Source organism: Schistocerca americana, chromosome X, assembly GCF_021461395.2.
Source record: "Schistocerca americana isolate TAMUIC-IGC-003095 chromosome X, iqSchAmer2.1, whole genome shotgun sequence".
NCBI lineage: Eukaryota > Metazoa > Arthropoda > Insecta > Orthoptera > Acrididae > Schistocerca > Schistocerca americana.
This window is the reverse complement of record NC_060130.1, coordinates 198,397,835-198,542,013: the sequence shown is the minus strand read 5'-3', so window position 1 is coordinate 198,542,013 and position 144,179 is coordinate 198,397,835. Positions and strand designations below refer to the sequence as shown.

Here is a 144,179-nt window from a genome sequence, read left to right as displayed (position 1 = left end):
TTCCCCTGATCTGGACATACTTGCTTGGTCTGGTCAACTTTTTCTGTATTTTTCTTATTTAGTGGTCTTCCTTTGGTATTGAACGTTACCAACACAATTTCTTTCTTTCTCGTCCTTCCCTCCGCGTTTTATTCCTTCTTATGATTACTATTTCAACTTTAGTTATTTAATTTCCCTACCCACCAGTTACCCACTATGTACCCTAATCCTATACCACATTATTTACATTCATTCCGGAAACATGCATTCACCGTAGCCAAACTGCAATCCCACATACTTTTCCTCCGGTCCTGCTTAACCTTTGGAATTACCCCTAAAGGTCTTACCTTAAAAGTTCCCATCTCCGGGTGCAATTCCTCCTTCCACCAGTCTCTCCTGGACTTCCAGAACCTTCAATCCTTAGCCCTTACCCAACTTGTTCTGAATCTCTACACTACTTCATGTAACCACCACTCCCAACAGCTCCTATCTCTCTTCAAAGTCCTCCACATCTCAAACCCTTGCTTGGAGAACACACTCAGGAACATCATCCTAGAAGCCAGCTGCAAAATTGAGTTCCATGTCACACACCACCTGAAAAAACTATCCACAGTGCTAGTGCAACACCTAAGAAGTGGGGTCCCTCTCCCTATCCCTCACAAACACCAACCACAACAGAACCTTCAACTTAATCCACCTCATAGCCAACAAACCTAGCCTAGCCACCCTACTCAATCTCCCCATCCCTACACATACCCCACACAGACCAAATCTCAACTATAACCACAGTCAAATGACACATATCACCAGTCCCAGTTCAGTCCTAAACCTCTCATCCAGATCCCTCTCTCCTCCAGAGACATCTGTTCTATCAAAAGGCTTAACCTTCAGCCCCATGCCTAAATTCAACCACACTGCCCTGGTTAAAGATCTCCTCTCATTCACCCGGAACCTCAACTGGAAATATCACTTCACTACCCAAACACAGCCCCCAAATACTAGACCCAGTGTTGAACCCTGTCTAGAGCAGTTCTGACTGCCTTCTCAAAGGGATCCTCCTCCCCTCCCCCAAAACCATCCCTTGCAGACATTTCAGGAATTCCTCACATCCAGTGTTGCCTCCCAGTCCTTCTTGAAGAACATCCCGACAACCCCCAACATCACCCCAGCTGAATCCCGTGCCATTAAGGAGCTGAAAATAGACCACTCTATTCTCATCCTCCCGGCGGATAAAGGCTCCACAACTGTCGTACTTGACCGTGTGGAGTGTGTGGCAGAAGGACTGCGTCAACTCTCTGACACCTCAACCTACAAAGCTGTTACCCAGGATCCCATTCCCTCCATCCAGACTGAGCTGCAAAAAATCCTAAAAATCCAAGGTCCCTCACAAGGCCTCACAATGGCTTCCGTAGAATTACTCACTCCACCTGAGCCACGTACCCCTACCTTCTACCTATTACCCTAAATCCACAAAGAGAACCATCCTGGCCGTCCCATTGTAGCAGGCTTCAAAGCCCCAACCGAACGTATCTCAGCTGTGGTAGACCAGCACCTCCAACCTATCACCCGCAGACTCCCATGCTACATCAAAGACACAAACCACTTCCTAGAACGCCTCAAATCCATTCCCACTCCTCTCCCACCTGAAACCTTTCTTGTCACCATAGATGCTACATCCCTTTACACAAACATCCCACATACCCATGGTCTCTCTGCCCTTGAGCACTACCTCTCCCAATGCCCACCCGAAGATCTTCCAAAAACCTCGATCCTTATCACACCTACCAACTTCATCCTCACCCATAATTACTTCACTTTTGAAGGCCAGACCTACAAACAAATCAGGGGAACGGCCATGGGAACCAGGATGGCTCCGTCCTATGCCAACCTCTTCATGGGCCGCATGGAGGAGGCTTTCCTGAAGACCCAACAGCTGCTTCCCCTGGCCTGGTATAGGTTTATAGATGACATCTTTGTGGTCTGGACTCATGGTGAAGAAACACTCCTTAATTTCCTCCATAACCTCAACTCCTTTTCGAATCTGAATTTCACCTGGTCCTTCTCCAAAACCCAAGCCACCTTCCTGGATGTTGACCTTCATCTTGTTGAAGCTCACATCCACACCTCTGTCCATATCAAACCCACAAACAAACAACAGTACCTTCACTTTGATAGCTGCCATCCTTTCCACATCAAACGCTCCCTTCCCTACAGCCTAGGTATTCGTGGCAAACGTATCTGCTCCAGTGACAAATCCCTCAACAATTACACCAATAACCTGACCAATGCTTTCCTCTCCCGCAACTATCCTGCAGACCTTGTCCACAAACAGATTTCCCGAGCAATACATTCCTACCCGTCCAACAACAATGTTCCTACCCCCAGACCACACAGAAGCATCCCCCTTGTCACCCAATATTATCATGGCCTCGAAAACATCAACAAATTACTCCGCCAGGGATATGACTTTCTCAAGTCAACCCCTGAAATGAGATCATCCCTTGACAAAATTCTCCCCACACCACCCAGAGTTGCCTTTCGTCGCCCCCTAACGTCTGTAACATCCTTGTTAAACCCTACAATATTCCCAGACCACCTTCTCTACCCAGCGGTTCCTACCCCTGTAACGAACCCCGCTGCAAAACCTGCCCCATGCATCCCCCCACAACCACCTACTCCAGCCCCGCTACTGGTAAAACATACACAATTCAAGGCAGGGCCACGTGTGAAACTACACATGTCATTTATCAACTGACATGCCTGCACTGCACAGCCTTTTACATTGGCATGACAACAACTAAACTGGCTGAGCGCATGAACGGACACAGACGAACTGTCCGCCTAGGAGATGCCCAATACCCAGTAGCAGAGCATGCCCTCCAGCATAATTCTAGGGACCTAGGAACCTGCTACACCGTATGTGCCATTTGGCTTCTCCCACCCAACACCAGTCCCTCTGAAATGCGGAGATGGGAACTTGCACTCCAACACATCCTTTCATCCAGCCATCCCCCTGGACTGAACCTACGTTAAACAACCTCAATCCCATTTACTCTTCAGTCTTCTTCTCTTTCCCTTTCCTCTTTAGCCATTCACGCATCTTTTCATCCTACATAGTTGTGTTTATCTTTACACTATATACCTCTTTACTTCTGTATGCATCCTCTTTGGTTTGAAGCTGGCACAGTACTTACAGTAGAATATCTTTGGCTTCCCTCTGACAACCATGCCTCCATCCTTGCTACCCTCCTTATTTTCCTTTCCCTGTTGCTTTATAACCTGGGTTGTGAGTAACTGAATCTCCTTTCCCTTCTTCCCTTTCTTTCCCCTCTCTCCTCCCCGATGAAGGAACATTTGTTCCGAAAGCTAGAATCGTAAATTTTCGGTTCTGTTTTATGTGTATCTATCGGCTGTACTGAGCTGAGGTAAGTACTGGCCAGCCCCTCTATCTCTTTGTTAGTATTTATGTCATTAGGTTAGTTAGCTTTAAGTAGTTCTAAGTTCTAGGGGACTGATGACCTCAGATGTTAAGTCCCATAGTGCTCAGAGCCATTTGAACAATTTTTCTTAAACAAGTACTTCATTTCTGTTACTGACAGCTTGGGGTTTATCAGGTTCCATGAAAAATAACTTCAGTAAAATGGAAATGACACTCACGTCTCCCAAAGAAGTAGCGTACATCATAAAATCCTTTAAATCTAAGTATTCTAGTGGGTATGATAACATATCAATGAAGTTAATCAAAGAGTGCTCATGCGAGCTGAGTTCTGTCTTAAGTTATTTATGTAATCAATCTCTTACCAGCGGAACATTTCCAGACTGGTTAAAATGTGCTGAAGTTAAGCCTCTTTACAAGAAGGGGGATAAAGTGATACTATAAAACTATCAACCAATGTCGTTCAAGCATCTCCTTTAGCATCTGACTGCAAATAATATATTGTCCAAGTCACAGTTTGGATTTCTTAAGGGTTCGGATATAGAGAAAGCTATTTACACTTACAGTGAGAATGTACTTAATTCATTAGATAATCAATTAGAGACTACTGGCATTTTCTGTCACCTGTCAAAAGCCTTTAACTGTGTGAACCACAGCATTCTCTTAAGTAAATTAGAATATTATTGTGTCACCAGCAATGCTGCAAAATGGTTTGAAAGAGAGGGTGTTCTGAATAGACTGTAGGTTGTGGTTTCATTGGGGCGATTGCAGCAGAGAGGAAATGAGGGTAGATAATGAGGCTGTTCCATGGCAGTGTAGGTTATGTAGAAAGGACAGAAAAATTGCGGAACAGGAGGCAAATATTTGTGCCCTTAAGGCTGAATTAGAAATCGTGAATTTGGAATTATGTAAGCTAAGGGAGGAGAAGGACTCTGGGCAGTGGGAAAAGGTAGCAAGCAAAGGGCGAAAAAGGGAAACAATTGGTAAAACTTCTGAAATTCAGTTAGCAAATCAGTTTGGCTTGCTATCTGAAGTAGTGGAGGAAGGGCCTCATTCAGATGTAGTTGAATGTAGGTTGAAGCAGAATACTAGCTTAAAGAAAAAAGACAGGTCAGGATCAAACCAGAATAGGGAAAAAAAAAAATTCTGCTTATAGGTAGCAGTCACGGGAGGGTTGTGGGTCAACAACTTAAGGAGAATTTAGGTGCTGGGTACCAGGTCACAAGTTTTGTGAGACCAAGTGCTAGCCTTAGCTAGGTGACAGAAAACTTAGGTCAGCTATGCAGGGACTTTGAGAAGGAAGATCAGGTAATTATAGTTGGGGGAGCAGAAAACAGCCTGGCTATGAATCCAAGATATAGTATTAGGAGTGACCTGGATAAAATAGGAGCAGAAACTGGGCACACTATTGTGGGGTTTGTGGAGGTCTTTCAGCACCATGGTCAGCCCTGGGTAAACACTGCTGTAAGGCGTGTTAACACTGAGCTGAATGGGATGCTCCAGACACCAGCAAAGTCTCACATGAGTGTTGTTCCAGTTGATGCTATTGGTAGGTGGGGTTACACAACACATGGCCTGCACATTAATAGAAAGGGGAAAGATAAGTTAGCTTCTCTATTAGCAGATACTGTAAGGGGGGCCACAGTCACACAAGGGGTGATCCCTGTGGTTATTGGGACCAGGCAAACAGGTTTTTTAGGTTAAAGCCAAATTCCAGACAGACAACAACCAAGGAAAATAAAAGAAAAGAAACTTCATGCACAGCAAATAGGGATAAAGATAAGGGCGGTATCATCTTACTTCGCCAAAATATCAGGGTAATAAAAAATAAAGTAGATGGACTGATAATGTGTTTAGAGGATCTCAAAAATAAGAATAAGAATTAGATTGATATACTTTGTCTGTGTGAGCACCATTTAACTGTGGGGATGGAAAATGTCAGTATAAATGGGTATAATTTAGCATCTTACACTTGTAGATCTAGTATGGATAAAGGAGGAGTTGTCATTTTCATAAAACAAGGGTATAAATATAGAACTGTTGAAGTAAGCAAATTTTGTGTTGATCAGCACTTTGAGGTTTGTGCATGTGAACTTCAGATAGATAATGTTGTGTTGATATTAGCAACAGTGTACAGGTCTCCACTAGGAGATTGGGAGCTATTCATAAAAAGTTGACTCCCTATTATGCTGTCTGTCAGACAAAAAGAAGAAGTTATTAATCTGTGGTGATTTCAGTGTTAATTTTCTAAGCAATTCTGATAGGAAAAGTGAACTAGAAGTGTTGTTAACAACATATAACTTAGAATCAGTGATCAATTTTCCTACACGTATAGCTCAGGACAGTAGTACTCTAATAGATAATGTATTTGTACAGCAAGAGGATGTAGAACAAATACATGCTTTCCCTGTGGCAAATGGATTATGGTTGATGCACAACTGATTAACTTATAAAACCTAACAGGGCATACACTTCAGAAACCATTAAGTAAAAGGGCGAGGGTGCTCAACCCGGTATCTATAGATCACTTCAGAGAAAGTTTAGGAAATGTAAACTAGGTAGATGTGTATAATGAGCCAAATGCTAATGATAAATGCAGCATATTTCTTGATAAATTTATATCCCTTTTTGAACATTGTTTTCCAAAGAAAATTACTAAATGTAACACCACAAACTTTTCAAAGAAACCTTGGATTACTACAGGTATTAAAGTGTCTTGAGAAAGAAAAAGAAAACTGTATGAGACAGCAAGAACTAGTAAAGATCCAGAAGTAGTTTTACACTATAAAAATTATTGTAACATACTGAGAAAAGTTGTAAGGAAATCAAGAAATATGTATGTTACAGAAGAAATTAACAACTCCAGCAATAAAATCAAATCAATATGGAATGTAGTTAGAAAGGAGACAGGAAAAGTAACCACTGGGGTAGGTAGTATTACTGTTAAAGAGAATGAGACCATCTTAACTAACAGTACATAGGTAGCCAATGTATTTAACATTCACCTCTTAAGTGTAGGAGAAAAAATTGGTGAGAATAGTTCAAAAGAAAAAGCCAGGCAGTACATGGAAGAGTCAGTTTTGAAAAATTTTAGTCAGATTAAGTTTCATCTAACAACCTCTTGTGAAATAAGGAAAATTATTAAATCTTTGAAAAATAAATGTTCTGTTGGAGTAGATGACATCTCTAACAAGTTATTAAAACAATGTGGAGCCTTTACAGCTGATGTTTTGTGTCACATATGTAATGCATCACTGACTCAGTGTATTTTTCCAGACAGGTTAAAATATGCCATTGCCAGGCCTCTCTACAAAAAGGGGGAAACCACAGATGTCAATAATTACTTTCCAGTATCCTTGCTTACAGCATTTTCAAAAATCTTTTGAGAAAGTAATGTACTCAGCCATCTCAACAATAATGGGATACTTGGTAAATCACAGTTAGGATTTCAGAAATGCTGTTCCTCTAAGACAGCAATATGCAATTTCACTGTCCACATACTAGAGTCTTTAAATAGTAAAATGTCACCAGTAGGAATATTCTGTGACTTATCCAAAGCATTTGGTTGTGTGAACCGTGACATTATGTTAGAGAAATTACAACTCTATGGTATAAATGGAACAGAGTATGATTGGTTTATGTCATATATACAGAACAGAAAGCAAAAAGTCTCTTTATATGCTTCAAGTGATTCAAAGGAGTTTGCCACTTCATCTAACTGGGGTGAAATTACATTAGGTGTTGCACAAGGTTCGATCATGGGTACCCTCCTGTTCTTGATATATGTGAATGACCTCCCTTCTTATGTGAAACAAGATGCTGAACTGACATTGTTTGCTGATGATACAAGCATAATTATTCATCCAGTAAAAGAAAGTCCAATAGAAAATGATACAAATAAGGTCTTTGGAAAAGTTATTAATTGGTTTTCTGCGAATGGGCTTGCTCTGAACTTTGAAAAAACACAGTACATCCAATTTTCTGCTGTAAAAAGTATAATTCCTTCAATAAACATAACAAATCAAAAGAAGTCAGTGGTCAGGGTAGAGCATACTAAGTTTTTGGGTGTACATATAGATGAGAATCTAAATTGGAAAAGACATACTTTGGATCTCCTAAAGCGACTAGGTTCAGCAACTTTTGCAATCAGAATAATTGCCAATGTTGAGGATGTAGGAATTAGTAAGCTAACATACTTTGCATACTTCCACTCTCTGATGTCATATGGAATAATATTCTGGGGCAACTCAACACTTAGGCAAAAGGTATTCACTGCTCAAAAGAAAGTAGTTAAAATAATGTGTGGGGTTCATAGTCACACATCTTGTAAGCATCTGTTTAAAAGGTTAGGAATTATTACAACTGCTTCACAGTAAATTTACTCAGTAATGCATTTTTTCTGAACAAAATGGACAAGTTTAAAATCAACAGCAACATTCATGATTACAATACCAGAAAAAATAAAGACCTACACTATCCTTTACTTAACCTATCATTTGCACAGAAAAGGGTAAAATATGCTGCTAAAAAACTTTTTGATAAATTACCAGATGAAATAAAATGTCTGACAGACAGCAGTAATAGTTTGAAAAACAAATTGAAATCATACCTCCTTGACAACTCCTTCTATACCATAGATGAATTCTTGAATATGAGTAAATAAATATTGAAGTATAACTCTATAATGTGAAAAAAAACCAACCTTGTTTCCTGCGCACATTTCTTGTGCATTTGATCAATGGAACACGTAACTAACTAACTAACTAACTATCTAACTTATCTAGCTAACAGGAAACAAAGGGTTTCATTTGCAAATACCTGTGCAGCAAGCAGTCAGTTTGCATCTGATTGGGAATTAATTACATGTGGTGTTCCTCAAGGTTTCATCTTGGGTCAATTGTTTTTTCTTCTGTAGATTAATGACTTCTTGTCTGTTACATTGCAAGATGCTAAGTTTGTTTTGTTTACAGATGATACAAATATTGCAATAAGTAGCAAGTCAAGTACATTTTTAGAAATAGTTGGTAATCAAATCTTCACTGACATTAATAAACAGTTTAAAGCTAATTAGCTGTCATTAAACATTGAGAAAACCCACTATATGCAGTTCAGAACCTGTAAGAGATTTCCTTCCAGCAGGTGTACAACATACGAAGACATGCAGATCGAAGAGGTTGACAGTGTTAAATTTCTGGGATTACAAATTCAGTTTGGAAGGGCATACCACAGAATTGCTTAAGCGCCTAAACACGTCTGCATTTGTAGTGAGAATTACGTCATATGTAGATGCATACATTGCTTACTTTCATATTATTATGTTGTATGGAGTCATATTCTGGGGTAACTCATCAAATTGAGCAAACGTTTTTATGGTGCAAAAGCGTATGATAAGAATCATTTGTGGTGTAAATTCATGAACATCATGTACAAACCTGTTCAAGAAACTTTGTATTCTAACCACTGCTTCTCAGAGTACTGATTCCTTAATGAAATTTGTTGTAAGTAATACATCTCTATTTCCAACCAATAATGCAATACATAGTATCAATACTAGGGATAAGAACAATCTACATAAATATGTAAAATCACTTACCTTGGTCCAAAAAGGGGTCCGAAATTCAAGAATACACATTTTCAATAAACTGCCAGGATCCATTAAAAACTTGGTTTCAGAGAAAGCACTGTTTAGACAGAGGTTGAAAGACTTTTTGATAGGCAACTCCTTCTACTCTATAGAAGAATATCGTAACAGAGACTGTTAAGCCAGCTTAAGGACAAAAGTCTCTTATATTTCAGTTTTGACAGCGCTTGGTCACAACAGTCAAGATTAGGTATTTTTATGTATGATAAATTTATTAATAGTGCATAACAATGTTTCACTCTGACAGCATGTTAATTATGTAAATATTAGCTGTTCCAGTTTACCGCATTGTTATCTGCAGTAGTTTGGGACAGTAGATGGTGTTCTAGCTGGGTAGATGAGGACTTTCATGGAAACAGCTCATTTAGAACAAATAAATACTCCTGATCATTTCTGTTACTTCTCCATCGGGCTTAAAATATCATTAATGCACACATAAATGACAGTTACTGTTAACCTCTTATTTATGGATCCGTGTTGTTCATTACATAAGATTTTGTTTTTATTTACAAATTCCATATTTTGTCATACATAACTTTTTCTAATACTTTTGAAATGCATGAGAAAATTGTGATGGACCAGTAATTATTTATGTAATCTTTACCAACTTCTTTATTTATTGTAATTAATTTAGCTGTTTTCAACACATCAGGAGAAGTGCCTGCTTGAAGTAAACACACACATATATGCAAGTATTTCAACAAGGCTTGGAACACTCTTCATTAAGGTAGTAGTTGTAGGGTCATCATCAATGCCTTCAGTGCTGCAGTTTTTTAAACTTTTTTTTTTTTTTTTTTTTTGCTTGTGTTACTTCATCTTGTAGGACAGTGCTCACCTACATTGAGTTACGACATTTACTTATTTATGTTTATTGGATTAGGTATTTTTATCTATGGTTGAGTTCATCATCTTATATGTAACATTAGTGAAAAAATAGTTAAATGTGTTTGCTACTTTTAAGCAGTTCGTTACTTTTTATTTTCTTGTGACAGTATTATATTTTTATATTTTGGTAGAGCACTTGCCCACGAAAGGCAAAGGTCCCTAGTTCGAGTCTCGGGCCGACACACAGTTTAAATCTGCCAGGAAGTTTCATAACAGCGCACACTTCACTGCAGACTGAAAATCTCATTCTGGAAACATCCCCCAGGCTGTGGCTAAGCCATGTCTCCGCAATATCCTTTCTTTCAGGATTGCTAGTTCTGCAAGGTTCGCAGGAGAGCTTCTGTAAAGTTTGGAAGGTAGGAGACGAGGTACTGGCAGAAGTAAAGCTGTGAGGATGGGGCGTGAGTCATGCTTGGGTAGCTCAGTTGGTAGAGCACTTGCCTGCAAAAGACAAAGGTCCTGAGTTCGAGTCTCGGTCCAGCACACAGTTTTAATCTGCCAGGAAGTTTCATAACAGCGCACACTCCACTGTGGAGTTAAAATCTCATTCTGGAAACAGCCCACAGGCTGTGGCTAAGCCATGTCTCCACAATATCCTTTCTTTCAGAAGTGCTAGTTCTACAAGGTTCGCAGGAGAGCTTCTGTAAAGTTTGGAAGGTAGGAGACGAGGTACTGGCAGAAGCTCAGTTGGTAGAGCACTTGCCCACGAAAGGCAAAGTTCCCGAGTTCAAGTCTCGGTCCGGCACACAGTTTTAATCTGCCAGGAAGTTTCATAACAGCGCACACTCCACTGTGGAGTTAAAATCTCATTGTGGAAACAACCCCCAGGCTGTGGCTAAGCCAAGTCTATGCAATATCCTTTCTTTCAGGAGTGCTAGTTCTGCAAGGTTCGCAGGAGAGCTTCTGTAAAGTTCGGAAGGTAGGAGACAAGGTACTAGCAGAAGTAAAGCTGTGAGGATGGGCCGTGAGTCATGCGTGGGTAGCTCAGTTGGTAGAGCACTTGCCCGCGAAAGGCAAAGGTCCCAAGTTCGGTCTCGGTCTGGCACACAGTTTTAATCTGCCAGAAAGATTCATAACGGCGCACACTCTGTTGCAGAGTGAAAATCTCATTCTGGAAACATCCCCCAGGCTGTGGCTAAGCCATGTCTCCACAATATCCTTTCTTTCAGGAGTGCTAGTTCTGCAAGGTTCGCAGGAGAGCTTATGTAAAGTTTGGAAGGAAGGAGACGAGGTACTGGCAGAAGTAAAGCTATATATATATATATATATATATATATATATATATATATATATATATATATATATATATCACTAGAGCCCTAGCAGAAACTTGAAATTTTAGATTAGTTGAACCCAGGTTCTTTACAGAAAGCCGTTGCTACTCAGTACAATGTTGGACAAGCAACTATTAATGGCATAAAAAATATGTTCTTCTATAGTATGCAATCCAAATGGACAGCAAGTTGGGGAAATGGAAGGTTATGCAAAAGAGTGAAAATGAAGAACTGGATGTAGCTGTTTATAGATGGTCCATACGACAATGTAGTAAAGGAATTCCAACCATTTGCTCAATAATAAAGGAAAAAACAGTTGCATTTATTTGACAACTTGGCAGCCAAAATTTATTTACAGTAAGCATGAGCTGGCTATAAAACTGCAAAACATGACATGGTATGTGGTGGCTGACAGTCACCAGAGGAAGCTAATGATAAAGAGATCTTTTATAAAATGCTTGCCTCAAAAATACACTATTGGTCATTAAAATTGCTACACCAAGAAGAAATGCAGATGATAAACGGGTATTCATTGGACAAATATATTATACTAGAACTGACATGTGATTACATTTTCACACAATTTGGGTGCATAGATCTTGAGAAATCAGTACCCAGAACAACCACCTCTGGCCGTAATAATGGCCTTGATATGCCTGGGCATTGAGTCAAACAGAGCTTGGATGGCGTGTACAGGTCCAGCTGCCCATGCAGCGTCAACACAATACCACAGTTCATCAAGAGTAGTGACTGGCGTATTGTGACGAGCCAGTTGCTCGGCCACCATTGACCAGACGTTTTCAATTGGTGAGAGATCTGGAGAATGTGTTGGCCAGGGCAGCAGCCGAACATTTTCTGTATCCAGAAAGGCCCGTACAGGACCTGCAACATGCAGTCATGCATTATGCTGCTGAAATGTAGGGCAATGACGAATACACGCTTCCAATGTCTGTTCAACGTGATGTCGCCAAACATGGATGCGACCATCATGATGCTGTAAACAGAACCTGGATTCATAAAAAAAAAAATGACGTTTTGCCATTCGTGCACCCAGGTTTGTCGTTGAGTACGCCATCGCAGGCACCCCTGTCTATGATGCAGCGTCAAGGGTAACTGCAGCCATGGTCTCCGAGCTGATAGTCCATGCTGCTGCAAACATCATTGAAATGTTCATGCAGATCGTTGTTGTCTTGCAAACGTCCCCATCTGTTGACTCAGGGAACGAGACATGGCTACACAATCTGTTACAGCCATGCGGATAAGATGCCTGTCATCTTGACTGCTACTGATATGAGGCCGTTGGGATCCAGCACGGCGTTCTGTGAACCCACCAAGTCCATATTCTGTTAACAGTCATTGGATCTTGACCAACGTGAGGAACAATGTCGCAATACGATAAACCGCAATCACGATAGGCTACAATCTGACCTTTATCAAAGTTGGTACGCATTTCTCCTCCTTACACGAGGCATCACAACAACGTTTCACCAGGCAACACTGGTCAACTGCTGTTTGTGTATGAGAAATCAGTTGGAAATTTTCCTCATGTCAGCACATTGTAGGTGTCGCCACCGGCGCCAACCTTGTGTGAATGCTCTGAAAAGCTAATCATTTGCATATCACAGCATCTTCTTCTTGTCAGTTAAATTTCGCATCTGTAGCACGTCATCTTCGTGGTGTAGCAATTTTAATGGACAGTAGTGTATTAGTTGTGTCTCATGAGTACAAACAACAGAAAAGGCGCACATAGCATTAATTGTGTGCTGTGATGCAAATGGGGGTCATAAAATACCACTCATTGTGATTGGAAAATCACAATATCCATGTTTCAACATAATGACAGAAACACACTGTCAGTTCAATACTGTGATCAGAAGAAGGTATGGATGGACAGAAATATATGATTTCGGTGACTCTACAGTTTTGTAGTTTTTTTTACAAACTGTGTGAAATAGCCGAAGAAGAAGAAAAATCCGCTGAAAGCTATCCCTATAACTGATAATGCTCCCAGTCATCCTTCTGATGTCCCTCTAAAGTCTGAGGTATACAGGTGCTCTTTCTTACACCTAGTGTTACAGCCCTGATTTGGGCCATTGACCACAGAATTTTGGAATCAATTAACCTTATCAATTAACCTCTTTATTGACCAGCATTTCTTGTCATCTCGCTGAATAAATGTGAAAAAACTCTACCAAGTTTATGTTGAAGGTGTGGAAAGCAATAAACTTACATTATGTTGTTTTCCAAACAGCAGAAGTATGTTATATAGTTGAGGATGCTATTATAATGAAAAGCTGGAAAAAAGTTTGGCCTTCCATTGACATGGAGTTGGAACCAGTACTGAGTGACAGTTATGAGCCACTCAATTCAGAATCATCATTTACTAACATTGATGTAATCCACAGGCCTCCAGAAGAAGGAGACATTGATAAAGATGTTGTTAAGTGGATGAATGATGAAAACTGCAAGAGAGACCAAACTCCAGCAAACGGATAATCAAAGAATGCAGGAAAGTAATGATGGAAGTCAGGAAGAAGAGGACTTAGGAAGAGAGAGCATGAAGATTTCTCACACTGCTGGTGCTGAAGTTGCAGACATTTTTGTGGAGTACACTACACAACTGCCAGATATGTACAGCACTGATGTAATGCTTGTGAAACAGTTGTGTGATACAGCATGCCACCATCACATTTCATCATTGTGACAACTAAAAATCAGGATATGTTTCAGAGTGAGTGATACTACTCTACCTGTACCCACTCAAGGACTAAGTTTTCTATGGAAATGAATGTATCTTTGCATTTAATAAAGCACAGGCCCTATGTGTTTACATTAAATTTCAAAAACTCTCTATAATACAGCACTTCCACTAATCTGACACCCATATGTGCAATGAACCACTAGATTAGTGAGAGTCTAGTGTAATTGGTTAATATAATGATGACGGTGTTAATTTTTTTATTTACCTTGTTAAATTTTTAATACTATGAATATCTTCTTTGTTTCTTAAGCTGCTGAAGTAGTTTATTTTGTCTGACTATTGCATCTACATGTGATTATTAAAGACATGTTGTTCCCAATATTTCCTTATACTTTCAAGCTTAGTATTTGGGCTTGATGGGTATTAAAGCCTGTATTGAAAATTTTTAGTTAAGTCTATAACTTCTTCTTGACTGTAACCTGATCTAAAGATGTTTTGTAGGTGTCTGTTACTCAGGTAGCAGCATTTACATCAGACTTTAAATTGTAGGATGTAGCAAGGTTCAAAGGGTCTCCCTGTTTCTGTTATTTTTAAGAAGATCAATCAATGTAGAAGTCTCCACACATAATCAAATCACATTCCATTTTAATTACTTTGTTTCCAGTTCATTTAAGAAAAGTTCAAAATTTGTAGATGGTGATCAGTTAACTTCAGCAATAACCAGATTGAACTTAGTAATTTTTGTAGGTGCAGTGTGATTGTACTTTTTGTCATTTATTCAAGTTAAGTATGGTAGGCTAATAAAATCTATATTTTCCTTTATGTAAATCACTAAGATACCCTACAATAGTAGATAGACAAAATGAAGTTAGTTATTGTCATATTTCAAACTGATTCAGGGTTAAGCCAGTGCTCAGAAATGGCTATTACTGAGATATCATTTAGCTTATCTGTTAGAAGTAGACTAATTTCATCGATCTTATTATGCGTGGACTGTACACTATGGTGATAAATTTTTAGAACAGTTCCTTCTCAGCTTCGTGGTTGTGTGTCATACTTAACAGCACCACACACCTTTAATTTAAATTCAGGTGACCACTAGTGTTGCACTGTCTTCCTTTTTTCTTGTTCCTTTCATTTTCCTCACGGTAACCTGAAGGGTGTAAAGAAAACTGGTAATTAATTTTATTCCATTTCAGTTTTTTTAATTATTTCATTAATGTGATCAACAACAAAAAATTCCTCTTCATAGTTTAAGTGCATCCCATGTATGCTGTGTAGGTTACGATGCAGCTTACTTATAAGGCATCACTAGTGTATTCAGAACACAGTTTCTTTATTTTAATAATTGTTTTTCAAATTTATTTATTCGCACATTAACTACAAATTAGATCATGCCTATGAGTCACTGTAGCAGCTACTTTATCTCTCAATTAATCCCCTTCCACAAAATTCTGCAAAGCTTTTTTACAAACACCTGCTTCATTTTTTTACATCATGATCCGAGCCCATTACCCAGACAATAAAGACATTTTCTAGCATTATTTTAATTTGGATGTTAATGTCTATAATGTGTTTACTTCCTGTTCTAGGTTTTACCATGCTTGTATCTCTTGATTTATCTCTCATAAAATGCTAGACAGTTTTCTGCTGTGGCTGTCCATTAGGAAGAGCACACTGCTTCTTTTGCTTGATGATCCTTGTTTGTTATTATCATTTTTTTTCAAGATGACAACTAATTTTCACTTTATTGAGGCTGACATTGATAATGATAGGCTTATTTCTAGTCATGATGAGACACAGGCTAAGCACTGATAGCTATTTCTGCAGTTCCTCTCAGTGTGGTGATTTGTGGCCTCTTTTGGTGGACAACATCTTAGGTTTGTGGTCCACCTTCCTCATATGGCTGACACACTTGCTCCATGACTCAGCATTCCAGCAGTTCCACAGGGACCAGCACCTCCACAGTCCCCAGCACCTCCAGTAGCCCCAGCACTTTCACAGACTCCAGTGCCTCCACTCTACCTGGCACTTCCACTGGCTCCAGTGCCTCCACTCTACCTGGCACTTCCACTGGCCCCAGCTCCTCCATAGGCCCCAGCACCTCCACCAGCCCCTGCACCACCACCAGCCCCAGCTCCTCCTCAGGCTTCACAACTCTGTAAGCTTCAGTGACTCCTCCAGCTCTGGTGACTCCTCAGACTGCAGTGCTTCCTCAGCTTGTAGTGCCTGCTCATCAAGCTCCAGTGCCTCTGCATCAGGCTCCAGCACCTCCTCAGGAACCAACACCACCAGCGCCCTCATTGCCGGCACTCGTGCCCCCCAAACCTCTCCGAGTCCCCCACCATTGGACCCTATCTTGATATTCTTGTGGCCTTGCCTCCTGTCCCCTCTATGAACTCCCCATCTCTGTCTGATGGTGTCATCATTCCATCCTCTGTTGACTCTAGTGACCACACATTTCCCTTGCATTATTGTTTTCCTTGGTTCAGCCATCCTTTTTGCCTGTTGCTGATGGTCAGCCCACATACTTGGAGCCCTGCTTCCTCTCCTGGGCTTCTTCCTTCTGGAGTGAAGGTCATTTTTGCCTCATGCACATGGTTTCTGCTCCAACAGGCAATTTTGTGGTGTGTGACATGCCTTCTCCTGGGCTCTGCTCTGCACTGCACCACACTGGTTGCTGGTCCCAGATGTCTCCAGCCATAGCTGTCTCCTGTGACCTCCAGGGCCTTTTACTCTCCACAGAGTGCCTGCCTTTTCTCTTTGAAGTGCCATCACAGGACTTCAGTTGGGCTTGCTCACTGCTCCTGTTCTCTGGTTGCGGAAGTTTTGCCACGAGCTTAGCCTTTCCAGGTCATGCCATCTTCAGTGGTATAGTCCCTTTCCTCAACCACAGCCTTTCCATGTTCACTTCTTCCTAATGGTGCCACCATCTTCCCTTGGGGCAGTGGGGCTTCTGTATCCTCAGATGTCACTTACGTCACAGCCATTGACTACACAGTGAGGTAGCTCCACCATCTCCTCTATAGAGAAGAGGAATGTGATATCTGTGGCTGGCACATTTTGATCTAGTAATGCCACATCTGCCAGATACAGCACTCTTTATCACCAGCACTAGCTCACCTCAGTGAACCGTGCGACACTGACCCAATTTACAGGTATTCCTCCACTGGATGGATTCATAGGATTGCACCCTGCTGCTATCCAATCAGTTGACATTGGGAGTTCACAGGTACAGTTCTGTGGCCAAGAGCCAACTGTGCTAGTGGTCCCACAATCAGAGTTCCATTTGCCAGAGAGCAGCACACATCAATCAGATTCTACATCCTCACATATCATGTCCAACCCTCTAAGGTATCGCTAGAGCATCATCCCTGAATATATGGACTTTGGTCTGTGTTGGTGTTACTCTACTAGGACAGACTTTGTACTTAACTTCGTGGTGTAAAATATGTTATTACATTACTGTTAAACTTTTGTCCTCAGATTAGGTTGACGTTCAGTAATATTAATTCAGAAGCTGTATTCAGTTGTTTTTGCCAAAGGTATTGTGGAATAAAGTTATATTGTTCTTTGGCTACCTGGACACATCCTTTCATTGCAGTGTGCACCACCCACAATGCGGCTGAACAGTTAATATACCTGCTCATCATAAGCAGAGCACAGAGAAGAAGTTGTTCGGAATGTGTTGTAGAAGTATCAGGGAATAATAATATAGAACTCATGCATGAGATGCTAATGAAACAGAAGTGAGGCTGGCTAAAGTTGTGCCTCTTTATGTAAGTGGATTTGATGCTGAGTGGATCTGTCGAGCAGACACTCTTATTGTGTTTCCATAAGGATCATATAGTCCATCCAGCAATGACCCCAGTAACTTATGGATTGCTATAAACATCAGTGGTCACAGTATGGTAGACTGGACTAAAGAGAACATCAAGTATGTAAAAGAAGCACAGAGTACATGTTACTTTTTTTAGGCAAGATTGTCATAAAAATGCTGAGGCATCTGAACTTGAAGAAAGATGCTTCATGATTTACAAAAATCTCCTTTTGAAATGTCAATAAAACATGGTAGAATAAACAAATACACTTCAGTACTTTCATACACATCCTGTACAGACTACAAGGTGAACTTAGACCACAGGGGTATGTTCTTCCTACATTCCATGCATGAATAGAACAAGAAGAAATGATAATGTTAAAGAGAAAATACTCTCTGTCTTTCACTTTTCCACTATAGGTGCCAGTTTAAAATCAGCTAAACAACTTACTGTAATTACTTGTGAACATATCACTGTTCCTCTTTTTACAATGGGGAAAGGAGGCGATACTGTAGTGAGCCTTAACTATAGGAACATGTCACCACAACCTCCTACTGTTTCATGATAATGCAAAATAAGCTGCCATTCTTTGAACTTCCTCAATGTCCTTTGTAAGTCTTATCTATCAAGGATCTCATACCATGCAGCAAAATGCAAAAAAGACAATGTGTGATAAAATAAGCAGATTGACCGATCTTTCGAGCACTATGAGAAGGTGAAAGCTAATGTGGCTTGGCAACTGAGTATGTCAAAAGTATTATATATCTACTAAAATTGCCCAGACTGCCTACTGTTGAGGTACAGCAGATATAAGGACATTTCTGGAATTAATAGAAGCCCTCAACACAAATTATTAACACATTTATAAGTCTTCATGCTTAATGATCATTAAAGTTCAAATGTTTGTTTATTTATGATGCATAATAACTATTAGCAGACAACTTAACATGTACACTACAACACCAAATAGTTCATGATCTCAGTTACAGATGAACTAGCTTGCTGTGTGATATGCATGAAAACAAACTGTTAAATTATTAATAATTTTGATTAAATTGTGATAAAACAGAATTCGGCACACACACTTATTTAGCATCAGAGCATCAGCATATTGACATAGTAATAAAGAGTAAGATGTAATAATTTATGTAAATATTATTTGTTATGTTTGTAAAAACAGTAAGAAATGTGCTTTGAATCTTGTAGTGCCACAGCAACAAGTACTGTACAGACATGTATTTGACTAGCTTCAGAGATTTCCATTCAAAACAGAAGTAAAAATAATAAATTGAAAGGACAAAATAGAGACATTAGTTATGGAATAAGACATACACATAAGTAAATTTAAGAATATGTATATTAAAATTTTGTAATATATACAGAACAGTGTATTCCAATAAGGTTGGCCAAGGAAAGTAGTGAACTTAACTACAGTAGTTGGTCATGTGACTAAGCTCTGGAGGAGGCAAGCAGGAAAACTTCATGGTCTTTTGTTGCTGGTGCTGGAAGAGTGAAGATGGGCTTCTGATCTTTGGAGATGGAACAGCAGAGGTTCTTTAAATGACTTCCAGTGGAACTTAGAAAACCCTGCAATGTGTATTTGAAATTTTTACATGTGGTACAAACTCTGACCTATGTTAATGCTCAGAAATTTCTTTGATGCTCTGCTTGATTTGCTCTGCACTATACAGTGATTCATTTATCAATTTTACTTAGAAATATATGGCCACTTTTATGTACTTGTTTCCATTGATTCTTTACTTGCAAGTGAAGTTACAAGTTGAACTTAAACCGACACACTGTTACCTCATTATAGCCCGCCCGGTGGATTAGTGTCGAGGTCGGGTGTGCCGGCCAGCCTGTGGATGGTTTTGAAGGCGGTTTTCCATCTGCCTCAGTGAATGTGGGCTGGTTCCCCTTATTCCACCTCAGTTACACTATGTTGGCGATTTCTGTGCCAACACTGTCTCCAAGTATGAATACACCATAATTACTCTGCCATGCAAACATTGGGGTTACATTCGTTTGGTATGAGACATTCCCACATTCCCCGAGTGGGGAGGGGAGAATCCACTGGGGCCCGAACCGCACAATAACCCAGGGTTCAGTGTGGGGTGGTGGTGAAGTGAGTGGACTGCTGTAGCCTGTTGTGAGGTTGTGAACCACTGAGGGCTACTGCGGGGACAAAGCCTCCCCATTGTTTCTAGGTCCCCAGTTTGATACGTACATACATACATACATACATACCTCATTATCCTTTGGGATACACCTTGTTTAATCTGCGACAATTTGATTTAACATAATTGAAAACATTTGCATAATTATATAAAATTTCACTAATTAATATGTTCAGCTGCCTCAATGCCTAATTATTAGGGGCCAAAAGGCAGCAGCACATAACCAACTCTTAGATGAAATCAAGCCAAAATTATTATAGGTTGTGTGCGTGCCCAGTCACAGGTTGCTCCTCATAGGACCACAGTGAAGATGCACTTTGTTCACTTGTCAGAAAGTAGCCAGTGAGTTCGTAAATGGACAGAACACTTAAGCAATAGGTAGTTTATTTAGCATACCTGTAGCATCTTCTAAGTGTCCTGCCAATAAAATGCAATCTTTGGATCACTCCATGTGGTCGAGGTAGTTTTAGTTCCTAGGTATTTAGTTCAATCAACAACCTTTAAATTAATTTCTGTGATTTATCCTATAACCAAAATTTGAAATTTCTTTTTTAAGTTCTCTTGTGGGGGACCTCACTTTTTACTGTTTACAGTCAACTGTCACTTTACATGCCATACAGATATCTTGTCCAAATCAGTTTGCAATTTGTTTTGATCTCATAATGACTTTACAAGACACGAAACAACAGCATCACCTGCAAAAAATTTAAGAGGGCTGCTTAGATTATCTCCTGCATCATTTGTATAGATTAGTACCGGCAGAGAGCCTATAACATTTCTCTGAGGAACCACAGATACTACTTCTCATTCACTCAATGACTTCCTGACAGCTACTAAAATTATGATCTTTCTGACAGGAAAGCCCAAATTTAATGGCACAGCTGATACAATACTCAACTGACATGCAACTTTATTGGAAGCTCAAATCCAGCGGCACAACCGAGACAATACTGAATTGATAAGCCATTTGATTGGACGCTGATTGTGAGGAATGGTCTCAAAAGCCCCCTAAATATCTGGAATGAACTTGAGAGCTCATGTTAATACCATTCATTACTTAGTTTGAATAAAGAATCAGTTGTGTTCCACAAGAACAATATTTTCTGAATCTGTGCTGTTACATGTCAATAGAAAGTTGTTTTTTTTTCTTCTTCTTCTTCTTCTTCTTCAAAGCATTTCATAATTTTTGAACATGGTATACGTCCGAAAAGCCTACTCCAAATTGAAATCAGTATATAGGTCTATAATTCAGCTGGCTTATAAATACGGGGCTATTACAAATGATTGAAGCGATTTCATAAATTCACTGTAGCTCCATTCATTGACATATGGTCACGACACACTACAGATACGTAGAAAAACTCATAAAGTTTTGTTCGGCTGAAGCCGCACTTCAGGTTTCTGCCACCAGAGCGCTCGAGAGCGCTGTGAGACAAAATGGCGACAGGAGCCGAGAAAGCGTATGTCGTGCTTGAAATGCACTCACATCAGTCAATCATAACAGTGCAATGACACTTCAGGACGAAGGTCAACAATGATCCACCAACTGCTAACTCCATTCGGCGATGGTATGCGCAGTTTAAAGCTTCTCGAAGCCCCTGTAAGGGGAAATCAACGGGTCGGCCTGCAGTAAGCGAAGAAACAGTTGAACGCGTGCGGGCAAGTTTCATGCGTAGCCCGCGGAAGTCGACAAATAAAGCAAGCAGGGAGCTAAACGTACCACAGCCGATGGTTTGGAAAATCTTACGGAAAAGGCTAAAGCAGAAGCATTTCTTAAACAGGAGATTGGAAAACCGATGGATCGATCGCGGTGGAGATCATGATCAGCAATTCATGTCATGGGCTCCACGCTCTCCCGACTTAACCCCATGCAATTTCTTTCTGTGGGGTTATGTGAAAGATTCAGTGTTTAAACCTCCTCTACCAAGAAACGTGCCAGAACTGCGAGCCCGCATCAACGATGGTTTCGAACTCATTGATGGGGACATGCTGCGCCGAGTGTGGGAAGAACTTGATTATCGGCTTGATGTCTGCCGAATCACTAAAGGGGCACATATCGAACATATGTGAATGCCTAAAAAACTTGTTGAGTTTTTGTATGTGTGTGCAAAGCATTGTGAAAATATTTCAAATAATAAAGTTATTGTAGAGCTGTGAAATCGCTTCAATCATTTGTAATAACCCTGTATTTTATTTCGTGTATATTAGAGTGATTTGTGCAACTTTCCAGTCTTTAGAAGCTACAGATCTACTGTTGAGTAGTTGTTTGTATATGACTGCCAAGAACTGAGCTATTTCCTCAGATACTCTGAAGGGAACCTAATTCAGATACAATCTGGAATAAAAGATATGTTTTAGTTATGTGACTTGAAATTACTTTGCTATAATGAAGTTGGAAAAAAAAAAATGGAAATGAAGTCCCATGCTTCTTTACAGAGCGTAGGGGAACGATGCGGGAGACCCGCACCGCCTTACTAGGCAAGGTCCTAATGGAGGTGGTTTGCCGTTGCCTTCCTCCGACCGTAATGGGGATGAATGATGATGATGAAGACGACACAACAACACCCAGTCGTCTCGAGGCAGGAAAAATCCCTGACCCCGCCGGGAATCGAACCCGGGACCCCGTGCTCGGGAAGCGAGAACGCTACCGCGAGACCACGAAGGCGGACATAATGAAGTTATCTACTTTAAATTACTCATGTAGCAGCTGTTCTTGGTCCAAATTCTGGAATATTTACTGCATCTTCTTTGGTGAAGTAATTTTGGGAAACCATGTTTAGTAGCTCCACTTTGGGGGTGCTGTCATGGGTAACATAAACATTACTATCACACAGTGAAGATATTGTCTCTTGCCACTGATATTCTTAAAATATGACCAAAATCTCTTTCGATTTTCTGCCAGATTTTCAGACAGAGTTTTGTTGTGGAAACTTTTAAAAGCCTTTCACATTGAAGACTGCGCTATGTTTCATGCTTCTGTAAAACGATGCCAATTTTGGAGGATTGGTGTTCTTTTACATCTGGCATGCTTTTTTGTTGTTTCTGCAAAATAGTCCTCACCTGTTGAATGTACTTGTCTTCTGTCTCTTATTAATTTACTTCGTATGAAACTCTAAATTACCGTCAATACTGTCTCTGAATTTAAGCCACATCTGGTCAATGCTTATATAGTTACGGTAGTTTGAGAGGATGAGAGATAGCTGCTTAGAAAGCAATGAAGTGTATTTTCACCTGATTTTATAAATACACATACTTTCCATTTCTTTTTGGTCATTTTGGATGTTATGGTGTGCATCTCATTAAAACAACTTTGTGGTCAATAATTGCTGTTGACATCATGGTGCTCTCTATTTGCTCAGGTTTGTTTGTTGCTAAGAGATCTAGTATGCTATCATAGCCATTTACACTCCACGTGGACTCACGAGCTACTTGCTTAAAATAATTTTCAAAAAAAGCATTTAGTGGAATTTTGGATGATATTTTCTGCTTACCACCTATACAGTCCCCACTGCCTATGTAGCTGCCTCAAGTGTGCAATGGATCCTGGCTCTATAAACTGAATTATGACACCTCTCCACCATACAGCACAAGAAGCCTACATGGCCACAGAATTGTCTGAGACTCTTGGTCCTGTCAACAATGCTACAGACAGAGAGCTCTGCCTTTGTCTTGTAAGCAAGACTGGCTCTCCTTAGCATTTCAGATAGCTGCCAGGCACCAGAGAGAATCTTTTCCAATTCAAAAGCAACAGACATTGTCACACTGAAGTAGGTCTGCAGTAGGATTTATGACACATACTGTTTTTGAAAATAATTATGTACATCGAAGAAAATGATGTAGTGACACAAGTCAGCACAGATTGAGAAAGTATCATTCTTGTGAAACAACTGACTCTTTATTCACATGAGGTAATGAGTGCTATCAACAGGAGAGCTCAAACTGATTCCACATTTCCAGATATCTAAAAGGCTTTTGAGATTGCTCCTCACAAGTGACTTCTAATCAAACTGCATGCCCAAGGAGTACCAACTTGTCTATGCAACTGGATTCATGATTTGTTGTCAGAAAGATCACAGTTTGTAGTAACTTGTGGAAAGTCAAGTAAATCAGAAGTGATATCTGGCCTTCCCCTGGGAAGTGTTATTGGGCCTCTGCTGTTACTAATCTATGTAAACAACTTAGGAGACAATCTGAGCAGCCCTCTTAGATTATCTGCAGATGATGCTGTCATTTATCATCTAGTAAAGTCATCAGAAGATCAAAACCAATTGCAAACTGATAGAGACATGACATCTGTATGGAGCAAGAAGTGGAAAGTGACTCTAAATAAGAGAAAGTGTGAGGCGATCCACTTGTGTACTGAAAGGAATCTGTTAAATTTCAGTTACAAGATAAATCACTCAGATCTATAGGCTATCAATTCATGAGTTGCCGTGGCAATCATTAAAGGAAAAGCACTTTGCATTGTGGTGAGATATTTTCACAAAATTTGGAGCACCAACTTTCTCTATTTTTATTTTATTTTATTTATTTATTGTTCCGTGGGACAAAATTAAGGAGAAGTCTCCATGGTCATGGAACGAGTCAATACATGAAATTATAACACGATAGTAGAAACAGATGAAATGAAATATAAGAAACATATTCAGGCGACAATTCGTAAGTTTAAATAAAGAAAATCAACAATGTAACACTGGAATTTGCTTAATTTTTCAGCTCTTCCAGGAGCTCCTCGACAGAATAGGAGTAGTGAGCCATGACGAAACTTTTCAGTTTAGACTTAAAAGAGTTTGGGCTACTGCTAAGATTTTTGAGTTCTTGTGGTAGCTTATTGAAAACGGATGCAGCAGAATAGTGCACTCCCTTCTGCACAAGAGTCATGGAAGTGCACTCCACATGCAGATTTGATTTCTGCCTAGTATTAACCGAGTGAAAGCTGCTAACTCTTGGGAATAAGCTAATATTGCTAACAACAAACGACATTAAAGAAAGTATATACTGTGAGGGCAATGTCAGAGAATTCCAAGACTATTGAACAGTGGTCGACAAGAGGTTCTCGAACTTACACCACATATAGCTCGAACAGCCCGTTTTTGAGCCAAAAATACCCTTTTTGAATCAGAAGAATTACCCCAAAAAATAATACCATATGACATAAGCGTATGAAAATATGCGAAGTAGACTACCTTTCGTGTTGAACTGTCAATTATTTCAGATACTGTTCTCCTCTGAATGCAAAAATATTTTTTTGAAACCCACCTACACAGAGAGAAATGATCATCACAATGAAATAATAGACATCAGAGCTCTAATGAAACAATTTGAGTGTTTCTTTTTTCCGATGCACTGTTCGATTGTAGAAAAGTAGAGGAATGGTTTGAAGGTGGTTCAATGAACCCTCTGCCAGGCACTTAAGTGCAAATTACAGAGTAGTCACATAGATATAAGATGTATATGTAGTACCAACATGAGCTATCACCTGCAATTAGCTGCACCCTGTTCACTTTTACGGTATCGGGAAGCACCCGTTCCACATTTCGGATGATCCCCCACTGCCCTGCCCTCTCCAGTATGCCCACAGAGTGCACATTGGATTTCTGCTCCTTCTTGGCGGCCATATACTTAAGGGGCTCCATTACACATCTCATATTGGGCCTCCCAACTACCAATAATCCCTTCCTCTGTGAATGTCCAATCTTTCAGACTGAGACGCTTCCTCTGAAACAAGGTAAATGATGGTAAATGGCCCAGAATCTTTATCATCTGCAGTTAGCGCCTGAAACCCATGTCAGACAAAATGGGAAGGACAGGTGAAGGACCAACTTAAATGCTGTCAATAAATGGGCCAACCACAGCACTGGACTGATTGAGTTACATGTAGGACATGCTGGATGTCCCTTGGATCCCATTTCTATCCCCCCATAGTGATGCTAATTGGCAACAGCCTTAAGTTACATGACCAAAGACAGCATAATCTGAAGCTGTGAGCAAAGGAATTCCAATTCAGCTCCCATCCGAGCACAGTATTCACAGCCCTATCCATGCTGAAAGTGATGGAAATCTACACTGCATAAACCTGCAAGAAATTTAAGATTAAACTACAAAAGCACATGGAGAGAGCTAAATAAGTGACTCACTTCTAATTATAAGCTTGTACTACAATGCACAAATAAATGAACTATGCTCCTGGTACTTCTCGAATGGAGGCTGGTGCCAGACTGAGCTGTCTTCAGTGGCCATTGGCATGTTCAAGATAAATGACAGTGATGCTATGGATGGCACAAATCTACACTACTCTCTTACTATAGTACAAACTGCCATATTTACCCAAGTATAAGATGACGCTGAACATAAGACAACACTGTTTTTTAAATTTGTCCATGAGAAAAATTTATTTCTAACACCTTCTGACTAATCAAAATTAGAAACTGTTTTATTGACGTAAAGTATCTGCCTAAGAATTTAACATTACCTGTTCTAAACTTATTCCATTGAGTGTCTATATTTTGATAATACAAGCAGGAATAAAATAAATGAAAAGAAATGGTTTGCCACCACCTTTTTTTGCATACTAAGCCTGTAGTCTGTGTTGTCATTATTTTAAAACATCATCATCGTCATAACAGCAGCACACCTGTAAAATTTATATCTTTGTTGTCACAAATATTTGGCTGTTTCTTCCAAATATGTTGCGATTTCTGAGGTTGTACTTATAGTGAGACCTGAGAACACTGCTGTTTTTTTCTGTATACATAGCAGACTGCTTCTATACTGATGTGAGAATGTTGCAATGTCTCTTGCTTCCAAGCATATCACCTGCCCACTGTTTTCTCATTCGTTGCATGGAACCACCAGCTGACACACCCCTCTCATTCCTGTCATACCTCACTGGGGGCACTGACAACATTGCTGCACAAAACATGTAAGTACGTCACTGCCCCCTACACCATGTCCTGCAGAAATGTGTATTATTGTTGAGTATTTGTTCAGTTTTAAAGTCAATTCAATTCCAACTACAAAAGGACTGAGGCAAAATGCAGTTTGAAAGTGTCAGATGTTCATAAAAAGCCAAAGCATGCAGTATAGATTCCCATGGTTGCCAGAATGATGAAATTTAATGTTCACTCACCCTCTCACCTGCCTGCACTAATCCTAATTCTCCACCAGGATGGTGTCACCTCCCCACCCCTACCATTCTGTAGTGCTGTGTTTGAGCAACTGTGAAGAACAACCCGCAATATCCTCTGGGATGTAGGTTACATGTAACAACAGAAACTAATACATAATCGAAAGATTGCATGCATGATTTAGTTCAATTTTTGAACTTTCATTTGTCCCGTGATCTAGTGACGTCTGTTAGTACGATCTCCTGGATGAGTCTAGCCATTGTAATTTATTCTCACAATAACAATTACATCTACACCTATACTCCGCAAGCCACCCAATGGTGTGTGGCGGAGGGCACTTTACGTGCCACTGTCATTATCTTCCTTTCCTGTTCCAGTTGTGTACGGTTTGCGGGAAGAAAGACTGCCGCAAAGCCTCTGTGCGCGCTCGAATCTCTCTAATTTTACATTCGTAATCTCCTCGGGAGGTATAAGTAGGGGGAAGCAATATATATTCGATACCTCATCCGGAAACACACCCTCTCTAAACCTGGACAGCAAGCTACACCGCGATACAGAGTGCTTCTCTTGCAGAGTCTGCCACTTGAGTTTGCTAAACATCTCCGTAATGCTGTCACGCTTACCAAATAATCCTATGAAGAAACGCGCCACTCTTCTTTGGATCTCGTCTATTTCCTCAGTCACCCCGACCTGGTACGGATCCCACACTGATGAGCAATACTCAAGTATAGGTTGAATGAGTGTTTTGTAAGCCACCCCCTTTGTTGTGGGCTACATTTTCTAAGGACTCTCCCATGAATCTCAACCTGGCACCTGACTTACCAACAATTAATTTTATATGATTACAGTCAGTTTGATATGATTTATTTCATTTTTTGGGCATTTAACTCCGGTTTAATTTCCTTTCTCGTTTCATCTGAATGTTACCATTTTGTTCTAAAGCTGGAAATGTTTTTACTTCCTATTCTAATATATCAACACTGACCAAATGTATCATTTGCAACACACTTGGTAAATCATTAGTCTCTCATAACCAAATAAAATATTTTTTGGATTAAGAATCAAGTAATTTGGTTTGGAGGACAACCTTTTCACTGTTGATCGTCCTTACTTCAAAAGCAGCATAAATGTTTGTATATGATTTCCGTATATGTAGGAGATCATCCATCGCAAGAATGTTCGTAACGTGAGCAACAAGGGTCCCAAAATGCTTCCGTGAAACATCACTGAAGTTAATCCTACAACCTGTTGATGGTTCTCCACCCAAGATAATAAGCTGCATCACCCTACAAACAAACCTGCAATTCAGTCACAAATTTCATTTGATACCCTATATGAACATAAATATCCCGTATGATGATAAATAGTGGTGTTGTACTGAGTCAAATGCTTTTCTGAACTCAGGTAATACTGCAGCCACGAAATCGTCTTCATCTGTGGCCGTTAAGAGGTGAGAAAATCTGGGTAGCATGTGACCAATGTTTCCACAATCCATGCTGGTTGGTGTGTTTGAGGTCATTCTGTTTGAGATACTTCATTATGTTTGAGCTCAGAATACATTCTAATATTCTGCAACACATGGCTATGAATAAGCCTGGTCAGTAGTTTTGTGGATCACTTCTGCTACATTTCTTGCAGATGCGTGTGATGCGCTTTCTTACAACTACTGGGCACAGTAGTTCCTTTCTGAAGGAAGATTTGAAAATGTAGTCTGTGTTTGTTTTGTCATCCTCTATTCCAAGTCTTCTGTCATCTATGACTGACTATATCAACTTGTGTAAAGCCAGTAGTACACTAAACACTGTATTAACACATTTGCTTCCAAAATTCATATGAACAGAAAAGTCTGCACTAAAAAACTGTAGTATTATGCATCAACTTTGTCCAACTCGACAGTAGGAAATCACACATTCTGATAATTCAATTAGGAATATAATTGTGTATATTAGAAACTTTAAAAAGAAAAAAGGAGAAATAAGAAATTCATTTTTATCTTGAGTGTTTATATATTTGTTCCATTTTGAACACACACGCAGCATAATTAGTTTCTTTTCACACTTATAATGAAACTGCCATATCCAGAGAAAAATTACAATTATCAACGACTAGAATTTATTACAAAAATAATGATTCTTGTGCACACAAAATATTGACCTGAATTTGTAAATACTGTATACCGAACTCTCATTAGCGTTCAGTAGGAATGATGACACAGAGCATTAAAAGAATTACATATTATAAATTAAAGTCTCTTAATGCTGCCCATACATTAAGACATCAACATTTATAGTCTGCAAGCCACCTAACAGTGTGTGGCAGAGAGAGAATTTAAATATCTCTCAAACATACAAACTGAGAATCACAAAATACAAGGTACATAACAGATGACAAATATGAAGTCAACAGTTTAACTAGTTTGGTTGTGAATTTACTTCAAATCTCAGTACCTTCTCAGTACCTAAGACTCTCGAACATGATTGTATATAGTGAGATAAAAATAGCTTTTTTTCATTTGCTACAGTACTACAAAATTGAAAAAAACTACAAAGAAAAATCTGTTTCTCAAAATCATCTCAAATCTGAATCAAGTAACTAATTACTTAAAGACTGTTTATTAAAATGAAGGCTGACAGAAAACAGATTACAAAACCAAAAACAAAACAGTAGAACATGCAGGTGTTAAATTAAAGATCACATTCAACATTGACATGAATCACAATCAGGCTACAGAAACTGTCATCCATGTGTCTTTTCACAAAATGTGTTGTGCAGCAGTCAGACCAAACTTACGTTCTTTTTGAACATCATCATGTTTTCAAATGTATGCCACTGTTTTTCAAGACTAAAACATAAAATTCTCCTGTCAGCCCGATTATGATTTTTTTAACACTGAGGAGTAGGTATATCTAAATAACATTTCTTTGATACAACAATGTTAAGTGCTTTTCACAATCAACAGTGTAAATGCAACATTCACTACAGAACATGAAACTAGCTCTGTGTTCATACTGCAGGACAAAGAGGAGTTTAAAAATGACCAAAAACATCTTGCACATCTGATTATACTAAAATCCAAGTTACTGAAATTGCAGAGCCTGTGTGTCTGCAAGCCACTTAACTTCTTTTACATGTTCATTGTTTCCTTGACATAAGGTACAAAATATTTTCATTTTTAAACAAAATTATTTCCAACACACTTTTATCTTGCCAAATACTTATATCTACCAGTTAAATGGCAAAGTCAAAGAAATATTCACATTTTCTTTAAACTGAGCAGTACTATTCACCACCAACTAGCACAAAAAATTGTATAATTAATACTAATGTTGCATTAGGAAAGTAGAAAAAAGGAAGGACAATTAAGATTTAATGTCTCCTCAATAACAAAGTCATCTGATTATAAATCATTACACTCTCCACAGTTTGCACAGCATGACATTACAAACAATCAGTGGTTTAATTTGTGAACAATTACATGTTCAAAATTTCATGCCATATTGACTTGCGCCTATGTCAATGAAACACATCAGCACATAATATATTTGAGTGAGTGGTCTCCATTAGAAAATGGCTATGTAAGGCTTTTTAATGGAAACACATGTGGCAGTGAAAGGCAAAGGAATGTGCAACATACAATCAATCCAACACATGGAGATCACCTGAAATGAAATTTTGTGCTCCTCATATAGGAACAGAATATAATCATGTTAATAAAGTGTCATTCCAAATTAATGGCTGCATACTGTAATTGATCCTTGTTTAATGTTCAAACAAAGAAAAACTCCAAAATATAGCTTACACTACACAAAATGTTGTGCTAGTTCCACAAAATATTCTCACAATAAATATATTCAAAATAATGCTGCTGTGTATTCTATTTATAAACCCCAGTGATACTTTCTTTCTGTAGTAATGCTGATAATTCTAATCTTCCTACATTGGAGCTTTTTCTTCAAGTATTTAATTTCAGAGAAGGATATAATTACATTATTACTTTATTGTTTTAGGATAAGTTGGATGTAGTATCACCAGAAATTGACCAGTGATAGTGAACAATTTCTAACACATTAAAAGTTTCACACTGAATTGCAAGTTAAAATTTAGTCTTTTTTTCCACCAAACTTACAATTTCTCCCCTCTATCCCGCACAGACACACTCACGGCTTGTAGGAAAAGTATTCTTTTTAAATTACTTGATACTTTTTTAAAAATGCAAAATTTCAAATTTCTTGTAAAAATAAACAAAGGATCAGAAAGAAATCCATGCTTTCCAGCTAGAAATGTAGCATTACATCATAAGTAATACCTTCATCAAATTCACTTCCACACAGACATGGAGCAATATGATCATCATTGTCTAAAATTAGAGTAATTAAAACCTGAGAGTTCACAATAACACATAAATACTGTAATAATTTTCTAAAATTGTTATAAAAATAAATTTGAGACACAATAAATCAGATCACTCGATCTAAAGAGAGCAACCTATTAAGCAAATTATTTGTTTTTGGACTTTTGGTCATAAGCATCTTATTCCTTGAAACGACCAGCGTTGAGATGCAAAGATGCTGTTAAAATTCTGGAACAATTAAAATGTCCCAGTTTGTTCAGACTCTGGCAGCACTGATGTTTGTCATATTGAAAGCCTGGTGATCTGAGGGGAAAAAAAGAAAAGAAAATTATGAGAGTCTAATTTAACTGCAGTTTGTGCATCAATCTATTAGCTACACAGCCACAAGCAACATAGCATTTGAAACTATAGTAAGAAAGACCTAATTGTATTTTGACAAGCAGCTGTGAAGAAATTCTTGTTCATCTGGTTCATTTTCAAAATACTGTTTTTACTATGTCATTAGTTTGCTTATGTAATCATGTTCCATTTGCAAATTTGTGGTCACATCATCTTGCACAAGTGCAATGGATAGTTTAGGAAACACTCATGGAGGCCTTCCTATCAGGAGCAGGATACTACTATGTAACAATTGTGGGTAACTACTAGTATAAAGAAACAAAATCATAATGTAGAAGATTACCACATATTAAAAAAAATCATTCACAAATGTCATACTATATTAGTTAATTTCCAGAGCTGTGTCAGATTGAAGGTAACACTATTATCATTTGCCACTGACATATAAGAGCAAGGTGTGCATTTGCATGGGAAAAGGGACACGACTTCCTCCATATCACCTATTTGGTCATTCTACACAGCCTCATTAATGATTTGTTGAAGTGAAACTGTTTTCAAATGATAAGTACATATTAACATTACAGTACAAGGAGATCATCAACAATCATTAGCACCAGCAGCTATTTGTCATTGACAACTGAATTACAGCCTCCTCCAGAAATCTTCATGATCTTTAGTGACACACAACCCTTTTGTTGCTACATGTTTTCTAATATCAGCTACTTCCTTTCCATTATGTTGTCGTCTCCTGTTTTGTTATTCCTTTGAATCCACCAAAGAACTTCCTTAGTCTACCACTCATGCATCTGGCTACATGTTCTTCCCACCTCCATTTTATTTTCATTACTGTCAAAATCATAATGCAGCTTTACTGTATGATTAAATGATGATGGCGTCCTCTTGGGTAAAATATTCCGGAGGTAAAATAGTCCCCCATTCGGATCTCCGGGAGGGGACTACTCAAGAGGACGTCGTTATCAGGAGAAAGAAAACTGGCGTTCTACGGATCGGAGCGTGGAATGTCAGATCCCTTAATCGGGCAGGTAGGTTAGAAAATTTAAAAAGGGAAATGGATAGGTTAAAGTTAGATATAGTGGGAATTAGTGAAGTTCGGTGGCAGGAGGAACAAGACTTTTGGTCAGGTGAATACAGGGTTATAAATACAAAATCAAATAGGGGTAATGCAGGAGTAGGTTTAATAATAAATAAAAAAATAGGAGTGCGGGTAAGCTACTACAAACAGCATAGTGAACGCATTAATGTGGCCAAGATAGACATGAAGCCCACGCCAACTACAGTACTACAAGTTTATATGCCAACTAGCTATGCAGATGATGAAGAAATTGATGAAATGTATGACGAGATAAAAGAAATTATTCAGGTAGTGAAGGGAGATGAAAATTTAATAGTCATGGGTGACTGGAATTCGTCAGTAGGAAAAGGGAGAGAAGGAAACATAGTAGGTGAATATGGATTGGGGGGAAGAAATGAAAGAGGAAGCTGCCTTGTAGAATTTTGCACAGAGCATAACTTAATCATAGCTAACACTTGGTTCAAGAATCATAAAAGAAGGTTGTATACCTGGAAGAATCCTGGAGATACTAAAAGATATCAGATAGATTATATAATGGTAAGAGAGAGATTTAGGAACCAGGTTTTAAATTGTAAGACATTTCCAGGGGCAGATATGGATTCTGACCACAATCTCTTGGTTATGAACTGCAGATTGAAACTGAAGAAACTGCAAAAAAGTGGGAATTTATGGAGATGGGACCTGGATAAACTGAAAGAACGAGAGGTTGTAGAGAGTTTCAGGGAGAGCATAAGGGAACATTTGACAGGAATGGGGGAAAGAAATACAGTAGAAGAAGAATGGGTAGCTCTGAGGGATGAAGTAGTGAAAGCAGCAGATGATCAAGTAGGTAAAAAGACGAGGGCTAATAGAAATCCTTGGGTAACAGAAGAAATATTGAATTTAATTGATGAAAGGAAAAAATACAAAAATGCAGTAAATGAAGCAGGCAAAAAGGAATACAAACGTCTCAAAAATGAGATCGACAGGAAGTGCAAAATGGCTAAGCAGGGATGGCTAGAGGACAAATGTAAGGATGTAGAGGCTTGTCTCACTAGGGGTAAGATAGATACTGCCTACTGGAAAATTAAAGAGACCTTTGGAGAGAAGAGAACCACTTGTATGAATATCAAGAGCTCAGATGGCAACCCAGTTCTAAGAAAAGAAGGGAAGGCAGAAAGGTGGAAGGAGTATATAGAGGGTTTATACAAGGGCGATGTACTTGAGGACAATATTATGGAAATGGAAGAGGTTGTAGATGAAGATGAAATGGGAGATACGATACTGCGTGAAGAGTTTGACAGAGCACTGTAAGACCTGAGTTGAAACAAGGCCCCGGGAGTAGACAACATTCCATTAGAACTACTGACGGCCTTGGGAGAGCCAGTCCTGACAAAACTCTACCATCTGGTGAGCAAGATGTATGAGACAGGTGAAACACCCTCAGACTTCAAGAAGAATATAATAATTCCAATCCCAAAGAAAGCAGGTGTTGACAGATGTGAAAATTACCGAACTATCAGTTTAATAAGTCACAGCTGCAAAATACTAACGCGAATTCTTTACAGACGAATGGAAAAACTGGTAGAAGCGGACCTCGGGAAGATCAGTTTGGATTCCGTAGAAATGTTGGAACACGTGAGGCAATACTAACCTTACGACTTATCTTAGAAGAAAGATTAAGAAAAGGCAAACCTACGTTTCTAGCATTGGTAGACTTAGAGAAAGCTTTTGACAATGTTGACTGGAATACTCTCTTTCACATTCTGAAGGTGGCAGGGGTAAAATACAGGGAGCGAAAGGCTATTTACAATTTGTACAGAAACCAGATGGCAGTTATAAGAGTCGAGGGGCATGAAAGGGAAGCAGTGGTTGGGAAAGGAGTGAGACAGGGTTGTAGCCTCTCCCCGATGTTATTCAATCCCTATATTGAGCAAGCAGTAAAGGAAACAAAAGAAAAATTCGGAGTAGGAATTAAAATCCATGGAGAAGAAGTAAAAACTTTGAGGTTCGCCGATGACATTGTAATTCTAATTGTAATAGAGACAGCAAAGGACTTGGAAGAGCAGTTGAACGGAATGGACAGTGTCTTGAAAGGAGGATATAAGATGATCAACAACAAAAGCAAAACGAGGATAATGGAATGTAGTCGAATTAAGTCGGGTGATGCTGAGGGAATCAGATTAGGAAATGAGACACTTGAAGTAGTAAAGGAGTTTTGCTATTTAGGGAGTAAAATAACTGATGATGGTCGAAGTAGAGAGGATATAAAATGTAGACTGGCAATGGCAAGGAAATCGTTTCTGAAGAAGAGAAATTTGTTAACATCGAGTATAGATTTAAGTGTCAGGAAGTCGTTTCTGAAAGTTTTTGTATGGAGTGTAGCCATGTATGGAAGTGAAACATGGACGATAACTAGTATGGACAAGAAGAGAATAGAAGCTTTCGAAATGTGGTGCTACAGAAGAATGCTGAAGATAAGGTGGGTAGATCACTTAACTAATGAGGAGGTATTGAATAGGATTGGGGAGAAGAGATGTTTGTGGCACAACTTGACTAGAAGAAGAGATCGGTTGGTAGGACATGTTTTGAGGCATCAAGGGATCACAAATTTAGCATTGGAGGGCAGTGTGGAGGGTAAAAATCGTAGAGGGAGACGAAGAGATGAATACACTAAGCAGATTGAGAAGGATGTAGGTTGCAGTAGGTACTGGGAGATGAAGAAGCTTGCACACGATAGAGTAGCATGGAGAGCTGCATCAAACCAGTCTCAGGACTGAAGACCACAACAACAACAAGTGTCAAAATTACATCTTCCAACTCCAATTGTTTGTTTTGATAGCTCTTCTAGTGGTTCCCAACATGCATCTCTCCATCACCATTTGAACAACTCTCACATTATTGCTGCAGAAGTGTACCTTATTTGGTAGTAATATAAACTATCACAATCCAGATTTTCAATGGACTGATGGTAATGTTGAATACTTTGTCACCATGTGATCATTCCTGTGAAGCAATTCAGTTCCCTGAATTGAATAAATACTCTCTTTTCCGCTAACTAGGAGTCAAACAATCCTTAAATCTGTGCCCAAACAGGAGCAAGTAATTTATTGTTTTTGCTACTGTCAAGTGTTTACACACATTGTAGCAAGCACCACTAACAGCACATGGAACAAGACATTTATTATTATCATCATAGCAATATCTATCACCAAGCTAGGTGGCGCAGTCATTAGCACACTGGACTCGCATTTGGGAGGATGACGGTTCAATTGCGTGTCCGGCCATCCTGATTTGGGTTTTCTGTGATTTCCCTAAATCACTTGATGCAAATGCCGAGACGGTTCCTTTAGAAGGGCACGGCCGACTTCCATCCCTAATCCCAAGAGACCGATGACCTCGCAGTTTGGTCTCCTCCCCCAAATCATCCCAACCCAATATCTACAGAACAACAGCTGGTCCTTTCTGACTTTTGAGCATGATCTATTAAATATCTGTTCAAATAACTTCGAGACTGTGTTATTCTAAAGAAAATGTTTACATTCTGCAAAATGTAATGCCTCTTTGGTCTATATATTGCAGGTTCTGCAAAAGACCTGCTGAGGAGCCTGTTACACTTCTGCCACATGAGCAATTTCTACAGTGGGATTCAACGTGGAGAAAAATGTAGCAGGCAGCATCTAAGCAAGTGGTCACACAGCATTGGAATTTATCCTGCTGCTGCTGCTGCTGCACAAACAGAATGCATATTCAAGATCACACACAGCTGCATGCACCCCAACCCTTTTCTCAGCTGGAATTCTCCCTGTGTGGGCATACGAGCAATTTTTCACATGGAATTTAGTCTGCCACAAGTTACCAATCAGAATGTTTTGGTGATGACGTGTAACAATTATTATGTGGCCAGTAGCTATTAAAAGGTATTCCTGTGCCTGTGGTATCAAGTATCAGACTATAAAAACGGGTTCACGATGACGAGTTGTGACTAGTAATTACTATGGAACTTACTGTGTGAGAATGGGGGAAAACAGAACTGGAAGAGGAAAGTAAAGTTGCTAACAACAAAAATGATAAAAATGAATTCCTCTCCATATTCCAGTCAGGACAACAATTTAAAATTTATTCTGTACACTAGTTTTGTGAAGGTATTGATCTTTGACCAGAAGAGAAATACTCTGCAAAGTGATCTGAAAAATTTTAGGCTTGTGTTGCCTCTAGTTCCACAAGGAAATATACTTGTCGACAAAAATGTCTGAATGTCCTCAAAGTTGTAACCCCAAAATCCTCTCATAATTGTGAAGTACACAACATGTTTGAACTATAATGTAAAGAAATTCAACACACTCATCTATCATCCAGTGCAAAAATCTGGCATTTATTTGCTAAAATGCCAAATGTGCATTCAATAAAAGGGCGATTTTTCTTGCTCTGTGTGGGCTGACCACAAGCCGAAATTTCTGCCACACTTTTTCCATCTCAAATACTGTTGGAATAATCCTACCTGTGACTGTAGTCTTAGGATTGACAGTCCTAAAGTTATCATCCTTATGCATTGACGAAGAAAAAATCGCAACATCAAGGAGGACCTGTGTGACAAACAAAAGTTGGTAGGCACATTTCCACACCTGACAGATATGTCTATTCAAATTTCGCACTTGTCACATGACAGTGGTGCTAGTAGGGCCAATATGAGGATGCAAATCAGTTTGCTTTAAATACTCACTGTAACAGTCGTGAGCGTTAGTTACCTTTGAGACTGGATGTGGTGAGTTGACATTAGTCAACAATTCCTGTAAGGCGACAAAGGCGCCATATCAACACCTCACTGAGTTTGAACGAGGTCGTGAAGCATGGCTATGAGAAGCTGGATGTTCCTTCTGTGATACTGGAGAAAAACTTGGCAGAAATGTAACCACTGTACATGGTTACTGGTAGCAGTGGTCATGAGAATGTACAATCACAAGAAGACTGAGCCCTGTACGGCCACATGGCACTACCAAGGGAGAAGACAATGGGGTTTGACATATGGCATTGGCACATATTACTGCATTTGCAGCAGCAATGTGAGCAGCAGCTGGCACTACAGTGACACAACGAACTGTTACAAATCGGTTACTTCAAGGACAGCTCCAAGCCAGATGTCCGATAGCATGCATTCCACTGACCGCAAACCACCGCCATATGAGACTTCAGTGGCAGATGGAAGTTTGTAGCGTTTTCTAATGAAAGTTCGTTCCACTTCAGTGCCAGTAATGGCCGTGTGTTTGTTAGGACACGGCCATTTGAGGGCCTGCGAACTACCTGTCTGTGTACTAGACACTCTAAACTACACCTTGAGTTATGGTCTAGGATGTGGTTTCGTATAACAGCACGAGCACTCTCATGGTTATGTCACACACTCAGACTGCAAATTTGTATGTCAATCTGGTGATTCAACTTCTTGGGCTGCCATACATGATCAGCATTTCAGGGCGTGTTTTCCAACAGGATAACACTCACCCCCATACCACTGTTGTGGCACAGTGTGCTTTACAGAGTGTCAACCTGTACCCTTGGACTGCTCGGACACCAGATCTGTCTCCAATCGAGTGCGTATGGGACATTATTGGATGACAACTCCAGCCTCATCCACAAACAGCATTAATCATCTCTGTTTCGACCAATCAAGTGCAACAGGTACTGAACTCCATCCCACACACCGATATTCGGCACCTGTACAACACAATACATGCTCATTTGCATGCTCAAATTCAACATTCTAACAGTTACACTGGTTATTAATGTACCAGCATTTCACATTTGCAATAGGATGTCTTGAACTTATATCAACTTGTGATCTTGTAAAATTAATCACTTAAGTATGTTACCTAGGCAAATGTATTCCTGAAATTTCACTACTCTACATTAATTATTTTTTGTTTTGCACTTTTTACCATCAGTGTACTACTAAGATGCTAACAACTAGTGGAATGGTTATAAAACAGATGCCAAACAGATTAAATGGAAGAGTCCTACTAAGGAAATATGAATAAAATTACTCATGAACAAGGTAGCTTACAAAACTGTTATTCATTCATTCTTGAACACTGCTCATTAGTCTGGGGCAATAATTAACTCATGAGATAGGGAAAAAAAACCATGTTTCTTTATAAGTCCATTTAGTAATTGTAAAGTATCATGGGAATGCTCATGATTGATTCCAGTGGCCGATGCTAGAAGAATTCTATCCACATACATCTTGTGAAATGACCACAAGTGTAAAGTAAGAGAGTTCCAAGCTTGCACAGAGCCTTCCTCACAGCTGTTCCACTTGCATATCACATGCAAATGGGACAGGAAAAGTGGAGAAATGATTGTGATACTCAAAATACTCTCTGCCAAACACTGTTATAGATGTTGTTACCAGAACATAAAATCCTTAATTAAAATTAAGTACAAAATTATTTATTATTACCTTATGAGTTGTGTAGAGGAAGACCAATACTGATCCAAACATCTATCATGTCTGCCACAAGACGATTCATCATTTCAGGAGTATGATGGGGTGTTGGCGCAAGTCGTAATTTCTCTTGCCCTTTGGGGACAGTAGGGTAATTGATACTCTGCACATAGTGGCCAAACCTTTGTATCAGCTCATCAGATAGTTGACTGCAGCTAATTGGATCTCCAACCTGAAATTCAACATTTCAGAAATTTCTTTTACTGGCAGGAAGCACGAGTGGGATGCACAGAATATTTTCCATTAGCATTCTTCGTATCCTTCAAAATACAAAATAATGTTTTCCAATGATAAGTAAAGTCATTCATAACCTGAAGTTTGGCTTGGACACCACAGTCCTTTACAAGACACAGCCTCCCTACAGATGGTATGCCCCACCCTTGTCTTCCTCAGGCCTTTGAACATACTGACAGCCAAAAGTAGAGGGATTGCAGTTACACAAGGTGAAACAATGAATTACAGAACAAATCCTTGGACCAAAAGTGACTGAACCCAAGATCTTCCGAAATGTAGTTTACCAATTACCATCTGAGTCACCCACCCCAATACTCAGTAACATGAAATTATTAATGTTAACATTATTTATCAGAGTTACACACAAATCTATACACCAACATTACACTGGTCAATTCGTTACACCATTTTTCAGGAAAAGCAGTAACAAAAAATGTACCTACCTTTATGGGGATAATATGAGACGGTGTGGGTTCTACTGGAAAACCAGCAGCTATCAACTTCTCACGCAAATACTGAACATTCTGTTGGTGCTTAGCACGCAATGCTCGACCTTCAGGTGAACGAAGAATCTGCACTGCAGCATAACTTCCAGATAACACAGTAGGTGGCAAAGATGTTGTGAAGATGAAACCCGCTGCATAGCTCCTTATCATATCCACAAGATTTGCTGAACCAGCAATGTAGCCTCCAACATTTCCAAATGCTTTCCCTAAGAACAGAAATTGAAGACTAAAGTATAGTTTCTTAGATCCTAAAACACATCACAGTTATGAACATATCATATCTCTCAATTTTCTCTTGCAGACACCATACAATCAACTTAAGCAAAACTTTGAAGTCAGTCACAATATAATAACCATTTATTTAATAATTTTCAAGAGCTGTGGAGGAAAATACACACACACACACACACACACACACACACACACACACACACACACTCCCTGCAGTTTGAAAGGGGTGAGGGGTTGTGTCTGGTGGAGTGGGTGAAGGGAGAAAGGAGGTGGGTAGAGAAGAGGCAGGGAGTGGGAGGGAGGGTTGGGGAATGATGGCTGATGGCTAGGAGGAAGAGCCAGCAAGTGCATGGGATAGGAATGCAACACATGCACCAGCTCCAGTGAGGTTGAGCAGTGCAAAATGAGAATAATGTGCAGGAGTTGTAACGTCTCAAGGAGTCATCGCAAGTACTGCAACAGCAGCAGGCAACATTCAGTTGTAGGTGACAAGTGGTAACAGGTGGGTTAATGACAGGACATGCACTCTCAGGATATCTTGCATCCACACAATATGACTACGCTTTTGTTTAGCACTAGCCACGAAGTAACACCACAAGAAATAGAACCCTTCTCAAAGATATGCAAATAGTATTTCCCGTAATTTTTTAAAATGTGTTTTATGATGCCATACGTTAAATACATTTGAAGAAGTATGGTTAACTGTCTGAGTATGTGCATTAACAACTGTAATAAGAGATAGAGATAGATAGATAGATAGATAGATAGATAGAGAGAGAGAGAGAGAGAGAGAGAGAGAGAGAGAGAGATATTTTAAATGTGAAAATAATCACATAAACATGTTAATGGTTTGTTTGTGTAAGGTTGGCAGGGCGAGTTAATTGTTTGCATCAGGTTGGCAGGACTGCTGAGAACAGTTGATGAAAACCATTTCTTTGAAGTTGGTTTTGGCATGATAAACTCTCAGTCTGTAACTTACAAGACATGATCTAAGATGTAGTTCTAGAACTGGAGAGAGTATGGTGTGTTCATACTTACGTGGTTATGCAAGAATAGTGTAGTACAACATATAACAGTGTTGACCATTGTGTTAATATTGTGAAGTTTAGATGTTGCTGGAAGACAATGTTATAAATATGACAACATACAGAAGCTGTGTAGCATATGTTCTGTTCACGACTTCAACGAGATGGTATTAAGAGAGAGGTGTCACTTTGTGTGGCTTGGCCAATGTTGCTGTTAGTTAAAAAACAACTGATGGTCATGAAGAATTGGGAAAACCACACCTCAAGAAAATAGTCACACAACTAAAGAGAGAGAATTATGTTACACAGCCTGGCCAACATAAGCACACTATTTTTCGGTTCTACCTCAGATGGACTTTCTAAAAGGTTGATAAAACAGGTTTGTAATAATATAGATAATTGAGTCTTCTCTCTTGAAATAGTAGTGAAGAAAAGTGCACGGTAGTCACCGTGATAACATTGCACTAATACAGACTTATTTCAGTATTTCATGAGTATTTGATGGAGCAAATATTATACTGTGTTAAGCAAGCATTACTAAAGAAAGCTCCAAGAATTCTATCAAAACAGTTGAATCATTCTCAGTCTGGAAAATAGCCAGAGGCGCAAGTTGCTTTGATTTGATGGGGACTGGATACTAAAGAGAATTAATTGGAGACAATTGTTGATTTTATGAAGACATGAACTACACTCACTTTCCAAATATGTAAAAATCATGTTGTTACTAATGCAATTTTCAAGAGTAATTTATGCTGATGCAAGTAACACAGTTGACACTCACTTTACCAAATGTTAGACTTGCTGCTGAATGTAGATCCATTGTTTTAAGTCCACAGACCATTAACTGTTCATATGATCTGGATAATGATATTGTCTAGTGTTGATTGTTAAAAGTACCTGTGTTATGGTCAGGCCTGTTACAAAATTTGGGGTAAACATCCTTTGGAAGTAAAAGTGCTATTGGCTTTCCAAGTATGGTTATATGCATTTGGATGGTGTTCATGGAATTAATGGAGAGATTTAGTAATTTAGGGTAGGTACTAGTACATAATTCATGATTATCTTGATTGTTGTTTAAGATCAATGAAAGCTGTACACTGCTGGTGACTCATTTTCTCATTAGTAACAGTAATCATTCCGTGTACTATAATTACAGTGTGTGGCATTTGTAGTGACTTACTTCCCCCCTTATTTATCTACAGTCTTAAGGTATATACGGTTAACTTTCCAAAGTCATATAAAGTCACACATAATAAAGTAGCTTTCACATTTACATATTTCTAAATGCAATTCTAAATTAAAGCTTAATATAAGTTTGAATAAGGCCCACAGTGGATTGGGGAGTGGATACAGATCAGAAGAAGGGGAGACTGTAATGAAGAGGGTGTTTGGGCAGGATGAATAAAGTTAGGGTCCTGGAGCAGTGTCGAAGTGGATGTGGTACAGGTGGCTAGTGCAGATTGAGGCCATGTGGATTACGAGAACAAAGGAGTCTTGCAAGGGTAACTCCCATCTATATAGTTCAGAGAGGCTGATGTTGGAGGAAAGATCCAGATGACATGGACTGTGCAGTAGCCATTGAAATTAAGCATGTTGTGATCAGCAGCATTTCCTGTCACTGGTCAATTATCTCCCACCTTCGCTACAGCTTTGTGGTGGTCATTCACTCAGGTGGACAGCTGACTGACAGCCATGACCACATATAATGTTATGCAAAAATTGTAGCAGAGATGGTATACAACATGGCTGCTTTCATAGGTGGCCCTGCCTCTGACAGGATAGGATAAGCCTGCGACTGGAGTAGGATGTGATGGTTTGGTGTGTAGGTCAGGTACTCCTTACGGGTCTTTCACAGGGCTATATCCCTTGGTGCAATGGGTTGGGAGTGGACATGCTGGATGTGACATACGGATGAACCAGGATACTGCACAGTTTGAGTTGGTAGTGGAGTGAGGGATGGGAAAGATGAAAGGATGTTCCCCATTTCTGGGTCCAACGATAAATTGTTGAAGCCCTGGTGAAGTATACAGGATGAGTCACTAACAATTGCCACCAAGAGTAACTCCAGAAGTATGATAGGAGCTGAAAAGTGTGTGGGACAAAAGTTGCATGGGACAACGGGGGCCATAATATGACATTGGTTTTTTGTTGCTTGGTCGGGTAGCTTCAGAGATATGAAGGTCAACTTTGTTTTTTTAAATGGGATGCTATAGTTTGGTAATTATTTTCTGATAGCGGCTATTGAGACAAATCCAGTGATGTGTAACAGTAAGGTCTTTGAAGGTCAATGAAGATAAAGGTGGCATGAACATCCATTTACAGAAGGTGTTCGAAGTGATGACCATCGGTATCAATGCAGTGCTGCAATCTTCTATCATGGATTGAATGGTATTCCTTATCACTCTAGCACTTATTGAAGCACATACTCTGACAATTATTTCCCGCATATCTTCAGGTGCAGTTGAAACGTCTTTATAAACAATGTCTTTTACGAATCCCCACAAAAAAAAATCCAGAGGCGTCAAGTCCGGCGAACGAGCTGGCCACGATACATCTCCTCCGCATCCAGTCCAATGATTTGGGAATTGTTTCTGCAACTCATTTCTAGCCATCAGCAAAAATTGTGTCAGACACCCATTGTGCTGATACCACATTCTGTTCGTTGTTCCTCAAGGTATTTCTTCCAATAACAGACCTAATGTTTCTTGCAGGAATGTGGTGTACTTCCTACCATTAAGATTTGCTTCAATGAAATAGGGGCCTATAATTCTGTTCTCCAGAATCCCACACCATACATTCACCGACATCGTTTTTGGTGTGCAGCTTGCCCAATAATGCATGTAATGCAAATTAACGTTTCCATGGTTCATGAATGTAGCCTCGACAGTAAATAAAATCAAATTAATAAATGTGTCATCACTCCATCGGCAGAATTAAACATGACACATACAATCCGTACCAGTTAATTCTGATATGGTAAGGATGATATTTATGGCAATACAGAACATGAACAGCACTACTCTGGCTCATGCCAGATTCCCTTGTGATTTGACGTGAACTAACACAAGGATCTCGAACCACAGTGGTAAGAGTACCAACTTCTGTTTCCTTATTAGCAACTTTCCTTTGCTGGATATGTTTCCGATGCGTTAAAGATCCAGTAGTTCTCAATTTATCATACACACATTAAAATGTATGACATGTAGGGTGAGTACATTGAGGATATCTTTCAGCGTACAAGTCTCTAGCTCTCACTGAATTTAATTGGTATTCTCCGTAAATGAGAAGCATATAAACTTGTTCCTCGAAAGAATACATCATTCACATTTGCTTGATCGACAATACTAGTCTTACTGTTCCTATTAGTGTTGTATTGCAGAACCGTTGAATGGTGTTTACATGTCAATGGCACGTTAGATGGATATGTCGTATTCAGCGAATATTTACTATTTGCACGATATACGAGGGAGCATTGTCAGAGCATGTGTTTCAATAAGTGTCCGAAGTGATAAGGAATACCACTCAATCCATGATGACAAGATTGCAGCACTGCATTGATACCAATGGTCATCACTTCAAACACCTTCTGTAAATGAATGTTCATGCCACCTTTTTGACCTTCAAAGGCCTAACTGTTACATATCATTGGATTCGTCTCGACAGCCGTTATCAGAAAATAAATACCAAACTATAGCATCCCACTTAAAAAAAAAAAAAAAAAAGTGACCTCCATATCTCTGATGCAACCCCACCTGGCAACAAAAAGGCAACGTGTTATTACAGCCCCCCTTGTCCAATGCAGCTTCTGTCCCACAAACTTTTCAGCTACTATCATACATTCAGAGTTATTCTAGGTGGCAATTGTTAGTGACTCACCCTGTGTAGTTCAGTTTTTCCAGTCTGGGATGATACTGGGTGATGAGGAGGGTGCTCCTTTGCAGCTGATTATTGAGGACGTGGTTGGAGGATAAGGGTGAGAGAGAGTATGAAACGGACAAAGTTCTGGGGATAGTGCCTGTCTCTAAAGGCCTTAAGTAAGGCAGCATACTGGGCGAAGGAATTCCCATCACTTCAGATGCGCCATCCTTGGGTGGTCATACTACATCGGAGTAATTTTTGGGCATGGAACGGAAGACGACTATCAAACTGTAGGTACTGTTGATGGTTAGTGGCTTTACATAGGCAACAAGTATGGATGGGGTCATTAGAGGCAAGGAAGCCAATGTCCAGGAAGATTGGATGATGACCTGAGAAAGAATAGGTGAAGCAAACGAGAGGTGGTGTTGAGGCTGTAGCAGAATGAGGATGAGGTATCTCAGCCCTGGGTCCAATTCGTGATGATATCATCAATGAATCTGAACCAAGCACGTGTATTAAGGTATTTAGTAGTTACGAATGTTTCTCTTGATGGGTCATAAAAAATGGCATAGGAGGGTGCCACACAGGTCCTACTGGTGTGGACATGTTTGTACCTCTTCCCCAAGAAGTAGTTATGTACATAGATGATGTTTTTTAGGTGTTTAGGGATTGAGGAGGTGGGTTTGGAGTTGGAAGGACATTGGAAGAGGTAGGGTTTGATAGTGGCAAGGCAATTGACATAGAGCACGCTGACGTATTGGGTGGTGGCATCAATTGTTACGAGTAGGGATTGAAGTTGTAATGGGATGGAGATAGTCGAGAATTGGTGAAGAAAGCTATCTGCATCTTTAATAAGGGAGGCTAGAGTGTGGACAATTGGTTGCAGGTTTGGATCAACAAGAGTGAAAATTCTTTCTGTTGGAGCACAGTAACCAGCTACAATGAGGCATCCAGGATAGAGGGTTTATGAATTTTGGGAAGCACATAGAAGGTGGGTGGGTGACATAGTTGGGGCAAGGAGGGAGCTGGATTCTGGGGAGATATTTGGGGAGAAGTCTCAGGATTTGAGTAGGGACTGGAGGTTATGCTGGACTTCTGGGATGGGATCACTATGATGTATGACAGGGCTTGTGGGTACAGGAGATAGTTGGGAAATGCCTTCTGTCACACATGTCATCACTGTGGTTCTTCACAACAGTGATGGAGCCTTTGTCTGCAGGGAAAATGATCAAGTTAGCATCTGTCTTTAGGTTGGGGATGGTTGGTCTTTCCTCTGCTCAAAAGTTTTTGCCCCTGGACAGGGACATAGGAAGAAGGGTAAGGCCACGTTGGTGGTACAGAATTCCTGGAAGGTAATCAGGAGGCGATATATGAGAGAGGATGGGGAAAGGGGGGGGGGGATGTTGTATGAACCGGGAGATACATAGATTAATATTGGGGCTTATGTTTGCTTTTTTTTTTTTGAGGGACTGATAACAAAATAAGTGTCTCCACCATAGGGATCAGGTGAAGAAGAGTAAGCCCTTGTGACTCAAACAAGACTGAACTTGTGTGTGGGGCTAAAGATGAGGTTTTTTAACAGAACTGAAATTCCTGGTTTTTGATGGATAGATTTACAACAGTGTTTTGGGTTTGTTTAGAGTCTAGGCTTTCTGGCACATTGGGAGGGAGCTTTGCAGGCTCGGTCACACGGAAAAGGTCAGCAAGGCATGAGGCGGGTGCTGAAGTTGGGTGCTAAGAGGGATTGATAAGGGGGTTCACTGGGAGGGGAGGGGGGGGGGGGAGGTCAGATGGGGGCAGGGGATAGGGGTTGATGGATAGTGGTGCTCAGAGTTGGGAACAGGATGTCAATCAATTTGAGAACTTTTGGAGGTGGTGCCTGGAGCGATCTTCCAAATGTTAAATGGTAAGGGTTTCACTCTGGGAGATATGATGTAGGCAGTTTGAGTTGTACAGTATCTGTTTCTCTAATACCAAGATAGTGAGAGATACAGATTGGTGGGATCTGAAGAGTGCAAAGTTGTGGTGAAAGGAGAGGATGGCATCCAGAAATGGGAATTTTTATTGTTAGGCCACTGGGGGAGATTCCATGGCTTAAGCAGCATTTAAGCAACAAGATAGGAGACAGTGTTTTAGCTAGGGACAGGTATAAAGCTGGGTGATATTTGATGAGAGAAAAACATGCAAAGTAAACACATCAAACAGATGTGGGAAATGGAGCAGTGGATACATTAGATGGCTGTAAATGAAACTATGGACCTCTGTTCAGGGGGTTTGGGAAATGAGAATGTAGGAGGAAATTGTGCTGTGGACTGGTTCTGCACATTTGTGATCACTGCAAAGGGGGGAAGAACTGTCTGACATGAAATAATGACAGGAATAATGTGCAGAGAAGAGGTGAATCAATCAGTAGATAAAATGTTGTACTCTGCTACATAAGGATTAACTGAAATCCAGCAATCAGGTGTGCTCAGATTGAAGCAGTCACTATCAGTGCTACAGGGTGCTGCAGAAGCCCCATGACAATAACTCATTAGCCCAAGAAAGAGACAAAGGGAAACATACGGAAAGATGTAAATGGGCAGTATGAGAGAGATAAAACAGGTGTCAAATACAATAAGTAACAAACAATGGATGGCATGAGGCATGCAGGGAAGGAAGAAAGTAAGCAAAGTTCTCAGTCTTGTTTCTGTGCCTTTTAAAGAGCCAATGGCTTATTATTCAATGATTACAACTTTTATACTTAAATTATAACATTTTTAAGAGTATTCAATCTTCAGGAGAACAATGAGAGGCATTCACCGACCTTGGAAATAAAAGTTTATCAACCAATCTGACTACAAACCCTAAGACATTTTGGTCTTACATAAACTCAGTAAGCTGTTTAAAATCCTCTATTTATTCAATCAGTACCATACAGCACCGAAATGGAAAATAACAGAGAGAAGGCTCAAATACTGAATTTGGTCTTCTCACATTGTTTCACTGCACAAGATCGTAGCATAGTACCTCCTTTCAATTGTCATCCAAATGCTGAAATGACTGATACTGAAATAACTGATAACAGAATAGAAAAGCAACTACACCTGCTTAGTAGCGGAAAGGCATCAGAACCAGATGAGATACCTATAAGATTCAACAAAGATTATGCGAAAGAAATTGCTCCCCTTCTAGTGGCAGTTGATTGTAGATTGCTGGAACAACAAACAGTACCTAGTGACTGGAAAAAGTGCAGGTCATTTGCGTTTTCAAGAAGGGACATATGGACGTTATTATAGGCGTGTATCATTAACTTCAAATTCTATGCTGAAGAATTAAAACTTTCTGGAGAGAGAAAATCTCTATAAAAATCAACATGGATGCCACACATAGAGATCTAGCAAAACTTAGCTCGCTCTGATGTTCCATGAGATCCATAGTGTTTTAGACAATGGTGCTCTAGTTTATGCCATGTTCCTTGACTTTAGGAAGGCATTTGACATCGTCCTGCACTGCCATATAGTGGAAAAAAAAAATTGAGCTTACTAAGTATTGGACCTGATTTGTGACTGAATCACAACTTCCTTTCAGATACAACTCAACACACAGTTTTTAACAAAACAAAATCAACAGATATAAATGGAATTACCAGCATACCCCAACGAAGTGTGACAGGACTGTTACTGTTTACGATGTCAATAAATGATCGAGTAGAAAGTGTTAGAAGCTCTTTAAGACTGTTTACAGATGATGCAGGCTTTGGTAGTTGACCCAGAATGTAAATAAATGTAATATACTGTGCATACATAGGAAAATGAATTCATACTGCACAATTACAACCACTGATGGAAAATCGCTGCAAACAGTATGTACCACAAACTATCTGAGAGTAACTATCCACAGCAACCTTAAGTGGGATGACCCCACAAAGCAAACAGTATGGAAAAGGAGATGCCAGACAGTTTCATAGGAAGAATCTTACAAAAATGTAACTCATTCATGGAAAAGCGGCTTACGAGACACTTTTTCGACCAATTCTTGAGTATTGTTCATCAATATGGGATCTTTAGCAGGCAGGACTAATAGAAAAGATAAAGAAGATCCATCAAAGAGAGATGTTTCATCACGGGATAGTTTAGTCGATGTGAGAGCATTACACAGGTGCTCAAAAAACTCCATGAGAGCATTACAGAGGTGCTCAGAAAACTCCAGTAGCAGACATTACAAGAGGCGCATTATGAATCACAGAGAGGTTTACTACTGAAATTTGGAGAGAGCACTTTCTGAGAAGAGTCAGACAACATATTACTTCCTCCCATGTACATCTTGCGGAATGACCGTAATATGAAAATTTGACAAATTAAAGCTAATACAGAGGTTTACCGACCATCATGCTTCTCAGGTGCCAGTCATAAGTGGACAGGGAAGAGGGCATCAGTTAGTGGTTCAGAAGTGCCCTCTAACACCCGCAATTAGGTGGCTTGCTTAATATGACGCAGACCTAGAGGTAAGGCTGGTTTTCACTGCTTTAACAATACCATTAGAAACAGACCTCCTAAAATTTTGAATGTGTTACAGAACTATCCTAACATCTAAGGATGAAGCAGTGGGTCAAATTTTTTAGATTCAAATACTGAAGACTGAAATTTCAGAGTTACATACTTAGCATCTGTGTTTGTATAAATGAAGTCAAATTAAAAATACAATTATTTTCATTGGCATCACTAACTTATTACATAAGGCTATAACATAACATGGGACAAATTTGTGCTTCAGGGGAAGAGCACACCCTCAAACCTATTACAATGATCAGTTACATGCAGTTTAAGTGGACTCTAAGCTCTGAGACTGTGGGGAGGGGGTGTTTATAACTGAGAAATATGAGAAACAACAACAACAAAAGGACAACATATAACTGTTAAGAAAAGCACCAGTGAGCAATGAAAACAGATGGTGGGAGAAGTAAATCATTCTAGTTTCTCACCAAATATAACTGTGCAGCATATTGAAAATGACAACAAATTTGATCAGTCCTTACCTTCAGAAGGAATACCTCAAAATATATTAATGCACGGTGTCTGCTGGAAATAACAATCATCATGTAGAATCTGCAGCTGCAAAACATTATATGTAAATATATGTAATTTACATATAACGTTTCGCAGAAGCAGATTCTGCGTGGTGTCTTGTTCCTGACAGACACCGTGCATTCATATAATTGATAAGGCTAACTGGGCAGTATATAATTGATAAGGCTAATTGGGCAGTGGATCCCCTTTCTTCAAGTGCGAATGCACAAATATGTCCGACCTGCGAGAATTTCTGAGTAGTGAACAGGAGTATAGTGTACAGGAACTGCGGATAGGTGGCGCTTGGTGGGAGTGTGGTTCGGCGTGCCAAAATAGTCCATGCAATAGTGATGACGGTATGTCATGGATGGCGCAGTGGTTAGCACACCCGCCTAGTAAGCAGGAGATACCGGATTCAAATCCTAGTACGGTACACATTTTTGCTCATTGCTGCTGATTCCCGTTAACGTCCCATTGCAGCTGACAGCAGTGATCCCCCTTTAATTTACATGCAACTCAAAACATGTTTGATATAAATATTTAAACAGACATATGGTGCTCCACGCCTGTAGAACTACAGCTTGCTTCACTCTGACAAAGAAACATGCAGTTTCATCTTTTAAAGATGAGACCTGAACATGCTGCCTGTCATCTTCTCAGCTAGACTAATTTCCAAATTGAATGTTCTTTTTACATAGGAATATGGAATTGTAATCTGTGTTCACTCATCTTTGTGAAAGAATGTCTTCATTGCACTATAGCGTGCCACACAAATATTAGGTGGTGCTCACTCCTCATTACTTTCTAGACTTCTGTTTTTTTAAGTGTTAAGGATATTAACTGTAGTGTCACAAAACATACTGTCTCTAATGAAATTTGTTGTTAATAATGCATTGAAGTTCAGAAGGAATAATGACATCCGTAACATTAAAAAAAAATGACGTTGATTACTCTTCATTTGAATAGATTTCAGTTCAAGAAAAGGCGAATGATGATGCTACCCAATTCTTTAACCATTTATCCAATGAAAATAATCGCCTGACAGAGACAAGTCAAGTTTGAATGCAAGTTGAGAAAGTTCCCCCTGAGAAATTCCTATTCCATTATTTGACAAAATATTAAATGATCATATGGCATTGATGGCCCGAGTCCCCACCTAAGGAAGTTCACCCACCGAGTTGAAAGTCTGAAGTTGACGCCACAGTGTGCGACTTGTGTGTTGATGCCGATGAAATGATGATGACAACACAACACCAAGTCCCTGAGTAGAGAAAAGCTCTGATCCTGCCAAGAACCAAACCCGGGCATGCTGCATGGCAGTCAGACGCGCTGACCACTCAGCTATGGCAGAGGACATTACGTGGTGACCTGTAGCTTGTTACGTGTAGACATGATGCACAGTTACTTGTGTTACTAAGTTAAATGCTGTTTTCTGTTATGTGAACACATCTGTAAATGTTCAGATTGCAGCCGTTTTTAAAGGCCAATTAAGATAATATTTTGTAAAATGACTCATTCCACATCATTAATATGTACTGAGCAAATGGATCCATGGAACAAAGACATTCCAAACCTAATCAACATCCTATCACACACTCTAAAGCTGCTCTTATTTTCAGTATTCTCCACCAATACAATTACACTGTGTGTTATGAACAGTGAAACAAAAATGCATTGCCCCACGTTACGCATATATCTGAATTTCAATCGGTGGCCAGCACACTGAATTTACGATGACTATTTTGGATTGACAAAAGCATCCTGAACAGAAATGGAACAACACTAATGTAAGTAATGTGGCAATGCAGTTTAAATACTCCATTATACAAGGAGTGATCAAAAAGTTTCCATCTGAGGACATAGCTGCAATGTATATGCAACATAGCACAATTCTGATGCTGGTATATATGCACCAATATATACACAAGGTATTGTATTTGACATTCCTGTCTTTCCAATGTGTATGTGGTAAATGTGAACTACGGTGACATTATCATCAACTGCACCCGAACATGACCAACATGCTGTTATTCTTTCCTTGGCTGCCAAAGGACACACACCTGTCGACACCCATCGGAGAATGAAGAATGTGTATGGGGCAGCATGTCTTCAAAAACCACCATTCTAGAGTAGTGTGCCAAGTTTCATGTTGGTCAAGATTTGATGCAAGACCCTATATCACAAATGTCTTAACACTGAAGTTAAGTCAACTCAAGTGGAAGACATTTAAGTACTTGCTCCATAGTTCTAATCTCTCCCTGTGTGACTATTACATCTTCAGTTCCTTTCAAGAAGCCTTGATGGGTCGACGATTCATGTCACACGAGGATTTGCAGCAGGCAGTTAAGGAATTCTCTACACAGCAGGACACAGTGTTTTACCAAATGGTTATCTTCAACCTGGTGCATTGGTGGGATGATTGCTTCAATGCTCACAATGATTTTACCTGATTCATAGACTGATTCTAGAATGTGGTTTCTGTGATGTCCAAAAGAACAAACACCATTTGTTTTTCATCCCACAGTTGTATAAATACATGATGAAATTTAAATTTTGACATTAGCCATAATCGGCCATTGAAATAAATTCAGTGGTGACAAGTGAAGATTTGTGACAAACCAGGATTTGCCACTTTTGGCAAGCAGTTGGTTTAACTGCTACAGCTATCTGAGCACACTTCCTGTCCAACCCAAAATCCCAACTTTTCGTAAACAACATACGTAGTGGCCCCTCTCCATTACTCTCATTGCTCACAGCCTCATGCTGATTCTCACAAGTGGTCAGACAAATAGTGCATCTGCAGTGAATGATCATTGATTGCTGTCGGGGTGCGTACATTTATGGGTGTGGTGTTTGTTCTTTTGCACATAATCAGCATAACTATATGCATCTTGACGGAAATGAGTGATCATTCAGTGCAGATGCACTCTCCTTCCACTCTCTTGCAGGAATCAGCATGAGGCTGTGAACAATGAGGTGTAATGGAAAGGGGATGCTACATCTATAGTGTGCGACAAGTTGGGAATTTGAGATGGACAGTGATCTGATGGCCGACGCAGTTAAGGTGACTGCTTGCATGACGCAGGGAATCTGGGTTCGATTCCTGTCCAGCACAAATTTCTACTTGTCAGTACTGAATTTGTTTCAAAGCCTAATTGTGGTTAATGTTGGGATTTCAATTTTGTCATGGAAACATTCTGATCAGCCCTTATATTACTTGGATGGCACTGTAGGAATGTTAGCAAATTCTATCCCAAAATTTTAATCCTGTGTATAATATGCACGTAAGGAACAAGAGACCATCTGTGTGAGGAGGGGGGCAAAAACAAAAACAACCCCCCACACACACACACAACACTCTCTCTCTTTTTCTTTCTCAATTTAGTTTCGATAAGGTAAACACCAGTTAAATTTAGTGAGACACAAACATAACATACCCAATGTTCCTGAAATAATATCCATGTTATCCAGCTGCCCATCTCGCTCTCCAATGCCAGCACCATTATGCCCATACAGACCTACAGCATGGACTTCATCTACAAATGTAATTGCTCCATATTTGTGTGCTACATTACAGATCTCTTCTAATGGGCAAACTGCTCCAGTCATTGAATGAACAGTCTCAAATGCAACAATTTTTGGGACAGAAACAGGTAACGTTGATAAAAGTTCCTCCAAATGCTTTACATCATTGTGACGAAAAATGTGTTTGGGCACATGGCTGTTACGAATTCCATGAATCATTGAAGCATGATTTCCTGCATCAGAAAATATGTGACAACCTGAAAACAAAGAAAAACTTTCGTCATGCATGACATACATTTAGAAAACCAGAAGCAGATGGAAGAAAATCCTTGAATATTTTAGAATCTAGAAATATTTTCAGAATGATCCAGTGTATCAATAGACATGAGGTGCCAGAAACAAGTAATAATATTGTAATGAAGCCGTTGTTTATGTAACCCCCCCCCCCTTGCTGCACAATTCAGTTGTGCATTTCATGGCCATGGAAATGAACAAAATTCATTCAGAATCTGGGAACCTGCAGAACAGGACATAAGTCGTTAACTTTAAGTTTTTAGGACAGGTCTACAGGAATCTAGTCAAACACATGACTTGTTCCCCACTTAAAAGCAGAACAACATTTTCTAAACGTGAACTAAATTTATAGAAAACTTCATGATAAAACTGTTTAAAGCAATGAAATAAGAGTACATCACAATTATGGGGGCAGTCTAATCAGCCAGCCAGCTTGATCCTAAGATAAGAAAATTTTCTATGCAGGTAGAGAGCAGTTTTAAAAAGTCTGATTGGAATATCAAGGACCATTTACCAAACCAAAACAAAACAGATGCTCTCTTATACCTATGCAAACATGTGGACTGATATCATGAAGTTTATGTGGACTACATATTCATAAAACTAAAGCACAACATAATGTATCAGTTGCTTATTTACATTTTGTTTTATTAATACAGAAAATTTTGCTGTATGCCAACTTGAAATGATAGCCTTGGTTGTAAATACCAGCAGCACAGTAGGAGAACGTGGGCTGAAGTGGTCAGGGCAGCAAAAGAAGCCACTGAATGATTTTTAACCTGGGTAGTGCCGCTGCCTGCCAAGAAGTGGTCAAACTAGTTCCAATATATACCATAATTGTTATCAATGAGTTTGATATAGGAAGCTTAGTCTATTATTTTTTGGGGTGTAAAGTAAGTCATCATTTGTATTATTCTTATTGCCTTAATGATACTTAGAGCAGGTGTGGGCAAACAGTGGCCTGTTAATGGTTTTTGTGTAGGTGAACAAGACAGTCAGAATTTTTATGTAAGATTTTTGAATTGTGAAGTTAACTAATGGATGCAATCATTTTAAAAGGTGCAGACCTCTGCTAACTTCAGCTTTCACAAAGGAACACCCCCCCACCCCAAAACTATTGCCCACCCCTGACACAGAGCAATACTCTTTTACAAAGCCAATGTTAAAACAAAACATCTTTTGGATTACAAATGTAGTTCCTCTTTTCTTTTGATATTACAGTCTCATCCATTAATCAATAATGCTGACATGGTGACCATTCATGAAAGATGGCCATACTACTAAACAGGAAAAGTGGCCACTCTTCTCAGCAGTTCATTTTTAATCCATTTACCTAGTAAGAGTGAGTTACTTCCATATATCACCCTGAATATTGCAGATTGAGTTCTCAACACTTATTTACAAAGCTATCATCCCTCATTCTACCCCTTTGTGACAATTTTGAATTAATTAATTATATTTAAAACAGTCCCTTTTCTGTTGTATCTGGCCTAGCACAAAAATTCATTCAAAATGGTCTGCTGCAACAGCTAGGTACTGTTTTAAATACTAGGGTATCAAAATGCCTTGAGAATACATCCGGAAATCAGAGCAAGAAACATTGAACCTGCTAGGATGAAAAAAGGCGTTGAGGTGGTAAAGAATGACAGGATGCCTTTTTCTTCAGTGGTAAAGTAATTTAATGTTCCACACAACACAGTGAAGAGGAGAGTTCTAGGAAAAAAGAGATGCAGTAGATGATGCTGAGACAATTAATTTAATACAAGACATAAGGGGGCAGCAAATTTTGGCAAATACCACAAAAGTGGATGACAAATGTTGTACACGCGATGTCACATCAAAAAGGCAGAGGATAGTTTCAAGTGCATGCATGAAGGGATGATTAAGCGATGCACTATATGCACTAAAGGAAAATGTGCAAATTTCGAACACCATTTGTAAATGTGATCTGATGTAAATATAGAAGTTACACAATTCTTGTGCTCACTGTAACCAAGCAAAAATTAATCTGATTTTGTGTTTCTTTCCATCTCTCCATTCTTTTTTTTGTTTCCAGACATTATGTAGTAATGAAGATGTAATATCATTTGCTGGTAATGATGCAATTTGGAAGCTCATACTCATTTACTTGCGACAATGTGGTAGGTTTTGTTGTACTGTACTTTGCAAAAACCAGAGGATACCATGAGACTGGTAAATAAATTAATGAATTCATACTTCACAATGAAAAAAATTCTGCCTGCTAGATACATGACTCAAACCCTGAGTCCCATGTGCTAAAGTTGAGCACATAGGTACAGAGCCACACCAACATGAATAACTGACTTGGGTTGGAATGATTAGGTGCAACAGACTGATAGGCTAAACCACTGGATGTGCGGTGAGGTATGTCATCTGGTGACATCGCATGTTCAATATTTGTCATCCACTTTTCAGATATTTCCCAACATTTGCAGTCCTATGTGTCATATTAGATTACTTGTTTCAGCATCATCTACGTCCCTTCAGAGATTTTTAAACGTCAATATGAATCACCCTGTACAGGCACTGGCCACATTACTCCCTTAGATAGGGAACAGTGAACACTATGTAAGCTTGGAGAAAAATGCATATTGTTCCTATACATTATTTTTTCCACTTAATAATATGTGGTGTGACACCTTACAATACATGGACTCAAAATGAGTAAGCCCAAAGCTTTTATCAATAACAATGGTTCGGTGAAAATCCTATTTCCCTCAGAGTGGCCATTTTATGTCACCTTCCCCCTGTGAATTACGCATTACAAAATGACTTTACATATAACACATTAGATTTTCTGTATTGTTAAGCATGTGCACAGGTTTTAAAATAAGTAGAAGAATGAGTGATTTGTCCTCTCCATTAATAGTTAATGAGTTAATGGAAAATTCCCTTTAATCACATTGCACCCATAATTATGGTCCCTCTAAACACAGTTTCCATACATAAATATATCATAATAAAAGTGCATATAATGTATTATTATATTATTTAACTGATTTACTATTTTCCTGTGATTTTGCTTGCAAAATACTCCATCTCGCTAAATTCAATACTTCATCAACCTACACCTGTTTTTTTTCCATGGAAGACCTCTATTTCACTGTTATAAACCAACCTGCCATATGTAAACATCAAAATGTTCTCTCTCTCTCTCTCTCTCTCTCTCTCACCCTACCCCCTAGGAGTCACTGACAGTCAGTCAAAACTACTTTGGCTCTGAACACTATGGGACTTAACTACTGTGGTCATCAGTCCCCTAGAACTTAGAACTACTTAAACCTAACTAACCTAAGGACATCACACACATCCATGCCCGAGGCAGGATTCGAACCTGCGACCGTAGCAGTCGCGCGGTTCCGGACTGCGCGCCTAGAACCGCTAGACCACCGCGGCCGGCAAAACTACTTTCTCCATCTCATTTCTTTAACATTTCATTACCTTCATATTATTAAGGAAACACGGCGGTTTATACATTCAAGATAAACAGTGAAGTAAGATTTCTTGTACACAAAAATCAAAATGGAACAGCACTGCATAGTCCTAGTCATTACATGTAAAATGTTATGATGATGATTTGATTAATTACTTCAGTCATAGAGAAGTAGACTACTTACAACCTAATGGATGAAAAAACATGTTGGTCAGTAGTATTTGTCAAGCATTCTGTGAGAGGTAATGGTCTACATTTCCTAATTCACAGACTGTATCATCATTCAGCATAAAATCCTAACTATCTGGACAATCAAGTTACCTTCCATTAGGAATGTGGGTGCACTCAGTGATCGTGATATGACTTTCAAATGACAGAGCACAGTAATCAGTCGCCCTCTTGAACGTTTTATCAGGCAAATAGATTTCGGCTAGTGCCTAGCCATTATCAATGCACTATTATGAGAAAGGACAACTGATTGCTGTGCTCTATCATCTCAAATATCTGGACAGAGACTCATGTAATGAGGACATCAGGTGCTTGTCCATTGAAAAAAAAAAAAAAGTTAAAACTGTATTATTAACACCTTCAAGTTTTTCAGTAGAGTAGACAACTTATCAACATTCCATCTGACTCCCTCTTACATCTGTTTCTGCTGATATTCATGACACACATACTATATTATTCCACTGGGCACACACTAAACATTATCTGTTATTCTGTACGTACAATAACACACAAATGAAGGAAACTGAATGTGTGTTCATCCTGCTGTAGTGGCATGAAACAAAATTTTAAAAACTCTATTCAGAAAGTATTGTGTGTGTTCCATCAAGTTACATCAAGACAAGGAGAAAAGTTAATAAGTTTATCAAATGAAACAATCATAACATACCAGGCAAAGCTTTGGCAAGAGTAAACAGGGTAGAATCATTAGCTACAAAGCAAGAAGTGAACAGGAGTGCAGCTTCTTTTTGGTGTAATGATGCTAATTCAGCTTCCAACTTCTCATGAAACATAGAATTTCCAGAAATGTTACGAGTTCCTCCAGCTCCAGCTCCATGGGTCTCTAAGGCTTGCCTGCAAAGAAAGTGAAATTCTGAATTAATACTCTTGTGATTACCATTTTTGCAAATTGATTTCTTGAGTCTATAACTATAGATGTAGTTCAATAAGGGTTCACATTGTTCTTGCTTGTGCGTTTTGATACTCTCTACTTTGCACATGTTCCTTCACTACATCCAGTAGAATAATATTCTGGGCTAATTTCATACAAAGTCACTTAGGTGCTCACTGGATGCAGGTGTTGTTCATTTACTGACATAATTTCAATTTTCATAACATACTGTTGTTATTCTTATTTCTGACTTAAGACAGCGCAGTTCAAAGATGTCCTGAGTCAACCAAAATGTGAAAATTTATTTTTGACATTATACGCAGTCCTTGAAAAGATGCAGTCATTTTGGCATCACAGACTGCAATAGCAGTGGTGTGTATGGTGTTTCAGTCTGAAAAGTACAAGGAATATATGCAGAGACATGGCGAGTGGAAAACTTCCACTAACCAGGAAATGATAGGGATGAGAGAAAACCTATCAGTAAATAGGATTACTGCCAGGGGGGGGGGGGGGGGGGCACTCTTCATTGCACCATATTGGCATTTTACAGTCATAGACAGCATCCCACATGGCAAAAGGTGGCAAGAGTTTTACACACTATGAATGGTTGCACAGGGATCTATCATTTAATTAGCGGAATTCCAAAATCTTTAACCTTCACATATAGAAAATGCAGTAAGACATATTCTGATGGAGTGATCCTGTACTGTAAGCAGCTCAACAACCCACCAGGAAAGAAAATCATTGCCACCCCATAACGTATCTCAATGAGACCTGGCTTAATCAAAACCATGTCACAAAATCCATGTGGCAAGATGTGAAGGTCAGTGACAATTTGAAAGTGATGACTTTCTCTCTGTTATTCAGGATCATCAAAAAGTACCTTCCTCAAAATTTCTAAACCAATATTTACATGAAGCAAATCTAATGATCGCCATGAAGAGATGGTTTTGTGATATATTACACATTTTGGAGGAAGGTTGTGTCATCATCATGTATAGTGCCAGTCATCATTCAAAGAAAGGAGGAGAAGTTCCCAATTTGTATGCAAAGAAGGAAGAAACTGTGCAAAGGCTAGAAGAGAAAAGTATTTGAATTTTGGGCTGCTATAAAAAAGTGGAGATATCAGAGGAAGTCAGGTGCCACAAGAGCCTTTATAAGCAATGTGAACTTTACTGCATAGCATTAGAAACTGGCCACAAGGCTGTGATATTTTCCCCTTACCACTGCCAATACAACCCAACATAAAATACCACGATTACACGACTGTAAGACGACTTTTTTTCCCTAAATTTATTATTCGAAAAATACATTATGATGTCACATTCACTGATAAGGCTTTGGTTGCAGGAAGCTTTGGTAGTTAGGGTCACAAGTAGATTTAACTTGATGATTTCAGAAGGGTGGGATGGCATGCAATGGCACATACATGACTGAGTGCGAGGAGGATAGTGGTGAGCTAAATGCGGTCAGAACCGATTTTACAAATGGACATATACTCAGCAATGTTATACATTTCTACAGGAGAACAATTAATTCTGATGTAAATATATTCACACAAAACACCGGAAATGTGGAAAGATAACTGAAACAGAAGGTTCAGCAATGATGCTAAAGCAGCTACTGCTTGACAACACTGTCGATATCAAAAGTTGGAAACATATAACAAAGTTAGTTTTTTGTTCCATTGAACATTTACACAATAAATTGTTATGATGCCAAATGAGTCATTTTATATTCACATTGTAAATTATTTTGTACATGTACCGACATGCCGATCATTTGCAAGTTTTTTTTTTCTTTTTTTTTTAAATATACAGATGTGAGTTATTAATTCGCACCCACCACCTTTTACACATAATGATAACAGAAATAAAACAAACTTCTTCAGTTTGATTTCAAATTTTACCTTGCTGTCTGACAGACATTTTACATAACTGGGTACCAAAAATTTAAATTGTAGTATTGTGCACCACTTTTTGTGCTAAAGACAACCTTAACGGGGGAATAATGAAGAGTTCTGCTAGCCATAAATGGTCTGATTTCTGCACTAAGGAGGCAAGAGAGTAACATATTGTTGATATTCAGTTTGCTTAATGCTGTAAGGACTGTAAATTGTGTTGTTTCTAATGGAGAAAAATCACAGCTGTGACTGTTGTATCTACGCGTTTGCAGTTCACAATTGGTTCTTGCAGAAAGAACAAAACTAATTTCAATTTTACAGTTATTCACAATGCAGAGAATACGAACAACTGTGCAGCACGAAGAGAATTTGATGTCAGAGAAGCGAATGCTCAAAGGTGGCATCAAATGAATAAATTACATATCAGCAATTCTACATGCCAAATTTTCAGGTGATCAGATCAGGGTAGTTACATGAACTGAAGCAGCAGGTTGTTCAGTATGTGTGAAACAGCCACAATTAAGGCTTCACAATTGAGAAATTATCTGAATGAAGAGCAAGAGGTAAGAGGAATTTTTCAGCTGCACAGATGGTGGAATTCACAGAAGGTAAGAGATGGGGTATGACAATGACGAGGATTGGGTTTATGTATAATGCAGAACACCATTAGCTCAGTGACTTCCTGCAGCTTTTGATGAAAAACTATTCATGTATCAGTATCACACAATCTGTCGAAGAGAAAACTATAACTGATTACAATTATAGTGTTAACCTTTTTAGGCAGATCTTAAGACATTATAATTCAACATGACAGTTCATACATTTGATTAGTTAGAATATGCTAAAAATAAATTTCTCAAGGAGTCTCTTCTTTACGACACTAAAATAAAAACAAAAAATTAATCTGATTTGATCCATTAGACTGTGAAAACAATAGGTTTGTTTACAAATAGCTTTTCTGCTACCAGTCAAGATTTTCTTTTATTTATATTTAACATGTAGTGTTTTGGGAAACGATTCCAATTCTCAAGTGCATTTTCCTCTGTATACTATGCCACCATTTTTTTGTGTGAGGTTCTACAGCGTTCTTTTTCCTTTACTGCAATATATAAAAATGTACAATTTTTTATTGATTATTAATCTTTATGTACAGACAGTAGCAACATTTGGAAGAACTTGCACTTACAGTTTTCCTGTGGTCCATTTGTGCAGAGTCTTATAACTTACATGAACAATTACAAAAACATTTTTAGATGTAGTCAACAGAGATAATGATATAGCTCTTTCCAGAGAACAATATACTTTTGTGTACAGGGTATTTATCTTAATGATTTGGATCATGTTTGCTTATATTTACTTACAACAGTGCTTATTTTTGTGTGTTACTATTTTAAGTAAACTGCTGAAGCATCTGAAGAAATTCACTGATTCACTATCAAGTTTTTCCATTTAATATTTTATCTTCATAGTTTCTGTAATGTGAATATATCTCCAGTTGTTCTAACAGGTTCATTTTATGCCCTTTATTTCATTGGTGGAGTACTTTGACATTTCACTCTATTTTTCCAAATGGGTCTCTCTCTCTCTCTCGCGCACACACACACACACACACACACACACACACACACACACACACACACGCACACGCATGCACGTGTGTGCGTGTGTTTTGCTGCTGCTGTGTGTCTAGGCTTCAATGTGTTCTGTATACCTGGTGTTGAAACCTCAGCCTGTTTGTCCTAGGTAAAACATGGGGCATTTCTGGCATATTACTTTGTATATTCCAGAGTCTGGGCATGGGTCATAACAACACTTTATGTTATTTATTAGCTACAGAAAAACCAACTTTTACTTTCCGGATCCTGAAAATATTTGCATTCTTCTCTGATATACTGCCAATGTGTGGGACACTAGGTATCAATGAATTTCTTCAGATGCTTTGAAAGTATACTTAAATAAAAATAGTAGAATACAGAAAACAAGCGCAATTGTAAATAGATACAGGCAAATTATGATCCAGATTGTTACGATAAATACCCTCTATGCAAAAAGTATATCATACACTATGGAGGACCTACAGCATTATCTCTGTTGATTACCTCTAAAAACATCTTTGTAATTACATGTTTATGTAAGTTTGTTATTCACAATGGGTACTGTGAGCAGAAAATTGTGTGTGATGTTTAATATGTGTGAGACTCTGTTATTTATATATAAAGATGATGTGACTTACCAAATGAAAGTGTTGGCAGGTCGACAGACACACAAACAAACACACAAAATTCAAGCTTTCGCAACGAACTGTTGCCTCATCAGGAAAGAGGGAAGGAGAGGGAAAGACGAAAGGATGTGGGTTTTAAGGGAGAGGGTAAGGAATCATTCCAATCCCGGGAGCGGAAAGACTTACCCTAGGGGGAAAAAAGGACGGGTATACACTCGCGCGCGCACACACACACATATCCATCCACACATATACAGACACAAGCAGACATATTTAAAGACCACACACACACACACACACACACACACACACACACACACACACACACACACACACATATATATATATTCAGAAATAAACTGAGGTGACAAAAATCATAGATACCTCCTGATATCATGTCTGACCTCTTTTTACCAGGTATAGTGCAACAACTTGTCATGGCATGGACTAAACAAGTTGTTGGAAGTCCCCCATAGAAATATTGAGCCATGTTCCCTCGATAGCTGTTCATTATTGTGGTAGTGTTGCTGGTGGAGGATTTTGTGCACAAACTGACCTCTCGATTATGTCCCAAAAATGTTCGATGGGATTCATGTCGGGCGATCTAGGTGGCCCAACCATTCTCTCGAAATGTCCAGAATGTTCTTCAAACCAATCATGAACAACTGCGACCTGCCAACAGGGTGCACTGTCATCTGTAAAAGTTCCATCATTGTTTGGAGACATGAATTGGTGAAAACGTTCTCCAAGTACACAAACATAACTATTTCCAGTCAATGATCAGTTCAGTTTGACCACAGGAACCAGTCTGTCCTGTGTAAACACAGCCCTCACCATCACAGCACCACCACCAGCTTGCACAGTGCCTTGTTTACAACTTGGGTCCATGGCTTCATGGGCTCAGTGCCACACACTAACCCTACCATCAGCTCTTATCAACTGAATTCCTGACTCATCTGACCAGGCCACATTTTCCAGTTGCCTAGGACCCAACTGATATGGTCACAAGCCCAGGAGAGGCTCTGCAGGCAACGTCATGTTGTTAGCAAAGGCTCTCGCGTCGATCGTCTGCTCCCATAGCCCATTAACACCATATGTTGCCACATTGCCCAAATGGATAAGTTTGTTGTATGTCCCACATCGATTTCTGCTGTTATTTAATGCAGTGTTGCTTGTCTGTTAACACTGACAATTCTAAGAAACTGCAACTGCAACTGCTCTGGATTGTTAATTGAAGCCCGTTTGTCACTGCATTGTCCATGGTGAGAAATAAAAGGCCTGCAATTTGGTATTTTCAGCACACTCTTGACACTGTGGATCTCAGAATATTGATTTCTCTAATGATTTCCTAAATGGGATGTCCCATGCATCTATCTCCAACCACCGTTCCACGTTCAAGAGTCTGTGAAGTCCTGTTGTGTGGCCATAATCATATAGGAAGCCTTTTCACACGAGTCACCTGAGTACAAATGACAGCTCTGCAGTTGCACTACCCTTTTATACCACGTGTACATCATACTACCACCATCTGTGTATGTGCATATCGTTACACCATGACTTTTGTCACCTCAGTATATTATATTCAGCATTACAGATGTGCACAATTTACTTTAGGAAGCCACTGACAATGCTCCTGTGGGAGACTGGGGTAAATGTTTACTTCACATTGAAAATTTTCAAGTGAATGACACTATGAAAAAGGCTGTCAAGAAAATTTCATGGAAAGCATTTACATTCCTCCAGATCTTTCAGATACACTTAGTTCTTTAGAACAACGCAGTCACAAAACAATAACTTAAATTAACCATTTTGATTCTTGTCCCTTCTCTTGCCTCAAACTTTTAAACACTGTTCCCTCTCTCCAGTCCCTTTTTGGTTTTCTTCCTCTTTTCTCTCTCCGGCCAACAATTTACCGAATATGGCACAAAAGCTACAGGGGTATAGTGCCTGCGCTAGCACATTTGTAGATTTTAGTGGTAGTGAGTAGAGGACCTGTATCTTCTGCTTTGCACCTAGGTTGAAATTAATATGCAGAGTTGATGAATACTTAAATCTTGGAATAAAGGAGGAGGAGGAGATTAGTGTTTAAAGTCCCGTCGACAACGAGGTCATTAGAGACGGAGCACAAGCTCGGACTAGGGAAGGATGGGGAAGGAAATCGGCCATGCCCTTTCGAAGGAACCATCCCAGCATTTGCCTGAAGTGATCTAGGGAAATCAGGGAAAACCTAAATCAGGATGGCCGGACGCGGGATTGAACCGCCGTCCTCCCGAATGCGAGTCCAATGTGCTAACCACTGCGCCATAAATCTTGGTATAACTGAAATTGGATTTTATTTGTAAATTACCATATAAACAAATCATAGTATGTTTTGCAATATTCCTTAAAATTCACATGAAAATACATTAAAATTCGAAAAATCTCACGAATGGAACTATGGCTGCTACTTCACAACAGTATTTTAAACATTTTCTCAACACAAAGTTCCACAACCATAATTAATTGTTTGAAAGAAGTCATTTTTCTGCTTCTGGCTGTAAAATTTTTGTTACAATGACTAGTTGATATTGGTAAACATGCTATTTCCCAGTCAGTGCCTTGTAGCACATTACGCAGTGTTAACTCATCTATGTGTAACCCACCTTTGTTGACTATATTATTAAATGGTAAAATTTCCCGCATTTGGCTCTACACACTTTGAGACAGTCCCAAAACTTCTGATTTTTGGCAGCTGTGGGCTATGGTGAGATCTTAAGTGGGGGAGGCATGCAGGAAAGGTGGAGGGGGTACCTTCCTTACTTGTTCCTCCAGTTGCGAATTTTGCTGCTCCGTGTTACAGCATCAATGAATATCATATTGCTACCAAAAGTGAGTCCCTATTTATTATCTTATACTGCTTTGGTACAGAATATAAGTATTCACTTTGTTTACCTCACAGCCTCCTTAACTTTTGGATGACATGACATCCCGAGATAATCATTTGAACACCAAACTGTAATAGGCCTTTCACCCCAACTATATTCATATGCAGCAGGAAATGCGGATGCCAATCTGTTAACTTTCTTGAATATACGGTACGAATGATCTTTCTTTTTTCGCATTATCTGTTCATGAAAGAATTCCTCATACTGGAAGATGTCATCTGCAAAAAGAGATAAACAAAAGAATAGAATATGCAAGAATAATTGTGTATGAAGACATTATGAGCATTTTTTAAAATTCCGGATTGTATCACTTAACTGTTCAGGTCATGTAATCTTCATTGCACAAACAATTTTAATCAAAAACATCATCGGGTTAAAATCCAGGCAAACAGATTGTGTGATTCAATTTATTTTCTTTCAACAGATGAGCAATACAACTGTAATGTTCAAAAATATTTAACAGCTGTTAACCACGGCCTATTAAAAAAATGTTGATCATTACACTCCAATTAAAATTACTTTGTGGTTGACAGGCTGCAGTGGTGGGAAAAAGTCATGCTGGCATGCAGCCAGCCATACTTCACAAGGTGCTGCATGTAACCTACAAAACATGCAACACAGTAAGCACGTCATGCTTGAGAAAGAACTGTGATTGGATGACTGCTTACCCCTACCACTCGACTTGCTAAAATGTCAATCACAAAGTAATTTTAATCTGTACAGAGTATGTTGATAACCACAATCTTATAACAGCCTGAAGCACTAATGAAAACCTCATACAACAGGATTTACAAATTGAAAGAGAAATACCGATGAAAAGTACAGCTTACCCACAAATCTTTGACACTACTTCACCTTATTTTATCCTTTGATACTACGGCTTAAATGCAATATTGCACACACACACACACACACACACACACACACACACACACACATTGTGTAATATGTAAAAATTAATAAAATAGTGTTGCATTTGTTGTAGTTTTAACTTAAATGCTGATCTAATGATGTATCAAAAATACAAGAACAAAAGTTCTCAAATAAAAATGAGTAAATTCCATTCTTTTTTAAACACAAATGGTATCATAAGCCGAGGAGAATAAAATAAAGCAGCTTTACTTTTTGGAACTGAGAACTTTTTTAGGGTTAAAGTGCGGGATACCTTATGCTGTTCTTTGTCACTAACTGTCATACTATCATACGTTCCCCTCCTCTTCATATTAATAAGAACCTTCTACAGGCTTCATATTCTGAGTTTCCATTCACTTTGACTGAGGAGTACAGTTTTCATTCTTCATATGAGACTTTCATACCTAAATAATAAGTGTAATTCTAAAAATTAAAATTAATCTCCTATGACAATGAAATATTGGAAGTAACAAAGAAATATAAAAATTAAAAAAAATTTGGACAGACTGTGTGCTGAAAACAGGTGTAAAATGCAAATGTGCGATGCCTCCAACAACTACCAGAGCAGAATATTGTCAAACGACATTTCACAAAATCCAAAGAAATTCTGGGCATATGTAAAGACCATTAGTGGCACCAAAATTAGTGTGCTATCACTACTGAATGAGACTGGAATTGAAATTGAGAGTACCAAAGCAAAAGCTGAAATGCTTAACTCCATTTCCAAATGTTCCTTTACCAAGGAGAAATGACCCAACTTAATTCTCATACCACTGAAAGGATGAATGAAATAAGTAATAGTGTCAGTAGATTGAAAAACAGCTGAAAATGTTAAAACTTAACAATGCTGCAGGTCCCTATGGAATCCCTGTCAGATTCTATCATTAATTTGTAGCCGAGTTAGCCCCTCTTCTAACTATAATCTATTGTAGATCCCTTGAACGAAAAACTGTGCCCAGTTCTTGGAAAAAGACACAGGTCACACCCATCTACAAGAAGGGTAGTAGAAATGATCCATAAAACTACTGTCAAATATCCTTGACATCGATTTGTTGTAGAATCTTAGAACATATTCCGAGCTCAAACTTAATGAGGTATCTTGAACAGAATGACCTCCTCAATGCCAACCAGCATGGATTTCAAAAATGTTGATCATGTGACACCCAACTTGCACTTTTCTAACATGATACACTGAAAGCTTTGCATCAAGGCAACCAGGTAGCTGCAATATTTCTAGATTTCCAAAAAGCATTTGACTCAGTACCACACCTATACTGATTGTCAAAAGTACGACCATATGAGGTATCGAGTGAAATTTGTGACTGGACTGGGGACTTTTTGGTCAGGAGGACACAGCTTGTTATCTTGGATGGAGAGTCATCATCAGTTGTAGAAGTAACTTCAGGTGTGCCCCACAGAAGAAATGTTCAGCAATATAAAATTTTGCACTTCAGAAACCGAAAAAACATAGCTTCCTATGACTATAACATCAGTGTGTCACTGTTGGAATAGGTCAACTCATACAGATACCTGGATATAACACTTTGTAAGGATATGTTGTATATTAATGACCTTGCAGACAATATTAATAATAAAATCGGGCTTTTTGCAGATGATGCAGTTATCTATAATGAAGTATTATCTGAGAGGAGCTGCATAAATATTCAGTTAAATCTTGATAAGATTTCAACTTGGTGCACAGATTGGCAACTTGCTGTAAATGTTCAGCAATATAAAATTTTGCACTTCAGAAACCGAAAAAACATAGCTTCCTATGACTATAACATCAGTGTGTCACTGTTGGAATAGGTCAACTCATACAGATACCTGGATATAACACTTTGTAAGGATATGAAATGGAATGATCACATAGATTCAGTCGTGGGTAAAGCAGGTGGTAGACTTTGGTTTATTGGTAGAATAATGCGGAAGTGTAATCAGCCTACAAAAGAGATTGCTTACAAATCACTCATGCAACCAGTACAAGAATTTTGCTCAAGTGTGTGGGACCCATACTAGATAGGACTAACAGAGGATATTAAATGTACACAGGGAAGGGCAGCATGAATGATCACAGGTTTGTTTAATCCATGGGAGAGTTTCACAGAGATACTGAAGGAACTGAACTGGCAGATTCTTTAAGAAAGACGTAAACTATCCCGAAAAAGTCTAGTAACAAAGTTTCAAGAACCAGCTTTAAATGATTACTCTAGGGATATACTACTACACCCATATTGACAATGTGAGTCTGCAATGGAGGAATCCATGGCTACAGACAGCAGAGCAGCTACGGTTGGCCGAAATATCAATTTCTAGCACTTTTTTGGGAGATGCAACAATTGTTTCCCATTTCACATGAGATTTTTGTAATATACAGCAGTCTCCACCAAGAGAATTTATGTGCTAAGATTGTGAACATGAAGGCAGTTCATGTGGCGACTTGTACAATGAGTTTCATTCGCTGTAATGCTCTCAAATATTGCCAGTTCAAAGCCTTTCGGTAAGACCTGGAAAGTATTTGTGCTAAAGTGCTGTATCATAGTGAAACATGCTGGCTGAGTCGAGATAAAATCGCTGAGAGATTTTTTGAGCTTCTTAGTGAAACATATATATATTACACAGATAGGAATAGTAAGTCTGTTTCAAAATTGAAAACTGAAAGGTGGATAGCAGATTCGGCCTTCCTCTCTGACATCACAACACCATATGAATGTTTTGAATTATTTATTGGAGGGTAAAAATGTGTTAATTTTGAAGATTTATGACTGCATAAAGGGTTTTGAAAAGAAACTCTCTCTGTGGATTACACAGCTAGGAAATGGGATCACTGCTCCATTCTCCAAGTTGTCATTTTTAACAATGGGAGCGAAGTGGAATTTTTAACAGTATCAAAATACTATCTTCTCCACAAAGTTGAGATACATTTCCCAGATTTTGAAAAGTTAAATGAAAAGCTTAATGTCTTTCGATTTTCTTTTTCAGTTGATGTTGACAATATGCAAACTGTGCTACAGTTAGCATTTTTAGACCTAATCTGTGACAAGCACTTGTACGATATGATTCATAACAAAATTCATCTCACAGACTTCCGTAAGAATTTTTCTTAATGTAAATTTCCATGACTTTACAGATTTGCAGTTATGATTATTCAAAACCCAGATCTACGAATTTGTGTGAGGTTATTTTCTTTCTCTTTTTTCCACCCTCCCCCCCCCCCCCCAACCTCCCACAGTAATTTAAAGAATGAAATGTACCCACAGAAGCTCACTGACAGGCTTCAACTTAAAAACTTTTCTTTAAATTAGCAGTATTAAAAAAGCAATGCCATACACTGATGTTTTGACATCCTGTACTTTTATGTTTAACAGCACAAATTTGTAATTTTAAATTCAGTCCTAAAATGGGATTCATCACAAGATTGCACCAATCTTAAGAAATATCACATTTCATGGTTAGCTGCCCATTACTTTGCTTCATTAGAATATTAAAAAAGAACCTTTCATTTCTCTTTAATATTACAGTTTCAGAAAATAAATTTGCCACAATACACATTAATCAACAACTTGAAGCGATACACGTCTGTATAATATGACATTATCGGTGGCTTAAACTCGTTGCGAAGCTATCATGTTGCGGTACCTCCCTCCTTTCCCTTTTCCTCACTCCCCCCCCCTTTTCCACCATACACTGCTGTGAGCCAGCCAGTTGTGTGCAAGCGTAAGCCACCTCACATGAGACTGGTGAACAAGCCTGATGTAAAGAATACAATTTTATGCACTGTACTTATCATGCACACAGATTTAATGAAAATGTGATCTACAATTTCATTAAAGAATGGACCAAATGTGGCTCATGGGAAGAAAATAGTAACACTTGTTCGCAACTAGGTGAAAGGCAAACATTACACCAGTGCCACTGGATCATATTCATTACATATAAAGTTCCTACAGCATTTCATAAAGATGAAACTGCACCAAGGTGTAGCAGTAATTACTTATATTTTCAGTGTGTCATAAAATTGTAACTGAACAAAACCTTTAAAGTAATACAAAACCTTTAAAGTAATGCAAAACAAAGCACAAATTTATATGGGAAACTCACCACCAGTTTTGCTCTCTTTCAAAGGAATTACCGTTTTTTCAGTAATATCTTTTTCTTCTAACTTTGAAATTTCTTCTCTTATCTGCTCCACTGCAACACAAAAATACATAACTGACATGACTAGAAGTCATTTCTAAATACAAAAGAGTCGATATGTAAAATATGGTAAAAATTAAGGAGCTGGCACAAACTCTCATAATTGTTGGAGCACTTATGATGGTGTGAGGGATTGCAAAGTGATGTACAAAGAGCTGAATTTAAACAGGTAGTGAGAGATTTGCAGGCAGGTATTTGTTTTCTAATGATAAATTTAACTAACATCTCATCATTAACCTAACATATTCTTGGACTACAATATGAAATCCTTAATCCCTCCTTATCATTTAATCCGATGAAATATGTGCCCAAGTGATTGGAGATGACACATGCGATGTATGAGACGCAATACGAGCTGACATGTGGATATCTGTTATGTAGCTATACATTTATTTGTTTCACATGATACCACTTGTGTAGACTTTAACACTAGTTTAATTCTTGTTCCTTTTTTTAAATTTTTGTAATACAATATTTCAAACGATACTCTAAAATATAATTTTTTTTTACGCATAAACAATACTTTAACAGAGATTATAATTTTCATGGGCTCCTTCACGTTTGACTTCTTCAGAAGGAATGTAATAACACTTTGTCTAAGTGTAGATATTGTAAAAACAGTAATTACAAGAACAAATGCTCCCCTCAAATGAATTTCTAAAAGGAAAATACCTTCAACTCTAAAAATTTGTAGTCGTGCATGGCATGGTAGTATCGAAAGCATTTGTGGTAGATATAATTCCACTTCATATAATATGCAGTTCCACACTGTTTTACTTCATACTTTGTGTGTCATGCAAACTTTGCACAGGCCTCCCCCCCCCCCCCCCCCCTTTTTTTATATATATATTTTTTATTTTTTTTTAGGCCTCACAATGATATGTTTTGGGAAACAGGTCCAGTATTGTGCTTGGAGTCAAAGAGGTGTCGGCTTTTCCACATTTTTTAACATTACTTCTGGTATAGTTCTTCTATAATCCACAAATGTTTCCTTTCTCTGGTCATGTGTTATTGTGTGGATAATGTATGTATTAAATAAGCCACATACAACACACACCAACATTCTTTGGCATGACTTTCATTCTCACAAGTGTGACTCATGACGTTTACATTTGGTTCGCATTTCTTTCCACGAGTCGGACTCGTGAAAGTACGGCAAAGGGTTAAAGCTATTAATGATAACAATAAAATGAGATTACTCACTTGTTACCCAAAAACTCTTGTCCTGTTGAGTATGTGAAAAGACACATTGCAGCAGAAAGAAAAGCAACCTGGACTCTTTAGCTATACCTCAGGTATTCATTGGTTCACAAAATACGTGTTTATCTGTCAACTATTAACAACATACCAAAGTATAGCATACTGGTTTTTTATGCAATTTACATTTTCACTGTCTGTGCTCATTTCCCACATAAATGTAAATGATGCATGCAGAGAATTCATGTCACACACTAAAAACTATGGTCTGTAACATATGCTGGCAACCAAAGATGGAACTGACATGCATTCATGCTGGAGAGGAAATGACAGAAGAAAAGACACAATATTCAACAAACAATAGCACTACCAAGTAAAGCATGGTTTTGAGGTACTTTGTAGCTCTTATCATAGCATATCTGTGTGTATGTTGGAACTTCTAGCAAGAGTGAGATTATGAATGGTCTTGGGCATGAAAAAATGATTTGGTATCTGTGATATGCTGACAATGAGATTATCAGATACAGGTTACTGGCTATGATTAGCCTAGAATGGGGAAGGAAACCATCCATATCTTTTTCAATGGAACCATCTTATAACTAACCCTAACCGATTAAGTAAACCATTGAAGAGCTAAATTTAGACAGCTAGATGAGGATGGGAACCCTGCACATCCTTATCCACATTATAAAGTGACCATAGTTTATAATGAACATTTGTGTTAAAAGAAAGAAGAGAGATGGCAATTAAAAAAGTGTAGCTGAGGAAGGGATCTAGAGAAATCAAATAGTTTGAGGAGCACAAGAGCTTAGTGGACACTTCATAAGTGCAAGGGTACTGGAAGTGATGATAAAAGTAAAAGCCAGTTTGACAGAACAAAGCCATTACAGTGTGGTTTCAATACCTATGTTTAGGAGAGAGGGGGTGGCAGGCTAAGGCTCTCAGCTAATTACCATGTGTGTAACCACCAAACGATCACACTATTTTAGTGACACAGAACCAGTTAACAATACTCACCTTTTTCTGCTGATGGAGACAGCTCAATAACATCATCTTGCATTTCTTTGCTTGCCTCTTTTACCAAAGGTGTAACCTCTGCTAGAAAAGGACACTTTTTCATGGCATCTGCTGCTGCAAATGGAAAAATTCCACTACTGTACAATAATTTTCATATTTATGTATTATGGCTGTTATTTTAACCAAATACACTTTACATTACAATAACTCCTGAAATGGTACAAGTGAAAATAATGACCACATACTGACACAGTCAGACAGTAGCAGCTCATAAAATATAAGCAACTGTCAGTCTGAAAGATGACATGCAACCATATTCCTTTACTATGCAAGGTTCCGAGAAAATAATTACGGTAGCTGTAGAATCACAATTAACTTTTCTACATAATACAAAATACAAAGACTTACTAGAAGTGAAATTAAGCATTAACTAACACCATAGCTCACACTTATTTAGTTTATAACCTCCCAGTATCCATAATGTCACATCAGATGATTTCTTGATATTTCTCACCATAGTTATTTCAAACATTCTAGAGCACCAAAACAGATTTCAGTGCAAAATGTTTAGTAACAAAAACTTAATATCTTAAAACATTAGAATGCTTCAATTCAAAAAACAGCATCCGCAAGCAAAGGGGGAGAGCTTGTTTGTAAATAACAGATTTTTATCAAGAATTTTACCTACAGCACAATATGTCTATATTAAAAAGTAAATATACTTAAATTGTAAAATACCTTCAGCATTTGAATCAACTGATGCCACAGTAGTGACAAGGCGTGAGATCACGGGACAGAATTTTCCATAGGTTTTAATAAGATTGGCTCCATAATTGCGAACAAAATTTGGAGACAAATATGACATAAAAGGACACGGCATATTTGTGCCTGTCAAAAGAAAGAAAACAGAAAAACAACATATTTTAGAAAAAATGTATGAAATAGTCAGTACAAATAAACAATCTGAAATTTGTGATGGGTTCCCTTTAAAATTTTACCCATCATATTTGCAATACCAAAACAACAACAAAAAAACTAGTGGCCACTTGTATTTCAGCAGTAGTCTTTTTTACAAATGAAAAAAGTTAAAATCATGGGTCTTGATGATACTTCAGAACTGTACCACACTACTGATCTCTACAGCACACATGATCATGTAACACATTTTGATCAATGTAACTACTAAATACTTAAAGTCGTGTTATGATTAGGCCTACTTCCAACAAAAACGTAAATTTTTGCATTTGTAGAATATTAATGCAAAATTACTTATTTTTAATATTACATTGTATTTTATTCAATTTCTTGCAGATTAAAGTTGAAATTAATGCAAACAATATTCATATGAGAAATTCTGAAATAAATCTCAAGTAATGTGATAAAGAAAAGCTGGCCCATTATTCATTTATTCCAGCTTTAACAATAAAGTAAGCGTAATTTACAAAATGTTTAGGAACATCTGTGCCACTTGTTTAAAGAATCTTGTCCTGTGGTAACTGTCAAGGTTTCACATATTATGCTTTCATAATATCAATAATAATGATCCTCATCATGTGATGGTATGAGAGATGAGGGTAGGTCTGAAAGTTCCTATGCTCAGGGTAAGTCCAACAAATGCCAGGTGAGGCCAAAATTGAGAGCAACATAAAGAAATGATTCCCACCATCTGCGACGGCACAAATTAGACAGCAAAATGTATTTTAAAATCAGTGCATCAACCTTTCTGTAAGTGTGTATATTTTCTCACCTGAAGTTTTTCTTACCTTTATGAATGTGTAGTATATTTGAAGAAGTTGTGTTAAAAGTCTGTAAGAATCTCAGTGACTGGCGTGACAGCTGCAAAAGAAATATTTGGAATTTAAATTCAATAATCACACACACACACACACACACACACACACACACACACACACACACACACACACACACACACACACACACACACAAATGGGTAAGTGTGCATCTATAATGTATACAAGCCAGTCTGTATGTTCACTGATGAAAGATGGCAGAGATGTAATGTTGCTGGTATGTGACTTCCAGATAGGAATGATGTATTACAGTTATATCATGAGTATAGTAAATACTTACAATAAGACTGTTGCAGTTCGTGTCATCAAAAATTTAAGCCAATACTCTTGTATCCATGGCAAAAATTAACACGAAATACATTGAGAAAGTATGTATGCACATATGTTTCCTTAATGATTGCTTCAGTTAGGATTACGAACACTATTCAGCCAAATAAACTTCTACATCAACAGCATATATTCGACAACAGTTTTTGAAATACACTTCAAACTGAAAAAAATTACGTCGTGTTTATGTTGGGTAATACTGTCATAGCAAACAAATGTACAAACAAACAGAATGGTGAATTGTTCGAAGACTTTTAATGACAGTTGTTGTTATACATTTAAATAGTTTTGGGACATGGGAGGCAATACGCATGACGTTGTACTACAGCTGACTTTAATCGCCAATAGATTACTTCTTTTAACGATTCTAATTGTTCTTTAATTACGGAAATATATTCGGGAAATTTCCCCATGGTTAGAATTTTATGGGCTCTATTTAAAGGAAATGACTATCTTGCAGAAGAACACCGCTAGGACATCATCTTGTAAAATTAACTTTTTTATGATATACGCCGTGCCACGAAATCCTCTAAATTACCTTTTCAAGTAAACAACAGTTCCTCTAACGTGAACTACTTGGTCATTCACAACCACCTGGCAAACGGCAATGACTCCAAAGAGATCACAGGTTACGTTGACCGAAGATATAATTTATGGCGAGCGGAGCGATGCTCTCATATGCAAGGAATTGACGCTTGTGATTTCTCGTGCACTGTCAAACGATTCATTCGATCGCTACGGCTAGGTTGTTGTTACTCGGTCGTTCTTGAAGAAACTTGTCATTATATGGCTCGCTCGTGCGATGTTGAATATAAAACTGAAACCAGGCGTTTGCAATATTAAGGGATACCGAAACAACACGCCAACAAGAAATTTTAATATTCGACGACTAACTTTATCCGCAAGTTTTATTGATAATTTGCTATGTCTATGAAACCTGTCTTCATTAACATTCGTTGATTCACTGCGTAAATACTACCTTAGATTCAATTTGCAATGTGTTATACAAAGAATTTATGTACTTTAGAGGCATTGAGACTAATGGGATAGACATTAATTCTTTCACGGAACACATTTCAGTACTTAGTTCCTCTGTCACATGATGTTGACTGCAAAGGAGTCGTTATGACAAAGTTTTGTTAATTTCCTAACTGTCAAGGAAAGAACTAATTATCACGAGGGAAAAAAACGCTTTCTACATATACTATTGACTGATTGCAGTTTTCTCACATTTTGTAAATATAGAGCAGTAAATAGTGTCCATAGTTCCGCATAACAATTTTTTCAGCAGCCTTGATGTGTATATCCCCAAGAGTGAGGCACACGTTGACAATTATACTGAGAGCATGGAATGAGAGCTGCAGACACACTACTGTTCATGTAAACATAGCCTGAAACAGCATGCACCAGACAAGTGTAATCCGATCAATTCCTGAAACTGCTGATGAATATGTTTCCCCAAGTTAGGAGGTAACAGTGTGCCAATTTCTTTTTCATCAGGCTTCGTAAACACAATTTTTAAACACTTGCACCTAATGTGACGACTTTTCTACCTATTTACTCCCCACACAGTGATTATGAAGACTGTCGAATATAATGCAAATATGGGTGATGAGACATATGGCATCATTTGGCAGACTTGTTTCAATAAAATAATAAGTCTTCAAATAAAGAGTTACCTGCAGATTGTAAATGGAGGTGCTGAATAAAAAATAATGGTTTACTAATGAGCGAGTATAGTGTAATCCCACATTTAATGCTCTTCTCATTGATCGCAATTTTTAGTACTGTTTGGAATCACTTTGAGGAAACATTGGTTTTTTATTACCCTCCCCCATTGTGGAGGCTGCAATTGTTCTAAAATAATTTGATGAATTTTGTGAAACAATGCACATCATAATTGCTTACAATTTTTGTGAGAGGCTAGATCCAACTTTTGCCCAATTATTGCATACTGTGTGCTTTGTCTTTTTATTGTATAAAAAATAATAAGTTTATGAAGTTTGTGGTTGAAACAGGAACAATCTCAAGTGCGTGTACAAAGTAAATAACACGAATGTCTTTAAGCATCATGCATCACATCATCTGTGTACTTCTGATACCATTATGTATATTCCATCCAGAGTTTGCTGTTAGTGTTTTGGTGTGACATTTCTCTAGACACTGAAGTAGGTATATAGGCTTTATCAATTTGACATTTTTGTTATCTATATGAAACTTCAATTTTAAAACTGTCTATAATGTTACACCATGGAGAAGAAAAATGCTCCGTTAAGGCATAATTTTTAAAGCATCAGGAGCCATATAATTTTGTGTTTGCCAGAGAAATCAGATACATTATCAATAAAGAAAGGGGAAAATGTTTAGCATTACATATGAGCTTACCTTTATACTGTGGGAGGATGCGTAGGAAACCGTATGAAAAATAAAATGTTAAACATCACACCTCATAATGGGAACCCAAATGCACATAAAAAATGTTGTCGTACTCTTACTTAGAAACAGCATATATTTTGCAGTTCATTATAGTGCATGTCACATATACCACATTCTAGTAAAATAAAAAATGTGCAATTTTAGGACATACATTCGTGCAAAACATGTAGTGATAATCCTCCCATTATTTCTTTCAAAAAATGTAATTTGTGATAACTTAAAACATCATGGGACACTTCATTGACTGGATACTATAAAAGCTTTGTTTCCACTGCTGATAGAGAATCATTTATCGTGACAGTATTCTTTTATATAAGTCTCAAATTTTTTTTGCCTCGGTACATTTAAAGGATAACCTGATCTATTGTGATTATTAGGAGTTGACTATCATAGCTTGTTTTGTGGTGGTACTCTACACGTGCCGGCCGCAGTAGCCGAGCGGTTCTAGGCGCTTCAGTCTGGAACCTTGTGATTGCTATGGTTGCAGGTTTGAATCCTGCCTCAGGCATGGATGTGTGTGATGTCCTTGGGTTAGTTAGGTTTAAGTAGTTCTAAGTTATAGGGGACTGACGACCTCAGCAGTTAAGTCCCATAGTGCTCAGAGCCATTTTTTGAACTTTACATGTAACAGTTGTCTGAATTATGTCTCTGTGAGGCTAAGAAATAAATCCATGCTACAATAGAACATGACAGTGTCTGAGGTAGAGGAATGATGTTAATGTCACCAATGTTGCTGGGAGGAAAAGAACTCTGGGGCATCATAGCATAGATACCCATTTCTATGCAGTTGTTGCCCAAGTTTAAGTTTTTGTAGCTCAGTCCAATTTTACTAGCTATCTCCATTATAGAATCCCTGTAGGTTGATGCATAGGACCAAATTTTTGCCCCATCAAATACAATGTGATGCTTATATTTGAGGCTCCCCTTTACGAAAGCTGATTTGTACAGATCTCAATATTTCATGTAGTGCCACACAATGTTCTAACACTGTACTTGCAGACTGAACTGCTGCACTCGCAAGGAGTATTAGAAATCCTTAGATTCTTTTACTGGATGTAGCACAGCTTTGTCACCTTAGTGGTCATAAACCAGGTTGTACTCCTGATTTGACCAGACCTCTGTCTATTTTACTAAATATAGTCTTACAGAAAGGAAGGAGTACTGTAGGTGAATCACCTTGTGGTGTTTGGTCATCTCCATATTTTTATTTATTAGTGAGTACCATCTTATTTCCTCATCTAAAGTAGCCTATTTCTCAGAACATGTTCTTTAGATGTGTGGTGTAGGATTCTTGTATGAAGTTGATGTAGTTCTATGTATAAATATATTTAAAACTGATCTTTTCTGGACCAGGTAATGAAAGTTTTGAGTCAGCTTGTGGTATACAGCATCACCGAACTGCCCATCTGGTTTTAAGTACAACATTTTAAAACGGAAGTTAATATTATAAAGACACAACATTAATACTTCAGCAAAGCTCTTAAATTTAATCATGAACAATATTGTTATAACTATCAAACATCCTTTTTTACATGGATGTATCGATATACGGTGACTGTTGAGTGAAACTTCCTTTTATACTGATGTCTGACAACCAGAGACATAATTATGCCTTGAGCACTAGCTTATTTCCATACAGACACAGAGGGAATCAACTGTGTTCTCAATAAAGAACAAAGCCTGCCATTTACTTTAAGTGATATATGAGAGTGGTTTGATAAGCCTGGTAAAAGAGAGAGAGAGAGAGAGAGAGAGAGAGAGAGAGAGAGAGGCAGGCAAGAACAAATGTTTGTTCCATAAGCAGCTGACCTTACTTCTCGACAGTCTCCTTTGAGGGTAATACACTAGCTGCAATGATCCTCTAGCTTTTTCACTCCACTGGAAAAATAGGTTCTGTCAAACTCTGCAAAATACCCATTGGTGGATGAGAAACCAGTTCAAAGCCCATTCATGCACTTCCATTTTCATCACTGATGTGTGGGATGGTGAAAGAGCACTTGTGTGCATGGCAACCTCAGCCTTTTCTCAGCCAATGCAAGTTTCAAACTATCCAACAATGAAGCATAAAAGGGTCCAGTTACAGTTCTGCCTTTTTCCAAGCAATCTATGAAAATTGTTCTTCAGGGATCCCAAAAAAGAGTGGCTGTCACCTTAGCAGCTGACAAAATGGTCTTTGCCTTCTTCAGTGCACTTACACCAGCCTTTGTCCATTGTTTTGACTTCTGTTTTGACTACGGTGTGTAATGATGGATCCAGGTTTTTATCAACAGTCACAAATCGGTGAAAAAGTATTTCGGAAAAATATCATACACAAAATTTTGAAGATAGCAATAGTTTACAAGTGCGAGAATCGTTGCACAATCAGCTTAGCAGCTCATGTGATTAAACACTGTCAGACATTGTATTGAAATGTTCTGCAAGATGGGCTTTTGGTCGAATGTGAGCAATCACAGCGCCCACCTTAGCCACCTCAACTTCTTCAAAGCCAATTTCCTTTGCAGGATATTATGCACTCCGTTGAGCTGTCTGCAGCCTCAGTAATCTCACGAATTTTTATTTGGTCGTCTTGCGTTATCATATCATGGATTTTGTCAATGGTCCCCTAAGTGATGACATCAACTGGATAGCTGGAGTGTGCTTTATCTTCGGTGCTTGCCCAACCACATTTAATTTCATTAATCCTAAAGTAAATTGTCTTCAATGATGGTGCAGAGTCTGGATGAACTTCATCCAGTTCTGTTTTGATTTGTTTGGCAGTCCAACCCTTCAAATGAAAGTGTTTCATAATGGCATTAAAATCGGTGTTCACCATTTTCTATTGCTGGTGTACTCACCAATTCAAATGACTGTCAACAATGAACGGTACACCGTACAAGGTTGAAATTCTTTATACGATCCTTAGAATAATCAAGTTCACCAACCAGGAAGGTGCAACCAAAATGTTCCATTCTTTCACATAAATTTACCAGACTTATCATACTACTCTCATAGTGAAATTTCAGAAAAATCATTATTTGAAATGGGCCTCCTATTGAATGTGGGTCTGTCATGTTATAAAATTCAACCAAGTAAAATGGATGGAAGTACTAATTCCTTTCTAGGAACTAGATCGGTGGGTATACTGAAACGGTGTATTAATAGTTATAGTTTATTTTTTGTCATTGATCTGTTTTACAATGGTTTTAGACATGTTATGTTGCAAATTTATACAGAAATAAACAAATTTCTTGGAAATTTGCCATTTGATACATGAAGTAATTCTGTAGTAATGTTTACTGATAATATTTTTAATCAGTGATATATGATCACTTGCATTGATTTATGCAACAGTCTAGCATTCATACGGAAAGTCTACAATCTAATTGTTCTTGTCATACTGCTAATAATAATAAATAATATGTTTAGAAGAATTTTTTTAGTTCACCTATGTTAAACTCGCTGCATAGAAATATTAGGACATTTATACATTACTGCAACACTACATCTTAGTCTCTATGTTTTCTTATGTATTTTCAGCACTACATTTTGTTTTCCTTTTCCTCCTTTCAGGAAAATTTGACATTCCAACTTACGTTTGTCCTATGGATTTGGCAACAAGTATTATTTTACCTTATACCAGCATCCAGAGATGAGGTGTTCCTTGAGTTTTCTTTTGAAGGTGGTCAGTTCCTTTATGCTGTTGATGCTAAATAGTAGTCTATTATAAAATAAGCATCCTGCAACTCTAGGGTCCCTGTGTCATTTTCAGTCTTTTGCTGCAGATGTGGTGATTTTCTCTGGTTCTTGTGTTGTGATCATGAAAGTCTCTGTTTAGAGGTGCTGTACCATTTACCATTAGAAGAAATATTGTCTCATATATGTACAAACTTGGTACAGTTGCTGTTTTAAAGTCCTTGAATTTGTTTTTGCAGAATTCCTGAGGTGTTAGTTTAGCTATGCACCTAATGGCTTTCTTTTGAAGTTCTACAATTCTTTCTGCATGTACATCTGCACCACCCCATATTGGGTTACAGAACAATGTGTGTGGGAAAATAAGTCCATAGTACGTTTTAAGCAAGGTTTCTGTGTCAACCGTATAGCACTTTTTTCATTAAAAATATATTCATACTTATTTTGGAACAGATCCTGTCAAAATGTTCTCCCCACGTCAGAAATTTGTCCACGTCTATACCCAGAATCCTGTTACAGTCCACTGATTCTAAGTGTACATCACCAATGCACAGAGTAAATTCCTCTGCTCCGCTGGTTCTGTTTGTTTTGAAATTTGTACACTTAGTTTTGTTGCTGTTGGTCAATAAGTTACTTTCTGTAAAATACCTTTCTGCCATCTGCAAGTTCTCACTGGTTCTTTTTTTCCTTCTCCTTCACTGAGTCACTACATACTAGGAAAGTTGTGTCATCACCATACATGATCACTTTTTCATTTAAAGCATGGGGCATATATATATATATATATATATATATATATATATATATATATATATATATATATATATATATATTTTCACCTGCAGAAAATCAGAGCACACATTTCTCTCTGTATTTCCAGATTTATGTTTTATTTCCTTTCCCCTCTTATGCCATTACAGTTCAGTTTCTGTAGAAGATTCTCATGGCAGATACAGTCAAAAGGTTTGAAAGGTTTAAATAGACACTAGATACTTTTTTTTATGATCCAGTTCCTCACTGATGTGGGTTACAAGGTTTGTCACTGCATTCTTGGTGGATTTTCCTTTTCTAAATCCATGTTGTGCACGATTTAAGATGTTATGCTTCTCTATGATGTTCATAAACTTATCTTTAATCACTGCTTCTAATATTTTTGACAGAACAGGTGTGATCATTATGGGCCTATTGTTTCTGGGGTTTCCTTTATCCCCTTCTTTGAATACCGGCAAAACTTAACTCATCTTTAAACATTTTGAGAATACTCCTTGCTTCAGTACTGAATTTATCAGGAATGCTAGAGGCTTAGCAAGATATCTAGCACAGTGTTTGACCATTTTTGCTGAGATGACATCCAGACCACCTATATTTTTATTTTTAGAGCTCCAATTTTTTAAGAACTTCTGATTCATCTGTAGGGAGCAGGTATAAACTCGTGGGCACCTTTTTGGGTCTTTCCATTCTTTTTGGTGCTGATATGTTTTGTTTTAGAAGTTTCTCCACTATTGCTATATAGTGCTGGTTGAAAATATTGTACACTTGTGTCACTTCTTCCCTTCACGTGTCAATGCTATATTTGTATCTTCCAAAGCATGCAATTCTTTTCTGTTTTCATTTATGTAATCCCATACTGTTCTAAATATGTTAGAAGAAGATTGTATTTCAAATTTTTGGTGGCTGGCTTTTGCTTCTCTTATCATAATTGTGTATGCTTTCTTCTTACACTTGTAAGCCTCATGAGTGACCTGACCTTTTCTTTTCTGATACGTTTGAAAGAGTTCAATCAGTTCATCTCTTAATTTTATAATTTCTATGGTGAACAATTTTGTTTGGTTTACCCCTAATAGTTCTGGATAATTTAGGACAAGCTGTATGTATGTGGTGTCTTGATCTGCCACAGAAAGATTCTCACCTCTTTCTTTGCAAGCCTCCATAAATCAAGCAATGAATTTCCTGCAAGCCAGTGTAGCTAGCACATTACAACAGACTGAAGTAACAAGAGTCATCATTCTGGAAATTGAAAAAGTCATTAAATCTTTCAAAACTAAAAACTCCACCGAAGTTGACAACATATCTAGCAAATTATTAAAATCCTGCTGTCCTCTTTGTAAATATGATCCCACTTTGCTTCTTTTAGGAAAAAAAAAAACGTAGGTTGCTCAGATTTCTAAGATTAGTTTGTCTAAATTTAGCCACTACATTTTCCTCAGTTTTTATGTGATCTCGCAGTTCAGTTGTTTGTCCAAAATGGTCTGAAACAACAGTATTTATAACCTCAACTTTTTGTCTGTCTGTAGGTGCATTTGTCAGAACATGGTCTATTAATGAGCTAGATGTTTCTGTATGTTTTGGATTTGTTACATGGAACCGGAGATTGTATGTCCTTATAATGTCTCGTGTGTCGCCACTGACTGCATATCCATACTTAAGTGCATTGATTTGGTCCTTTGTGTCCTTAAGTACAATTCTGGCTGCAGTCATTTCCATGGTAAATCATAATATAAATAAATAAAACTCATCAGTTTATGAAAGGTCTTTTACTTTATCAGTAATCCAGATTCAACAGAAGTGCCCCACCTTACCAAGGAAATTCAGTTTAATTATGTGATCAATAAAATTCTCTGCTTTAAGCACCAACATCATAAACAAAATGTGATGGAAAACTTCCATGGGTGACAATATATGGCACGGTAATTGTGCTGTCTCATAAATAACATTGTACATGATGTACATTTATTTGCATACTATCATCTCAACTGTACTGGCTATTACAAAGAAAGCTGATCAGCTAGCACACAAGTGAATCTCAACTACTTTGTGTTTTGGGAAAGAAGAAATGCAACAAGGCACTTTGTTACTTCAGTGATGACAAAAGATAAGGTAAACTGGGCTAGCAGAAGTTAGCAATAGAAAGTGTGGCCAGAAAATATTTTGAGAACTGAAGAACCTAAAAAACAACAGTCCTCATGTTGTTCACATATAGGGAAAAGGAAGATCACGTAGATATATTGATAGATGAAATAAGACTGGGAGAAGTTATGGTATCTCTATTACATTGTTGAGAATCATATTAGATGATAAACTCCAATCAAGATAACATACAGACATTGCATGCATATAAATTAAGCACTGTAATATTTTCTGTGAAACAGCTTGCACATTATGCTAACAAACAATCTTATGTACAGTGTACCATACTCTTTTTGACCCATGCTTTTAGTATGGAATCACTGTTGGGGGTAACTCCCTCAGCAATAATCCAAAAATTATTTTTATATTGCAAAAAGCCATTAGGAACATCCTGAGTAGAAAGTGTTGGAACCCTTGCTGTTCATGTTGTACGTTAATGACATGGCAGACTATGTTAACAGCCACCTTAAACTTTTTGCAGATGATGCAGTTATCTACAGCTAAGTACTATCTGGCAAAAAGTTACACAAATGTTTTGTTAAGATTTCAAAGTTTTGCAACAGCTAGCAATTTGCTTTAAATGTTGGGGAATATAAAACTGTGAACTTCACAAAATGAGTAAAATATCAAGATCACAGTTGTAATTGGTCAGCTTATGCAAATACCTGGGAGAAAAATATTTGTGAAATTATGGCACAGAATGATCACATATGCTCAATTGAAAGTAGAGTAAGTGGTAGACTTCAATTCATTATTAGAATACTGGGGAAACGCATTCCCCCTCCAAAGAAAGTTGCATACAAACAGTCATATAACCCATCCTAGAATACTGCATGTGTGTGTGGGATGCACACCAAATTGGGCCAACAGGGAATACTGAATGTGTGCAAAGAAGGGCAGTGTGAAATGTCATGTGTGTGTTCAACTCACTGGAGTCTGCAAGGAAATGCTAAAAAGCATCAACTGGTATACATTTGAGGATGGCCTTCAATTAGCCTGCGAAAGCCTGCTTAAAAAGTTTCAAGTACCAGTATTAATCAAGGAATCTGGGAATATACTGCAGCACCCTATGTATCAGTCTCATAGGGACTGTGAAGAGAAAGTTAAACTAATTACAGTGCACCAAGAAGTGATTAAACAGTAATTTTTCCTGCAATCTATACATAAATGGAATGGGGAGAAAGTCTACCCTCTACTATCCACTTCACAGTGTTTTCCACTGTATAGATGCAGTTGTTGAGTCACACAAGAGAAAAGCTGTCAAAATGACGTGAAACATCTATCTCGTGTATTCAAAGTGAACCTCCAATGTCCGAAGTAGGACTAACTAGTGCACTTAAAAAAAAAAACTGCTTCAAACAAATATAGAAATACAATGAGGAATAAGTCTCAAACTTTGACTTTATTTCATTAAAATTTAATAGGCCTGAAGAATAAGAAGGACCAACTGCTAAGACACGTAAAAGATGAAGAATATGGAAGTGAACCTAATATACTTTGTTCTTTGTTTCTCAGAACACCCTATCACTGACTGAATCCATGTTACAGATTGAAAATTTTGTTTAACTGCTCATTACTGTAGATCTAGTTCACGGAAGGGTGGTGTTGTGATATTTGTTAGAAATAATGTGTGGCGTCATAGATCGATACCACTGGCATCTCACAGTTGCAGTTTGCAATGGGAATGCAGATTTCCGACAAACACAAATAGCGGTCGTGTGGGATCCCGGTGGATCCAATGAAGTGTGCCCACTGAGCCACGTCTTCTGCAGCTACGAGTTCAAGTGTCCTCCGCCACTACAACATAGGATGGCTGGCAGCAGCTACACGACCAGTCTGTTGCTGTCGCAGTCTTCAGTCTTAGTCAGCCTCTGACAGTTTGCTCATGCATTAGTAGCGGGAGCCTCACACTGCACAAAGCTCTTTAGTTTGCTTCTTATAATACTTGAACCTTATTGCTGCATGTTGTTTTGTAAAGCTTTTTTGCATCTCTTGAAGAAAGCCGCAAGTTAAGTAGAACTTCTGTTTAGGGTATTTATGTGTTCGCTAATCATTTCTGCTCCTGTCCAGCTTTCCTATGATGACAGCTGCTGCACCACTCCGTAGACCACCTCTCCTTACCATTGTGTACTAAGTAGTACAAAACACACTGTACTGTATAAACCTCCAGATTTAAGCAAATACAGTGCTGAACAGCACTTTCAGGTAAGTGGCATCAAGATAACAGCAGATAGTGCAACAGTTATTGTGCTGTCAATTTATGGGGTCCTTGCTGGATATCTGAATGTTTCCTGAGACATTTTGAATCACTCTTATGCCACCTGTCTAGAAAAACTAAGTTATTTATTGTAATGGGTGACTTTTTAACAGAAAATAGAAACAGGGCAGATCTTGAACACCTGATGTGCTCTTACAGCTTAGTATCAGTGGTAGGTAGTCCAACTGGAGTAACAGCTAGTTATAGTACTTTAATAGATAATATATTTATAAAAAAGGATTAATGTAAAAATTTAACTCTGAAAATATTATAAATGGCATCTCTGATCATGATGGGCAGTTCCTCAACATAAATCGTATAAATGTAGTTGGGAAAACATTAGGATCAAACAGACAAACCATGGAAAATTTTAATCATCAATTATAGCATGTGGACTGGTCTCCAGTATATGCTGCTGTTGATTTGAATGCCAAATAGAATATATTTATTGATGAGGTTACAAGTTTATGAAGAAAAATTTCCTAAAAAGTTAGTGAGGGAAAATCTGTTTAAATCAGGTCACAGGCCTTGGATTACTAAGAGCATCAAAATTTCTTATTCATTTTTCTTTCTTTTCTTTTTGCAGCAGCCAAGGGATCAAGATATCCAAATACTATTAGGCATTACAAATTTTGCAATAAAATTCTTAACAAAAGCATACTGGCATCAAAGAACATGTTCTTGAAGGCAGAAATAGCTAACTCATGCAATAAAGTAAGAACTATCTCAAATTTTGTGAAGAAGGAAAGTGCAATTTGCAGTGAAAAATTAAATTAAAAAAATAAAGATCATCTTGTTAGTGATCCAAAAACAATTGCTGATATATTCAACAAACTTTTGTTAATAGTGACAGAACAAATAAGGTTGCAAGCCTCTATAAATCAAGCCATGAATTTCCCACAAGCCAGTGTACCTAGCAAATTACAACAGACCAAAGGAACAACAATCATCATTCTGAAAATTGAAAAAGTCTTTAAATCTTTCAAAACTAAAAACTCCACTGCAGTTGACAACATACATAGCAAACTATTCAAATCCTGCTGCAGCCATATAAGTAAAATCTTTTGTCACATTTTCGATGCATCACTTAAGCAAGGAATACTTCCTGAAAGGCTAAGCATACAATTCTGAAACGTTAGAAGGGAGATAAGGCAGATACTGCAACCTATTGGCCAGTATCACTACTGTCAAGTTTTTGCAAGGTTTTAGAGAAACTAATGCATGCGAGGATTGTTAAACGCCTCAGTGAGCATAATGACATCTGCAAAAGTCAGTTTGAATTTCAGAAGGGGTTATCAATAAAAGACTGCTTCATTTCCGGATAGTATTTGTAGCAACTGGTCTCGTCTCCTGTAATGATGCCTAAGTCTACGAACGTGCGACCACGGTGCCTCACACGATTCCACAAGAAGCATTTGCTCACAGTTTTCTACAGCTTTACAATCAATGTCAGAAGTGTAATGTAGCTAATAGTGATTACTTTGAGGCCAGTAAAGTTAATTATTTTGTAACACTCGTTTCCTTTATTTTCTGAGACCATACATTGAAGTTTCCAGAACGCACCTTGTATAATGGGAGATGTATATTTCAGTTGGACAACTCCAATTACCAGTTCAGCTTCCTCAAACATGAGATCAAGGTAGTTCTCACTCCTATCTGCATATCATGCTGTCATCTAGGTTCATGCCAAGTAAAGTTAAAAATGGCTAATGCACTGAACACTTGTTCTGAAGCATGGACTTCAAATATTCTGCCAACCACATTCAGATTTCCATATATCAACAAAATGTTATCTTAATTGATACGAAATCCAAACTATGGGAAAGTACTTGAGAATTGGTCACAGTAGCGGCTTGTGCGCGATTTCCTTTGTAGATGCACAGCTCTTCCCCGGGACTCTTTCAATAAATAAAAGTCTTCTCTGCTTTTGAGTTCACGTGTCATTACACCAAGTGCAAATTCTGTCAAGCAATCGACATGACGGATGCCGCAGTGCTATCAATCGTTTTTGTATCATTAATGCTTAGTTACACACCCGACATGATTTTCGTTTCTGTTGACAGGTATAGCGCACTTAGTTCAATTAGTCCTTAGCTGTCCCTGACAGAATTACAGTGTCAATAGCAAGCGTCCAATTTTCATTTCTCCTCTTTAGATTTTAATTCTTTTTCCAAATTTCTCCTTGGGTTCCTTCACAGCCTGCTCGATGTACAGACTGAATAACATCGTGTACTGGCTGCAACCCTGCCTCACTCCCTTCTCAACTACAGCTTTCCTTTCGAGCCCTTTGACTGTTGCAACTGCAGTCTGTTTTCTGTGCGGCTGGTACATATTCCAGTCAACATTGCCAAAAGCTTTCTCTAAATATACAACTGCTATAAACGTAGGTTAAATCTTGTCCACTTGATCTACGATAACTTGTTCCTACATTTCTTTGGAAGCCAAACTGATTTTCACTGAGATCAACACCTACCAATTATTTTTCCATCTTCTGTAAATAACTTGTTGAAGGAAAATACTGACACGACTTGCTAAACTGATGGTTTGTTAACATCATACCTATCAGAACCTGCCTTCTTTGGTCATGGAATAAATTAATTCTTCTTCAGATATGAGGGTATATCGTTTGTCTCACATACATTCTGACGGAAAAAAAACGACGCACCATGGAGGAATTATCCGAATGGGACGGAAATCGGCAGATGTCATGCACAGAGTGACAATTATTGAACTATATGAAAAAACGCACATTAGTTACAAACTACGGCGTGCATACACTTTATTCAACATGCAAACGTCACTACGGATATTGGATTTAGGTTATGGCATGTTCGTTATGCCTGCAAATATTGACGATGATGTGGCGCAAAGGATTAGCGAAATTCTGCACGACCCGCTGAAGTGCCGAAACATCGATGCTGTCGATGAGCTCCTGAATAGCCGTTTCCAGCTCAGCAGTGGTTTTGGGCTTATTGCTAAACACTTCGCCTTTAATATAGCCCCACAAAAAGGAGTCGCATGTGTTCAGATCCGGAGAATATAGCAGCCAATCGAGGCCCATGCCCGTGGCCACTGGGTACGCCAGAGCCAGAATGTGGTCCCCAAAGTGTTCCTCCAGAACATCGAACACTCTCCTGCTTCAATGGTGTCGAGCTCTGTCTTGCATGAATCACATCTTATGGAAATCAGAGTCACTTTGGATAATGGGGATGAATTTAACTTACAGAACTTTCATGTACCATTCGATAGTCACTGTGCCATCAAGGAATATCACACTGATTATTCCATGACTGGACATTGCACACCACAGTCATCCATTTAGGGTGAAGAGACTTCTCGATCGCGAAATGCGGACTCTCAGGCCCCAAAATGCACAAATTTTGCTTATTGACGAACCCACTCAAATACATGTGGGCTTCGTCGCTAAACCAAACCATACAGTGCATACTAATTCCCATCATGCCCCACAGCCAACCGTGCAGTTTGAACGTCCTAACGCAAGCTGTTCAGAAGTTGCTTTATTTCATATAGTTCAATAATTGTCATCCTGTACATGTGCAGACAAACAAATGATTATCATTTCAGAAAAAAAATTAATGATTTATTCAAGAGAAAGTGTCATCTGGCCTGGTGTGCCATTTCTTTTCGTAGCAGGACCCTTTGGTTGTCATCTGCTTCACCCTTAAATCACGGTGGTACGTCGACGCCCCGTTTTGTTGCCCTTCATGGCAAGCCATCCTTGGGCTTACATTTCAGCAAGATAATGCCCAACAGTGCACGTCGAGAGCTTTCACTGCCTGTCTTCGTGCTTGCCAAACCCTACCTCGGTTAGCAAGGTCGGGCCTCTCCCAAACTGAGAATGTTTGGAGCATTATGGGCAGGGCCCTCCAACCAGCTCGAAAATTTGAAGATCTAACGCGCCAGTTGGACAGAATTTGGCACGATATCATTCAGGAGGACATCTAACAACTATATCAATCAATTCCAAGCCGAATAACTGCTTGCAGCCGCGTGTGATTAGCCGAACGGTCTCAGGCGCTGCAGTCATAGACTGTGAGGCTGGTCCCGGCGGAGGTTCGAGGGCTCCCTCGGGCATGGGTGTGTGTGTGTGTGTGTGTGTGTGTGTGTGTGTGTGTGTGCGTGTTTTTTTGTCCCTAGGATAATTTAGGTTAAGTAGTGTGTACGCATAGGGACTGATGACCTTAGCAGTTAAGTCCCATAAGTTAAAAAAAAAAAAAAACTGCTTGCAAAAGGGCCACAGGTGGGCCAACACTTTACTGACTTGCTCAATTTGTGAAGTTTCTTCTCTTGAATAAATCATCCAATTTTTCTGAAATTTTAATCATTTGTTCGTCTGTACATGTACAGTCGATCTACCGATTTCTGCCCCATTCGATTAATTCCTTCGGGGTGCGTCTTTTTTGTTTGTTAGAGAGTATCTCGCTTATCAGGTCGAATTGTTTTAGCGTGGCTGGTTCTCCCAGGGATCTCAATAGTTCTGAGGGAATGTCGTCTATTCCAGTACCACCAATCACAAATAACCAATGACTCTGTTGATAAACCTTTTTGCTTTGGTGACCGTAATCCTTTTAACAGGATAATACATGTCTCTTTGGTGCCACCAAAATGTTGGGTTTATTTGTAGTCAGGAGGTCAAAGATATTATTTCTTCATAAAATAAAAGAAAAATCAAACATTACATTGTAATTAAAACAGTTGTATAGCACAGACCATGTGGTGTTTGAAAAAATCTACGAAGTTTTATTTTTATCTTCTAAAGATGATTTTTGCTATAGTGTTACCACAGCACTGTTGTCGTAAGGTGATAAATGACAACTAACACCGTACGTCCACTAAAGACGAATTGATGGTTTCACATTGGCACATGAACTGGGGCAAACGTGAAATGTAACGAATTAATAACACGCATCTGATAAACAATGGGCACTATTCCTGTTTTCTGTTCCAGGGTTGGGCTCTAGATAACCACGAGACTTGAGACATTATAGGTGCAATACCAACTCAGTTGATTAAGGACTGGGGAGGAAATCAACTTGCCGTAAATGATTTAGAAAAAACTGAAGTCCACAGAGTACCTAATGTGATTCGAACAAGGTTCCTCCTCAACATGATTCCCAAGTTTTACTACTTACTGGCCTTACACGATCGTCGGACAGATCGAACACACGGCAGCTTCACTATAAAGTTTAAAATCGATAGGACCTATCTTTGTGACAGAAAGAACGGCGGACACTTCGTTCTACTCTGATTCAAAGCAGTTATGAACCTGAAGGGTGGTTTGAGTATTATGTTGTTTCACCTCTCACACTGATAATTGAGGTGGTATATCTCTGCCTTATGCTATGTGAAACAGTTCACTCAGCCGCTTATCGAGCAACACAGTTTGATGTAGTATATGAAAAATTTTACAACTTGGAAATTTCACTGAGAAGGGGCAAAACAAATTTTAGATACGACTGGGTATCTGCTCTCACTTTTACACAACTGAGGAGGAGGTATGGTCTAACGTCTCGTCGATGACGAGGTATCATGAATGAATCTGGTTGTAGTCTCGTGAAGGAACCATCCTGGCTTTCACCTTGAACGATTTCTGGCAACCATGAGAAGCCTACAACAAGGGTTCACAGTCTTCCACTGCTCACTGCTCCATCTCAGTCGATCATTTACTCTACGAACCAGTAAGAAATATGGAGTTTCACACTCCTGTCTGACCATTCTTATTTAGATTTCCTTGAAGCACCTTCCAACTCATTTCCCTATATTTCTTTACCTGCGAAAATGATCTGCCTCTAGTTACTTCCATATCGACGAGACAAACTATAACCTTCATTCATCAGGCCAAGAGCTTGACGGGGAAGGAGATGCAAAACTGTCACAAAATTCATTCGGCGATCCCACTGGGTCTAATAAAAAGCAGGAAAGAAAGAACAGTTTATACTCCCGTGGTTGTTCAGTCGTAGAACAGAATCCTTGTAATTAAAATCGACATAATGTATTAGAAAATTATATTTTAGGTTTCGCAGTAGGACCCCGATCCTCAACAAATTTCTCATTAACTTCTTTAATGTTAGTAACCCTTTCAGTCCGTAAATGGAAACGATTTACATACACTTATACTTAATAATAACGCTACCACACATATTTCTAAAAAAATACCATCTCGTCTCTAAGTTTATAAACAGACAATGATTAGTGGTATTAGTTAAAGATGTAACCCATCCGTCGTATGCGAGATATCAATAATGGACGACGCATCGTACTGCTCTTCTGTCTCCATATTCTCCGCCTTAAAACTGGAACAATGTTTTGCGTGGCAGTTTGCATGAATAGTATATAAACGACTTACTAAAGCTTCGTTACTTCTATGCATCTCATTAGATACAAATATAGCTAGACCACGATGCTTGATTGCTAAGACTGGGTTTATTTTTAACGTTCTCTCTCTCTCTCTCTCTCTCTCTCTCTACCCTTACAATATGTTGTGAAATACACTAATACTGTTTCCATCGCGATCACTTAAATTCTTCGAAAAGAACATGAGCTCTACTACCGCAGCCGCCAAAACGAATTTGCTACTAATGCGCATGACAATATTTCAGGATAGCCTACGATCTGAGGACTCTAGGGAAGTTTCAGATTTCAAATATTTGTACTACATAATTTGTCACCTGAAATAAGTCATCCCTAACTGAAGACAAGTCACCACAGTCTGTAACTTAAATCTAACTGTATTTCTTAGAGTCAACTAAAGAAAGGATTCCGCAAAACTTTCTCCACTAACTTCGCTGAGTAGAGCAAAACCGCAGTAGACGAGAAGAAGTCGTGACATCTGATGCACCTTGAAACATCCGAGGCGTTTTCACTGCGCCTGCTTCCGATAAGATTTCCCAGTCGCACGAAGCCGCACCGCTGACCCACATCCAGGGTGTAGCCTTCACTTTCATCAGAGGCGGAGCTACGGATCGCGCTCATGATTGCGGTACCGCAGACACCCGAGCAGTTCTAGTGATCAATGTGGTTTCTCGGCGTGCAGTATACGAGTCTCGCCAGTGATGAAGTGCAAGACAAATTCGAGGAACAAGCGAGTTACCGTGCGAGGAAGGGCAGTGGTTAGCATACTGCACTCTGATTCTGGAGGACAACGGTTCTACTCCCAGTCCGGCCATTCACATTTTCCGTAATTTCCCTAAACAGCTTCAGGCAAATGTCGGGAATGCTCCTTTGAAAAACGTTTTGGCCTATTTCCTTCCCCATCCTTTCGTAATCCGAGCTTGTGCTCCGTCTCTAATTAACGCCCTGTCGACGAGACGTTAACATCTAATCTTCCTTCCTTCCTTCCTTCCTTCGTGTGAATTATCATCATTGTCTGAGTTGAAGACTACTATGAGAGGGAATTAATCCCTCGAATAAGCTACGGGACTGACTGTGAAGATATATTTAAAAAGAAAATACCGATGGATTGATGCATAGGAATTGGCATGCTTAACGTATGTCCACACGATGCCTCTTTCCACGAGTGCAACCGCAGACGCACGGGAATAAAAGGGTATTCACAAAAATTTGTGGAAATACCGCATGTACGCATGGGAGTTCTCGTGTCCACACACTGCCTCATTGCGCAAGCAGTCTGTTATGGATCCCCTTTTCTGTTTGGAAGCTTGTGCTGAGTTTATTGTGATGAAAAGGCGACACAAAAAGAAAACACGGAAGCGACTGTAGGTAAGGAAGCATCTAAATAAATAGAGGTACAAGAAATACAAAGTGACGAAGTTTTGTTTGCAAACTTCATGACTAGTTCACACCGAAATTTTAGATTTTCTGCTTGGGGAACTGCAGCGATAAGGCAGACGATAACACTTCGTTAGCTAGCAACCGGCGACTTATTACTAGTTTGATCTATTTATTTCGGATTTCAAAACAAAACATTTGTGATTATTCGTGGAACTGAGAAATACTTACGGGAAGTTCTTAGTCGTTATGTGAAGGTTCATTAGCTTTCAATGCGTCATTTGTACGTTGTTTTAGAAAAGAAAACGTTGTTTACAGAACTTAAATCATAATAAAATTGGTTATATGTAGATTTACATCCTCAGACTCGAGAAATTTGTCGGCCGTGGTGGCCGAGCGGTTCTAGGCGCTACAGTCGAATCCTGCCTCGGGCATGGACGTGTGTGATGTCCTTAGGTTAGTTAGGTTTAAGTAGTTCTACGTTCTAGGGGACTGATGACCTCAGAAGTTAAGTCCCATAGTGCTCAGAGCCATTTGAACTATTTGAACTCGACAAATTTGGGAACTTCATAGACGCCAAAATCCACTAGAACGGAGGTTAAGTTTTCCAATTTTGTATTTTTTCATCACCATTGTCCTTCATTTCTATTTCTAGTAGCTTGTTGAGGATCTACACACACCCCAGCATTTCTTTTGTTCAGATGTCACGCTCTTCAGTTGTTATTCTGTTAAGCCGCCATAGCACGAATAGTCGTCCACAGTTATCATACGCACTTTTCACAAATTTCTGCCTTATTCTTCTCTTTGTACTTACTTCGGAACTTAACGGTATCTTATTCTTTACAAAAATATGATCGGAGACTCTTTCTAATACTTCACGGTCAGGGATTCACATCCCAAATTTTTATTCAAATAATATTTAGAAGTGGCATTCCATACGGTTTTCCTTTGTCTGTAATCATCTATATATTTAAGCATGCTTCCTTTGGAGTCACCAGATATTAATACATATAAATCGCTTCACAACACAACCTCAACACACTCAACTATCAAACACACATGGGCACCATCTGCCTGTCGTCCACTGAAAAGCGCGAAGATTCTCACCGACGGTGGGAAGCAATGCGCTCTATGCACGGCCCCCATTTCCAGGAGATTACGTATGGACAAATGCGTATCCGTTCTTGCGCTGCTGGAAATTTATGTGTATTTCCAAAGTGGAACACAAAAACGACATCATGTGGACGCACCTTTAGGGACATCTAAGGCACACTAATACGGAGAGAGAGAGAGAGAGAGAGAGAGAGAGAGAGAGAGAGAGAGAGAGAGAGTTACGGCAATGAATCGGAAGGAGCCTGTCGAAAATTTGAATAGGAATGGTCATACAGGGATGTGAACCGCCATACTTCTTGTTGGTAGTTCGGACTGCAAATGACGTAATGAGGTGGTGCGGTGGTTATAACTAAACTTATGATGTAGGCTTTGCGTGGTGTCACTAAATCGTTCGAGGCGAGTGCTTGGGTGGTTCCTTCACGACATCACAGTCAAGACCCTTCCTGATTCTCGGCCGATCCTTGTATTGGTGCTCCCTCCCCATTGACCCCATCGTCGACTTGTAGTTATGGCCAATCTTCTTGAGTTGGACACGCACGTGAAATATGACAATATTTGACACTTTTTGTTTTTTGATATGCATTATAAGTACGGTATCACACGCATTCGCAATCGTGTGTCGGTATGTTCGGTGATACACAACCGATGATGGCTCTGAGCACTATGGGACTCAACTGCTGAGGTTATTAGTCCCCTAGAACTTAGAACTAGTTAAACCTAACTAACCTAAGGACATCACAAACATCCATGCCCGAGGCAGGATTCGAACCTGCGACCGTAGCGGTCTTGCGGTTCCAGACTGCAGCGCCTTTAACCGCACGGCCACTTCGGCCGGCGATACACAACCGAAAACGGCATCAATTACTCTGTAATGATCTACTAAACACCGGTGGGTCTTACATCGAAGCACCAAGCCGATTCCACTATCAGATTCTAGAAAGTTGTCACTACAGTTCAGATTCATTCTGTGGTTGCAAATGTTTCTCATGTAGCATCAAGATGATTACATACTTAAAGGCTACAGCTGAGAAGTGTAAAAACATCGGATATCGCCGTGCTAGTTTCATTATCACGAATCAAGTGCCGATGATTCATTCCCCTGGAATAACGGATTTGTCCGTGACTAATCGAATAGTGGTCAATAACATATAATAGATTTCTCTCAGAAGACCTTCGGTGCAAAGTTAAATCATCTCAGCGGCGACTATAGTGCACGTAGATAAAAACAACACTAGCTTTTTGAAATGAAAGTCAAATTCCTGCTTGACACTTTACCGTTCACAGTATATGAGTATATGGAGTAAGCAACCTGTTTAAGGATCGCATCCGACAGTTACCAATCAAGCTGTGAACAGGTGCGTATTTCCTGAACTTACAACCATCGACGCAACAGAAGACCGAGGTATCAAGCATACTGAACGCAAGGGTTTCTAGAGTTTGTTTCATAATACCTCCAGAAGATGGCATTTAATATTAGATTAGGTGAATGATCAGCAGAAGCTATTTTCGATGAGAGCGTTTCATGTAGCGCTGGTCATTATTCTTGTGAAAATTCAGTCTCACAGGATGAAGGTAATTACGGGATTATGTACCACCATTAATTTTCTTAATTGTTTTTAACTAAACGCTTTGAAAAATCACAGCTTAAAAGGATAATGACACCTCCGTAAATTAAGCTCTTCTTTTTAACAATGCAGCGCTAATATGCACAGCAGACAGGAACCGTTGTTTCATCCGTGAATTAGTGTGATGTTCTGAATATAACTAACAATATGTCTTCATTTATTCTGAAAAAAAAATGCTAAAAAAGTATTTGTTTTCTTAAGGCGAAATGATCGTGTAACACATCGCGCAAGAGCTTGTGAGGTGAGGAGAGGAACCAAACTCTCATCAGATCCTCGCCTTGGTTTAACGATCATTGCTCTGAACAACCTGGGTGTAGTAGTCTGCTGGTGGATACCCGTTGTACGCTGATCGGGCTAATTTCCCATCGTTGTCTCAAGATACCACACATCAGATGAAATGCGAAAACACACAGAATGCGAAGTGTCAGTGCGGTGATCACACGAGAGGTGTGGGATTCATATCCCAATCTGGCAATGATCGTGGTTTCCCTGAATCACATAAGACGAATTCTGATACGGTTCATTCGAAAAGAACACGACCGATTTCGTTCCCAGTCCTTGTCCAATCCAAGCTTTTCATCGACGGGGCGTTAAGTCCTAATCTTCCTTCCATCCTCGTTTCCTTACGAAGACACGCAGGGCGTTGTTTAAACTATGCTCAAACAGGTGGCATACACGCTTTGCCTCCCGCAGATCAAAATGACATGGTATTGCAAAGCACTCCCAGGGTCAGACCTACGCCGAGGAAAGTGTTCAGATATGGATCCCGCAGTAAACACTAGATTAACTTTTTAAATCTAGTTTTTACTACGGGGTCCATACGTGAAGTCTTTCCTCGGCGTGAATCTGACAAGCAAAATGCACGGTCGCTTATAGCAGTGAGCAAACGGAACCCTGTACTCTTGACTAGGATCTAAAGGAGTTGGCACGCGTTGACTTCCTCAGGCCTTACCGTATGCCGTGTAACTATGCTGTATGAATGTCAGATGCAACATTGCTTCCGTGATTATTATGAAATGTATGCAAGAGAGAATGGAAAACGTGTTGCTTGTTGCTTGCCTAGTCTTCTGCTCTCAAAACAATGGGGGGAGGGGAAGAGGGATTACCAGTTTTAATTTTCCGATCTTAGGGACATTTGCTGTCAATAGTGTGTAACCCTCTCGCTACACAAGATTCTAGGCACAAAATTCAACGATCAGACACTTTAAATCTCATCTCTTCTCCCTCAGCTGCTGATATTCCAACAACGCGAATTCTGTTCATCAACAAATTGCTCCTGGACTAACCTCATCCTCGTCTCAGCGATTTAGGCACCATAGGCCTCTGCAAAAAAGATCGCTGAAGTACGCAAGTACGATGGCACTCAGAGTGGCGGTCGTCATTTCAGATCCCTGCAATGGAAGTATTTCTTTGTCCGATAAATCAAAAAGACATGGTGACGTAATTTTCTGATCAGACAGTGGGCTTACATTTTGAGTTAAATCGCGAAAATAGCTGTACAAATCGCCGCGTGAGCATGATAGGCGCACGACAACGCAAAACATGAGTCATAATCGTGCATCAGCAGCTTTCACATCCGCAGCATGTGAGAAATGTTATCTGTGAACTTGAAACTACTGTTTATGTGTCGCGACTCCAGTGAGTGTGATGAGACGCATTTTATGTCCATCAGGTTAAGATAGCAGTGAATCTCCTTTCTGTAATTGCAAACGTGCCGTTAGTCCGTGTGATGTAAGATGGCTAACGTATTGCAGTGGTACGGCTAAGAAGTTAAGTTTCCCTATAAACGAGCTTCAGTTTATTTAATTATTAAAATGCAGAAGCCATATGTTTAATCAACTTAATAAAGAATCCACTTCACTAACTGGCTTACTGACGGTCAATTAAGGATATACACACAGTAACAAAAGTTTTGCATCATTCCGATATGTCACGCAGGTGCTTTGCTATTGTTGTTGTTCCTGTACCGGTTGAAAGATCACCCCTGTTGTTGTTGTTTGTAAACATACATTCAATTACCATGGGGGCTACCTATTGACAGAACTCCGCAATGGACTGGATTGCAGCAGTTCAGCTGAAAGTAGAGCACCAGCTGGCACGCAGCAGAGTCGTCTGTGGAACAGTACAGTGAACATTCATCATGCCACGAAGGACAATAGGGAGCAATGATCGAGTCGGCATCATCACGTTAGGCACAGAAGACTTGTTAACCAGGGAAGCAGCTCGAAGTGTGCACCGGAGTCAAAACGATGTGGAGTGGATACGGAACCGCTTCCAGTTGACAGGCAATGTTGAGGACTTACACCGCACAGGCCGTCCTCATTCGACAGGTCTACGGGATCATCGATACCTACGACTTTTGCGTCAAAGAAATCGTGGACCGATCGCTCCAGAACCGAATTCGGCGTTCGAAGAGGGTACAGGACATTAAGTATCGCTTCAAACTGTTAGGAGATGATTGCATGATGGGAATCTCTATGGTCGACGACCATGACGAGCATTACGCCGTACACCGCGTCACCATGGACTCCGTTATGGCCGAACGGTTCTAGGCGCTTCAGTCCGGAACCGCGCTGCTGCTACAGTCGCAGGTTCGAATCCTGCCTCGGGCATGGATAAGTGTGATGTCCTTAGGTTAGTTAGGTTTAAGTAGGTCTAAGTCTAGGGGACTGATGACATCAGATGTTAAGTCCCATAGTGCTTAGAGCCATTTGAACCATTTGGACTCCGTAGGCAGGGAATCATGTCGATTGGACGCTCAGGATTGGCGTCGTGAGTTGTTTATGGAAGAAAGTCGTGTCCGTTTGTACCCTGATAATCGCAGACAATGTGTTTGGAAACATTCGGTAATATAGAACGCCCTCAACAATGTGGCCCACATGGGCAACAAGGTGGTGGCGGAGTGATGTTCTGGGCTGGCATTACTTGGGGCCACCGTAACCCTCTAGTGGTTGTTGATGGCAATTTCACTGCTCTGAGGTACAGGGACGAGATTTGCAACCAATAGTGGTGCCATATCACCAACATTTTGGAGACAGTTTCATCTTTATGGATGATAACTAGCGTGAACACGTTCCTTCGGTATGCCAAGTTCACTAAAATGGTGTGGCCTGTCTGTTCCCCGGACAGGTACCCAATCGAATACGTGAGAGATAGATCGATCGAAACGAGCTTTTGTTGCCATCAACAACAACCGCATACTCTGCACGACTTGCGCTGAAATGTGTGTGTGTGTGTGTGTGTGTGTGTGTGTGTGTGTGTGTGTCCTACACATATTCACCACTTCTGGGGTAATTATGCTGATACGTACATTTAACACTGAGTTGCAGCAAAGGGAAGTAACTGCTTTTTCAGGACTCACAGAAGGCTACTTGCCCTATCCTGGAAATATTTCTGCGTAATAAAACATTTTACGGAAAGTAAAGACAGTTTTATTGAGAAAAAGTTACTTATGGAACGTCGAAATTTTGAATTAGAAAATTATAACCCACTTTACATAACCACTGCTGTATAGTATTAGAGTCGAATTCCCCTTGTAAGTAATGTCTTTTAGACTTAGACAACGTTATATAACATTGTTGTTTATTTGCAGATTTTTCTACCAATGCTATCAAAATTTCAAAACAGACGTTCCACTAAAACTGAAATTTCAGATTATCGTAGGCTATCATTTTGATACACTATTTAAAGTATTGTAATCTATTAATCCCTGTCATCACGTGTGAACCAAGATCTGACACAAAAAAAAGAAACATTTTTCGCCGGAGTACTGCACCCTGAAGATTTGGCGTTGAAGTTTATAAAACATGCAGATGCACGACCTTACTGGGCTGAGGATCTTTTCTTGGCTAGGCGAGAATCATCAAGGCCGCCATGAGAGTCAGCTTGAGTGGGAGTTTCCATGGTGTTTCAGCACGGGCTCGAATGGGAATTGAATGGAGAAGGAAAGCGTCCGTACACTTTTGTTAGAAATTATGCTGTCATTTAGCTTACTCAGCTTAGAAAAACCACATAAAACCTACACGTGTATGGGCAGGCGGCGATTTGAATGTCGCTCCTCTCGGATGCAGGCACAGTGCCTTAACCACTGCGTCACATCACTCGATCGTAAGTTTCAGGAAAATGGCTTTAGAATACGTATACTTTACTACGTTATATTACTAGGGTCCTAGGACACATACACATAATTACAGGCCTATATCTTTAACGTAAATTGTTATAGAATTGTGGAGCATCTTTTCTGCTCAAGAATTACGTCGGTTTTGGGGAACGAAAATCTCTATAAAAGTCAACATGGATTCAGCAAAGAGGGATCTTGCGAAAATCAGCTCGTTCTGTTCCTGCATGAGATTCACAGTGCTTTAGGCAACGGCACTCCGATTGATGCCGTGTTCCTTGACTTCGGGAAGGCATCTGACATCGTCCCGCAGTGCTGTTTACCGAAAAAAATAAAAAAATACGATCTTGCCAAGTACCGGAACAGATCTGCCACTGGATTCAAGACTACCTTGCAGACAGAACTCAGCACGTCGCTCTTAACGCAAAAAAATCGACACATGCACAGTTATTTTCGGGAGTACCCCAAGAAAGTGTGATAGGACCGTTACTGTTTACATTATATGTAAATGATCTAGCAGAAAACTCTCTAAGACTGTTCGCATGTGACGACGTTGTTTATAAGCAAGTAACAACGCCAGCAGGGCCCGTCAGAGAACCATTTTCCACCCAAGCGACACAGACTATGACGTCCCTCCCAGTTCCACTTTTACACGCAAGTGACATATCATTTGGCGCATCTCCTCTTATCCCTCCCTCCTTCATACAGTAGTTGCCATTCCTTGAGCACTTGCTAAGGCCCTTAAAAGTAAATCCAACTCCAGTGACCCGGGGAAATTGCTTCTTGTTCTTCCTTTTTAATTGTGTTAGGACTTGTGTACAAATTTTGCACTAGGGGCGCCTCTGATGCCCATTCACTCTGGCACCCGAAGCGGCCACTTAGTGTCGCTTGGGCCGTAAGCCGGCTCTGAACGCCAGGAAGCAGTATTGTTTTTCAAAATGGCCTACAGAGAATTCACGACTCCGGCAGTTGACCCTGAATGTAAATAAATGTAACATATTGCACGTACATAGGAAAGGAAATCCACTTCCGTACAACTACACTATTGATGACAAATTGCTGGAAACAATAGCAACCTTTAAATGTCTAGGAGTCACTATCCAGAGCGACATTGACTGGAATGACCACATAAAAGAAATAGCAGGGAAAGCAGAAACACTTTCTTCTACTTACTTAAGAAAATTTAACTTACCCACGAAAGAAATGGCTTACAAGGCGCTTGTTCGCCCGATTCTTGAGTATTGTCCATCAGTCTGGGACGCTGACCAGGTAGGGGAGGGAGGGATTGGGGAAGGGGGGGAGGATGGAAGAGAGAGTGAGAGTGAGTGAGAGTGAGAGTGAGAGAGAGAGAGAGAGAGAGAGAGAGAGAGAGGGTGGGGGGGGGGGGGGGGTAGATCCAACGAAGAGCGGTGCATAAGCACTGCCGAAATGTTCAACGAACTCCAGTGGCAAACGCTACAACACAGGCGTTGTGCACCGCGTAGAGGCTTGTTATTGAAATGTGAACAGCGTAATTTCCCTGAACAGTCGGGCAACGTATTACTTATTCCTACATCCATCTCGCGAAATGACCACTACGAGAACATTCGAGAAATTAGAGCTAATACAGAGACTTATCGCGAATCATTCTTCCCACGCGCCATCTGTGAGTGGGAGAGGGAAAAGAGGGGTGGGGCGGGGGGGGGGGAGGAGATTAGCAGTACCAGAAGTACCCTCTGTCACACACCGTCAAGTGGCCTGCAGAGAACTGATGTAAATGAGATGTGGATGTGGCCTGCAGTATAGAAATTCAACTGCAGTTTTGTAGAAGCTATTGTGCGTCTACGAAGTTGCAAGAAAGATACCGTTCTGACGTTTTACTGCACTTTCCTAGAAGCTATTTTCCCCCCAAGAACGTAAGAAGAAACAAGTCTTCGACCAGTCTAATTAGGAAACACCGAGACTTTGAATAACAGCCTTTACTCGTTTTGACAAAAAGGATAACGAAGACTGGCGATAAACGTGCGCGCCTCGCATGCTGTCTGACACTTTTTCTGACAAGCAGTTTGCCAGCTCCAGCTATAACACGTGCCGCAGCGATACAACATAGTCCGGTTGTCGCATCGGCAACAGCAAGGCGGTGCTGCAAACGTCACGTTATGTCGAGTCTTGCCACGCACAAAACGTGTTCAGCAGTGCATGCCGAATCCCTTAATGCTGTTAACTGAGCAAATTTTGTAGGAGGAATTTTCTGCAACCGACAGACTTCATAATTGGGGAGATTATACTCATTAACTTATGTAAGTCAGAATTAAAGATACCAGGTCTAAAGACGCCTTATTTGACCAAAAAAGTAGGTTTCACCAAACTCCATACTGGAGTATACACTGACAGTTTATGAGTCGTGGTGTAGCGACAGCAGGGAGAAACCACGGATATCTGCATCATCCAACGGCCTCGAAACGGATGGGTCTCTCTATGTTGTTTAACTAAGTTCGGTGAAAAACTGCGTTGCCCTTTGTCACGATGACAGGAATGGAGCATGCTGGTGGCTGTCAGACAGATGAGTCATTTTCTCTCTTATGTAACGGGAATACTGAATGTAAGAACAATCCTACACTGTGACATCCACGTAATTTCCTAAGAGAAGAAACGGTGAAATCTGCAAAAGTTCCTAGTATATTTCCTCCAATGTTTCTTAATTACTTTGTAGTTGATAATTATTAGGCTTATGTGGCTTCTGCATAACGGATTTCAAGCACACTTTGTACGCATTGGTAGAAAGAATCTAAATGCAGGTGTTCGCGACGATTCTGTGGTTGCCATGGTTCTCTTCAATTGCTAACTGGGTCTCCAGGAATATGACGTCCATGGAATGCTTCTCCACATATGAAGAGCATACGTGAGATACTGTAGTCTCAAATTCGCATAGGTCTGAGCGGTACGGTTATACGCCAATAACCGACGGAGGTAGTGCAGTGGTTAGTACCCTGGACTCGCATTCGGGAGGACGACGGTTCAAATCCATGTCATCCCATCCTGAACTTGGTTTTCGCCGATTTCCCTAAATCGCCTAAGGTAAATGCCAGGATGGTTCCTTTGGAAGGGCACGACCGATTTTCTTCTCCATGCTTCCCTAATTTGAGTTTGTACTCCGTCTCTAATGATCTCGTTGTTGAAGGCACGTTAAACACTAATCTCCATCCCCCTCCTCCTACACGACAATCTTGTGAGATGATAAGAATGAAGGAAGGAAGGAAGGAAGGAAGATTAGAGTTTAACAACTGGAGAACATGTATTACTCATATCGAACCACCCTTTAAACCAGTTTGAAAAATCTCAAAATCTGTTTGCTGAGTCCGTATGTACAATGCTATTCAAAACGAAGGAACAGATTTCAAACATTTATATCTTCCAAGTTAAAGGTAGCACCATAATTCCAACCTTCCTGGACAGACAAAACGAACATTTCGGGTAGACGTTCCAGTCACGGTCGCAGTGCCGCTGCTGCTTTCTTCTTCATGGAGAGAACTGTGACGGACTATCTAGAAAAGCTTCAAAACTGGTAATTTCCTCAACTTGAATATAATTCAGATGACACCATCTTCATCCAAAATGCCCCACCTCATGACACCATTCCAGAACGTTGGATTGGAAGAGGAGCAGCAGAATTTGAATTTCACCGCCGGTGGCCTCCCAGGTCTCCAGACAGGTCTTGTGACTTATCTGTGGTGTTACGTAAAAGACCGTGTTTTTATCCTCGCTATGATTGACACTCTTGGAAGTCTGTGGCATCCCGTTGTTGAAGCTGTGAATTCGATAACGAGAGACCAGCTGCTTCGTGTGTGGCCAGAAATGAGCCACCATTTTGATATTCGTCAAGTAACATGGTGTTCACATTGAATGCATAAAAAATTTGGACTTTTCCCTTTCCTGGAACCTTGGAATTGTGTTTCAAATTTTCTAGATTGGAACCAATAAATGTTTGAAATCTGTTCCTTTTTTAATAGCCCTGTACTAGTACAGCATCCAGCAGAAACAAGTGAAGTAGTTTACTACACAAAGGGCGATCAAAAAGTTACCGTTCGAAGCCCGTACAGTCCACAATTGGCATGCCAGTCAGGCATGATCGCCATGAACATTGAGGCAATCGTCCCACCGACGCACCAGGTTGATGGTGCAGAAGTCCGTAATTGCCTGCTGCATATTATCGTTCGATAGGACTCACCGACCCTTAAAGGCCCTTTTTAAAGGACCGAAGTCGTGATAATCCCACAGGGAGCTTAGGACTATAGAGTGGGTGCTCGAGTGTTTCCCACTTGAGTTGCCTTAACTTCTGCGTTACGACATTTGCGACAGAGGAACGTGTGTTGTTATGAAGCAGTGCCAGCCCTTGTCGCAGTTTTATCGGAAATGGTTTCGTACATACATGCTGCCCCACAAACATTCGTCGGTTTTTATCCTTTGGCAGCCAAGAAAAGAACATCATTTGTCTTCTTCATTCTTCGTCCTCTTTTTCTCTGCAGTTGCAGAGATAAAAAGTTTTGTAGATTAATTGCCGTCTTTAGCAACTGTAATAAAAGTCTTATTAAGATCACACGCGTTAAGCATAAAAACTACTTGGAAATACTGTTAACCCAACTGCTCTTTTTAACTGCAACGAGGATGTCAGTTACCTATCTCTAGTTAAAGGTAGATGGTAATAGTCTCCAGTGTTGCCAAATGTATGAGTGAGAACTCAAGTTCAATACTGAAAGAGAGAGACGAGATGTCCACTGCTCACAAATTAAAAGTACCAGATTTAAACGATAATTCTATTTTTCGATATGCTTACTGCCAATCATAAGGGTTCAACTAATGCGCGATAAATGTCTTGTGAATTATCTTTACACCGGCATTTACTGACTCTCGGGTTTTTGCTTTAACCTCCATCATTTTTTTTACATATGAGTCTTTGTTGTAATGAGGCCTATAATAAGAAACTATGAAGTGTGGCACAGTTGTGGGAGAAGAGGAAATGCCGAAGACACTATATTTGGAAAAGAACAGTCACGACTCCTTCCCCGCTAAATCGCGGAATGTGCAATGCTACAGTGATTGTTCTGCACTGCACTTCTGCCTAGGTCGGACCAATGCCCTCTCCAGCCTCGCAATCTCACCTAACGCTGACGAAGCATCTGTGATGAAGCATTTGCACGCACAACTTGTTTCTGAATGTAGTTAGTCATAGTGTGCACGTTAAAACTCACACAATACTACGTACAGAAAGCTAGTTAAAACCAGATATTGATAACAGTGAGATCTTTTGGGGACAGTTTAGGCGTGTATTGGAAAGATGGGCTAATGGTAAATGGAAGTAGAGTATTTGTCACAGTAGACAAAAAACCTCAAATCGACAAACACACAAAAAACTGGATATAAGATTGTCTGGGCAAGACAAGGGTGGGCATAAATTTAAAAAAGGCCCCTTCTACCCACTAGCAGACTCACCTTCAGATGAAACCGAAAATTTCTGAGGAACCCTGAACTCAGTAATATGTATGTTCCCCAATCATACTGTCATCACTAGAGGGGACTTCAATCATGCAACAATAAATTAGGAAAACTACAATTTTGTAAGTGATGGGCGTGACAAGTCATACTGCGAAACATTACTAAATGTGTTCTCTGACAATTATCTAGAACGGACTGTTCAGAAGCTCTCTCGTGATGGAAATACACTGCCAGACAAAACTATTGAACCAAAAAGGAGAGGAGAAAATGAATCGAAACTTCACGGGTTGAGAAGGAATGTGATGCAATTTCAGTGATTTCAAAATCGAGACAGATTTACTAAGAACTAGGTAATATCAGCCCACTTATCAATATGACGCTGCACCCCTTCCAGCCTGGATGAATACACTGATTCAGCTAGAAAATTCGTCACTAAGCAGTTGTATCCTCTCCTGAGACAAGCTGGACACCAAGTATTGTAACTAGTCCTTGGTATTCTGGACACTGGCACTGGGACAGGGTTGATGTCCGAACTAGTCCCACCCATGTTCTATTAGAGACAGAGCTGGGAATCTTGCTGGCCACAGGTACACCTCAACAGCACACAGATACGAGGGTTATTCGGAAAGTAAGGAACGATCGGTCGCGAAATGGAAAATACAGTGGAAATCTGATGCAGCTTTGCACAGATGCGTTGGGCACTGTGTCTAGTACGCCCGTCGATCGCATCATGTCGCTCTTTTCAGTTCTGAGCTCACAGTGAGAACGTAAAGATAGCTGGAAATTAGCGTCTCCCGCCAAGTATGAGGGCCTGGCGAAAGATTTCGCCTGAAGCTAGGCAATCCACATAACATAACTGTCATGCAGTTCGTTCTACACGACATTTCTCGGCCGCACTCTGCAGGGGCAATGAAGATGCTCCTGAAACGTTTTCCTTGGGAAGTATTTGATCGCCCAGAATACAGCCCGTAATTGGCTACCCTTGAGGTTCATCTCTGCTCAAATGAACCGCTGGCTATGAAGACAATATTTTGACACAGACAACGAGCTGCAGTCCAGAGCAGAAAATTGCCGAAAAACACTGGCGGCTGTCTTCTATAACGAGGTGTAATGCATATGTGCATTCCCTTCACATGTTTAAGCTAAGTGTTATGCATATTTATGCCATTGGGGATGCTCAGCAGCAGCGAGGTTACATGTACATTTAACAATTAAGCGTCACCAAGGAGCATTAGTGATGAAATCATAGGAGGCAATGTTGTGCAACCTTAGTAGGGGCAAGATTCGACTATTTGGGAGTAGGATCTTACAATCTGAGACAGTGTTCCGAGACAAACTTACGTCACAATGTCCGCAAACGTGACGTCAGATCCGCCTAGCAACAGCGATCTGAATGCCCATTGGCTGAAAGTTTGGAGTTATATATATGTAGGGAACGAGGGAAGCGTCCTTCTTGGCTGAGGGAGAAAGGTGGGGTGGTCTCTCTTGTCCTTCGGGAAGACAGGGTGAGTCAGTCACGAGGAGCCACTCAAAATGCACGGTCGAGTAACCGGGCCGGCTCTAAAAGAATGGTCGCGAGTACATATTTCTGCTGTTAAACAAGCTAGAAAGTGAAGTTATTAGTTATCAGAACGCCATGTGTCGTGGGCAGTGTGTATCATTATGTTAAGTCAGAAAACTGTGTTAATGTGTGTAAAGGGTCGAATATGAGCCGCCATATTGCAAATACTGATTCTGTGACGTGTGTGAGAAAGCAATTTCTGTATTAAAACAAATATAGTTCAAGCATTGTTGACAATTAACAACTGGCATCCCTAAACACTCCGCTTCAGCAGGATCATCACCTACATGAAACCTGGCGACTGAGCGCTGCTACTGTGCTACGAGGGACTTACCGAAGCAGCAAGACACCACGTTAGTGATACTGCCCAGAGAAGTACTTCCTTCTCGCTACAATGCCACTGAGGGTGTTGTAGAGGGAACTGAAAAGTTGGTACAACGCTACGACAGATGTCTAAGTCTGAGCGGCGACTGTGTAGAGAAGTAGCTGGAAGGTGTAGCTAACCGTTGCAAATAAAACAGTTTCGATTTCCACTGTGGTTTCATTTCGCGACCCATCGTTCCTTGCTTTCCGAATAGCCCTCGTAGTTCATAGAGAAACTGGCACCTGTGGACGAGCATTGTCTTGTTGAAAAATGGCACCACAATACTGTTGTGCGATAGGTAGCACATGATGATGCAGGACGTCCGTGACGTACCGCTGGGCCGTCAGATTTCCCTCAATCACTACCAACCGTGACCTCATGTCATACTCGATGGATCCCCACACCATGATGCCCAGAGTAACATCACTGTGCTTCTCCAAACCATTGGAAGAGTGGGACCTCTCCCAAAGTCGCCGCCATACTCGCCGACGACATGTCATCCGAGGTAGTGCAGAACCGTGCCTCATGGCTGAACACAATATGACGCCATTTAACAGCAGTCCATGCTTCCCATTCACGGTACTACTGCAAACGCAGCCGTTTCTGTTGTAATGTTAAGAACAGCCTACGTATGGGACGGTAATTCCATAGTCCGGCTGCTGATAGCTTTCGACCAATGGTACGAAATGACAAAATGTTACAGGGAGACCATTACTTCTTGTCGGATCACAGGCACAGATGTGAAGGAGCTACGATGTGCTCGGTCCACGACACGGCGAACCTCCCTTGTGGTGGGCAGACGTGTTCGGCTAGAATCTTGACGGCGAGTATGCTTCCCCTTGTGTTCCCATGCAATCCAACATCAGGCCACTGTCACATTCGAATGCCAAACAGATCTGGATACTGCACGAATCGACCAGCCGGCCAACTGGAGACCTACAATGAGGCCCATTTAAAACTTTGTCACATGCTGATAACGCTTTCTCGTACGATTATGCGATATCCCTGGTCCTTCACAGTGATCACTCATCACCCGAAATTTTCCTGTGACCATCACGTGGGTACAGTACATGCTGGAAAATAGTCTTTGACCGTAAACGGTTGCACAGTAAAGAATGAATTGAACAGCAGATTGAGGTTTTAGATTCTGTCATTTCAAAAAGTTATGAAAGCTGTTGAACACAATCGACCAGAAACGTCACTAGGTGTTAGAAAAGCTCAAGATTAAGACGTGCCCTTTCCAATGTCGTGAGTAGTCAAGAGTCTGCAGAGATCAGTGACAAAAGAGCTGCTAATAGAAGATATTCTTTGTGAGCAGAGCTGAGGGGGCAGTGTGCTGTTGTCCCGGGACATTCCAGGAGAAATGGCTCCTGATGTGTCTGGTGAGAATGCGATGGCGGATTTAAGGGTGCAGAGCCATTGATCTGATACCAGGGAAGGATTCCCGATGACATTTGGTCACCTCGTGCTCAGAGAAAGAACTATTTCGTGTCAAAGACTTCCAGGGTGCTCAATAATGTTACAATGGACGGAATAAATGGTTTGTAGTCTGATTGTAATAATTCTGCGTATAGTTATGGTGAGTAGTTATACTTGGCGTTTATGGAATTGCCGGCCGAGGTGGCCGAGCGGTTCTAGGCGCTTTAGTCCGGAACCGCGTGACCGCTACGGTCGCAGGTTCGAATCCTGCCTCGGGCATGGATGTGTGTGATGTCCTTAGGTTAGTTAGGTTTAAGTAGTTCTAAGTTCTAGGGGACTGATGACCGTAGATGTTAAGTCCCATAGTGCTCAGAGCCATTTGAACCATTTTTTGTTTCTTGAATTTTTTAGTGTAGGCTCTTTGTGCGGGAGCTGATCCAGAAATACCAGGGCATAATTCGTATGTAAAATGGCACCTAGCCATAAAAAATTCTGATATTTAGTTTCAAAGAGTTAGGGGCGGGTTCCTAGACAGATTCTTCTAGGTGTAGAAATTTTTTTAAGGACAAGTAATGACTGACTGAATGCATGGTTTAATTTACTCTCTAACTACGAGATATGATATGTTATACAACTTTCGTATTGTCATTAGATAGAAATTCTTTAACTTTATAATATTGTAAACACAGGATTAGAACGCAATTTTAATTTATTTTTATCGGGCAGCGGATTTGAAGATGGGCGACGTTGCCCGAAACCGGTCATTCTGAAACAAAACCAGCGATCGACAGACAGAAAAAAAAGCTTATTTTGCAATTACAATTAGTGTTACACAACCTGCGTTAGCTAACAAGACAGCAGGTTTAGTTTGTCAGCAGCAATAAATAAATGTTTGTTTTCTTCTCTCTCCTTGTAATTTCCGATGTGTATTTCTTTCTCAGTTTATGAATTGTTTTCTCATTAGAAGTCTATGTCTAACTGCTTTAAGTCAAGACCGGCGATACATGCTGAATGTAAACGTTCCTTTCCAGACACGTCGGAATCTTTGTTTTAAAACAGTCGTTGCCCTTAGCTACAAAAAATCAACTCGTCAGCTGGTTCTGCGACTTCATTGTGTACTTGTACTATTTCCTTTATGTTCGTTATACATTGTTTTAGTCACGCGCAACCCCAAGAAAGCCAAGGAAAAGAGGCAACTCTTCCGCCCGAAATGTCGTACCGCGGGAGCTCCTGAACACACACGTGAGGAGGTATCGTCATGCTGTTGCTCCAGATCGAAACGGCCAGAGTCTTTCCTTGTCCAAACGACTAACGTCTCTAATTGTTCCCGCCTACGTACCGTAACGTCACGTCCTCCGCAACATCCTTATCATCCAGGTTTCTGGAAGCAACTGGACGTTGCGCCACACCCCTCAACAGCTTATGTTATGAAATCGAAACGACAGCCCTGAAGTGAACGAGCAGTTTCTCCACGGCGGCGACAGGTGTTACGTGAACACGATCACACGTTTTCCTTGCCGAGACGTCCATTCAGTTCGCACACGTCGGCGAAGCAGTCTCAACTAGGATATCAACGTTTACAAAGGGACACAAAAGAAAATCCACTTTTACCGTTGGGTTAGCACACAAAGCATTTCGTCCGCAGCTCTTGGTCTAGTGGCTAGCGTTGCTGCCTCTGGACCACGAGCTCCTGGGTTCGATTTCCGGCCGGGTTGGGGATAGTCTCTGCCCGGGGACTGGGTGTTTGTGTTGTCCTCCTCCTCCTAATCACCATCACCATCACCATCACCATCACCATCACCATCAGTGACAGTGGTAGGACTGGACTGCATAAAAATTGGACTTGTAAAAATTGGGACTTTGTACAGGAGCTGATGACCGCGCAATTTAGCGCCCCCACAAACCATCATTATCATCAAACGAAGCACTTTTGTTTGACCATCGGTGCTAACAAGAATTTGTTGTTGCCGAGACACTGGAACAGGGAGTAAAGCTAAGGAGTGAGTTGAAGGGGAAGTAGCGGTGTCTGTTCGAAATCGTAAGTTAACGGCTGGTAGAGCACTCTGCTACAGACATGCCCTTGCAGTGCCGCAATAGATCGAGGAACAAGTTTCCGTCGGCATCGTTGCGTATTTGCAGCGTGTAGTTTGCAAATGGTTCAAATGGCTCTGAGCACTATGGGACTTAACATCGGAGGTCATCAGTCCCCTAGAACTTAGAACTACTTAAGCCTAACTAACCTAAGGACATCACACACATCCATGCCCGAGGCAGGATTCGAATCTGCGACCGTAGCGGTCGCGCGGTTCCAGACTGAAGTGCCTAGAACCGCACGGCCACACCGGCCGGCTGTAGTTTTCAAAGTGACGTTAAGTGGTGGTGGTAGTAGTAGTAGTAGTAGTAGTAGTAGTAGTAGTAATAATAATAATAATAATACCATCGGTAATGCACAGATGTCCATAAGTTAATCGATCATTGAGAATTTGAGATCCGAAACAGGTCTCAAGGCGAGGATGTATGGTTGACAGGAACCTGTTAACGTTATTACACGTACCAAAGTGATACGGATACGAAGTACAGGGTATCCACTTGAAACCTCTCTCATTTGCAAACATACTTAAAAAAATGTTTTGAGGCATCAATACTTGCAGTCTGCGGCACTATGTAAAACAATTCAAAAACTTGTGTAGACATTTTTTTAAACGGTTCCTTCTGTTTTGTTACTAGAAATGACTAGACGTAAATAGAGCCCCCACTGAATGGTGAAGTATGCGGAAAAGAAATCACTCATTGCTGCCTAAAGAATCTGCCGACGAGAATTTCAAAGGGAAGCACCGGAAGTTAAGACCACTAAGGCTTGGTACGTTCCTAGTCACCGGCAGTGTAAATTGACAGTCAGGCTCTGGCAGAAAACGCACATCCGATGAAATGCTAGATCAGAGAGACTTTCCAAAGAAGCCCATCAAAATCAGTTCGCAGTGCATCCGAGAACTAAACATCTCTCGCTCAACAATTCACAAATGCTGCATAAACGACTTTGCTGCCACGATTACGAAATTTCAATTGTGCAAGCCTGAATCGAAGCGAACTGCAGCTTCGCACTAATTTACTACTGAGATGTTGGACCGGATCGGTTGAAACCCCATCTATCAAGGAAATGTTATTTTCTTTGACTCAGTAACGTTCCACACGTATGAGAATGTTAAAGCGGCACGACATTCGCATCTGGGGCTCGGAATGTCCACACGATTTTCTGGAACATGTCAGAGGCAGCGAAAGGTTGAATGTGTGGTATGCGCTAATGAATGACAACATAGTTGTACCATTTTTGTTCATCGAGCAAACAACAACAGGACATGCTTGAGCAATTTGCCATCCCTCAGATTCTTCCCCTTCAGTGAAACGTGATCTTTCTGTAGGATGGTTCATCACTGCACTAAATTTCTTGAATCTAACATTTCCACAACGATGTGGAGGCCGTGATGGACCAGCCAAATCGATCTTAGAACATAATCCTTCTGGATTTCTTGTTGTGGGGTTTTGTGAAATTCATGGTGCATGCCTCGCTTGTACGTGACACTGACGATATCTGCGGAAGAACTACGGATAAATAGCCTTCATCACCCCTGACATGCTTGTGCGCACGTAGAGTGCTTCGCCCAGACATTTTACAAATTACGATAGGTGCCCATGTGGAAATGTATTAATTCTTTCTACAAAAATATGTGAGCTACTTACTTTAAATCACGCCGCAAACCGCAAGTTTCGATGCCTCATAGTTCGGCTGTGATTGACAATTCACCATGTGCAGTGTTCGACGCCTGTGGTACACACTGCATCAGTAAGAAGTGAGATAGTCGTGCATGCCAGTTGAATATGTACTGCGACTCTCCACACTTTGGGATAGTTCGTCCAGCATTGTTTGGGGACAATTAACGCTTTCCTTTGTTGAAGAAGAAAACTCTTGAGGTCAGAAATGGTCCATGGGGGTGTACTAAATTTGATATCTTAGGGGCTAGAGAGTCCCACACATGTTCACACGCGGAAAGAGCTGAGAATTATTCTCTCATGATGCCTCCAGTTTGCGAGGTCGTGTCATCCATATCAAGTTAACTAAATCTGAACTCAGTCTTCATCATCATTGTTGCATATAGTAGCATCTTGATATTTAACGGATGGCAAAAAGATGTTCAGGGACAACTTTCAAGCAATCTAAAGCTTCGCTAAACTTTTGAAGGTAAAAATAAAATTAGCTGACCTTAGCAAATTTCCATAGGTAAGTTATTCTTTCTTTCGAATTATATGACAGCTCACTGGTCTGGAAAATGTTTCATATTAAAAAATATGGATAACCTCAGGTAGACCAGCAAATTTATTAAGAAACGAGTGTCGAAAACACAACAAAAAATTTCGAAGTGTACACTCGAACATTAAAGACTCGGTGATCAAAACATGAAATGAACGATTAGTAGGGCTACTCGAAATACTTTTCAGCAGTTATAAAGTGTTGGTAGTGTCATTTTTTTACAGTTAACTTTAAAAATATAATTCGAAACGTTCGAATATTTTCTCTGTATGCAAACGAAAGAAAAGGCAGCGACTAAGTGTTCCCAATAACGTAATAAGGCCCAGAGCCGAGAGGAAAGTAACAGCGTTGTAAGTGGACACCAATTGTGTGCGAAATGGACTAATTTGAAATGTAAATTGTATTCCAAGCGTGAGAGTGGAATACTGAAGGCAATACGTTGCCACCTCTGCTCGCTCGAAATTATATACGGGAAGAAACCGACGTGCGCTCTATAGTCTAATATGGAAATGATGTGCCCAGCACATATTTTCACTGATGTTATCTTTAATAATTGATGTTGTATCATAACGACATTAATCTCCGATGAAGCGTAGTTAGGCATAACATAACACTGCAGCTAAAAATGGCTTTTCGCTGGTAATCACCGTCGTTACTTGTCGCTCTTTCCAATACTAGGGAGTTTGTTAATAAGATATCTAGGTCCGCAGTCCGTGTGACTGTGGAGTCACTCTCTTCATTCCCAGACGACGCGGTACACAGAGTGGGTAAACTTGCGACGCCAAACATCAAGACACTTCTGCAATGTGATCGTGAATCTTTATTACTTCATTCAGCAACACATACGAATTGTTAAGTTTCTTGGTTTTCATTATCAATATCCCTCTCCGTCCTTGTCAACTTGACCTTGCGCTCCGACTCTAACGATCTCCGCGCAGAGTGGCGTCAAGCTTGAAAAATTCCTTTCCCTGTGCGCGGACAACAAAAAGTCGTGTCAATGCACATCTCAAAGGATAAAACGGAACTTGCAGTTCTGGTGAAATAACGATTCAGCAGTAGCAGGAAAAACAGCCGCAAAAGAGAAACAGCGGGCCGGTGTGGCCGAGTGGTTATACGCGCTTCAGTCTGGAACCGCGCGACCGCTACGGTCGCAGGCTCGAATCCTGACTCGGGTATGGATGTGTGTTATGTCCTTAGGTTAGTTAGGTTTAAGTAGTTCTAAGCTCTAGGGGACTGATAACCTCAGATGTTAAGTCCCATAGTGCTCAGAGCCATTTGAACCATTTTTGAAAAGAGAAACACAAAATAAATGATGTGGAGACACACACTCTAGTTATCGCAACCAACCACTACTGACCATCATGCAGGAGAGATCCAACAGTATTATAAGTGGGTGATCAAAACGTTTCCACCCGAAGGCTTATAGACTTGGTACGCCAATCAGGCAAAATCGCCGCGAGCATTGAGGCAATCATCCCACAGACGCACCACGCTGAAGATACCCGTTTGGTAAAACAGCGTGCTCTGCTGCCTGAAGTCCGTAACTGCCTGCTACACCTACCCGTTCGACAGGAATCGTCGACCCTACAAGTCCTTTTTTTTTAGGGAACAGAACGTGTGATAACCGCTCTGGGAGGATTATGGAACGGGTGCTAGAGTGCCTCCCACTTAAGTTGCCTTAACTTCTGCGTTACGACATATTTTGCGATATGGATACGACTGGCGTCTTGTGTCAAATCGCGACCAGCAAGGAACTTGGCACCGTACCACAACACTGGTTTTCGGCGGACATGCCGCTCCAAACACATTCTTCATTCTCCGATGGATGGTTGCCGATGTTCGTCTTTCGGCAGTCAAGAAAAGAACAACAGCGCGCTGGTCCTGTTTGAACTCTTTGGTAATAACTTCGCCATAGTTCACGATTCAGCATTTACCGCACGCAAGTCGGAAGGACACGAATGCCACACTAATTCGTTGCCTGTATGTCGGTGCTCATATCCCACATCGGATTCGCACTACGTTGCTTATACACTGCAGCAACGTCCTCAAACGGAAACTTTGTGATCACCCCCAATTTATAAAAAAAACAAGAAAGAAGTAAAAAGGACAGCGCACTACAAGCTATGGACAGTTATGTAATGTCGCCAACGTAGAGGGTAGAGTGAAAGACAATCGAAAGGCATCTAAGGGCAAAAGAGATGGTCACCCAATTACTGGCCACAGTAAAGAGAACACTATAGAAGCTGCTAGAAGACTGGAGACTTATACTGCAGTTGTGGGTGAAATGCCAGAGAATTTTTTTAAGAGATCGATCAAAGGAAGCGAAGACTGGATTGATTCTCCGAATAGTGATCACAGCGTCATAACGTTATGTCCATTTCCAGAATGAGATTTTCACTCTGCAGCGGAGTGTGCGCTGATATGAAACTTCCTGGCAGATTAAAGCTGTGTGCCGGACCGAGACACGAACTCGGTACCTTAATCTGCCAGGAAGTTTCATATCAGTGCACACTCCGCCGCAGAGTGAAAATCTCATTCTGGAAACATTCCCCAGGCTGTGGCAGAGCCATGTCTGTGCAGTATCCTTTCTTCCAGAAGTTTTTTTTTTTTTGGTTTTAGGGCGCAAAACTTCTATGGTCATTAGCGCCCGGTCCGTGACTTAGGGAACAGTAAAAAACCGAAAATGGAAACCAGCAGCAATGGGAACGGAAGTCATAAAATTGGAGAAACTAAAAGCAGAAGGAAGGCTTAAAAATCCACTACAGAAAGGGGTTGGTTGTCCCCAAAAAAAGCTTCAAATGACTGACGTCATTTCACTGGCACTAATAAACTTGAGAACGCGGTTGGCTGAGCGCGTGTCATCTGCTAAAATCGACGATATATCAGGCGATAGCTGTAGACGGGAGCGTAACGGATTAAAATAGGGGCACTCAATTAAAAGGTGTCTTACCGTCCACAGCTGAGAGCAGTGGGGACAGAGTGGGGGAGGATCGCCGCTTAAAAGATGTCAATGGCTAAAAAGACAGTGCCCTATCCGGAGTCTAGTTAAAATTACCTCCTCCCGACGACGCGTTCGGGAGGAAGAGGTCCAAGCACAGGGAAGAGCTTTCACGTCCCGCAATTTATTATGGGGAAGTGTCGACCAATGCGCGTGCCATAAATGAACAACACGTCGACATAGAACGCTCCGTAGATCGGCGAAGGGAATCGATTGAATAGCTGGCCGAGGAAGAGAGACTGCAGCCTTGGCTGCAATATCGGCCGCCTCATTTCCACTGATACCAACGTGTCCCGGGAGCCAGAGGAACGCCACCGAGACGCCCCCCAGGTGGAGCAAGCGCAGATAGTCCTGAATCCGGTGGACCAGAGGGTGCACAGGATAAAGAGCTTGGAGACTGAGGAGAGAGCTGAAGGAATCTGAGAAGATAACGTATTGTATCCGCTGATGGCGGCGGATGTAGTGGATAGCCTGGAGAACAGCGTAAAGCTCCGCAGTATAAACCGAACACTGGTCGGGAAGCCGAAAGTGACTTGGGGTGTCGCCAACAATATAGGCACTCCCTACACCTAACGATGTTTTCGAGCTGTCGGTGTAAATAAATGTGGCGTCCGTCATTTGTGCACATAGAGCAACAAATGCCCGACGATAAACAAGTGAAGGGGTACCATCCTTGGGAAATCGACAAAGGTCACGGAGCAGGCAGATCCGGGGACGGAGGCAAGGCGGTGCTGTACCCCAAGTTGTCAAGAAGGTTTTAGGAAAGCGGAAGGAAAGAGAATGGAGCAGTTGACGGAAGCGGACTCCCGGTGGCAGTAGGGAGGAGGGGCGGCCTGCATACCCTACATCAAAGGAGGCGTCGAAAAAAATGTCACGGGCTGGATTAGCAGGCATGGAAGACAGATGGCTAGCATAACGACTCAGAAGGACTGCTCGCCGATTGGACAGCGGAGGTTCAGCAGTCTCAGCATAAAGGGTTTCCACAGGGCTGGTGTAAAAAGCTCCAGACACTAAACGTAATCCACGGTGGTGGATAGAGTCGAGACGCCGAAGAATAGACGGCCGAACAGAGGATTAGACTATGCTTCCATAGTCCAATTTCGAGCGCACTAAGGCGCGATAGAGGCGGAGAAGGACCACTCGGTCCGCTCCCCAGGAGGTACCATTCAGGACACGGAGGGTGTTGAGGGATCGCAGACAGCGAGCCGAAAGATAGGAAACGTGGGAGGACCAGCACAGTTTTCTGTCAAACATAAGACCCAAGAATTTAGCGACGTCTGAAAACGGAAGGTTGACAGGACCTAGATGTAAGGAGGGCGGAAGAAACTCCTTACGTCGCCAAAAATTAACACAAACGGTCTTAATGGGAGAAAAACGGAAGCCTGTTTCGATGCTCCAAGAGTGGAGGCGATCGAGAAAGCCTTGAATACGTCGTTCAAGAAGGCTGGTCCGTTGAGAGCTGTAGTAGATCGCAAAATCGTCCACAAAGAGGGAGCCCGAGACATCAGGAAGGAGACAATCCATAATTGGATTTATGGCAATGGCAAACAGTACAACACTCAGCACGGAGCCCTGGGGTACCCAGTTTTCTTGGGAGAAAGTACGGGAGAGAGTAGTGTTCACCCGCACCCTAAATGTGCGCTCTGCCATAAATTCACGAAGAAAAAGGGGCAGCCGAAAGCCCCAAGAGAACAGTGTGCGGAGGATGCCTGTCCTCCAACAGGTATCGTATGCTCTCTCCAGATCAAAAAATATTGCTACTGTTTGGCGTTTACGGAGAAAATTGTTCATGATATAAGTGGAGAGAGCAACAAGATGGTCAACTGCAGAACGATGCTTTCGGAATCCGCATTGGGCAGGTGTTAAGAGACTGCGGGATTCCAGTCACCACGCTAAACGGTAATTCACCATACGCTCCAAAACCTTACAGACACTACTCGTGAGAGAAATGGGGCGATAGCTAGAGGGGAGATGTTTGTCCTTTCCAGGTTTCGGAACAGGAACGACGATAGCTTCCCGCCATCGTCTGGGAAAAGTACTGTCGGTCCAAATTCGATTATAAAGGCGAAGGAGGTAACGCAGACTATGGGTTGATAAATGCAGCAACATTTGGACGTGGATACCATCCGGTCCTGGGGCGGAGGAGCGAGAAGAAGAGAGTGCATGTTGGAGTTCCCGCATGGAGAAAACAGTATTATAGCTTTCGCGATTTTGAGAGGAGAAAGCAAGAGGTTGCACTTCCGCTGCACGTTTCTTCGGGAGAAACGCTGGCGGGTAATTTGAAGAGCTCGAAATCTCAGCAAAGTGCTGACCCAACGAGTTAGAAATTGCGACGGGGTCCACTAATGTGTCATGCGCGACAGTGAGCCCAGAGACCGGGGAGAAACTAGGCGCGCCTGAGAACCGTCGAAGCCGACTCCAAACTTCCGAGGAGGGAGTGAAGGTGTTAAATGAGCTAATAAAGAATTTCCAGCTTGCCTTCTTGCTATCGCGGATGACACGACGGCATCGCGCTCGGAACTGCTTATAGCGGATACAGTTGGCCAAAGTAGAATGGTGGCGGAAAACGCGGAGAGCACGTCGCCGCTCACGTATTGCGTCACGGCATGCCTCGTTCCACCAAGGAACTGGGGGGCGCCGGGGCAATTCGGAGGTGCGTGGTATTGAACGTTCCGCAGCTGTAAGAATAACGTCGGTAATATGTGTGACCTCATCGTCGACGCTAGGAAAGTGAGGGTCATCCAATGTCGCTAGAGACGAAAAAAGTGTCCAATCGGCTTGGGCAAACTTCCAGCGTCGCGGGCGCATGTAGGGCAGTTGAGGCTGCAGTCTAAGGACACATGGAAAGTGGTCACTCGAGTGTGTATCATCAAGGGCGAACCATTCGAAGGGCGAACCATTCGAAGCGCCAAGCTAGCGGAACAGTACCGACCGCAAGGTCCAAATGAGATAAATTTGTCGTGGAGGCAGACAAAAATGTGGGGACCCCAGTGTTGAGGCAAACTAGATCTGCTTGGTGTAAGACGTCTAGCAATAGTGAGCCACGTGGACAAGGATGTGTAGATCCCCAAAGCGGGTGGTGGGCATTGAAGTCCCGAACCAGCAAATATGGGGGTGGAAGCTGACCAAGAAGATGAAGGAGATCAGCTCGTGCCATTGGTGTGGACGATGGAATGTATACAGTACGAAGAGAGAACGTGTATCCGGAAAGGGAAAGACGGACGGCGACAGCTTGGAAGGAAGTGTTTAAATGGATTGGGTGATAATGGAGAGTTTCATGGAGAAGAATCACGAGTCCTCCATGCGCTGGAGTGCCTTCAACAGAGGGGAGATCATATCGGACGGACTGAAAATGAGGGAGAACAAAGCGGTCATGGTGACGCAGCTTTGTTTCCTGAAGACAGAAGATGACCGGCGAGTAGGATCGTAAGAGGATCGACAATTCATCCCAATCGGCTCGAATACCGCGGATATTGAAGTGGATAATGGACATAGGGTGAACAGAAAATGGAGGAATGTGACCAAGGTCGCTGTCAACTCAACGACTGCTCAGAGCTTGCGACCGACAGCATGGAATGGCATTCAGCCGAAGGCAGAAGATCCTGATCCATAGGTTGGTCAGGAGCAGCTCCTGCCACCAGCGATCGGCCGGTTGATCGGCCACCAGCAGTGCGCCTCGGAGACACAGAAGACGGCCGAGGGCGATTTCCGCCAGGTGGTGCTGTAGATGGGACACGCCTTGGCGGAGAAGGAGAGGAACTGGGTTTCTTTGTAGCCTTCTTGGAAGTATGATGTTTAGAGGAAGGAGGAACCGATGGTTGGGAAGTCGCCGTACGTAAAAACTCTTCACGAGTATGCTCTTTTTTCGAAGTCTTGGTGTCTGACTTTTGGGCTCGAGATTTAGCAGAACTCGACGAAGGGTGAGCCATAGAGTGGGCAGGCGAAAGTGGTGAGGTTGAACGGGCGATCTTTGCGCTGGATGATCTGACGACCGTGGCACTGAAGGTGAGGTCGCAAGTCTGCGTGGCCGCCTCCTTTGTTGGCCGAGGAGAAGCAAGGACAGTGCTGTATTTGCCTTTCTGAGGCACGGTGGGCTGTCGACTGGCGAATAATTTTCGAGCAGCAAAGGTCGACACTTTTTCCTTTACTCTAATTTCCTGGATGAGCTTTTCGTCCTTAAAAACGGGACAATCTCGAGAGGAAGCAGCGTGGTCACCCATACAGTTGATCCAGCGAGGGGATGGAGGTGGACAAGCACCCTCATGGGCATCCTTGCCACACGTAACACATTTGGCCGGATTGGAACAGGACTGGCTGTTGTGATTGAACCGCTGACCCCGATAGCAACGCGTAGGGTTTGGGACGTAAGGGCGAACGGAAATTCTCTCATAGCCTGCTTTGATTTTCGATGGGAGTTGAACTTTGTCAAATGTCAAGAAGACAGTGCGGGTTGGAATGATGTTTGTGTCAACCCTTTTCATAACCCTATGAACAGCCGTTACGCCCTGGTCAGACAGGTAGTGCTGAATTTCTTCGTCAGACAATCCGTCGAGGGAGCGTGTATAAACGACTCCGCGCGAGGAATTTAAAGTACGGTGCGGTTCCACCCGGACAGGGAAGGTGTGTAGTAGTGAGGTACGCAGCAATTTTTGTGCCTGGAGGGCACTGACTGTTTCTAACAACAGGGTGCCATTCCGTAATCTGGAACAAGACTTTACAGATTCTGCAATTGCGTCGACACCTTTCTGAATAATGAAAGGGTTGACCATGGAGAAGTCGTGACCTTCGTCAGACCGAGAAACAACAAGGAACTGTGGCAACGATGGAAGAACTGACTGTGGCTGAGACTGAGTGAACTTACGTTTGTGAGCAGACATAATGGAAGGTGAGGAAACCATTGCGGAAGAATCCCCCATGATTACCGGCGTCTCTGATGGCATACTCCTCCCTTGTGGGGGCCCTCTCTGAGGGCAGTCCCGCCTTAGGTGATTGTTCACACCTCAGGTCACACCTCCTGACAAACGGACGGAGGGACCAATCGGCACTTTCGGAAGGTATCAGTTCGGGTAATCACCCCTCCCTGGGCCTGGCCGTTACCAGGGGGTACGTACGTGTCCTACCTGTCTACCCGGGGCGGGGAATTACGCGTTACCCCATCACCGGCTACGCATGGAAGTGCGTGGGTCGGCCTTCAGACACGCACAGGGAGGAAGAAAGAGAAAGGGAAAGGAAAGAAGAGAGGTCTCAAACGCCGCAGCGGAGGAAAGGGTAAAGAGAAGAGGTAAGGAAAAGAGAAGGGCAAAGGAAGGATGAAGACATACAAGCAAGGAAGGCGAAGAATGCGGTACATTTACAAGCGTCCGTCTCCGGACGTAGGCGCAAACCATACTCCCAGAGGGGGAGAAAGGGAAGGAAAGAGCCAGAGGTGCGGGGGGGGGGGGGGGGGGCGAAGATGGGGGATGGGGAAGAATGCGGAAAGGGAAGGTATGCAGCCCGGAAAGCAAGGAAGGCCACATTAGCTCGGGGTCCCATGCTCGCTACGCACATAGCCACAAAGGAGTTGTGGATCCCCTGGGGGGTCTTCCAGGAGTGCTGGTTCTGCAAGTTTCTCCGCAGAGCTTCTGTGGAGTTCGGAAGGTAGGAGACGAGGTACTGGCGGAAGTAAAGCTACGGGGACGGGTCGTGAGTCGCGCTTGGATAGCTCAGATGGTAGAGCTCTTGCCCGCGGAAGGCAAGTTTTAAACTGCCAGGAAGTTTCGTTATGTCCATCATTCCGCTATAATAAAAAGAGTGCCCCTCAACATGTAGTCAAAAATTGCTCTGTCCGCCACAAATAACTACATTTCGGACCATTAAAAGTGCAACACCGCGAAGGTGGCACGCAGCAAACGTCAGACTGGCATGTAATGCACTACATGCCACGATATAAAAATGATCAGCATTTCAATGCAACCGCACAAAGCGGGTAAGAGTACCCCCATCTACATTCTGTATACAAGAAAAGATTACGCAGCAGTTTTGTCATTTGTAAACCGCATTTGAATGTTGTTTGTTTGCGAGATCATGTTATGCCTCGTTTAAGAAGAAGAAACCTCTACCAGTAGGCTTTGGAAATCGACAGATCGTAGCCTGTCGAAACTGTATTAATCGTTCCGTTGTATTGCTACTCGCGGTGGTGAGCATCCTACGACTGTCATGTGACTGGTAGCGACGGGTCTAGAAGATTCATTCTGAATGCTACGCAGAATGTCAATGGCCCCACGCGACTAGTGCCCGAGAGGATGCACATACAATGTTTGCTCGGTCGTGCAGTGTCGTACAGTCATGTCACATACCTTGAGTCAGCCAGTGTACTTGTTTGCAGGAAATCACGTATTCAAATGAACAGTGCGACGACATCTGGAGCATCACGAACCGTTAGCAAGACGATCATTGTTGTGACTACCCCTGATGCGGTAACCGAGTTAAGTGTCCAGGCAGTGATGCACCCAACGGCAACACTGGACACTACGTCGACCATCAGACAATCCACGGATCTGTGTACAACATCACTTTGGACGTATCTGTGCGTGGACGCTATGAGGAGAACGAACGTAACCGGACTGCATTCGTCATCGTCGTACATGCCCAGCAAGTGGCGTTATGGTATGGGGTGCCACTGGATACACAGTAAGATGACATGTGGCTCGCATAGCTGGTGATTTTGGCATTGTAATTTTGACATTGCAAGGCCAATGGTCGTGCCCTATCATCGAAGCCTCCCTGACGACATCTTTCAACAAGATAATGCAAGACCGAATGTTTCCGGCGCTGTCCTGATATACTTCGACACTGAGGATGTTCGGCTGTTGCCGTAGCCAGCATATTCTCCAAACTTATCACCCAATGAAAACATCTAGTTACAGGTCGTCGAGAGACAAGCACCGCGCTGTCCTGATCTACCTCGACACCGAGGATGTTCGACTGTTGCCGTAGCCAGCATATTCTCCAGACTTCTTACCCAATGGAAACATATAGTTACAGGTTGTCGAGAGACAGTCACCCCACCACTTGCCAGCCACTAAAACTGGTAAAATGGCAAGAGTTGAAGCAGCATGGAATGACGTACCTGTATCTGTCATCCAAGCTCAGGGTTCGGTGCACTGTTGCTACCAGAGGTTGCGCCTCTGTGTACTGCTTTTTGCACCCCCTATACCCCCAAACCACTCACAAATTTAATCATGCATTCTTCATACTATACCATTTACGTACAGTAAGTAAAATTTCTTTATTTACTGTTCTTTCTGGTGCTGCATTTTTAATAGCCAACGGTGTGTTATCAGTGCTTATATGGTAGCGCCTTTGAGATTCGATAACACGAAAATTTCAATATTAAGGAAGAAAGGACATCGCATTACAAATTTGGCCACTTACGTTAAGAATTTAAGATAGCAACGGCGATGGAGACAGTCGAATGAAATCAAGAGACAAAAAAGGCTAGTGCTGAACAGTTGCTTAGCCGCGCGGGATTAGCCGAGCGGTCTAGGGCGCAGCAATCATGGACTGTGCGGCTGGTCCCGGCGGAGGTTCGAGTCCTCACTCGCGCGCGCGTAATGAATTAACTGTAGGGATTTCATTTTATTTCCTCCACATTTAATCTGTTCGGCAACGCATAGTTTACACTAGTCTTGCCTTAGGGTACGCACAGTTCTCTTCCCGAATTAAAATAAATGAGCCAGTCCTTGTATGAAAACTCCGTATTGCAATCGAAATTTACATCTCTGTTGTTCGATTTAAGGCGGGGATGACAGTTATGAACAAAAAGAGGTTCTTTTCGAAGCACAGTTAACCACTCACGCGAGCTTCGAGTTCGTAACTGTTTACTCTTCGGTAACATCAGAACTTCCATATCCGTGAGAGAAGACCGGTTTCCTTGCAGGTACTCTCACCCAGGAAGACCTTGACGGCAGAGCGCTGCAAAGATAAAACATGCGGCGAGATTTATCTGCGAAGACACGTCATCCGTCTCAGCGTGATTTGTCATAACGCGTCGGCATGATCAGCAGATGACCGCCGTTGGTGAACTCGCGCCAGTACATCTAGTCTGGACCACCGCCAGCCGTTTCACACCGCCGACACACACACGTGACTGCGCGCTTTACGTGCCAACCGTGCCTTATCGTAACCCTTCCACAGACTGGATGCCAATACAATCTTTTAGCGGCGCTATACACAAACTACGAGCTTATCGCAAGCAAATTAAAGAAGAAAATTAATCCTACAATGCAGAGTTATTTTGCAATTGTGATGTGCATATTTCATTAGCCTACAACATGATCAGTTCGTAAGTTAATGGCCATATAAGATACACATCTCTGTATTGCTATGACTGCACTGGGAGTTGCTTCAAATATTCATACGGAAGTTTAATTTGTGATTATGTGTAGCCAGTCGCGGTGGCCGAGCGGCTCTAGGCGCTTCAGTCCGGAACCACGCGACTACTAAGGTCGCAGGTTCGAATCCTGCCTCGGGCATGGATGTGTGTGATGTCCTTAGGTTGGTTAGGTGTGAGTAGTCCTAAGTTCTAGGGGACTGATGACTTCCGATGTTAAGTCCCATAGTGCTCAGCGCCATTTCAACCATTTGATTATGTGTATCGTTGTTATAACAATAATCGGATAAACTATTAGTCATCAGTTTAAACGAACACAATGGTGACTACGGAGATGGTGTCGAACTGGTACCAGGTGGTCATGTGACCCTCCACCGCCAAATTACTTAATCGGCGCAGTAACACGGGTCGACGTTGAGACGTTTTTGGTTGCTTGGTTTGGGGTATAAAGGGACCAAATTACAGGGTCGTCAGTCACTTTTTCCTGAGGCAAATAAGGCGCAACGTAAGACAACACCAAAATTCAGTTTGAGAAAGTAAAAGGGGTTAAAAGAAATGGTGAACCACAACGAAAGAGTAAACGAAAGAAACGAACAGAAAGAGGGAAAACGTACGCCACAAAGAAAAGCAGAGGTAGGTATTAAAACCAGAGGGCAGAATAGAAAGATGATACGACACCCGTTGTAGTGTACCCTTTCAGAAGCAAAATATTTCAAAAATGGTTCAAATGGCTCTGAGCACTATGTGACTTAACTTCTGAGGTCATCAGTCGCCTAGAACTTAGAACTACTTAAACCTAACTAACCTAAGGACATCACAAACACATCCATGTCCGAGGCAGGATTCGAACCTGCGACCGGAGCGGTCGCTCGGCTCCAGACTATAGCGCCTAGAACCGCATGGCCACTCCGGCCGGCGAAAATATTTCGAAAGCATAAAATCCTTTAGAAAGAGTGATTCATGTTTTCTCAGGAACACAGTTCTGCTGTTTCCGTAAACAATTCGGAGGAATAAATTCTCTCTCATAGTTACTTTAACTCTTTATCCAGTTACCTTCACAAGAAGTTCCCTATTTTCAATGAAAACATTGCGTCTATCGGTATTCTGGCGCTTACGTGTTTTACAACACGTAATGAGGAACTTTTGCTGATCTTTTTATAATTATTTAGTGTAATGTGTCAATTAAGAGGTTCTACAGGGTGTCCTGAACATATTTTGCCATTATTGAGTATTCATTTATTGGACCGTCTTTCATAATGAGGAACAAATTTGCTGTCATTGCTTCACTTAACATATTCTTCCATTATAAAACTAAAAAACAGCTGTACATCAAAAGCGACAGGACTCTGCAATAGAAAATCTGCAGAGCTAGAAGTAAGTATCTTACTTTAAAACCGACAGGAAAGCCTTTCTTAGGAAACGCCAAGATTTCGTGTGGAAAGATTATTTTTAGTTGCCCGTTTTCTGCACTTTCGTACCATGTCAGAAAATGGTGATTAGTTTGCTGTGGCTGTGCAAGGTCGCCGGTATCTTTACCTGTGTCACGGCGCTACAATCGCTGTCCCATTGACCGTCAACTCCCACTAATCTACTTCATTGTAATTTTAAGTTCCCTTTTGACAGATCAACAGTCAGACATATTTTGAGCACGCCACTTACGAAGGCATCGTTCTACCAGTACTGTACTACGGATTGATACCTTTAACAAGTCGGTTAAAGAAAGAAGGATCCTTTATTGTATGATTATATGATAGCGGAACAAACACTGGTAGCAGTTACTTCTGTAAAATATCTGGGAGTATGCGTGCGGAACGATTTGAAGTGGAATGATCATATAAAATTAATTGTTGGTAAGGCGGGTACCAGGTTGAGATTCATTGGGAGAATGCTTAGAAAATGTAGTCCATCAACAAAGGAGGTGGCTTACAAAACACTCGTTCGACCTATACTTGAGTATTGCTCATCAGTGTGGGATCCGTACCAGATCGGTCTGACGGAGGAGATAGAGAAGATCCAAAGAAGAGCGGCGCGTTTCGTCACAGGGTTATTTCGTAACCGTGATAGCGTTACGGAGATGTTTAATAAACTCAAGTGGCAGACTCTGCAAGAGAGGCGCTCTGCATCGCGGTGTAGCTTGCTCGCCAGGTTTCGAGAGGGTGCGTTTCTGGATGAGGTATCGAATATATTGCTTCCCCCTACTTATACCTCCCGAGCAGATCACGAATGTAAAATTAGAGAGATTAGAGCGCGCACGGAGGCTTTCAGACAGTCGTTCTTCCCGCGAACCATACGCGACTGGAACAGGAAAGGGAGGTAATGACAGTGGCACGTAAAGTGCCCTCCGCCACACACCGTTGGGTGGCTTGCGGAGTATCAATGTAGATGTAGATGTAGAAGAGATGCTGATCATTACAGCTACAGCGGAGATTTCCGGCATGAGTTAGTTTAGTCTGTGCTAGAAAGTCGCAGATTTACTGCGTAATTACCAATGGCATGTGGTACAAGACAGGAGATGTACATTGCGAAGAACAATTCTCAAACTTTCCGAGCTTCCAACAATAGTCAAGAAAACTATTGTTTCCTCCAAGTTACACCTCTGCTAATAACAGAGAGGGTAGAATTAAAGAAATGGTTCAAATGGCTCTGAGCACTATGGGACTTAACAACTATGGTCATCAGTCCCCTAGAACTTAGAACTACTTAAACCTAACTAACCTAAGGACATCACACAACACCCAGTCATCACGAGGCAGAGAAAATCCCTGACCCCGCCGGGAATCGAACCCGGGAACCCGGGCGTGGGGAGCGAGAACGCTACCACACGACCACGAGCTGCGGACTAGAATTAAAGAAAGTATGTTACATACAAAGGGTATCCGACAATCCTTTTCCGTCGTTAGCATCCGGTTATGGAACAGGAAGGTAAATAATGATTCTTATACGATATGTTGCCTCTACCACACGTCATACGGTGGCTTGTAGGGTGTAGATTTAGATTCAGGCTTTCAGCGTCTGTACTCGAGTACTTCTGAGAGGCGGGTCAGTGAGGTATGCAACAAATTTTAAATTTCGCTCTTTGGTAATAGGCTACAGAAGGATATGACGGAAGGAAAGATGGAAGGAATGTGTCAGTTCATTAGAGACGGCAAAAGTCTTTGAAGTCTTTTGACTTTTCCCTATCACCTACCTGTGCGCAGACGGCATGGTTTAAAATTCTAGCCATTCAACCGAGTGACGATGAGTGAGAAGATGCGGTATTGTTTCTCAAAGATGATCCCGGCGTCTTTTGGATGATAATGATGATGATGACGACGACGACGACGACGATTGGTTTGTGGGGCGCTCAACTGCTCGGTCATGAGCGCCCGTACAAAGTCCAAATTTTTCCACAGTCCAGTTTTTTTCCACAGTCCAGTCTAGCCACTGTCACGAATGAGGAGGATGATGATTAGATGATGAGAAGAACACGAACACCCAGTCCCCGGGCAGAGAAAATCGGCAACCCTGTCGGGAATCGAACCCGGGACCCTGTGATCCAGACGTAGCAACGTTAGCCATTAGACCACGAGCTACGTGACATATATATATAACTTGTGGTCATGTTGCTTTGCGACGCAAGCAGGCTATGTGCCGGCTCTAAGTTACAGCTTTCTCGCACCTCCATCACCAACAATAAAAACATTACGTTAGCCTCTACAAGCAATTATCGCTGTTCCCTACTCTGTCAAATGACCCATATGACCATTGTAAATGAGGGCTGCCAATTTAGAGAGTGAAAAATAATCTCCTCAGGTTCAGTGACTGAATAACACTAACGATTGTTCCATCCAGTATCGCATTTTCTTCTTTTTCTGAGGCATCTCCGTGTCAAGGGTTAGCGGTCACTGCGTCCTGTCGAGTTTCAGGGACTGTTGTTGTGAACAGACTATGGGATATAAACCATAAGCAGTTATTCACATTTCGAAACCACGACGTTGTTAGTTTCGAAAACTTTTCACTTTGTTACCGGTGCATAATGGCCTGTAGTACGTTGCAATTAACTCTTTCTATTGTATAGCCAAAATATTGTAATTATCTGCTATTGACTGAGTAGCTAAGTACTGTTTTTGTCAGTTATTTTCATAATACCGACACTTTTCATTCGCTGCGTCTTTGATTTTTTGAAAATCTCTTTGAAGACGCCGTGTAAAAAAAACTTACTTTCGTTATAACCGCCGTTGGTATTACGATCTATACTTCCACTTCATACAGAACATTAATAAAGCAGCAGCAACTCGTTAAAGATAAATTTTGATATCAGAATTTTTCATATTAAATGAAGAACCTACAACAAGCGCTTTTTTAAAAAATTTTATGACTTAGATTTTGGGAGTTGACCACAGCGCAACATAAGAAGAAATATTTGGTAAGGCTTACAGTTTGGAGCAAGATTTCAACTGGGTGTCATTTCAGAGATTTCCATGTCAACGTCGCTGCTCATTTATTCAGCATATTGTCACCAGGATGAATGGAATCCGTTTCAGTCGCCACTATATTTACCACTCCGTATATAAACGTATAGAGATACTGCATGCTTGTTTACTAAACTTCATCGAACTGTAGATGTTCCAAAACATACTCGTAAATATAAGGACTTAGGCAGTCTGGCGATTTCGCTTCACACACATCCGCAGGCTCGGTGTTAAACTATCAGCACCAGTGAACCACATGTTAATGTTTACACTTTCCCACAGTTCGCCTTTGACAGTGGTACTCAACGTGCATCACTAGATCTGCCAGTTCAACAAATTGTCAACACTTGTATAGATCCTCCATGATTGAGAGTTTCAAGTGATTCGATAATCTCAAGCAGTCTAGCATTAGATCTCTGAAATACTGAAGTAAGTGGCTCTGATGAGTGGCAGTATGAAGGGTTCTTGAGTGAATTAAGCAGTGACAGCAGTCAGTGACTATCGGAAGAATGCTACTCAAGTCAACTCGTTCATGCTGGAGACGCCCGCATCTCGTGGTCGTGCGGTAGCGTTCTCGCTTCCCACGCCCGGGTTCCCGGGTTCGATTCCCGGCGGGGTCAGGGATTTTCTCTGCCTCGTGATGGCTGGGTGTTGTGTGCTGTCCTTAGGTTAGTTAGGTTCAAGTAGTTCTAAGTTCTAGGGGACTTATGACCACAGCAGTTGAGTCCCATAGTGCTCAGAGCCATTAGAACCATTTTTCATGCTGGAGACGAATAAATTCGCGTAATTACCGAACTACCACAGACACTTAAGTGACATAAATGAAACAGCGTGATACCACATATATCCTCTCGAAGGAACACGCAGCTGCAAAAAATATCTCCATGTTTCTTTCATAGTATATTGATATGGCATGAGGATATTACTGGATGTATACGAGTACAACTAGATATCTGAAGAGATTGACAGCGAAATTATGAAATGAAGAAACAAACCAAAGTAGTGTGAGGTGTAGACGGGAGGTCCGTATTCATTCATGTTCTGAGCAAAGAACAATGACAAACGTCATCTGGATAACATGCTTAAAACTTTAAGTATACTCACTTTTGCGGTCTTTCTGTTTTAAAGATGCAGTACTCTGCACGCAATGTCTGTCAGTAGATCTAAATCGTAAACCGTGAGTCCTTAAGTGAGAAGATTATGCCTACTTTTTAATGACGATGGGTGGTTTGGCTAATACGATACGCCTTGCACAACATCGATGAACTGTACGGCACAATTCGGCAAACTGACTGACTAGAGAAACACGTCGCCGACACTCCAGAAAAATTGCAAATTAAGAATGAAATTAAATAAAAAGAAGACAGTTGTACGGTATCTCCAAAGAGAATTATGGGTAAGTACCTTATCGAAATAAGAGGTTCCAGCGTTCAGGTGGAACGTATATGATAGCTGGAACTCTAATTTACTTTTCGAAAATACCACTTCCTTTTATTTATATGACGTACCGATCTGTCCCACATCACAACTTGAGATAGCTTCCAATACGAATGAATCTTCCTGCAAATTCTGCGACTATGTTTTATGCTTACGAGCTACCACTAACTCCAAATCGATGAACTTTATTATAATATACGACAGAATTCTGAGTTATTGCGTCTGAGGTAGACTTAAGTTCTTGTCTAATATTAGGAAGAAGGAAGGAGGCCTAAAGTTTAATATGTTGTCGACATCGATATCACTACACACGGATCACTCGCTAGCTTAGTTGTACAAGAGCAGCGGAGGAAGATACCAGTGCATTTTTTAAAATACTGTCCCAGCATTCGTCTGAAATTTTTTAGGGAAACCAAAGAAAATCTTTATGGCCGCACAGAGATATGAACCTATTTGTTCCCGAATACAAGTCTACCTCAGTTACATTTAACAACAGTGACATTGTGTCTTAATAAGGTTACAGCGTTCGAGCATGTGAACCCTTCATCCGACATGTGTCTTGTTCTGTTACCAGGCCCTTGCAACAATGAGAGAACAGGACGACCCTTGAAATGGTTTCTCTCTTGGTACATCAACAGTATGAAATATATATAAAAGTAGTTACTGGCCATTATTTTCACTATTGGGGAGAAGAATTTATAGATATTTGTGTGGATAAGTGTCTGAACTACAGTTATATCCTTATTACTCGCGCCAGATATTCATCGAAATACATCGATTATATTTATTGCGAGGAATTGAATAAAAAGTAGCCAATCATTTCAAATTAGTTATCAGGTTTTCTTATTGAGTTTCTCTCTGTAAAATGTTCTCTCTCAGGACTAAGGCGTCGCGAACGTTAGATATCGGTTTTAACAATCTTGCTTTTTGTGGAAGAACATCGGTACTATATCGTCCTAGGATTACAAGGAGTTAATATACATGTTAATGCTTCTGTTAATCCGTTATGGAACCAAACAGCCTTTTAAGGTAGTTCTCGTTGCAACTATTGTTGTCCAGGTGCTCCAAAGATAAAATGTGAGTGATACTACACTGACAGTGAATATAAAACAGTAGGAATTTAACTTACTGCATTTGCTGTTCGTTGTTAAACAGTCTATGATGATGTACCGTATTAATCGCTGTTCTGTTGAAAATTTGCTGCGCATTTTATCACTAAGGTCCTGTTCTGTCGTTAACCTGATGATAGGTAAGTATAACTCACTTGGCTGCGTTAGAAAATATCGACAAATTTTAATAACTTTTCTAAAAAAAAAATGTTACTGTCGAAATATATGGCTCCTTCGTTTCGTATTCTGACAAAAGGAAAAGCCACCAGTTGTAGTATTTCAGCGATATGTATGCTTCAGTTGTCACTATCGTTAGTTTTGGTCTCGTAGCGCAGTTTCTCATGGCCCCTTGAACATTTCACTCACCAGGTGCCATTAAATAGCTTTGTATTTGTTGATGACTCACTCTACATAATCCTTTCTCTCTTTCGAAATCGGGGATGCCGATATTTTCTGTTTGCTCAAGGCCGCCAGACGTAACGTAGCGAACAAGTCGATGATAGCTAGCTCATTGTGGGTGTAAAATATGCAGGAACCCATTTGATAATGAGGAGTCTGCGATCGAACCCGGTAATGGCGAAAATTAATTGAAATGAGCAATTAAAACTAAGTGACTGCTGATGATTTTTCACTGTTCTTCGTCCTTCACTCACTGCGTGTCTTACACTGGCCATCCGTTATAGATTTTTCGGTTACTCTAACATTAAAGGCCGCATACTTACGTTACGCCAGTAAGAATTATCTTCATTTACGTAGATAGCGGGGATAAATTATATGTAAGAATACCGTAATGATTCTTGCGCATACACGCCGCCTACATATGTAACTACAATATATTTAAAATGTAATCCATGACTTCTATATAATGAATGAGACTACACAACGAGAAAAATCGTTTCTCGTATATTTGCAGTCAAAAGTTTTTTTTTTTTTTTACTGCATTATACAGGGTTTTCTCTAACATTTTTTTTCCATTCGTGGTAGATGGCGTTACACTCGATAGTTATCAAGTGTGCCTCTTTTCGTAATTAAGAACCAATGCGTTTGATTATAAATTTCATTTTGCGATGTAAATTTAAACCTTTTCGTGTTAAAGGTTGATAGTTACGTTCGAAATTTGCTTCAGTGTTGCAAATCTGATTGCGCAGTTCAAATAATATGGCCAGACATTAACATTTCTAGCAATCAAGCTACTTGTATGGTAATGTAGTTTTCTGTTGGTTGTAGTGAGTTCTGAGACCACCTGAACGCTTAATTTCGGTGGCCGCCCTCGAACCCCGCCATCAGGGTGACTGATTTCGGTGTGTGTTTCCACTTCGCACTTGCATCGCGGCTACCGGCGGAATACAATCCACAACCTTTGTAATAATATAAAATGTCCTTGCAGTGATAGTGGCCGACGCACCTCATCGATATTACGCATCTAGAAGGGAACAGGAAACTGTTAAATCCCCGTCGTTGTTCGTGGGCCCTGCTACACACACTTTCTAACTAAACATTGACGGCTAACCATCCTGTACTGTAAAATCAAATTTGCTACACTAAAATAAATTTCGAAAATAAAGTATCACCCATCAGAACACAAAGGTTTACATTTACATCCTAAATGGTATGTGGAATCAAATGCGTCTGTTCTTAATTGCAGTAACAGGCATACTTGATATTTTTCGATTACAGCTCCATCTATCACGAATGGAATCCAATTTTTTAAGTAGACCGTGCGCATTTTTTGGCGTAGAATCCGAATATGCAATGAAAATTGGGGGCTCCAATGAGAAAATACGAAGTTGACCCCGCTCACGCAGGTGGGGTGGTTACAAGGTGACCGGTTTTAGCGCAAACTAATGTACCCTTCACGAATATTAACTTTTCACCCAGAACATTTTCTCGTACGATGCGTTGTTCAAATGGTTCAAATGGCTCTGAGCACTATGGGACTTGACATCTGAGGTCATCAGTCCGCTAGAACTTAGCACTACTTAAACCTAACTAACCTAAGGACATCTCACACATCCACGCCCGAGGCAGGATTCGAACCTGCGACCGTAGCAGTCGCGCGGTTCCAGACTCAAACGCCTAGAACCGCTCGGCCACTACGGCCGGTGATGCGTTGTTATCGAGATATTTCATAGTCTCAGGTTAAAACAGACACCCTGGATAACACAGAGCTGTAGCGTTTCTGTGAGGCACTGTAGTCAGTATAGTCGTATCCACCTGAAGTAGGGTCAAGTGTTTTCTCTGGTACAGGTTATCACCGAGCGAGGTGGGCAGTGGTTAGCACACTGGGCTCCCATTCGGGAGGACGACGGTTCAATCCCGCGTCCGGCCAACCTGGTTTAGGTTTTCCGTGATTTCCCTAAATCGCTCCAGGAAAATGCCGGGATGGTTCCTTTGAAAGGGCACGGCCGAATTCCTTCCCCGTCCTTCCCTAATCTGATGAGACCGATGACCTCGTAGTTTGGTCTCTTCCCCCAAAACAACCCAACCCAACAGATAATCCGAAGGTGGTCGGAGTACGAACTAAAACATTGTTACAATAAAGAAACAATACAGCTCCGTATAATGTAATGCAGTTCCGAAAATTCCTGAAACCTGTCTAACATCACCTACAGAAAATTGTTAGTCTTTTTTTTCAAGTCGTATAAAGTGACTTAACAGAAAAAATATATGATTAATGCGTGAATGAAGTCTACATAACAAGCAATTGGTTTAAACGCGAATTGAGTTATTTTACAAGAAGCAGACTAAACAATCGTGGGTTAAGATATTCTAACAATCAGCTGCAGTTGTCGGACCACAGGCGACAATACGCTACGACGCGTTAGTCCATGTCCGTGAAACACTGTATAACGGCGAAAGCGTGGGAGTTGTGATGCAGCCTTCACCACGAAGTAGTGTAACAAGTGAGCGAAACGTGAGGAAGACGTACCATGGTGGTGGCGGCGGCCCAAGCTTCTGCGCGGAATGCTGCTTGCGGACTGCGCCGCGCTGCCGCCTGCGGCCGCTATACGTGCAGCCTTGCCCCCTCCACGCGGGCCGCCTTCCACGTTTCGAAGAAAGTCCAGCAGTTCCTCACGTGCTGTGTCATCGCCGCCGCCGCCGCCGCCGCCGCCGCCGCCTCGAGACACGCGGGGAAGCACTCGGCCTGACCCGTTTAGCTACGTCACGTGCGCATTGTCACTTTCAGTCTCCCAGATCTCTTTCCCTCTGAACACACACTCTAACAAGGGGAGGCCACGACGTATGGAACGCGGATTTACTGCAAAATTCGTACAATCGTAGTACTCCATGAGGAAAACAAAATGTGTAAGCAGTAGCGCGTACTTCTCAAGCGTTATTGAGAAAATCGCAAGGTAATTTCGGTCGTCGAATATACAGGGTGTTACAAAAAGGCTCGGCCAAACTTTCAGGAAACCTTCCTCACGCACAAATAAAGAAAAAGATGTTATGTGGACAAGTGTTCGGAAACGCTTAATTTCCATGTTAGAGCTCATTTTAGTTTCGTCAGTATGTACTGTACTTCGATTCACCGCCACTTGGCCCAATTGAAGGAAGGAAATGTTGACTTCGGTGCTTGTGTTGACATGCGACTCATTGCTCTACATCAGTCACGTCATCAACACAGATTTTCTGTGAACGTTTGGGCAGACGTTGTTGGTGGTGTCTTGATTGGGCCCCATGTTCTTCCACCTACGCTCAATGGAGCACGTTATCATTTCATACGGGATACTCTACCTGTGCTGCTAGAACATGTGCCTTTAAAAGTACGACACAACATGTGGTTCATGCACGATGGAGCTCCTGCACATTTCAGTGGACGTGTTCGTACGCTTATCAAAAACAGATTCGGTGACCGATGGATTGGTAGAGGCGGACCAATTCCATGGCCTCCACGCTCTCTTGACCTCAACCGTCTTGACTTTCATTTATGGGGGCATTTGAAAGCTCTTGTCTACGCAACGCCGGTACCAAATGTAGAGACTCTTCGTGCTCGTATTGTGGACGGCTGTGATACAATACGCCATTCTCCAGGGCTGCATCAGCGCATCAGGGATTCCATGCGACGGAGGGTGGCATGTATTCTCGCTAACGGAGGACATTTTGAACATTTCCTGTAACAAAGTTTTTGAAGTGACGCTGGTACGTTCTGTTGCTGTGTGTTTCCATTCCATGATTAATGTGATTTGAAGAGAAGAAATAAAATGAGCTCTAACATGGAAAGTAAGCGTTTCCGTACACATGCCCACATAACATTTTCTTTCTTTGTGTGAGGAATGTTTCCTGAAAGTTTGGCCGTACCTTTTTGTAACACCCTGTATATGTATCTGTGCGTGGCCATTTTAACCATGAAGCGGCTGCAGCCGAGTGGTGCCGGCACGGTAGCTCAGCGTGTTCGGTCAGAGCGCTAGGTACCCTTTATAATAAAAAAACTGAGCGAACGTATCATCGACAAACTGAATGGGTGTCATTGGACGTCAGCACTGAACAAATTCAACAAACAATAGAGAGCAAAATAATTTTTTTAACTGTTTGGCGTTCAAGCAGCTGGATCGAGTTGCGTTCATCGGTTTTTTTTTATTATTTACAACACAGTCATTTTCTTTATTATTTATATGACAACCGATATAATGGGGAAAGTACGTGTAATCGGATGGAATTTTATTAAATTTACAATGTTATTTGGCAGTCTACTTATTTTTATTATCACAAATGATGTAATATTCATAACTATCGACTAGTAAACGACCAAATGCATGAAGTAATACTAAAAATGTATGCTTGTCCGTGATTTGAGAAATTCCTTATACTTGGAAGGAGCCCGAAACGACTTGTTACCTCCAAGTTTTGACCGGCACAGACGGCTTTCGAGAGATGGCGTGTACAGGTACAGCTGCCCATGCAGCCTCAACCCGATACCACAGTTCATGAAGAGTAGTGACTGGCGTACTGTGACGAGCCAGTTGCTCGGCCACCATTGGCCAGACGTTTTCAATTGGTGACAGATCTGGAGAATGTGCTGGCCAAGGCAGCTTTCTGTATCCAGAAAGGCCCGTACAGGACCTGCAACATGCGGTCGTGCATTATCCTGCTGAAGGAGGGAGGAGGAGATTAGTGTTTAACGTCCCGTCGACAACGAGGTCATTAGAGACGGAGCGCGCAAGATCGGGTGAGTGAAGGATGGGGAAGGAAATCGACCGTGCCCTTTCACAGGAACCATCCCGGCATTTGTCTGAAGCGATTTAGGGAAATCACGGAAAACCTAAATCAGGATGGCCGGAGACGGGACTGAACCGTCGTCCTCCCGAATGCGAGTCCAGTGTGCTAACCGCTGCGCCACCTCGCTCGGTCTTATCCTGCTGAAAGGCAGGGTTTCGCAGGGATCGAATTAAGGGCAGAGCCACGGGTCGTAACTCATCCGAAATGTAACGTCCACTGTTCAAAGTGCCGTTAATGCGAACAAGAGGTGACCGAGACGTGTAACCAATGCACCCCATACCATCACGCCGCGTGATACGCCAGTATGGCGATGACGAATACACGCTTCCAATGTGCGTTCACTGCGATGTCGCCAAACACAGATGCGACCATCATGATGCTGTAAACAGAACCTGGATTCATCCGAAGAAATGACGTTTTGCCATTCGTGCACCCAGGTTCGTCGTTGGGTACACCATCGCAGGCGCTCCTGTCTGTGATGCAGCGTCAACGGTAACCGCAGCCTGGTCTCCGAGCTGATAGGCCAGCGCTGCTGCAAACGTCGTCGAACTGTTCGTGCAGATTGTTGTTGTCTTGCAAACGTCCCCATCTGTTGACTCTCAGGGATCGAGACGTGGCTGCACGATCCGATACAGCCATGTGGATAAGACGCCTGTCATCTCGACTGCTAGTGATACGAGGCCGTTGGGATCCAGTACGGCGTTCCGTATTACCCTCCTGAACCCACCGATTCCATATTATGCTAACAGTCATTGGATCTCGACCAACGCGAACAGCAATGTCGCGATACGATAAACCGCAATCGCGATAGGCTACAATCCGACCTTTATCGAAGTCGGAAACGCGATGGTACGCATTTCTCCTCCTCACACGAGGCACCACAACAACGTTTTACCAGGCAACGCCGGTCAACTGCTGTTTGTGTATGAGAAATCGGTTGGAAACTTTCCACATGTCAGCATGTTGTAGGTGTCGCCACCGGCGCCAACCTTGTGTGAATGCTCTGAAAAGCTAATCATTTGCATATTACAGCTTCTTCTTCCTGTCGGTTAAATTTCGCGTCTGTAGCACGTCATCTTCGTGGTGTAGCAATCTCTCCTGTGAACCTTCGCAGCAGAGCTTCTGTAAAGTTTTAAAGGTAGGAGACGAGGTACTGGCTGAAGTTAAGCTGTGAGGACGGGGCATGAGTCGTGCTTGGGTAGCTCAGTTGGTAGAGCACTTACCCGCGAAAGGCAAAGGTCCCGAGTTCGAGTCTCGGTCCGGCACACAGTTTTAATCTGTCACGATGTTTCATGTCATCGCACACTCCGCTGCAGAGTGAAAATCTCAATCCAGCATCTCTATCTATCCATGTCAAGTCGAATAACAGCTTGCATTATGCCCAGACCAGTTACTGACAAGCTCAATTTGTGAAGCTCTTTCTATTAAATGAATCCTATAACTTTTTCTGAAACTGTAAGCATTTGTTTGTGTCTATATGTACGTCACATCTACTGACCCCCGTCCCATTCGGATGCGTGACTTTTTTTAATCTTAGAGTGTTTTTCGATATGAGAAAAATCTGCTGCTATGTTTAGTAACTGTAAACTTCATCTCTGAAGCTTAAATGTGCATGGAAATGCGTGTCTAAGCCACATCGACACAGTAACATCCAGATTTCACCAATGAACACGGGAAAACGTCGGTTTAGATGTAAAAACCGTAACATTTAGCAGGAAAATTTAAGGAGCGATCAAAAAATTTCCGTTCGAAGCCCATTCAGTGCCGAATTGGTAAGCCAACCAAGCAAAATAGCCTTAAGCATTGGAGAAATCAACTCACCGACGGATCAGGTTGAAGATACCCGTTTGGTAAAACACAGTGTTCTGCTGCGTGAAGATGTTTGTAACTGCCTGTTGTACATCCTCGTCCGACTGGAACCGTCGACCATTCAAAACCTTTTTCGGAATAATATGAAAAAATATATTTTTTTCCGCAAAATTAGCCCTTATTAACATAGTAAGCAAGGAATACAATAAGAAATTGGTAAAACGTAAACAATAAACTCTTTTAAGGAGTTGTTTTTACTTTGGAATGTACGAGGAGCGTTCAGTAAGCAATGGAACACTTTTTTCTGATAACAGGTTGGTTTTATTCAGGATTACAATGCCTTGCATTATTCCCCACTCTTTTGGCTAACGCCACCTCACTGGGAGTGCCTGTATGCCCGCACGGTGCCATTCTACTGGTCGACGCCGGTTCAAATGGCTCTGAGCACTATGGGACTTAACATCTGAGGTCATCAGTTCCTTAGAACTTAGAACTACTTAAGCCTAACTAACCTAAGGAGATCACACACATCCATGACCGAGGCAGGATCCGAACCTGCGACCGTAGCGCTCCCAGACTGAAGCGCTTAGAACCGCTTGGCCACAGCGGCCAGCGGTCGTAGTCGGAGCCAACGTCTCAACACTACATACCGCCCCAGTGGTTTAATTTCTACACTACTGATAAAACAGTACTACAAACCCAAATTTAAGCTAAAATAACATTAGATTCACTGTCAATGATTTCCTCAAAATGGTCATCATAAAGAAAGAAAAAAAAAGAAAAAAAGACAGCCGGCCGGTGTGGCAGAGCGGTTCTAGGCGCTGTAGTCTGGAACTGTGCGACCGCTACGGTCGCAGGTTCGAATCCTGCCTCGGGCATGGATGTGTGTGATGTCTTTAGGTTGGTTAGGTTTAAGTAGTTCTAAGTTATAGGGGACTGATCATCTCAGAAGTTGAGTCCCATAGTGCTCAAAGCCATTTGAAAAAAAAAAACCACAAGTCGCTATCTCCCACAATCAGGTACTGCAATCTCAGCGCCTACTGCTGCTGTGAACGCTCTGACTGCTAGAAAGCACTACATTCCTTGAAGTACCTCAGCGTACCACCAGATGTCTCTGACTTGCAACTGCATTGGTGCTCTCAAGCTAAAGGCACTAGCACTTAAAAAATGAAGTGGTGATTTCAGGCAGAAACCACTGGTATTCAAAGGATTGAGGGACCTAAGACGTGGTAAATGCATGGGGAGGGATCAGGACTAAAGGGTCCGCAGCTCGTGGTCTTGTGGTAGCGTTCTCGCTTCCTGCGCACGCGGTCCCGGGTTCCATTCCCGGCGGGGTCAGGGATTTTCTCTTCCTCGAGATGACTGGGTGTTGTGTGTCATTCATCATCATTTCATCATCATTGACTCGCAAGTCATCGCAGTGGCGTCAGCTAGAAAGGACTTGCAATTTCGGGGGCCGAACAATGCCGTACTTTCATTTCATTTCAGGACTAAAGAGCGGGTGCTCGAGCATCTACACTTCAGTTGGCGTAATTTCTGCGTCACGACATTTGCGATTTGGGGACGACAGGTGTTTTGTGTCGAATCCAGACCAGCATTTCAAAATGGTGGTTTTCGACAGGTATGCTGTTCCATACATATTCTTCATTCCCCGATGGATGGCTGCCGGTGTTTGTCATTCAGCCAGCCAAGGAAAGCGTTAACAGGACGTTGTCACTGTTTGGGAGCGCTAGGTAATAATGTCGCTATAGTTCACGTATCTGCATTTACTGCATGCACGTCGGAACGGCACTAATAACACACTAATTCTTTGCCTAAATATCGGTGCTTGATACCTGCACTGGAGTCGCCTTGTGGTGCATATACGCAGCAGCAACGCCAAGGAACGGAAATTTTGATCGCACCTTATAAAATACAAGCACAGCTCAACTAACGCAATTAATTTACACTCGTGGCTGGTTTCTGTTGGCAGCAGACACAACGTGAAAGCACAAACACTGAAGGTGCCACAACTAGGGTGAAACATGTTTGGAGATAAAATAAAAAATGTGTTCTTGCAAAAAGGCCAAATCTCTTTAATTCATTATCACATTCCCCTTACTCCTTATCTTATGGCCTGTGTGAGGTACCAGATATCCCTTTCATGCACTGAGTCTTCCTTTTGTCCTCTAGGCGTGAATCCATGGTGAGGGGGAGGGAGCGAGGGAGCTATCAATTTCCAAACGTTTCAGTTAACGTTCGGACTATAAAGAAGCATGAAAACCAAGAGTTTGCAACATTACAAAGCATTCTAGAACATTACCAGCTATTTGTAACACAGCATGCTTTTCAGAGCTTGCTCACATAACCGCGCTGGAGATACCAGTCGGGGACAGCTACAACTGCTGAAATACGTGCCGACAACAAATCCGAAATGATTTGGGAGTGCACAGGTAGAATCGGCAAGCTATAAGCTGTTGAGTGAAGAAACCAGAAAGGGAAAGAATGAGTATATAAGACTGACTCTCCCAAAACGATGAGGAAACGACTCAAAGAAACAGCATTTACCCTTTAGCAGGCTTGCGGGCACGATAGTAGTTCTAACTGAAATACTGAAAAATGATGGCTGCAGATTTCGATTTTATACCGTGTAAAATGACAATATTAAAGTTATGAGAGTTCTTTGCTTTTGCTGTTACGGTTCTGACGAGTTTTCTTTCTGAAAGCAGGTTGGGTTTATTCCGGATTGCAATACACCATATCATTCCCCACTCTTTTGGCTGCAAAACCCTATTTTTCAACAATCTCCTTCAATGCGACGGCCTTACGCCAACTTACTGGGAGGGTCTGTCTGTCTGCCCACATGGTACCACTCTAGTGGTCGGCGTAGGAGCCAACGTCTTGCTGCATCAGTAATTCCCCCGTTGTCCACGTACTGCATCCCGCGGAGTGCATCCTTCACTGGGCCGAACAGATGGAAGTAGGAATGTTCGAGATCTGGGCTCTTGGGTAGATGAGGAAGAAAACTCCAATGAGGTTTTGTGAGTTTCTCTCGGACCAGTAGATTTGTGTGAGACCTTGCATTGTCATGGAGATGAACTTCGTTTGCATGTTTATGGCGACGAACACGCTGAAGCCATTTCTTCAATTTCCTGAGGCGGGAGATCGGACAGGTTTGCGCGACCTTGTTGCGGTGATGACAGACGCCTCGCCAACGACCAACCGTGCTTTCGTTCCCTGCCAGGTCTCCGTAAACATTCTGCAAGCGCATATGAATATCAGCGATGCTCTAGTTTCCCGTGAAGGTGACAGCCCTCTGATTAGAACTCACCCCCGCTACAGACACCATTTCGAAGGCTGCATATAGCACCGTCACGCCGGCAGCGGTGGCCGAGCGGTTCTAGGCGCTTCAGTCGGGAACTGCGTGACTGCTACGGTTGCAGGTTCGAATCCTGCCTCGGGCATGGATGTGTGTGATGTCCTTAGGTTAGTTAGGTTTAAGTAGTTCTAAGTTATAGGGGACTGATGACCTCAGATGTTAAATCCCATTGTGCTCAGAGCCATTTTCTTGAGCACCGTCACCTATAGGAACTTCGTGAAACTATAGGGGCTTAAGCGGGAGTATTCCACGATGTCCCACAACAAATTCTGTATTTTTTCAACCGGAATTGTCCGAGAAAAGAATGTGTTGCATTACTTATTGAACGCTCCTCGTAGATCCAGGACACATGAACTTATCAAAGCTACGGACAGTGCCTTTAAAATTAGTTTTTTTTCTGAACTTAAATTACTTGCAAATTATGTTAAAGTTATGTATTAAGCACTAATATAAACCGTTAATTATTGCTGTTCTTGGAGATGTGGCCAGTCTATGCATCAAAATGAAAGTGTTTTGTATCATAAACGTTTATCTTCTTTTTATTTATGAAGTATCTTCAATAGCCAATAATATGTGTTACCTTAAAATGCGACAGTAATAAAAACTATAATATCGTAACATCTGTAATCACTATATAACGCAGTTATTATATACATAAAGCAAACTTGTATTGCCACTGGAGACGCATCATAAAGAAATAAAAGTAAAGTGCGTATGGCACAGAAGAAGCAGCCTTTCATTTTATTATTGCATAGACCACATCTCCAAGAACAGAGAAATTACTGAGAAAAAATTGGAAAACATAAAAAAATGTAATAATAATAATAATAATAATAATTATTATTATTATTATTATTATTATTATTATTATAACCTTTTTGTGTTGTTATTGTCAGTAGCTCGTGGTGTCGCCGTAGCGTTCTCGCTTCCCGAGCACGGGGTCCCCGGTTAGATTCCCGGCGGGGTCACGGATTTTCACCTGGGGATGGTGTTGTATCATCATCATCATCATCATCATTATCATCATCATTTCACCCCAATTACGGTCGGAGGAAGGCAATGGCAAACCACCTCCACTAGGACCTTGCCTAGTACGGCGGTGCGGGTCTCCCGCATCGTTCCCCTATGCTCTGTTAAGGAGTATGGGACTTCATCATCATTTGTATTGTTAGAAAATAATTATTACAAAAGGTTTTTATATTTTATTATTAAAATCATAAAGCGTTAAAAGTAAGAGTGTCGCTATACTACACTGGTGGAAAAAAAATGTGTACACTCTTTTAGAGGTTTCACAATTCATTGAAGATTTATTGCTGCAGCAGTGCATTAAG

The 144,179-nt window shown here is 40.8% G+C and overlaps 1 protein-coding gene across 2 annotated transcripts; it reads right to left on the bottom strand.

The window, feature by feature from the left end:
- Positions 1 to 29,044: 29,044 nt before the first annotated feature.
- On the bottom strand, positions 29,045 to 135,431 carry LOC124554898 (5-aminolevulinate synthase, erythroid-specific, mitochondrial). 2 transcript variants are annotated; one of them, XM_047128586.1, is made up of 11 exons: positions 135,394 to 135,431; positions 74,729 to 74,801; positions 73,704 to 73,853; positions 72,966 to 73,079; positions 70,656 to 70,745; positions 65,650 to 65,860; positions 58,373 to 58,557; positions 53,642 to 53,986; positions 39,980 to 40,248; positions 39,258 to 39,474; positions 29,045 to 31,695 (listed from the first exon to the last, which is right to left on the bottom strand). In XM_047128586.1, exons 1-10 carry the CDS (start codon positions 135,394 to 135,396, stop codon positions 39,259 to 39,261), a joined length of 1,656 nt encoding a protein of 551 aa, XP_046984542.1. In that variant the 5' UTR covers positions 135,397 to 135,431; the 3' UTR covers positions 29,045 to 31,695; position 39,258. The 2 variants fall into 2 exon arrangements, with proteins under 2 accessions (XP_046984542.1, XP_046984543.1); XM_047128587.1 differs by lacking the exon at positions 135,394 to 135,431 and adding an exon at positions 75,642 to 75,731.
- Between the last annotated feature and the right edge of the window lie 8,748 nt (positions 135,432 to 144,179).

What these genes read in the sequence shown, in the direction of transcription:
- LOC124554898 (XM_047128586.1), bottom strand. An exon ending in TATACTACACATTCATAAAG is followed by an intron (nt 73,854 to 74,728) that starts GTAAGAAAAACT and finishes TTCTTTTGACAG; the next exon opens with GCACAAATATGCCGTGTCCT. An exon ending in CTCATATTATCCCCATAAAG is followed by an intron (nt 39,475 to 39,979) that starts GTAGGTACATTT and finishes GTTGAATTTCAG; the next exon opens with GTTGGAGATCCAATTAGCTG.